The sequence below is a fragment of the Acanthopagrus latus genome, chromosome 21, assembly GCF_904848185.1.
Source record: "Acanthopagrus latus isolate v.2019 chromosome 21, fAcaLat1.1, whole genome shotgun sequence".
In the NCBI taxonomy this organism is placed as follows: Eukaryota; Metazoa; Chordata; class Actinopteri; order Spariformes; family Sparidae; genus Acanthopagrus; species Acanthopagrus latus.
The window spans coordinates 14,924,517-15,033,693 of NC_051059.1; the positions used below are offsets into that span (position 1 = coordinate 14,924,517).

General features: G+C 41.5%; 7 protein-coding genes and 1 non-coding gene across 16 annotated transcripts; 3 read left to right on the forward strand and 5 right to left on the reverse strand.

Annotated features, from left to right (window-relative positions):
• The first annotated feature begins 21,518 nt into the window (after nucleotides 1-21,518).
• On the forward strand, nucleotides 21,519-38,569 carry emilin2a (elastin microfibril interfacer 2a). The gene is made up of 9 exons (XM_037085021.1): nucleotides 21,519-21,801; nucleotides 22,447-22,572; nucleotides 24,571-24,761; nucleotides 24,869-26,854; nucleotides 33,417-33,761; nucleotides 36,022-36,075; nucleotides 36,617-36,676; nucleotides 36,816-36,956; nucleotides 37,768-38,569. The coding sequence occupies exons 1-9, from the start codon at nucleotides 21,620-21,622 to the stop codon at nucleotides 38,100-38,102; spliced, it is 3,420 nt and encodes a 1,139-aa protein (XP_036940916.1). The 5' UTR covers nucleotides 21,519-21,619; the 3' UTR covers nucleotides 38,103-38,569.
• A 2,778-nt stretch (nucleotides 38,570-41,347) lies between these two features.
• lpin2 (lipin 2) lies at nucleotides 41,348-64,679 on the reverse strand. 5 transcript variants are annotated; one of them, XM_037082806.1, is made up of 21 exons: nucleotides 59,855-60,173; nucleotides 57,027-57,227; nucleotides 54,139-54,234; nucleotides 53,265-53,626; nucleotides 53,062-53,169; nucleotides 52,849-52,975; nucleotides 52,276-52,615; nucleotides 52,088-52,190; nucleotides 51,732-51,919; nucleotides 51,125-51,218; nucleotides 50,966-51,035; nucleotides 50,773-50,865; nucleotides 50,581-50,663; nucleotides 50,317-50,464; nucleotides 49,740-49,888; nucleotides 48,487-48,573; nucleotides 47,871-48,023; nucleotides 46,273-46,387; nucleotides 45,108-45,211; nucleotides 44,031-44,197; nucleotides 41,348-43,693 (listed from the first exon to the last, which is right to left on the reverse strand). In XM_037082806.1, the coding sequence occupies exons 1-20, from the start codon at nucleotides 59,963-59,965 to the stop codon at nucleotides 44,053-44,055; spliced, it is 2,877 nt and encodes a 958-aa protein (XP_036938701.1). In that variant the 5' UTR covers nucleotides 59,966-60,173; the 3' UTR covers nucleotides 41,348-43,693; nucleotides 44,031-44,052. The 5 variants fall into 5 exon arrangements, with proteins under 5 accessions (XP_036938701.1, XP_036938700.1, XP_036938703.1 ...); XM_037082805.1 differs by having other exon boundaries at nucleotides 41,348-43,743; XM_037082808.1 differs by lacking the exon at nucleotides 59,855-60,173 and adding an exon at nucleotides 64,200-64,679 and having other exon boundaries at nucleotides 41,348-44,197.
• A 144-nt stretch (nucleotides 64,680-64,823) lies between these two features.
• Nucleotides 64,824-87,719, reverse strand: myom1a (myomesin 1a (skelemin)). Of its 3 annotated transcripts, XM_037082800.1 has the most exons (38): nucleotides 87,198-87,719; nucleotides 85,563-85,801; nucleotides 81,916-82,056; nucleotides 81,604-81,790; nucleotides 81,333-81,490; nucleotides 80,444-80,536; nucleotides 80,238-80,326; nucleotides 79,849-79,893; nucleotides 79,183-79,344; nucleotides 78,907-79,068; nucleotides 78,179-78,320; nucleotides 77,802-78,001; nucleotides 77,654-77,710; nucleotides 77,054-77,178; nucleotides 76,566-76,749; nucleotides 76,224-76,398; nucleotides 75,375-75,496; nucleotides 74,234-74,430; nucleotides 73,970-74,096; nucleotides 73,185-73,369; nucleotides 72,942-73,056; nucleotides 72,571-72,727; nucleotides 72,330-72,436; nucleotides 71,893-71,937; nucleotides 71,530-71,666; nucleotides 71,283-71,427; nucleotides 70,936-70,995; nucleotides 70,785-70,852; nucleotides 70,573-70,698; nucleotides 69,840-69,923; nucleotides 69,485-69,572; nucleotides 69,350-69,388; nucleotides 69,061-69,166; nucleotides 67,823-67,986; nucleotides 67,684-67,720; nucleotides 67,410-67,432; nucleotides 66,235-66,290; nucleotides 64,824-66,062 (listed from the first exon to the last, which is right to left on the reverse strand). In XM_037082800.1, exons 2-38 carry the CDS (start codon nucleotides 85,742-85,744, stop codon nucleotides 65,796-65,798), a joined length of 4,557 nt encoding a protein of 1,518 aa, XP_036938695.1. In that variant the 5' UTR covers nucleotides 85,745-85,801; nucleotides 87,198-87,719; the 3' UTR covers nucleotides 64,824-65,795. The 3 variants fall into 3 exon arrangements, with proteins under 3 accessions (XP_036938695.1, XP_036938697.1, XP_036938696.1); XM_037082802.1 differs by lacking the exon at nucleotides 85,563-85,801 and having other exon boundaries at nucleotides 87,198-87,718; XM_037082801.1 differs by lacking the exon at nucleotides 69,840-69,923 and having other exon boundaries at nucleotides 87,198-87,718.
• A 439-nt stretch (nucleotides 87,720-88,158) lies between these two features.
• Nucleotides 88,159-91,496, forward strand: myl12.2 (myosin, light chain 12, genome duplicate 2). Of its 3 annotated transcripts, none has more exons than XM_037082811.1 (4): nucleotides 88,159-88,312; nucleotides 89,857-90,066; nucleotides 90,298-90,459; nucleotides 91,027-91,496. In XM_037082811.1, exons 2-4 carry the CDS (start codon nucleotides 89,883-89,885, stop codon nucleotides 91,197-91,199), a joined length of 519 nt encoding a protein of 172 aa, XP_036938706.1. In that variant the 5' UTR covers nucleotides 88,159-88,312; nucleotides 89,857-89,882; the 3' UTR covers nucleotides 91,200-91,496. The 3 variants fall into 3 exon arrangements, with proteins under 3 accessions (XP_036938706.1, XP_036938708.1, XP_036938705.1); XM_037082813.1 differs by having other exon boundaries at nucleotides 88,189-88,307; nucleotides 91,027-91,199; XM_037082810.1 differs by having other exon boundaries at nucleotides 88,224-88,316; nucleotides 91,027-91,199.
• Nucleotides 91,328-94,155, reverse strand: bag1 (BCL2 associated athanogene 1). Its single transcript, XM_037082809.1, has 7 exons — nucleotides 93,999-94,155; nucleotides 93,401-93,529; nucleotides 93,222-93,304; nucleotides 93,030-93,143; nucleotides 92,840-92,947; nucleotides 92,696-92,758; nucleotides 91,328-92,606 (listed from the first exon to the last, which is right to left on the reverse strand). Exons 1-7 carry the CDS (start codon nucleotides 94,033-94,035, stop codon nucleotides 92,517-92,519), a joined length of 624 nt encoding a protein of 207 aa, XP_036938704.1. The 5' UTR covers nucleotides 94,036-94,155; the 3' UTR covers nucleotides 91,328-92,516.
• A 335-nt stretch (nucleotides 94,156-94,490) lies between these two features.
• On the forward strand, nucleotides 94,491-94,582 carry trnar-ucu. Its single transcript is given in 2 exon segments — nucleotides 94,491-94,527; nucleotides 94,547-94,582. It is a non-coding gene; the product is annotated as a tRNA-Arg (tRNA).
• An 892-nt stretch (nucleotides 94,583-95,474) lies between these two features.
• chmp5a (charged multivesicular body protein 5a) lies at nucleotides 95,475-99,258 on the reverse strand. Its single transcript, XM_037084089.1, has 8 exons — nucleotides 99,063-99,258; nucleotides 98,583-98,687; nucleotides 98,443-98,489; nucleotides 97,865-97,958; nucleotides 97,411-97,482; nucleotides 97,100-97,208; nucleotides 96,745-96,860; nucleotides 95,475-95,919 (listed from the first exon to the last, which is right to left on the reverse strand). The coding sequence occupies exons 1-8, from the start codon at nucleotides 99,129-99,131 to the stop codon at nucleotides 95,869-95,871; spliced, it is 663 nt and encodes a 220-aa protein (XP_036939984.1). The 5' UTR covers nucleotides 99,132-99,258; the 3' UTR covers nucleotides 95,475-95,868.
• Nucleotides 99,259-101,721: 2,463 nt separating this feature from the next.
• Nucleotides 101,722-108,605, reverse strand: oprk1 (opioid receptor, kappa 1). The gene is made up of 3 exons (XM_037085370.1): nucleotides 108,256-108,605; nucleotides 105,961-106,313; nucleotides 101,722-104,476 (listed from the first exon to the last, which is right to left on the reverse strand). The coding sequence occupies exons 1-3, from the start codon at nucleotides 108,498-108,500 to the stop codon at nucleotides 103,938-103,940; spliced, it is 1,137 nt and encodes a 378-aa protein (XP_036941265.1). The 5' UTR covers nucleotides 108,501-108,605; the 3' UTR covers nucleotides 101,722-103,937.
• Nucleotides 108,606-109,177: the final 572 nt, after the last annotated feature.

Genomic DNA, 109,177 nt, shown 5'->3' on the forward strand with positions numbered 1-109,177 from the left:
CGACTCCCACGGTTACCTTGGTAACAGCAGGTTGTGCCGGGGAGTTCAGAGAAGGTGCGAATTGAGTTTGTTAATACAACAGTTGTTAATGAGAAAATGGGGATGGGTGGATGGGTTTCCTTGTCACATCTCTGGAGCCTTGACACGCCACAAGTGCATCATATTCCAAACAGCTATTTTTTTTCTGATGACACTCAGCTTTGATTCAATCATTCAAATGCATTTAATAGAATTCAGCATTAATAGAAGTGGTGTTCACTCAGGAATTGCTCTTTCCCTTGTTATCCTCACCTGTGGTTTGAATGAAACCCCTTATGAATCCCTAAAATATAAACGTATTTGTCCAATTTGCATTTGAAAAAGGTTGCACTGTGGCACTCTTAACCAAGAACTTTTCATCACCAAGGCCATTTAACACCCCTTAAAATTCTGTTTCTCATGTACACCTGCAGGCCCAAAAATAAATCCTTGCAAAGTGCCAGGCAACCAATTTCTAAGTATAAATTCTTGGACTTGTCAATAAAAACCTTTAAGCATTGATTTTAAATCGTGACGGGGGTATGAAGTCTCATCTAATCTACAAACAAAGAGTGTTTGAAAATGTTGTGAAATCTGTGTGCTGTGAAATCTGTGAAAGCTGTGACATTTTCTTTCCATCATTATCGAAGCAGCTTGATCACTTATTTGTTGATTCCACAGTGAGCTTGAAAAGATTCACATTTGACTGAGACACTAGCTTGCAGAAGGGCATGTGTCCATTTTTACAGCTTGCCAGACAATATATCCAACACATCCTCATTCCCAACTCGTCTAATACGGCAGATTGGTCAGTTGCCTTTCACTGTGGTCAGAGGGGTAGTTTGACTGGATCTGTACAGCCCTCACATTACCAGATAATCTGGGCTGACCATTGGGACCAATCAAGCTCTCCGCCCAGATTTTGAAGTTTGCTGACAAACGGTTAAAATATTATGACATATTATAACACTTAAAAACATTTTCAAGCTGTCGCAGTTTAGTTTGGTTTGGGCTCCACATACTCGGTTAAGTTTAGGCACAAAATTACTTGGTTAGGTTTAGGACAACATCCTGTGTGATCAGTTAGGCAAGAATATCTAATTCAGTTGGACTTTCAAAATAAAGCTGGCAATCAGTTGCTATTTTATGACACTTTATGGCTTGGGGACTGCTATTGATTTAGTCAAATGGTCATGGATTGGTTCAGTCAAGAGATGGTTTGGTTAGGTTTAGGCACAAAAACTAGGCACAGGCTGACATACAGACTTATTATGATGTTCCCATCCTCAGCTTCAGGTAACCTCAAACTGTTCTTTAAAAAGTCTATTTTTTGGCTCTTGGGGCACATTTTTTTTTCACTACTGTGTATTGACGCTTAAGGTTGTTGAGGTGGGTTGTCCACCAGTCCAAAGTGTCAGCATTCGATGAGCCGTTATACAATTCAGTGTTGAGACTCATTATTTAATCTTGTGAATTGAGCCTTTAAGAGATTGTATTCAGAACAGATCAAAACAACAACAGCAAAAGATGATTGCAGTTTACATAACATGTGAGACTTCAATCTGTAATGTCTAACAACAGCAACCTCAGTGCCGTGTTTGAATACTGTTTTGTTGTTTTTGTTGTGGTGGTTTCATGTTTTGGAGTGACTCCACCGTCCTCTCAGTGACAGCTTGATGAATGCTGTTTTTCTGATTGAATGGGATGTTGCTTTACAGCCCATGTGCGCTTGTCATTGTGTGTGGAACAAAATATGAATTGTGGGTGTTGTGGGAGTGACTGTCATCAGGATCCTGCTTAGAATGAAGAAATGAGAATGATTAGATTTTTTATTTTTCACTTCATTGTTGATGTTTTATTTCTTTGAGCTGATGTTTATAGCCATTATGGGACTTGAGCTAGGAAGCAGACTGCAAATGAAACGCAGAGCTTTTATATAAAGCCAAGATTTCAAGCATTAATGGCCAGCTTCTGTCTGAAAAACCCACTGTCTTATTTACCACTTAGAGACATAAATCAGTGAAATCAAATAGGACAAACTACTATTACTGGCAGTGAGTAAATGAGTGGATTTTTCATAACATGTTTTAACTTTGCGAATTTGAAGCGAACGGGTGAAACAGTAACAGTGAGACAATAAAAATGCTAAAAATGGACCACTGGTGGCATCAGGGTTTAGGAGACAGCCCATTAAATTGCAACATCTCCAGTTTGAGTCCAGCTGAGGCCCTTTGTTGTCATCCTTACCCTTGCTCCCCCAATTTGAAGTTTTAAACTTTAAGCCATCTAAGCAAGTCACAGAAACATACCTCAATAAACAAATCAGTTTATAGTATATAAACTGTAACTTACTCAAACCACCACCCACAGGCGCACTGTAAATGTCACCTATAAAGTTTAGTTTAAGCAGTTTAGTACATTACAAATCATTGCTCGACATTTATGCACAGTAGTGTAGGGCTTGAAATGAATGACAGTGTTATCAAAATCACAATTTGGCAAAATGCAATAGGCAAATCGCAAAGCTGCTTTTTTCCATGAGGGTAAAATAGTATTGTAGTGCTGCAGAGATGTCGTGGTCTACCAATCCTGAAAATGTGTTTGTTTACCAGGTGACATCCGTTCAACATCATAAATCATCCTTCAATGTTGGGAAGACGTTGATTTTTTTTCACCTGAAGTCACAACCTACACTAACCAAAAAACCATCTAACTCGAGTAACTTCTTTAATTAAGGGTCTCTGCAGTTAACAAGACAAATAGTAACTTGTGAACTTGTTAAAGAAAGCTCTCATTATTATGGCAAGATAAATATGGCTAAAGTATGCGATTTTAGGCAATGTAATGAGGGGATCGCATGAGGTCAGAATAGACAATTGCGGCAGAAAAAAAACTGCATCATGGGATATCAAAATCTATTTAATCCCGATTGTTAATTTACGTTTCTATAATGCAATTTACCTAATTGCGACTTCAAGAAGTGATGGAGACAAAATTGGTCATTTCAGAACTGAACTGAACCTTGCTAACAAATCATGAGGTGGAAATGCCAAAAGATACTGACCTGAAATGTATCAACTAGAGAGCAACATGTGACTGCAAATATATACCATCGGGTTATGCAAATTCTGGCTATAATAGCAATGACGGGTATTATAGGAACATCGTCTTCTAAATCCAAAGATGTGTCACAAGCTCAGCTCAGGAGGCGGGTCATCATGACATGTCAGCCCATTTACACCAACACGAAACGAGGGTTCGTGCGGGATCTTTTGCTTTGTTCTGAGAGGACCACTGCTGCTTTCAGTGTGCAATATTAATGAACGTTCCTTTAGTACAGTTTTCAAAGGCAGTTTCTCCACACTGTGGCTCTCATGTGGATTAGAGCTCAGGAGGACACACTGGCTATTTCAATAAAAAAAGCAAACTTCTACAAAAGAGAAAAGAACTTCAGATGGCTCCTTCCATCCCACCAGCCCCTGCCATATGGTAACTCACTCTTTAGAGCCTTTGAACAATGATGATGAATGATGATGACAGTTTGAAGGATTACCAGTGCCGAGTGGAAATGAAAGCCACCTTTTTGCACGAGACTCGACTGCTTTGACATATTGCTTCATTGTATTGCAGGGTCCAAGGCTACAGACGCTGCTTTGAACTCCATGGGAAAGTCAAAAGGGACATGTGACACTGCGGAGCTGCATCGAATAGTAGATAGAGATAGAAAAATTATCTGACTACTATTTAGAGAATCATTTTGCTTTTTTCACACCTTTATTTTAAATACTTGCTGGTTCCAGCTTCTTAAAACTGTGGCGGTACTGGCAGAAAAAGGCCTAAAAAAACAGCCGCAAAGCACATAAATATATAAACAAAAAATACAAAAATCACTAGGGCTGCTCTCTCTCTCCTCTCCTCTAGTTTCTATAAAGGATAATAAAACTGAAATGTGCTTCCTTTACCCTCTCTTAAAGCAGAGCACCGTACTGAGAACATTTTTCCAGACACATGATTTGTTTTCAACAATACATCTACAGAGCTTGTAGAAAGGTGTAGAATAAAATTGTTTAATTTCCTATTAAAAAAAAACACTATCATGATTGTTGGTCTTAACTTTCTTTTAACAAGATTTGTTATCCAATAGCATGATGCCATTTGGTATCACATGAGCAATTTCATTACATCACTTTGGGCGATGGGAAATTCCGGTGATCATTTTTCACATTTTTTTTTTTTTTTTACAATTTATATACGAAGCAATTAGCTAAACCAGATTAATCGTCGTGAAAGTAATCATTAGACGCAGCACTACAACAGAATGATAGATCTGCTTTGAAATATGTACGGGGGTGCCTGAAAGTAAACAACCATAATTTCCTAACACTCAGGAAGTGATCATGAATCTTGTGTTTCCGGTCCAGCAAAAATAACAAACCAAGCGGTGAAATATTTCAACAATGCAATTGCATAATGAATCCAAGCACCGACAAACTGCGTTTCTTGGGAGCTTTGTCGACCAAGGACTTTCCCTCATATATGAAATCGTGACTTCAAGAGTTTTTGAAAGGAAACAACAGCTTCTCACACATGAGTCTGCGGCAGCTTGAGATTTTCTGACAGCCGATCACACGTCTATCACCTGCGTTGATGCAACTACAGGTGTTGCACAGCAGCTAATTGACTTGTAAGGGAAATTCTTCAGGCTGAACATTGAAGCCGGTAACAGCGTGGATCAAGACATTTATCAGCCTGCAGCCAACGTTTCTAACATTTGATTGATTTTTTTTTTTTTTTTTTTACTACTCTTTTTCCCCTTTTTCTCTGAAAAGAAAAATAGATAAATGTCAGCTGAGGAACGCAATCTCCCACCCAAGTGTTTGATCACAGGCTAACTGGGCAATCCAATAAAGCATTTTGCCCCAGCTGGAGTCTTTTCAGACTTTCGTATTAAAATGCAATCTTTTCTGAGTCAGACGTATTGCTGTCGTCACTGCTCCAATATATATCCTACATCTCTACCACCCGTACAGTTAAGCCGACCCCCTTGGAAAGATATGAAACTCCTGGTGGCAGCCACAACCCAGACAAGACATCAATGATCACTAACTCAACAGAAAATTCATTTTGCATTAACATTTACCAGCGTTATTAAACAGATCGGCACTCGTCATAAGGAAGGCAAACAAAAAAAAATAATAATTGGTTAGGTTGGTTTAATAAAGTTTCTAAAAGTACAGCTTGGATCTGCTTTCACACTCTGGGGAAATATTCTCTCATTAAGCCGGGTGTGGGGGAGGCGGGGAGCGGCAATAAGGTAGATTTCATCCGAGGCTCAAGAGAAAATGAAACCTTACGTTGACAGCAGAGCATGTAGTGTTTTCATCTAGTTCCACCCATGGAGGAAAATTAAACGAAAATTACTGCTTTCTCTCTGATTGTTTGCTCCACAAAAGGCAGAATGAATGATGACATTTTGTCTCGCTCTCTTGCTGTAGAACACTTGTACAGGTACCTGTTGTGCGTCAAAGCATCCGTACTTCTGCCTTCGTGCACGACGCGGGATGTCGTCTGTCTCCAACATCAGCGCAGCAATAAACCTCACTGGAGCAGCTCATGTAGGTGGACTGCACTGTCAGCTAATTAATAATCCTGCTGGTCAGTGATTATTTCCATTATCATCCATTATCTTGATTGATCAGTTAATGGTTAAGCCTATCAAATGTGTGAAAGTCTGTACCTATACTGAATATCTGAAACAGTTTGTCAGTCAATTAGCACAGTGGAGTGAAAGGAAATTAATCAACATCTGTTCTCCAAATGTGAAGTTGCGTCTTTTTCTGGTTTTTTTTTTTTGTTTTTTTTTTTAATTTTTTTTCTGGAATTTTAACTGTGAATTGGACAAAACCAGATGTTTTGAAGGTTTCACTTTGGACACTGAGGAGTTGTGATGCACATTTTACATCATTTTCTGATATTTTATGGACATATGGAAACAACTGGCCATCAGGTACAAAATCATCGTCTTAATCAGTAATGAAAATAATCATTATTTGCTAACTTAGTACAGAAATTTCATATATATTTCATATATATATATATATATATATATATATATATATATATATATATATATATATATATATACTTTGTCTTCATTAATGTAGCTATAGCACCGACAACTTTATGTTCCAGCTCTAAAATGTCTTAGTCATAAAATATTTGTTTATGTCATGTATTAAGGTAAATTAGAAAGTTTTAATAAAATTTGGCTGGTATATAGTCATGTGTTTATTACTGTATACTCTATGTTACTGTATGACATCTTCTTAATAAATCTTTAAAGCCCTGTGCACCTACCTCTGTTTTCATCACAGTTGACTGAAGGGTCCAAATGTTGGGACTGAGTCACTGGGACAGTTTCAGAGATCAGAGAAAGCCATAGTGCTCCTTGACAAGATCCTCTTCTGTTTTTTTTGTTCAGGATACGATGAAAAGGTGTATCGCTGAGTAATCCTGACTGCATGAAGAAGGACAGGTCATTACACTGCTGGAGAGGAGAAAAGACAGGATCAGGTGAAATAATGAAAAAATATCAGTGCAATAGAAGGAAGGAGTTAAGCGTTGATAATTTCAGAAATATTCTCTCAGAAGAACGGAGACGTCCCTGTCATAATGTTTGAGAAAGTTACCAAATGTACTTTGGTCACACCGAGCGCTTTGAAGTCAGCTAGAGATGAAGCTATCAGCTGATTGATCAACAATTAATCTGCAGCTCCAATCTGCAAATCTGCAATAATGATAAGAAAATAAATCTTCGCGATTTTGCCATTATGCAAAAATGCTTTGTTCCAAGATGTGATTTGTCATAGGTGATAGTAAACTGAATATCTTCAGGTTTTGGACTGCTGTTTTTGAAGACATTGCTCTGACATGGTAAGTAACCTTTGTTCCCATTTTAAAGAGCAATTAATTGACTGATGAAGAAAAAAAAAAATCTTGATCTTTCATCACATTAATCGTTGCAGCTCTAAGGCCGGCCGTTGTCCTCTCAAAGAAACGGACGAGCCACCTAATAATTTACTGTACCTGGATCGTACCAGCGACAGGCATATCAGACTTTTCGGTTTAGGTTTAGGCACCAGACCTACCTGGTTAGGTTAAGGAAAAGATCATGGTTTGGGCTCAAATAAGCTTGTAGGTAATGTGACTTGAAGTTATGTTGTGTTTCAAGTCAATGTTGACTTTTGGTTCCCTGGGGCACACAAACAGTGGTCTCCTGAGTGAAAGGTGTGGCTTAGGTGTGTGATTAATCCATCTGCCCTATAGTCTGCCCTGTGTGGACCTCTTTGCAGCAGTCACACTAATCAAATGAATTCAAAAATGTGTGCCTGCTGAGCTCACCTGGTAGAGTGTGCAACACTTAAACTGAGGCTCAGTCCCCAGCTGTGGCTCAGTTTTGATTACGGCCTGTGGCCCTTTGCCACATGTCTCATCCTCCCGTCTCCTGTCTGACTCTAATAGCTGTCCTGTCTACATGAAGGCCAAATACAATAATAATATAAAAATGATAAGATCCAGCGTTAAATCTGCAAAGAAACAAGCATCTAAAGTTACTGAATAAATGTAGGGAAGTAAAAAGTGCAACTCTTGGAGCACTTGCCTGCTGGAACCACACATGTCAGACACCCTGACATAGTTATCATGAAGATATTATCTGTAAACCTCAACAATGTAACAAAAAAACTATGAGAAAAACAGACTTGTGCTCAATAGTTTCCCAAAAAAGTATTATAGATAGACAAGCCAAAAGTACAAGAAGTAATGTCCCTAAAGAGCTGAATATTTTGATAGATGAATGGTTTCTGATGCCGGACGGAAAACGTGCAGAAGAATAATAATACGTTTAATAAATTCCAGAAGAACAATGAGCACGACCCCTGGCAATAAGCTGCTTGCATCGACGACCTCCATGTTTTTCTGGTGGGTACAGGGTGGTAAGGAAAAAACAGCATCACATTCAGACCACAGGCGTTGCGTGACACTTCATAGAAATACCTCCTTCTAACACTTCTTTACTGCAAAACAGATTCATGAACTCGAAGGTGCGCTGTGGTTCCTTGTGCATCAATTATAGGGAAAACATAATTGATTCGGGTTTGAAACACCCTGGAGGAGAAATCAATTTCATGCACATCTTAAAGAAAATTGAAAGTCAGATTAATATTTTGCCTCCTTTTCAAAATGCCCCCTCTCAGTCCGTTCCTTGTTAGCATAGTTTTTTACTCTGGCATACACAGATCAAACCAGTCCGAGGCATCATCTCATACCTTCCACTGGCCAATGGATCCCCACAGTTACAAATGAAAGACTGAAATATTTTGCATATCAATATAGACGTCCTCAAATTGAAATTCCTTTCTATTTTAGGAGATTGCTTTTTGATGGCTTCTCATTACAGGGATGGTGTCCATGGGTCAGATGAAAATGTCATCACAGGCTTGGCGGAGGCTGTTCAGGGGGAATCCTCTCTGACACAGACAAACGTCCTTCCACAGTTTAACCTCCCTCGCCTGGGAGATGATGAATCATAGGACCCAGCCGAGAGGGCGCGTGGTGACGGGAGCGTGAATGAGCGTTTGAGGAGGTGCCAGTCGGCCGGTTTGTGACAACCTTACACGCTTACTCACAAGCCATAATCACTTTAGGTCGGGGCGATGCTCTCGGGCTTGTCACGCTTGCCTCTGTTTAAGTCGGCTCCAATAACAAGGACATAAAAATAAATCCAATGAAGGAAAATTGAGGCGGCATGTCCTTAAAAATCAGGTGGTACAGAATGAACCATTATAACCTGTTAAAGGGGCACTATGCAGTCTTGGTGATGAAATTCAAAGACAAAATATTTAAATTGAAAAATTTTAAGGTAATAGAGGTAATAATCCAAACTTAGAAATATTTGTTTTTCCCATAACTGAATAAATAAGCTGTTCTCAGAGAAAAATAAGCAAAATACTTTTTGAAGCTAGTGAGGTGGCAGGGTCCGCCACATATAAACAAATTAAACACTATGATACTGCGTTGTACTTTAAGGTTAGTTTGTTTATTCAGTCATGGAAAGAGAAGTCATGAGAGTTTGTTTATTTAATTTGTTTAGGGAAAAAAATCAGTCAACAAAGATCTTTCTCTCTCTCTCCTCTTTCTATTTAGAGAAAACTACATACCGCACATTGTAAACATGCAATATGTAACTTCTGCCACTAGGGGGGGGCTCTATCAAAACAAAACAAACAACATTTGCCATGTGAGGTGCAGATATGACTGAGAAGAGCGAGGAGTGGCATTCTGCTGTGATCCAGAGAGGTTTACCACAGCTCAGATTACTTTTTAAACTTGTGGGATCAAAAAGCGGATTTACCTTCATTCATGTTTATCACCCTGACTGCAGCAGCCATCAGCAAGGTGACCTCCATTGTCGGGTGTTGCATGCACTGCGACTGTGTAGACTGCCGAGCGTAGCTGGAAGTGTACTATACTTCTTGAAAGTAATGTTACAAAGAGGAGAGAGGAAAGAGGAGAGAGAACCGGAGTGTCCGCTGGGTGCTGAATTGGTGTTTACCATTTCTTGCTAACGTTAGCTTGCGGCTCACATGCAATGAAGTTACCTGGCTCTGTAGGCAGATAAACGTTGAGTGAGTAACCTGCTAAACAGAAATGATTGCCTTACATAACGACTGCTGAAAAAAAATCTTACTGACATGACTCATGCAGAAATGTCTGAAACTTTGAACTTTATTAAACCTAGTCTCATTCACCGATTTCCCTATCATGGAGGAAGGCAACCAAATGAAACACACCGTTACTTTGAGTAAACTTGTGGATTTCTCTGCGTTTGAACATTGTGGGAAACCTTTGGCATAACGTAAGTACATAACTCATGAAGAAACATCAGAAAGGTCTGGTTGTTTTTATACATTTTTAATCAAGAATTCTTACTTACCTCACTGGATGGTCACTGGTGTTCACTGATTAGAAATATGCTCGCCCAATACTGAATTAAAGACGGATGCTACTAGATATTTGAGACCTGAAAAAAAATTATTAGACAACGATACGTCATCAACATTTGAATTAGGATCTCATAAACAGTTTTTAAAGAATTGTGACCACAGATATCGATTGAGTATTGAAAATCATGATGGCCATTTCTCCATATTCAACATTAATCTGACATTTTTTTAGACAAGTGAATTAATCGATTGATGAAAACTGTTCGTTGCTGCCTTCGTATTAAAACAAAACAAGTCCTCTGGGTGTAATTTATGGGTCTATCAGAGTCCCTGAGCGCTGACTTTACCTCGCGTCTGCTCCTCTCTTTGTTCCCTACTTTCTGAAACATTGCTTTTATAAACTCCCGTCACAAAGGCATTGGCATTGAGCGTTTTCAGTGGGCTGAACTCATTGAATGGAGACACAAAACACCGACTGACTCTCCTCTCAATAGTTCGCCGAGTACAAAAGAGAAATCAACTCCTCGGGTCTTTTCAGCCTCGCATCAGCGGCGTCGAAGTTGAGGTTGAAAGTCAACACATCTCAGCTATCTCACCTGCGTCTCCGTGGCAACGCTTTCGCTGTTACCTCAGCACACGCGGCTCTCGACTCCCACCCTTCTCAATGCCATCGCCTTCGTCCTCCATGATATAACAGACATTCCGCAGCTGAAAGCCGCATTCAGACACGCTTCAGACAAAACATGCAAACTTTTTGATGTTGTGAGTCACGTTTTTGTCACGAGAAACAGGTGGTCACGTGCAGCAGTGGCAAATGGGGGAGCCAGCCGAGCAGTAAACAAGCGACCTGTGGCTTCGAGGTGCGCGAGGCTGCTTCTGGGGGGTCGCCTCAGTAATGAGGTCGCATTCGGACAGGAGCGCGTGCGAGGCAAATATCGCGCTGTCTGAATCTGTGAACCGTGTTTGCATTTGTTTGTGTTTGAGGCCTAATGACAAGCAAGTCCTGGAAATGAGACGGAGAGGTGGGGGTGTAATGAAGAGGGAGCAGAGAGGGGGCAGGAGTAGACAATGTGTGTGTGTGTGGGGGGGTGGCATTCAAAAGAGGAAGCATGCAGTTGTTCCAATCACTGATTAATTAGATCATCATTCTCTCATCTTCTCGTGTGTGTGTGTGTGTGTGTGTGTGTGTGTGTGTGTGTGTGTGTGTGTGTGTGTGTGTGTTGGTTCATCCAGTTTTTCTGTGGCTGAGGTCAGCCGGCTGGCGTGGCGCTAGCGTGCTAATGCAGAGGAGGCATTAACCCCAATCTCTGTGGATGAGAGACCGCTTGGCGAGCGTCCGTCCCCTGAGACCGATGGCATGCTCCTGTCTGCCTGCCAATCTTGTTTCCCGGATAGCTTCCACACTTATTTCATTTTGGCCAGTTTCACAGCCCTGTATTGATTTTTGAAACATCATGTTGGCATGGAGGATGGAGGGCCCTCTTTTGAGCGCAGGGTTCTGTTATAACCTTGTTGTGTTGCTGTTTCCTGTCGAAGAAATTCCTTCGCAATCATGCAAGCTGCGGATTTAAGGAAGTGATTCATCTTTAAGACATGATTTTAAATTTGGGTCTCCTCACTTTTCAGTTTCTCTGTGATTCACTTCTACGTTTTTTTTTCTCGGCTTTCAAACTCTTTTATCTCTATTTGTCTAACCTTTCTCCTCCCCAGCTTTTATTTCCCCTGTTGCTTTTCATACCTCATGTGCTCGCTCCGTCTGGCTTTGTGTGTCAGAACCAGCGGATATGAGACGGCAGGCTGGGTATCTGAGACGTCGTTGTCTGTCTGACAGTCCCTGTGGTACATTAGCCGTCCCTTACCATGTATTATTGATTCCCCCTCTCTAATCACTGTCTCCAGTGTTACAGATGAGCCTTTACTGCCAGCAGCGCCTGCACTCCGAGGAGTTTTCTGGCACCTAAAGTCTTTGCTGAGGCACAACTCTGAAAGATGCTGCAGTTTTTGAGCAACAATAACAACAACAACAACAGGTGAGGTATTCTGAAGTAGGGTTGAAAACTTTACATTAAAGGGAAATTCCAAGATTTTTCTTCATGATAGTTTGACTATCGGAACGATGAGTATCTTCGAGAGACGTGCCACCTCAGAAAAAGATTTTGAAAAGGTAGAATTTATGGCTGAACTGTTGTAAAGGATTGTGCTAGAATTTACAGATCTACCTAGTAAAGTGTAAACTACACTCCATGGCAGTCAAAGGTCTCAGACTTTGGTAGGATAACATGCAGCCAAATATGGCAGGCCGCTCTTTTCTCAATGTGTTGTGTCTGATAGAAGAAACCGATGGGAGAACACATCACTGCTGATCCACGATCATCCCCATAGTGCTCAGTGACAGTGGTGGTGGCGGTGAATGTCTGTGGGATTCTGGCTCAGTAACTGAAACCTTGATATGGATGGACAACTGTCTAGCTTCAGGTAATCCATATGTGGATCTTCTTACCCACACAGGGTCATGAATTGGGTTTTTTAGTTCACCTATATCTCAGGCGCTCTCCTCACATGTCATGTGTTATTTTCCACTTCCCATCTTTGTCTGTTTTCCCGCCCCTTTCTCGCGCTTACCTGTGTTCCTCCCCCAGCCTGATTTTTTTCTTCCACACCCGTCATCCATCGCTGCCCTGCTCCCAGCTCATCAGCCCCCTCCATGCTTTCTCATTACCTCTGATTCCCCCCCCCGTGTTTTTTTCCACCTGCACCTCACTGGTTTAATTTGTACTTAAGTCCAGTCATTAGTCCAGCGGTCTGTTGTGTTGTGCCTGATCAATTAACCTGTTCCCGTGGTTTATTGCATTTGGATCCACCTTCTTTGCTCTCTGTGTGACACATAACTCAAAATGAAACAGGGCAGCGACCCTTTATAATTAATTTCAAAAAGTTTGTCGTGCTGGGTGCTATATTAACTGTATACATGAGCTATTGGATGAGCAGTAATGTTTATGGTGATATAGTTTGATGTTGCACTGTAAAGTTTGCATCTCTGCTCTCTCAGAGAGAATGAAATCACCACAGTAATGTGGCTTCATGCTGTGTTTGTGTGAGCTGAATTGATAGTGTGTCACTGTGGCCGTAGTCTACTGTGTGACAGTTAGACAGCGTCTGGATGTGGGTGATAGATGTGTTTATAAAAACGCCGTGCAGTGACAACACAGACACTTGACACAAAGCCTCTCTATCGCTCCCCATGAATGACTTTTTAACGTCCCGACACAGAATTTGAATTGTCTCAAATGACAGTAGGTTTACTTTAGGCTTTTTTTTCCGGTGCTACAGTTTTGTTGTCTGTGCTACAAAACTTTTAACCCATTTACCACCGGTCATATGTGCAAAAAAAAAGGGAATGTAAAGCCCTGCTATTCATTTTATATCACTTTTCATTTACATGTTGTGCAGCCATCTGTTTTAATGGAAGTTTTTCTGACATCTGACATGTGAGAGAAGATATAAAACAGCTATAAAATATAACATCTCTGCATTAAAGTTTCTACAAAGAACTAGATCTTTTTTTATTGTTTTGTTGAGTTTTGTACTTAAATTGTCACAAATGTTTCTAACAATGTCCAAATATATTTAAGATAACTGTGCTTTTTTTCTTTGTCACCTTTCACCACAACTTCTGGGAGAACATCAGAGTTGGCAACTGAGATTATCCATGTAATGTGAATAAAACAGTAAAACAGACCACAACCTTGCCCAAGAACCTTTGTGTCTGAGTCTCATCATGCGCTCCACCCATCTGTGTTTTCTCCTCCATTGTTTTCCTTCCCTTCACTCAGGTGCTCATCAGGCAATTAGCCCTAACCCATATTTAAAGGAGGCTGGAGGTGAAGGAGCTCTCTCTTCTAACACTGTCCTGACTATTTTAGATTGACTCCATCTTTGTCCTCAGCTGGTGTTTCGTTTCCTCTTGAGGATGGAGGTCAGGTCCTGTTTTAGTGGCTTTGTTTGTTAGTTTACTCTATGTCGTTTTTTCTTAGTTTAAAGAAGTTCTGGCTCCTACTGCTCAGTGTGTGGCTGGCCCATCTTTTTTTTGTTCATTTTGGCCAGCCCTCCAGACTCCATCATCTCACTGAACTCGGCACTCATCAGAGACTCCAACTCTCTTTATCTCGATAATGTTGCATTCATGAAGTAAAGTAATGCTCAGTCTCCAGCTCCAGCCGGCAGTCAGAGTCACATCATTAACACCCGGCGATGGGGGTCACCTCCACGGATCGCTGCTGCAGTCTTGTTGATGAACGGGAGTGAAGACAGGGGTTGAATAAAGGGTAGGACAAGGAGATTCTGACCCCCACAGTGAAGACTTCAGGACACCCAAAAGAGGTAATGACAGCAGATCCATATTGCCCAGCCCGAACAATTTGCGCAGAAAGATGCAGATGCGTACTAAAAACGTTAATTATTTACCAGCTTCACCACAGAGACAGCTGTGATGAAGCTATGAGAAGTCGCGTGTGCTGTACTTCGCCTGCGAATTTGACAGGGATAAAAAAAAAAAAGAACAGATGTAGACAGAGCTGTGAAAGAAAAGCCCAGATTTTCTCTGCCCTTTCAACTATTCAGTCAACGTTTGTTCTGTGATTCGGAGAGACAGATTCCACACAGCAGGAAATCAATTACATTCATACCAATATGGATCAGAGACCACTGGTGATCTGCATGTCCACCCCCCCCCCACTCCGTGCCTCGCTGAAGAACAGAGAGCGGACAATTGTTGGTCTGTTTTTAAAGGGACGACTACTTTTGTGCTAGCCTCTGCTGGGTGCTTTGGTACAGAGTGAAAGCACTGCACACAACGGGGGTGTGCGGCATGTGGGAGGGAGAGCATGGACACTGGGGGGAAATGCACAGCAAAGGGAGTGGGAGGTTACAGAGTGGGTCAATTAACTCACAGCCTTGCAGGTCCCGTCTGAAGTTGTGCTGACATCATCATCCCCCCCCCCCCCCACCCGCACCCACCCACCATACACTCAACACAAAAAAACATTTACATCATTCTGAGTCATACTGCAGCATAAAGTCGTAAATCAATATCCGCTGGTGTCACTGCAAATGATGACGAAGTTATCTCTGTATTATCATAAATTAACTATTCATGGACCTTAAATCAATATTTCCGTCCTTTTAAAGAAAGCTCAACGTCCTAAAGGCAATTTGCGCGCAAGAAGATGTCACACTGCAGTTTGAGGCGAAAGTGAAACTTGAGAGAGAGCGTCAGATTTCTTTTGGAAACGTGTACCCTTCTTCCAACAAGCGCTGTGGGCATTCAAGCAAAGCTCAGGGTTACTTACTATTTCACACTTCTGCGCAGAGCACAGACGCGACAAAGGAGTGTTTGTTCGCTCTGAGCAACCAAAAGGACAAAATCTGAAAGAGGGTTACATCACTTCCATGTGATTCAGAGCAGTCCTTGACTAAATTACGTTTGAGCGGAGGCACGCAACTGGCTGACAAAGAGGTGAATAGAAAGACATTTCGAAAATTAACTGCAAGGAGTAAGGCTACAGGACGAGACTTGAAGGCTGAGACTGAAGTGCTTCTTTATTGGAAAAAAAACTCTTTGAGACGTTGAACAAATGTTTTAAAGGAATCGCAGGTATTCATGTGGGAGGAGAAGACCGTCAGCTCTCCTCTGTGTCAAAGAGTGCGAACTTAATAAACTCACCTAAAGCAAACATCATTATGACTCCACTTAGAGTTGGAGAGTTTCATTCTGTTATTTCCACTTCCAATCTATGGTAAGGCTTCGTTCAATACAGGCTTATGAAACGTGTTTTCTAAACTGACTTTGTAGAGTGCTCACAAGTTCATAATGAAAAAACTTTTGGTCGCTGTTCTCATTCCCTCCGTACGTACCGGCCCTGAACTGATCCCTTCTTCAGATCACTACAATGGAAGACAAAACAAGTGAGTGTCATACATTATTTCTTAAGACTTTTCATTAAATTCTGGGTAATGCTGGTTACAAATGTATCTAAGCACTTAAAAGTGCATTGGGAACTTTCTATGCCATCACTCAGACACTTACATTAACAGAGCATTGACCAAAAACTAGACCGGCTGACTGACACATAATGCAGAGCTCAAACAATTTAATCTAAATCACGGGTGTAGAAAATAACCCGATGCTTAGTCTGTTTCATCTCAAAATCCTGTGCCTGTTCTGTGTCCTGGACACTGATTCCCCCGAAGCTAACAATGCGGTAGAGAATCTGCTCTCGACAGATACGACCAAGTCTGATCCACGGCGGCAAAGACGTGGAAGTGGGGAATTTGGAGGCCAGATTGACACCCCGAGCTCTTTGTCATGTTCCTTGTGTCATTCCAGTTTTTGCGGTGTGGATGGGACCACGGCCCACTTCCAATAGATCCCTTACCCCTACAACTTGGCCTTACCCCTAGAGTAAGGGTGTTCCGTATCACTTCCAGATTGAGGGGCAGGGCAAAGTGTTCGGGTGGTTTTTCAAGGGAGGCAGAACTCTCCACCATTTCAGTGTTTTGTGTCCTTCATGTCCTTTTCTTTATAACAAGCATAAAACAAATCAGAACAGTTTGCATTGCTATCACTGACCTGCGTGTGACAGTCCTGCATTTTGACACATTTCAGTGATGCGTTTTGATCGCACATGTCGAGTCCACACATCTAATATTAGTGCAGACCGGCAGGGCTGCTCTTGTCTGACTTTTGCCTTTAGCCATGTGGCTATTTCCCGGAAAAATACCTTCTGCAGGGAAAATCCTATCAGGACACGTCCGCCATGCAGCAGATTATTCACTTACGCATCACGCAATCACAAAGTCATGGCTCGGAGCAGACGTTCGCTTGTCAAGAAAAAAAGTTATATAACGCTGATAAGCAGAAGTTGACCATCAGTACAGGAAACAAGCTTAATGCAGCCGCTGAGTGAACAAGAGCTCAGCCGTTCAGATGTAATTGCGATACAAAGCAACAATCAGTCACATAATCACATTTCTTTTACTGGAAATGCTAAATGTGAGGAGTGTGGTGTGAAATGCGATTGTGGTCATTTCTCCTGACAGTGACAAAAGCCATGTTGAGTTGTTAATGAAGCCATTATTGGACAGAAATTCTGGATGTCTCCTCAAAGCCCTGTCCAGTAGGATCATCTCCAGTACCAGTGTTGATTTCCTGTGACTCATGTTAGCAATGCAGGCTTCTGTATACTTTGGATATGTTGCAACTTTGCGCGTCTTCGGGTTAAATTTTATCTTGTGACGCTCGTGCTCTGGTTTGGTTAAGGGAGAAAAACTACTCGGTTTAGGTCAAATTTGGATTAAAATAACTGTTTTGAATGCCACAAACACAGCTGCATGTTGCCCCGAGGTCTCATTAAAAATAGCCAGTGTGACGGAAACACAGTCTTAAGAGTAAGAGCTATTTCAAGAACAGGTTTTTTATATATATAAACTTGAATGAATGAACTTAGTGCGCTACCCAATGAGGATTTTCCTTCATCACAAGTGGATACTGACACATTTTACTTGGATGATAATCAAACAGATGCTAATTTCAGCCAAACTCAACCCCAAAGTAAAAATGTGTTTGGTTTCTTTATTATCATTAAAGAAATAAAAAAAACAACATTTCCATTATCATTAAATAGTATTAATGAGGGGGTATGATCTCGTCTTATTTTAGAACTAGAGATAAGAACAGCTGCACCACTGATGAGTCACTTGGAACAAGACAGTACCGATATAGGCTGGGTGAGGATAAAAATGGGCCGTATCCATCACTTCCTCTCACAATCACGTCGGTTAATTCACACACCGCCGTTCCTTAATTTAATTACGCTATGGCCGAATGGGCACGACCCGTCTCAGGTGCCCTCAGCGTTTCTTATTATAGCAGGTGGGGGTGTCTTGTGGATTCAGCTCATCTGTTGTATTTGCTCCGTAGCTCACAGAGACCTCTCGGCCCCGACGCAATCTCACCTCATTAACATTTTAGGTGACGAGTCTGTCGCGGCCTTAATTAACAATTCATGAGCATGGCTTATAGCTATATTAACATTTTACAGCCAATAAATCAGCTTTCCTAATCTGCTGTGTGTGTCTGCATGCACATGTGTGACAGACTTGGAGGGGTGTGTGTGCGTGTGTGTGTGAGTGTCTTCTTTGTGTACAACCACAACAAGCAGCTCTATCTCCCTTTGTCTCCATGTCTGCCTGCCAGTCTGTCTCTGACCATGACATTTGTTTGAACTTTTTCTCTTAATCTTATGTTCTGATCATGAAACTGCAAGCGATTCTTAGCCATTATGGTTTTCCTGCAGCACAACAAGACAAACCCAACCTGCAACCTGATCCGGAGGAGGCCATTCACAGTGTTATGCCAATTATTAACCTACAAAGATGAATCCGACTAAGCGCCCGCAAATGCAAGTGTCACCCATTATGGAAAGGTCGACTAATTAGGGAGCTATTTTTGGTCAGTCGACTATTACAAAGTGTCAAGCGATACAAGTCGGTCTCTGTCAAGACTTCTTTTAAGTGTGGGAAGACACGAGAAGAAAGGAGAGGAGAGACGGGTGGAAAAAATAGGGATAAATCTGAAATAACGATGGAAGACAATCTTGTAGAGTCGATTCTCTGAGGTATCATCCTCTCTGCTTCCCCGACATCTATTCAAAAAGCCTCTGAGACTGTAACAGCATGCCAGGGAGCCTTCAGTTGCTTCATCTTACTATAAAATGTGTATGTAGGCGTGTTTGTATAGTATAGCTTCTTGTACCTAAAAGTGACAACCCAGTATCTTTGCATCAGGCTTGATTCAGAGGTAGGTGATAATTTAAGGCTCACAAAAAGCTAAATAAAGCTCACAAAATGTCTTGCAATGAGCGAATAAAGCAGAATGTGTGATCAAAAGGCCACGTCTGGAGGGAAACTGAAGTAACAGTCCCCCGGCAGCACCCTCCGCCAGCCCCTTGACCCGCACTTTGAGGAGTACCTGTGTTGCCCGCCCAGTGTGTGTCCGCGCCTCGGCTCTCCCACTGAGTCACCCAGTGTGAGTGCAGCGCTATCCTGGTGTAATGTGCGTGGTGCATAGCTGTTGCTTGCCAAATGAAAGCGATCTCTGCAGCACGGCTCACCCTCCCTTGGTGACACACACACACAAAAAGCCAGTGTTTGGCTTTTTTATTTTTAATTATAAGGCATGTTTACTGGTAACAAGCCTTAAAAAGCCACGGTGCACCAACATGGATGAATGTAATCTGATTCAGCTGATATATAGCAGCGTGTTCACAATACAGCTCAAAACGGGTCTTCTCTGATGAAAATAACGTGCTCTGTGTTGTTGTCTCAGCAGCAGCCTTGCAGGCTTTATTATAAGTTAACATAAAGATCAAGGTCACCGCTTCAGTGAGAGCGTGTTGAATTTAAAGGATTCAAAAGCAAGTCTTGGTGAAGGGTGGCCTTGCAAAAAAAACGCACGTCTCAGTGACAAAGTCCTTGTGTGCTGCAAAAGGATCCACCCCAGCTCAATGCAGGCTATTCCAATTCCAATCAGTCCTCCAACTTCTGCAAAGTTGAAAAATAAAAAAATCGATCCGAGGGAGGTGGGAAACGTCCCCTGGATTTATGGATGAAATCACGGTGGGTTTTTTCTTTCTTTCTTTTTTTCTCTTTAAACTGAAATAAATGGCCGTGCGTCTCCCTTCAGTCACGACTCACCTTCTACCTCTCACCGTGCCTGAATGTTGGGGCACAAATGAAATAAAACGACTGTTTGTTTTTTTTTAACTCTGTGCAGGAGGCACGTTTTCTCGACATCACATTAGAGCGCTGCAAAAAAAAAAAAAAAAAAAAACAGACTGTGTAGCTTTTTAAAACTGAGGACAGAAAGAGTGTTTGTTGATGGTGATTCAGCCTGAGAGGCATTTTTTCCAGCAAATGTTCAGGAATCAAAAAAGCGATGGTGAATTCAGAGTGCGCAACACAGATGACTGACATGAGCGTGGTGTCGTGAGGGTGATGGAGAAATGTAAAAATTCGGGTGCTCACATTGCCTCACTAATGAAATGTTCTTTTTCTCTCTCTCTCTCACCCCGACACTTGCTTAAAAGGGAATTGCCATGACTACAAGGAGCTTCTGCCTCTTTTACTGCTGCTGTGCTGCCCTCTCATGGCGACTAAACAAACCGCCACAAACTGTCAAAAAAATAAAAGCACCCACATGACACCCCATTAGAGAGCTTTTTACACTCTGAGCAGCCTCGAGTCCATGTCGAGGTTTGCTTGAACATGTGTTTCCACGTGACGGGTTACACTTTAACTGAAGGAAATAAAGGGAATTGTTAGTAATGTCATTAAAGGACGATGTGGGGTGAAAAATATTCATGACATGTCACGTTTACCTGACAAAAAATCCAATCCCTGCAGACATCATCCACTTACATAACCCTGATTTCCAGCATCTCTCGGTGCTTCACTGCCCAAAGAGAGGGCATGGTCTTATTTTGGGAAGGGCTATCTCTGGTCTGACAGCAGCTCAGACAGAGAGCTTGTTCAGTGGTAAAAGGTTATTTTTAGGGGGGGAAAAGAAGAGAGTGTGTGTCCACAGGTGTGTTGATCCATCTTCTCCTGAATCATTACTTCACATTCTCTCTCTGTCTGTGTTCGACTGTCATCTCCCTCTCCCCCACTGTTTTTCTTTCATTGTTGTGTGTGTTAACTGACAGCATCTGTCTCATCAGGAAATCAAAGCGGTACAGTAATGCCCGTGGCAGCACCCTGGGACACTGGAGGAGGAGGAGGAGGAGGAGGAGGAGGAGGAGGAGGAGGAGGAGGAGAGGGTGCTTCAGGCTGTCTCACTATGAAAAAAAAAAAAAAAACTTTTCACAGCACCACCGTGTGTGGAAACTCTCCTCCCATCTCACACTTTCACACTGACAGTGAATTCCTGCCTCGAGTGCTGTGAATTGAAGCTCTTGTCCACCCCCCACCCCCCCATTCACATAAGGCATCGCTCAGTTTAGCCTGAAACAATAGGGGTTTGCTCAGCAGAAAAAAGAAAAAAACACAACAGACTGCACACTATGTATTCTGCCTATATCCTCCATTCACTAACAAGGCAGACAGAATGTAAATGACTACTGTTATCCCAGGCTATGAATATCATCAACACAGGAGCTCTTTCAGCACTTGGAGGTTGCCTTCGGGAGACTTGATCCTGTTATGTTCATCAATGAGGTGTGAGTTTTTTGGGCTGTTGGCAGACAAAGAACTCATCAGCTTGGATCATCAGCTGCATAACTTGATTAAAGGACGTTATCACAAACAACAGCACCTTTAAAAAATAAAAGGGGCTGTGGAGAGGGGTTTTTTTCCCTCATCTCAGTGTGTTTTGGGGGGGTGGAGGGTGTGGGCCCTGAACGTCATTCCAAGGGAGTTGCAGTGAATCTGGACTTCCCCAAACTCAAAAGTTGCTGGAGTTGGACCAGTCACTGCTGGGGCAATGTGACTTTGGTGCGCTTGGTAATAACAGAGCAGCACTGTTGTTTTCCTTCTCTTCCTCTATGTTAGGACTATTTATTTTAAGGCGTCTGTCGAGTATGAATCACGGGAATGGAGAGATGGACTGGCGGTGGACAGTTTTCGCACTGTTTCTGAACTTTCAGTTCACTTACGGGTCTCCCTCATCTTATGACTTGTTCCAGGGGTCTCCATACACCGGAGCGGTGCACAGACACAGGAATAGGTAAGAAATACATGTTGTTGTTGTTGTTGTTGTTTTTAAATCTACGTGTGTGGGGAACAGTTTTAAAACTTGTTAAAGTCATAATACCCGCTGACCGCTTTCACCCAGCTTCTCCTGAGCATTGGGGCGCTTTTGTTGCGCAGTTGCCAACAAAAGCGCGATGACGCCCAAACTTCTCATTGATCGCAGTGACCTCGGATCGGCGCACATTTATCCTCTTATGGTCATTTGTAGCCTGTTAACGTCCACCGTGCTTTTTTATCAGCACAGCGTCTAAATTTGGCTCTCTGGCGTGGCCAGTGTTGCCAAACGCGATAAGAGCCAGATAAACGCTGGAATGCCAGCGATTAGTCCAATATCTCATCTGCCACAGACCATTAGTGCATTTGCGACTGATAAACTAAAATAACCAAACGAGAATGAAAAAAAAAAAAAAAAAGAACAAGTGAAGAAACACCTCACTGAAATGACGCAACCTGTATGGAAAAGCGCAGTAAAGTTTAACGACCTGATTCTTATTACCCAGGTCATTAAAGCGCTCCGTAACTAATCCAGAGCTATCCGCACAGTTTTTCCACTAAGATGTTTGTCACAGTTCCTGGTATGCTGAAGCTCTTGTTTATATCCCTGCCTCTCTCTCGTCAGGAACTGGTGTGCCTATGTGGTGCGCAGGAACGTGAGCTGCGCCGTGCAGGGGAGTGTGGAGAGCTTCCAGGAGCCCGTAGTGGCCCCCTGCCCGGCCTACCAGCCCGACTGCCAGCAGCAAGTGACGTGAGCATCCGGGGGAGCGACGGGGGAAGGGGTGGTTGAGGGCGCATCATGTTTAGTTGCATGAGATGGACTGCAGTCCAGGTACAAAGTGTTTCTCTGAGAGACCTGGAGGCAGAAATATCCACCATGGCTGAAGAAACTCCACTGGCAGAGCCAAAAGCACAGAAATTTCTAGCAAGTTGAGAAGAGAGAGAGAAAAAAAGCCCACTGGAAAGGGCAAAGAGTCAAACAGGAAATAGTTTAAGGAGATTTGATCTTTCCCTATAGCTGAAAGACAAACAAATGTGACCTTACCTGAAATGACTTTCCGAGGAGCATGCAATAGCAGGCAGACCAGTGATCGCCCAGTCCATTAATCAATATGTGGACTGACAGAAAATGAATTGCCAGCTGTTGTCATAGCCGATTATTTGTTTCAGTCATTTTTTAAGCAAAATTCTCAAAGACTTGCAGGTCCAGCTGTCTAATTTTGGAGAAGAACTTCAATACTCAGAAATTTAGATATACAATATCAACAAGGTAGTAATACAAACTCAGAAATATTTTTCCATAACTAATAAACAAGCTGTTCTCAGAGGACAATAGGGTCACCGGAACACTTTTTGAAGCTAGAAAGGTGGCAGGGTCTGCCACATATTAATTTGTTCATTCAGTTTATTCAGTCATGACAGCAAAGAGTTTGTTTATTCTGTTTGTCAAGGCATAAGAAGAAAATCTGTCAGTGACGATCTTAATGTCTTTGGGGTTTGTTGACTTTGCATTCATGTTAAAAAGCCAAACTAATTGCGCACCTTCTTGAGTGTTTTAAAAAAGGACATCTGTTTTAAATTGTTGTACAAAGCCACATTTAAGTTATCGTATCCAAGTATTTAGTAGCTGAGCAGTTATGATCAGTGCATAAGATTTATTATCAGAGTCAAAAGTACATTTAAAATCATCCAGTTATTTAGATTTCAGCAGAAACTTTTGCGTATTATAGAACTGGCCAAACATGATCTCAATCCCTCCTCACTCATCTAATAACAAATTCTGCAATACTAAATTTGATTTAAGTCCATGTCAATACACGAAACCCTTAAGATCGATAAAGCAATTTGCTCCTCAAGTGGAGTCTCCTGTAGTGATTGATTGTTTGTAAATGGGAGTACCTTCCTCAGTAATTCCTGAGAAACAGCGGCCATTAATTCTCTACTGGAAGCGCTGTGTTGCAATTTAATATATTTTCCTTTGTGAGTCATTATTTTTGTTTGGAGACAACACAAGTTATCTGTGGTTAAGCTCTGTGATGCACTCACACACACATGCAGAAGAGCAACTGTGTTGTGGAAAAGATTCCTGGATACAGATAATTCTTATGTCAGAGGAAGACATTTCCAAGTTCTTTGCATAAGGCAAAAAGGAGCTGACAGTGAGGACAGACACCTCGGGTTTTTCCACTTCTAAGTTATGACGTTCAGTATCTGCTTCATATTATCTCATGTGAGGATGAGATTTCAGCACTCATAGTTGATTACAGGCGTAAATGTTATTTTTATTTTTCAGTTTCCTTTTGTCCATTTGTCAAGCTGGTGTTATCGGTGAGGGTGACAAGCAGGAAATGTGCAAAGATGAGTGTTTCAGTCATCAACTTTCCAGATGTTCTGCGTGACATGACCCCAGTCTTCTGGGAAGTGATGTCATCTATTGTTTCTATGGGAGTTGTTTGTCTTGGCCAGAAAGTGGAAATTTTCATGTGATAGTGGACAGTAGAGAAGCTCAAAAAGTGACCAATAAAACAGGCGTTTTGTGGATCGCGGGAGTCAACAGCTCCCAATAAAAACATATATCCCTGGAACATTTTTATCTCTCGGGAACGGCAGAGAAGCTGAAGCAAAGATGAAGTTTGTGATTAACACTCAACAAAGGCTCAGGCTCAGTGTTCCCAGTTACCAGTTTTGTATTCATATTTCTCTGAGATTTGGAAAAAAAATGTATTGATTTTGCTGTCTGTTTTTACAGATACCACAATCGATTTCGCCCCACATACAAGATTGCCTTCAAGACAGTCACAGAGTTAGAGTGGAGATGCTGTCCTGGATACCAAGGTCCAGACTGTAAAGATTTAAAACCACCCCCAGACCCACAAAGAGTTCAGGGAATACAGCCATACCTACCACCAAATCCTGGACATACAACCAGACACACACAGAGTAAGACACCATTTTCTGTACCACCAAAAAAGTAATTCAAACAACTTTTGTGTCCTAAAAAGGAGCATTCATTCATAAAAATCTAAACAGTTATTCTCTGATTGTAGGACCAGAGCGGAGAGAGACAGGTCACCATGAGATGAGGCACGGCGGGACGGATAAGGTGCATCTTCTGGAAGGTGAAGTTCAGCGACTGTCTCAAACAGTCCTGGATCTTCAGTCGGCTTTGACAGGGTTGACCGACAACCTCCGCACAGACCTGCAGGAAGACACGAAGAAGATGCTGGTGACACTTATCAACAATATACATCCACCAGACAGTGCCACAGCCACAGGCACAGAGGAGAGCCCGGCAGTGCTTGATGGTCATCAGGCTACTAGAGGTGGGCTTGCTGGAGACAAGGCTATAGAAAAAATAGAGGCCCGGTTGGATGACATCAACAATGCACTGAAAAGCAAGGATGAAGCTTTGGAAGACTTAAGAGGAACCATGACAAGTCATGAGGGGCAGATCCGTGTCCTGATGGATGCCTCTCAATCTCAGACTCCATCCATGGTGGAGTTTGATGTTATACAAACCTACATTGATGGAAAATTTGAAAAGCTTAAGAAGGAGCTAGACCAGAACGTGGAGGAACACATGACCAAACTACAAAGCTCTTGCAATGACAAGATCGAGACCTTGCAGAAGACCTGTGAAGACAACCGTGACCAAGGTTTGGTCAGCCTAACCAAGCTGGTTGATACCAAGGAGGCCGACCTGAGAAAGGAGATTAGGGCACTACGTCTGGATATGGCTGCTGCAGATGGACCTGTACGAACCCAGAGGCAGACAGAACTGTCCAAACCAGAGGAGGATCATAGTGACCACAAAGACCTCTGGCGAGAGATTGACCGCATCGCAGAGGCTCACCGCATCCTGAATGTCCGCATTGACAATGAGCTGGCGCACCTCAGCTCAGCACCGCAGGAAGACAATGATTTCAGTCTACTGGTTGAAGAGCTTGAGGCACGCATTAATATCACGGAGCAAAACGCAGAGACTCACTGTTTCTATATTGAAGAGAAGCTGACCCGTACAATTGCCGAGGAAGTGGCAGCACTGCGACAGCTGCTGAAGGAGCGCCTGAACACCATGGAGGACCAGTTCACAAACATGCTGGTGGAAATGAGCAACAACTCCTTCCCTGGGATGTTTAGTGACTCTATGGATGCCATCCAGGCAGAAGTCAACAACAATAAGTTCCTCATCCAAGGCTTGGATGATAAGGTCAACGCTGTAGGAGAGTTATGCTCTTCAGGATGTTCAGGTTCAGGAATTTCTGTAGGTGCAGTGAGTTCATCACAACCACCGAAAACTCTAGAAAACATTTTGAAGGATTTGAGTCGATATAGAAATGACTTGGATGTTCTTCACACAGATGTGAGTACCAACACACAGAAACTCAGGCAACTGGAAGACGTAGTTCAAAGGCAGACAGTCACAAATGAGAGACGTGCTCAGACGATGGATGACTTCCAGAAGGGATTGATTAATCTCCAAGATAATGTGCTTGGTCTGGCTACTGGTGTCACCACACTAAGTGACTCCTTGAAAAAATACGACCAGGATTTGTACAGAATGAACATGACATGCTGCCATGCAAGGCAAAGTGGTACTGGGAGTCCATCAAGGGACAACTGGGCATCAGTCATTACTGGTCCCAACAGTCAGGCAGATGATACCAAGCGTGAGGTGGACGAGCTGAAGCACAAGCTTGACACGCTCAGTCAACAGGTGTCATCTGAACTGAGTCAATGTAGACAGAACACACAGGGTGTCTCTGATGGCATTTCCATTGTAGATGGACGCGTGACCAGACTTGAAAAGGTGTGTGGAAGGTTAGATGGAATTTCCGCCAACATCAAAGAGCTGAAAGATGGGATGGAGAGACACATTGGTGGTCTGCGGGACTGTATGTACCGGATGAACGTCACCTGTGGAAACCACGGGGCAGAGATCGCTGCACTGCAGAATTCATTGCAGAGGGTCCAGGGACAGCTGTCTGAGATGGCCAGACATGTTATGAAAGACGTCACTGCCAAAGAGCCAGGTGAGTCAGTGGTTTGGGGATAGATTGATGATTGTTGTGTAAGTGTCTTGAGAGGATGATAATAGGATCTATCAAATGGCCTCTTTGGCTCTCTTTGACAACAACCAAGCCATTGTGGGGTCACATTGATCCATGTTTATTCCCTGAATTTGAAGCCAATATTTAGAAGATTAATAACTGCAGAACTGACACACAGTAAATGGATAACTATGTGACTCTTGAACATGTAGAGCTTTGGTATTTGGCTGTTATGGTCTGACTGTGTCACTTTACAAAGTGAAGCAGCAGGCTCAACATAGCAAGGAGTGGTGAGTGACGATAATAACTTCCAGCATAGGGGACCAGCACATTACTGATTAAACACATAATATCTTAGAGGCCGATCACATAGAGAAACATTGCTAAAGAGCAAAAACATTTTCAAGTGGATGCTCCTCTCCTGCGCCATGTGTCACATTTTTCTTGTGTTTGTTTTAAGAAAAAAAAATCATATGTATTTTCCATTAAATGCATATGATGGCCTGCTGCAGCCAAAGTCGACCATACTGATTTGTCCAAAACAAGCTTGTAGCAAACAAGTCCCTGTGTGATTTGGTACCTTTAGACAAAGCCAGGCAAGCTTTTTTCTGTTTTTCCCAGTATTTATACAAAGCCAAACTGACTGTAGCTTCATACTGAAACTCATGCAAGTGTCAGCAGAAAAGCATTTCTCAGAATGTCAAAAAGATATAATGTAGTCATTAAGCGTAGATTATGACACGGTTTAACCACTAACAAGTCCGTGGAATCCCACAGAACTCTGCAGTGAGCCAGAAGAACACACACTCCTTTGCAGCTTCCTCTATAACATCTAACATGAGTTTATCAAGTTTGATTAACATCTGTGTAAACACAAACCTTTCCTGAAGATAATCCATCATATAATGCATGCTGCTTGTTTGGCTTACATGGAGGCTTGGAGGGCAGGATCAGATCCCATGAATGGCCACAGGGTATTTCCCGGAGAGGGAGGACACGAGTTCACAGGGCCTCCCGTCCTTGCCTTGAGTATGTCATTCAATATGTCCCTGCACCGAGGCAGAGGCCCACATTGGAAGCTTCCTTTGACTTAGCCTTATGTTATCCTAAGAATTCCCCAGTCTTTATATAAGGAATTGGATAGGTTAAAAGAATCTTAAATTCTCCTAACTACTCCGATGATATACTCTCACTGTTTTGTGCCTTATGGCTCCCTTATGTAAACATCAGAACACCCGAGTGGACTATTCCATTTTTCCAACTCCCTTTATGAACGTGTTGACTTGTGAGGTCTTCTTTCTTGCACCATGACATCGCCTTTTTTTTTCCTTTTTTACTCATACCGCAGAACTGCAGGCCTCAATCACACTTCCCAGTCTCTCAGTGCACACATACAGCTCCCTCCCTTCCTTTCTCCTTTACACATGTACGCATACCAACCTCCAGAGATTCCGGTAGGGTGACCTCAGCCTGATGTGTGGAGTCTGGTCCTCATTAAGGGCCCTGACTCACTGCTGGAGCCAGTCTTGATGGAGAGGGGAGAAGCAGAGCTCCACACCCAGGACCAGATGCTTCGACTACCCTCAGCTGTGATGTCATGACTGGGGCCCCATCACTGGTGCCTCCCTTTCTTAAACCATTGTCCAAAACAATGGTCTGATAGGGACTTGAGGAGAAAAGGTGGGCGGCCGGATTAATGGTTGAGGTGTAGGGAGACGAAGAGTGTGAAGACAACTTGTACTCCATTTCACTCACTGCCAAATATGGTCTGTTGGTTCCAAACTGTGATATTTGACTTCATCACCGTGTCTGTAACATCATACTGCACTTTTGCCCAGGATTAAATGAGATAGAACTGTCCACCCTGCTGCGGGATTGGTTTTCAGGGCTCTTACTCTGTGACAACTTCCATCATATGAGTGAGCATATTTTCTGGATATATGCTTATTCACTTTCCGTCTGAGAGTAAAGAGAGGACTTACACCACTTACATGTCCGTAACCTGCTCGTGGCAGCAGACAGGTAGTTTAGCTTAGCTTAAAAGCCCAAAACAGGGGAAACAAATAGCTGAGTCCAGTGGTAAACACAATCTGCCTACCCACACCTCTAGAGCTCCCTTATTAACACATGATATCTTGTTGAAGTATAAACGTATACGTTAAGTATGAATGTCAATTTATCATTCTAAGAAAATCCAGCAGCTAGTCTACCACATAACCTCCAAGCAAATTGTCATTTTAATACATTTTTTTGTGCACACTCATTACCTGATCTAAGTAGTGCATGTGCAAGCTTGTGTGCCAATTTGGACAGCTAGGTATGGTATTTTCATCTTTGGGTGAATTTATCCTTTAAATTGAGTTATTATATAGATTATGGTGGTGTGTGGCTGCCTGGCTGTAGCACAGCGCAGTGTGACAATATTGTTCTCGAAACTTACTGCAGTTTTTGCATGCGGATTGTCCAAGCGATGCCGTACCTTGCTGTCCAATGGCAGACATGGTCATGAATGTGCTGTTGCTGGCTCTAAGGAGCTACTCACATTGGATAATGACCGGATTGAACAGAGCCGTGCTGGCTGTTTTCACATGTTTACAGTCTTCATGCTAAGCTAACTTAGCAGGCTGCTGGCGATGGCTTCACATTTACTGTACAAACAAAATAGTGGTTTAAATCGCCTTATCTAACTCTTGGCAAGAAAGTGAATAATTGTCTCTCAAAGTGTTGATCCTTTGCTTTAAGGGAAAATATCATAATATCCTCTCACTTTGCCCTTATGATCTGTATCCCGAATCCCACAAGAGAGGGAGTTGGTCTGTGTGACCGAGGAAATAGAAATAGTCTAAATAGGCATAAAAACAATCCATGAAAAAATCCCAGCTCTGTGGGTGTGGTGGTGTTGGTGGTGGTTGAGAAACTACTGAAATGTTTCCTCTCTGTTTGAGCTCATATTCTCCACTCAGTCATATGAGGACCCCGAGGAGGCCCGCGAACAGATGAGGCGTTGTAACAACAACGTAGCTGAAAGATTAACTGGAATAGCTTCGCCCTTACTCAATGTGACTGGAATTGTGTGACTTCAGTTGCATAAATGTTGGCGCTGCTTTGCCCCCCAAAAAACAGCTGCTGCAGCAGAGGTCTGCCACCACAGCTTGAGTGTGTTTGTTTCTGGCTGTTTTTTTCTTCACGATAGGAGAGCTGCGGTTAAGCAGCCGTCGCTGTTTTGCACCATTTAAAACTATGACGTTGATGTGTCAAAGCCGTTTTGAAATTAGGCGAGACTTTGCGCGTTATTAGGAGATGTAGAAAATATGGAAAGTGCTTCTGTTTTCAAAGAGCCTGAGCGTGCTGTTCCTCATTCAGGCGGTGACTAATCAACCTCCTTGTGCTGAATTTTTCTTATTCGATTCTCAAGCTGTTTTTTTTTTTTTTTTTTCCACTCCTTCTGGTTATTGGAGGCGATCCCAGTCTGGCTCAAATCACTTCCCTGTCGTTTTTTTTTTTTTTTTTTCGTTCTCTCTCCCTTATCTCTGAGTTTCTCTCCCTTCACTCCCTCATCGCTCTCTCCTTCTGTCCAGCTTTTTTTCCGCCGATTTGTCCTTCCAAGAGTGCCAGGGGACATTCGTTTTCTCCTCTCCCCCTCTTCCCTGTCCTGGAAGTGTCTATTGACAGGCGAAAAAAAAAGGTTGCATTAAATAAAGTCTTTGATTTCATGGATCAATGCTCTGCAATTGATCATTCTGACTTGATATTGGAGAGGCAGGCACTAAGATTAACTGTCTACCGTGATGAGGGAACGCAAGAAAAAAAAAAGATATCAAAGGCTTTTTTGAAGTCAAAGGGTGTCTGTTGGGAAACAATGGAAAATTGTACTCGACACCGCCACAGACACACACTGTATATATATAGTGAGCGGCAGTATTTTGAGGGGGCGCTTTGACTACAGCGGCTTCCCCTGAGATGATTTCCGTAGCTACGAGGTGAGGTGTTTCCATCTCGGACCAGGGCAGCCCATCTGGAAGTCTTCAGGGGAGAGTGGACCCAGATACACAATGGGAGTCCCTGAGGTTCTGCCACACAGCGCACAATTTCGAACCCTCCCGTCATTAATACCACTGGAGGAAAAAAAAAACGGGGTGGAGGGTGAAATTGCGTCCGTGTGGAAAGCGAGGAAGAAGAGGAAGAAATGTGTGTCAGAGTGTGAGCGATGCATTAAAATCGTACGTGCGTGTAGCCTCTGCACCCCGCCCTGCGCCCCTTGACACCATTTTCCATTGCATGATCGGCTTGTCTGCTGCAATATTCCTTGATATTTCAGCAACTTGTGAACACTCACGCACTGTCACCCGGATCTGTGACTAAAGCCTCCCTCCCTCTGCAGTGTCTCAATCCGCTTCTAAGCAATAACATCTGGTCTTGGTGATGCTCATGGTTGCACCAGCGCTTATGTGCACCACTCTGTTTCTCGCATTCTTTTTTTTTTTTTTTTTTTTCTTTGCGACTTTGCGGTTGCCCCCTTAGTGAGACACAGGCTGAGAGCTCATGGGAAATATGCACTCAGGCAACCGGCGTCCTGAAGGAGGCATAGGAAGGAAATGAAGGAGAGATTTGTGATTATCGCAGTACAACATGATTGCTGGGTTTAATTTGTTTTTAATTATACATGTGGTTTCTGAGTAGACTTGTGGTATCACTTACAGTAAGAGGGAAGAATTCGGTTGATGGTTGATCACATTTTATGTGAACGGAACAGTCGATAGCTTTGATAATCCGGAGTAAAAGGCAGAACCTTCTTGTAATACGATTGCTGAACGGTACTTTCGGCTCGACCGCGTCGCCTCGGTGCGAGACTCAAGCTCTGTTGAAGCAACAGTTAGCGTTTGATTTATTGTCGTATTGTTGGCTGTGGCAGAACCGGCAGTACACACATTATGGTTTATGACTTTATTCGTTCGGGACACTGGAAAGTAATTTCATGGTATCCTGTGGATTTGAGCGCGAAAGTCCATTCTTGACCAGTCAGAAGAGAAGCTGATCTTACTTTAATTCATGCCAGAGCTTCCAACTGCATCTGGTGAGAGACAGGTCTTCACCTCCAGAAAAAGCTGCAAGGTGGATGTTGATTGAAACTTGGCCTAGAATAGACCCCATCAGGTTTTTGATGAAGAAACGGATCCAGGACGTGTTTTCTCACTTTTCTTGAGGTTTTTCGACATTTTTCGTTAATTTCTCAAGGAATAAGAGCTTGATGAAAACAAAAGCAAACATTTTTAGGTCTATCTACGAGTGAGTACAAACAGAGACTGTTGGGCCTTGGGCGGAGGTATGCGCTCTAATGAGTGCCACTGCAGTTAGCAATGTTAGCATGCCAACATACTAAAATGTTGAAAGTAGCACATACGACGTTGACATTTTCATTGCGAGCACAGTGCCATCTGTCGGCGCCGTGTCTGAATCCAGCCTCTCAGAGCTGCTACCATGGACTTATTTGATTTTCAGTTCAGGGAAAGAAGCTGATAAATCAGCTGCATCAGCTGTTCAGCTATCAGCTGTTTGTCCATGCTTCAGCACCCAGGCCTATTGTGACCACAGCCAGTCAATGACACAGATGTACAAAGTGGCCTTTATAACCTGACACTTGTCACTTCACAGGGCTCAGCTAAGTTTACACTTCACGTTATCAAAGTTCTGTATACAGAAGATTGTTTATTCTCTCTGCAGAATCTCTTGTTTATGCCTAGAGAGCTTCCTCAAAGAGCAAAGCCTTTTCCGCCAAATCTAACTGTATAATCATTTGACATAAGTGGTCATTTCCTTGATGTAAGTGTCTTTAGCTGAAGGACATTACTGTAATCCGGTTACGTGGACTCCAGTTATGTCCAACCTCGCCCACAAGGTTTAAACAAGCCTGCAGATACAGATACAACAGGAAGCATCGCAGAAGTCATTTAACGTCGTTCAAACTTCCTCGCTGCATCTTAAATACAGCATGACACAATCTGTCTGACACCTGGTCATGCGAGAAGGGGCTGACACAAAGCCGGGTACTGTAATTATTCTGGTTATGTGTCCCCAGGACTCTCTCACAGCATCTCCACGCTCAGGTCCAGGTGATGTCTGTGCCCTCAGGGGGTCTGGCAGGCAGCCAACTGGTTTTTCCATTCAGATGGTTCTCGTTGACTAAATCTCACACGACCGCCCACTCTGCTTTTATGAAGGGTAATAATGGTACTGGTTGAGAAAAAAAAAAAACTAAAGCTCAGAGGTGCAGTGAATGCCAGGTCTAATTTGGCCTGTCATCAGAATATAAGTCGTAAAAGGCGAATTCACAAGAGAAGGGAGGTATGTGGTCTGAATTTGAGAGAGGAAGTAAAAAATAAAGCAAATTGGAGGCTTATACGATGGCAGTTACGGCATTTTCCCTAACTTTGAATTGGATTGTAAGAGTTGTTATGACCAGAGGCTTTTTATGACGGCAACGCCTACAATATACTTAGAAAGCAAGCCATAAATTGATGTATGTCTCTTTCTCCTGCTGTCTAAGGAATGACCTTGAGACCAGAGAGGCCTGCTTCTCCGCCAGATTCCAGAACCAGAATCCAACAAATCCACATCCCTCTCATCATCCCACCGCCGCCGTCCAGCCCCAGGCAGCCATACAGCCCCAGCCAACCAGCGCAGCCCAACACACACACAGTCGTGATCAATACACCGAGGCAGCCGTCCAACCCCCAGCAGCCAGGCCAGTCCAGCCTCCCCCTGGTTCCCGTCAGGCCGGTGGTGGAGACGGGCGAGGCCGGGCCCCCGGGGTACGTACGCAGGGTGACAGTGCGGAGAGGGTCGGAGGACTCGTCGAGAATGCCGGTCAAAGGGTTCGCCGGCGCACCAGGTGAGTCGCACTAATGGCCACGGTGACCTTCAAAGTTCCAATGCAGCTTCACTCTGCAGCTGGAAATGCCCTCATTAGTTTGTCATAACTGAAATAGATATGTTATTTCACTATGAATATAAACTAAGTCTGATTCAAGTTTCCCTCAAGACCACGTTTTTATGGCACAAAACTGGATTTTTGTAACTCTATAAACTATGGGCTGAATGATATGGCCTGATGTGAAACTTTTAAACTATTTGTTACACATAATCTAACAGACTAGGCAACAAAATATCCCCATATTTTTGAGCAGATCCCTCAATATTGATACTGCAGTGACATTATAAGGAAGGCTATTGGTACTCTCACAAAATCATAAAGGAGTCATTTGTAAGATTTTGCTAGAATTTCAGTTTAGCACATAAAAAAATGAGATATTGATATCATGTCAATAAAACACGTGACAATATCGTTTAAACTAAAAAAATGTCAAGAAATGATGACTTATGCACACATCTGAAGGGGGGAACAGCTCGTCACATTATTCCTTTCAGTAGGTCGTTGACTTGGCCACAGTGAAGTATTACCCTGTAACTGATGAAATGACTGTTCCGTGTTGCTCTCGAACATCTGTTTTGATTGTCAGATGGAAACTGAAACTTCATTGCGGCTCCCAAACATATTTTATCATCATTGAAAAAACTAGACTGAGTATTATATAGTTGTCGCAGCAGAGGAACACCCTTCTTCCCACGCTCAGCCTAATGTTCTGTTCGCCAGTAATGATTTACGTTGCATTAATAAGCAAATGTTTTGTAATTATATCAGAATTTTTTAATAACTGCTGCCATCACTAATCTCATTGCAATATTAATTGCCTTTTCCCCATTTCCTATTTCTTGTGACCCAGCAGTAAAATGACTGTGCCCTGTAATTATTCAATATGTGCCAAGTGATTCAGAAATACCTACAGTCCCCCTTAGACATAAAGCTAAAACCACCTTATTATCTAAGCTCTTGTCCATTTCTCCTGTAGTTAGCGCTTCATTGTTACTCCATATAAACTCCATTGGATAACTACAGGCTGTTAGTGTGAAGCCTCAGATTTGTATGCAGAGTCTACTTACAACATCTATGAATGAGTAGGCTACTGAAACTGGAATCTGTCATCACTGCCACGACAAGCAGGAAGCTTGATGACACCGTGTCAGAAGTCTGGCACCACGGAGAGCGAGTGTGAGCCAGCATGACCACATGTGTCACATAAAATACTGGATGTTCCTCTCTTCAACGGTGCTGTCAGCTCACAGTCACATCCGACATGCACATCTATCATCAGTGACAGAATCTGGAATTGGGCCTACATGGAACCCGTAACGTACATGTACTCTGGGGCTTTTGTCAGACACAGAAACGCTACATTTAAAAGGGAAGAAATAGACGGAAGAGACACCGTGTAGTCAGAGAGGCAGTCCTGGATTGAATTAACTGGTCTATATAAATGATGACCGGGTAAAACATGAAACAACAAAATAAAAGCTTTGGAAAAGAGATGACTCGTGACTCTATGCGGTCCAGTGTGGATAGAAAAAAAATATGCCGTGTAACACGGTACTGCAAATTTCTTCTTGAAAGATATAAGTAAGAAAATGTCTAAAAACAACTACAGCTCTGTAATGAATTTTGTTGTGATTTGCATGATTTATGCTCAGTGGCACAGTTGATTTAGCAAAGCTGCACTGTTGTTGTTGACTCAGGCATGTGTGAGCTGACCAATCAGAGGATGCTTGAGGGGCTTAAAATGACGGGAGCTATAAATCAAATCTTCGGGCTCTGTTTAGAGATGTAAAATTTCCTTCAGGTTTTCCATTTCTTTTCACTACTGAGAGAAGTAGGTTTTCGCATCATCTTTTGGGTTTGTCTTATTTCTGTTGTCTGTTTTGTCTGTATTTTGAACTCAAAAGACACAAATATCTGCAGCTTTAAATACATTTCAATGCTCTGACAGAAACTGTAAACACCTCATGCTACTTTTAGATCCCATTGTTTTGAAACAGCTAAATCAGAACATCAAACAAATTTAAAAAAGCCACTTTATGCAGCCTAGATTATAACCTGTTGTTTTCTAATTTGTACCTTCTACGGGAAACTATCCCGCAGTGTTTTGACATGAAGCTCATATGGAAAAGTGAACAATTGCCTCTGGCAGGAGCCTTCAGTAAACCCGCTACTCAGATGATGACAAAACATGATGTGATTGTCGTGTGTCTTTTTGCAGGCTATCCTCCTCTGCAGCCTGCATCGTTCAAGCCTCAAACAACCCGCCGCCAAGGTATTGTAGCAGTTCATTATCAGGTTAAAGTGCATGCATCTGCAGGCTTTGCCATTCCACCACATCGATGTAAAAAAAATAATAAAAAAAGAAAAAGTTGTGAATAATTTGTAGACCGAGAGTGCGAGGGAGTGGGAACTGGATGTGTTTCGTTTAGGGAGATGTGGGCGGACTGTGGAAAGACTTTAGCTCGTCTGCAGGCACTTAGCAGAAAGTTTTGCCCTGATACATTTGGTGGTGATTAAGAAAATGACTCAAGCAGATAATGGCCATATCCTGTGAAACGAAGATCTGTCTTGCTGTTACCATGCATTATACCATTTACATTTACTATTTATATACTCGACGTTTCACTGTGATTATAGCAACCAACGCGGAAAATCACACAAATACAGATTTTAATTAACTGATTTGTGGCGTTAGATTACTTGCAACTAGAGAAGCAAATGAATGAGACGTCTATAAATATATAAAGGTGTCGACCCTTCAACTCACAGCTGACACACAATGCAACATTAACACTTTTATTCCCGCCTTGTAGCTCCGATAGCAACAAAGGTGCCATGGAACCCGATGTATCAAGCTCCAGTTCACTCACCAGGTAAAAGAAATCCTCTCTCGCAATGTCACCACACACATCAGTGTACATATGTCTTATTTAGCAACCAAATATAAGTGAAAAATGCACTTTGATCCATATTTGAAAGCGGGCACCGATACATTTGTATTTCACATTCCAGTTTCAGATTTCAACAGCGCCTTCGCAGATCCCTTCTCCTTCTCGGCTGGCCTCACGCAGCAGAGCCCCGCTGGAGACTTTGGTGTTATCCGCTTTAACAGAATTCTGGTCAATGATGGCGGACACTACAATTCCCATACAGGTACACAACAAGGATTTGTCGCATGTGATGAATTTGATGGCAGTCCTACAGCTGTGTACATCAATTTTGTGGTTTTGTGTTTCTTTCTTTGATCATCTGGGACCCGTTTTCAAAATGTGCCTTAACTACGACCACACAAGTTTTCACCCACCTTGATTTGAATCCATCTCTTTTGCTCATGTGAAAGGGGTTGCCTGTAGAAATAAAACCACTTTCACTTCACTCTGTACCCTGCACCCTCCTTTTTGCCATATTGGGTGGTACAATACCAATAACTACCTTTGTGATTCGATACCGAGTAAAGCCCACGCTGGCACTGCCAATACCAACACTATTTGTATACATTCTGTAGTTTTACCAATGTATGGTGGTCACATTGTCTGAACATCAACAGACAAAATTGAGCCTAGACACACATGAATCACCTCCCCCACGCTCACTAACAGGGATGAGTGTTGCCAATAGCTACACACTCTCTTCACACCTGGATAATCGAGCCAAAGGAATCATTGATTGGAGTGTGTCTCAACCTCTCAAAAAACATTTTTTAAATGACTAGTAAAACAAATTCCTTATTTGGGTCCCCTTGTTAAGATGTAGTAAAAGGATTGTGACAAAATTGAAAACACATTTATGAGTATCGCCACTTGATTTGACTAATTTGGGCAGCTGAAGTCTCATATCCACTTCAGATAATCGACCAAATGGGGACCGTGGATTTTGTCTCCTCTGAGAGGAGGTTGCCTCTTATGGTCAGTATGAACGTGAGGAATGTTTAGACAAAGCAGAACCTGTTTTCGTTCTCCTGCAGGGATCTTCACTGTTCCTCTGGATGGCCGATACCTGATTTCCGGGCTGTTGACGGCGAGGCAGGGTGACCGAGTAGAGGCCGTCCTCTCTGTGTCCAACCGCAGCGTCCAGAGGCTGCAGAGCTCAGCTGGACCCGCTGCCGGTCAACACTGGGGCTCAGCCGGCGCTCACTGTGGCTGCGGAGGCTCGGTGTCCTTCAGCCTCATCCTGCCCCTGAGGAAAGGAGACCGCGTGGGCTTGGTGAGGACCGGCGGCCAGCTGGCCACCACAGAGGCCAGGGAGATCCTGTCCACCTACAGCGCCATCTTCCTGTACGCACCACAGGCCAACAGATAGCCGGAGCTCAGCTGGGACCGGTTTGCTCCCAGATAGTTTGACTGGAGGGAATGTTGAAGAAACTATATTTTTCACTGATTTGCTGTGCTGCAGCTGTTTCACCACACAGTGCCACTGTGTGAAGATCCTCAGTTATAAATTCAGTTTAGATGCCATTACATTTTAATTTGTAAGCCATTTGCCAAATATACCCGAACACAAGAAGCAAGATTTGTTTCTAATATATTTGATTATAAAGTTGCCTTTTTTGTACCTATTGTGAATGTCTTGTGTATATAAGTGTTTATAAATTAACATTAAAAATGTCATAAATTGTAATTATTATTTTACCAGAACCATCTATGATCAACATATTAGAATATGATATTGTTGATAAGGCAATAAACCGTGTGTATGTCACTTCATCTCACTGTGTAATCTACACTGTACACAGAGAGGCTGATTAATAAATACCACCGAACTTGTAACTGGTTATAAGCCATAGTTAATTTAATACTGAATATACTATATAATCCTCATTCCATTACAACTCACCAACAGTAGGTTGTCCTAGTTCATGTCAGGTTTTTTTTTTGGAAAACGTCATGTAAAATCTAATATTAAACAAACCTGGTCATCTAACAGAACTAGTGCAGTGCCTGTAGGAAATATGTATTCCTATAGAAAAGTGGGAAGTTTAGTAGCTTTTTCATGGATGGCCAAATGAGGCTTTGTTTAAAAGGTGAGACTTCAGGGATATTTAGGTTTGTTGTGAAATCTGACACTGCAGGGTATAATTGGCCGTTTTTGACTATTTTTGATTTTGCCATTATATTTCACCTTGAAAACTATTTACTTAGGGTCATTATTTTAAGCACAACCTCACACGTGACTGTACAGATATTTTTTTTATTTTGACATACTGTATTAACACAATGGACCTAAAATCACAAAAAAAAACAAAACAAAACAAAAAAAAACCCCCATAAAATCTGGGTAGAAAAAGTTACATTTTTTTTTACTGTGAAAACCACAAACATGTTTAACAAACCATTTTTGTTACTTGTAATGCAAATATAAATTGTTGTTTGCTAAATATGTGCATACACTTTAAAACATTACAAAGCTATATGTAACTATTTACATTTAAAATGCAGGCAATGCTCAGGTCTGCCTGAGCTCCTTCCAGCTGAAGGAAGAGCTGCACTGCTTGCTCCACATTCAGCAGTCTCCTCATTGTTTTGACTCGTTAAACAAAAAAAACGACTCCACTACACACTAAACACACTACCTAACACACTAATTATACACTCCAACAGCGGTAAACGTCACAAATCTCTCAACTCTCAATATCGCTGTCTCTACGCCGACCGTCGTTGCCTGTCATTCATCCGCCTCCGTCCCTCCCACAACTTCCTGTTCCTCAACAACCAAACTTGCTGCTTGGACACTTCTGTGACCAAAGCCCGTTCTTGCCGTTTCTTCCTACATCAGACACAAAGCAAACGTGACGGCAGTGTTCGCGAAAAAGCCTGGCGGACATTATTTACCCTAAGTCCGGTTTTTGACCTGCCAGTGCATCCTTCGACTCCGGAGGTGGGTCGTGTGCGGTAGCGGCTAGCAGCTAGCTACACACGAGCATCCAGATTCTGATTCCACTTTGTTGCCCGCACTCTCCGGATCTCCTCAGACCCGAACAGACTTGGTCCGGACTCGTTTAGTCTCATTAATCCACAACACAGAAGAGATGCACAGCACAGAAGGGGACCAAACCACGGGCAAAATCCCGGTCCAGCTCAAGCTGCTGCAGGTATAAATCCCGCGTGTTGTCGTGGCTTTGAGCTCTGCAGTGATTGGCTCTGGTGCGCCCGTGACTGTGGTGGCTCCAGTGGACAATGTTATGGGAGTTGGTAAAGCATTTATGAAATAATTTATTAATGGTATCATTGTAGTCCAAACAAATCCGACGTGGCACATCCTTGAACCACACAGCAGCCATGTTGAAACTCTCAGGTCAGTCTGATCCTGATCTGCAGAGACATTTGAGAAACAAACAGACAGACACACACACCTTGCTTTTATAGAGAGATATTATGTGGGGCTGTAAATGTCTCCAGCAGTGAAATGTAACATACACACTCATACAGCAAGAGCATTAATCCAAATGAATCAGAAACAATAGTAAAACACAGAAGATTCACATCAGTTCTTTTCATACATAAGTACATTTTGCCCATAGTACTCTCACACTGCTTCAGGACTATGACTTGTAGTGCAGTATTTTCATAGTGTGGTATTATTACTTTCTATGTAAATTTACATTTTTTCTTGTTTCTGGCACTTTCTGTGGACAAAAATGGTATGAGAGAGACATTTGAACACCTTTTCTTTGTTACACACAGCTGTTCGCACAGTGAATTGTGGCATCAAGGTATTTGTTGCTATGTAAGATAAATAACCAGACTGGGAGCTCCTCCACCTGTACTTAAAATAGACCTGCATTTCATAATATTTTCTGATTCTGCACGTGTCACCAGTTTCTTATTTTTCACGGGATTCTGAAGACATGTGCCCCGAACATGGACAACCTAAGGAACATTTGCAACAAGTAAATCATTTAAATAGACGTTGCTGAGTGTAAACAGAAATATTTCATGAGCTCAGAAAAACAGTAACAGCATCTGAAATGTGTTGTACAAGAAGTATTAAATGAGGTTAAATGTAAAATACTTGAATAAACCTTGACTACGTACTCAAATAGTTACATTCAGCCACGGACACACAGACATGAAAATCACAAGGTTTAGCAGCACATCAAGGTTTTATTAATTTTACAAACTCAGCTGGCTTACACAAGATTAGGAGGCAAAAAAAAACCCAGATGGGTGATTACGTCAAGTGGGTGTGGATGAAAAATAATTTTCCCCTCTTTTCACTCCTGAGACTTGAGAATATTATTAACAGCCACTCTAAGAAGCTGGAGGAGTGTATTTAGCTTTCAGTTCAGCCTCTGTTGACCTTTCATAAAGAAGAAAATACTGTTTTCTATTTATCAAAAATCTGCTGAAGTACCGCCTTTAAACATTTTTCAGGTTTGTGTTACTCAGTAGAGCAAATTTGGAATCATCTGAGGGGGCTAAACTGCAATAACATTATTCAGATATTGTTGCTTTAAAAAAATAAGCAACAGGGTAAAAGATTCTCCACTAGCCTGGAGTTACTGTTGAACTTTGGACTCAGTCAGAAGAAAACCAAGCACACACAAATGTATTCAGTTAGAAACTTTATTTAATACAAATATGACCACAAGCCACACTTTGTTAGCTTCATTAGGCCTGCTTTTTTTGTCTTCTTACAATGTATATTGTTCTTTAAACATACTTTAAACCACATTTCTATACAAATCAAACACAGCATACACTTAAGGTATTTCTGTTGGTCAGACACAATCAAATAGCAAGCATTACCTCCAAACAGAATGAGACAAACATAGTCCCACAGACGATCATACACTATAAGAAATAAAACAAAAAGGCATCAAAGACAGAAGAATGTGATGATCAGCATATATACTCGATCATTTTCCACAGCAGTCGAGCGAGAACAAACAATATTATATACCACGTATCCCAAGATCATAGAGGATGAAGTGTGATTCTTCCACACAAGATGCTTTACTTTCATAGAAAGAAATGGATTTTGTTAATCATACGATATATCTATTTGACTTCACCAAACTAGAGAACGAGCAAACAAATCAAAGTGGAACACGCATCTTAATCATCACAAAAACATCTGAGCTACAGAGTGAACGTGGCAACACTTCGGCAAAATAATGTCGGCTAACAGTGACAAATGAGGATATAGCCACATCGGAAATTGTGCTTTTTTTCAATGTGTTGTCTGACTTGTTTCAGATTTTTTTTTTTTTTACTGTTGCACTTGTGATCCATTTCAGTGGAGTGCCACATCTGCCCACAAGAAACGCGATCACACATAATGCCAGTTAAGCGCTTCAAAAAGCTTCTCGTACACAGTCAAGTATTTCCTGTTTATCTCCAAACAAGACCCAATGGCTCTTCCTCTGGTCACCAGAGGCACAGGATCAGTCTTTTCTTGCTCAGTCACACACACACACACACACACACACTAAGGGGTAGCTCTACTCAGCACCCAAAATAAACATTATTTTCTTTAAATCCCTACATTTTGTCATGCAGCCTACAAACATAAAACCCCCCTCCCTTCCAATCATCGCTCATATTGACAGGTTTCAGACAAGCTGATTTGTCTGTGGTGTCAGAAGGTCACTCACAGAACAAAGAGGTAAAACTAGAACTTCTCATACCCCATCAATTGCATACTCGGGTCTTTTGTCTACGGAGACCTTCAGTGAAGTGCTTGTAGGTGAGAGTTGTTCTGAGTTGTGTCTCTGGGTGCAGCTTGGACAAAGTGCGTTGGATAAGTCTCTAAAGCCACTGAGGGAATATAAGCACAAGGGGGGAACCATCTCGTTACCCCCAACAGCAGCAGCACTCAGTGATTAGGTATGCACACGCATGCACACACACTTACATCATCCCATAGTGATCCTTCAGAGGAACCCGCAAACTGAAATCCTTCATCTTTAAGCTCTATCCAAGATCTGCTTATTTCCACTGTTTCAACTCAAGCGTTATCTTTTACATTTACACACATATTTTAATACTAAAGCTGCGGATTGTGAGGTCTGTGCAGGAATGTGCATGTATCTTACACGTTGAAAGTTTCACTGTAAAACAAAGACAAGCGTTCATTGAGAAAATGGGGTACACGGCCGAAAGAAAGATCGTACAGGGCCGAGCAGTTACTGTTAACCTGTGACCAATAACACAAAATGAAAACTTTCCACATTGCATTACTTTTTTAGACAAGCAAAGGCATCACGATAAAAATCAATAACTTAAACATATTAATTACCATAAATAATGACTGCGTCAAGAACAAAACACACTTGATTCGCCAGAGCTTTAAGAACAGAACACATTTCAAAATAACAGCGAGACAATATACCATGAAGCTGCTTCATTTTGTTTTTTAAGTCACTGTATCTTTTCATACTTGTTGGCAAAAGTATGTCCCTGTTATGACCTTGAAAATTCACAATACCAAACATGACTCATTCGGTAAGAACAATGCAAGCTCTGCAGGGAAAAGATCGACGAATGAATACAGTCAGTTAAGAACTGAGAACAAAACAACCTACTGTAGCTCTCTGGAAACTAACTACTGTGTATGGTTCGTAGGTGGTCTAGTAGTCATTTGCCAGCCATTATCACTGTTTTACTTATTGTACAATGTTTTTAGAACAGAATAAAGCCTCCAAATAAAGCCTGGATACATGCCTGTAGGCAAACATTTCTACTTCCAACACGTGACTAGTGGCCAGTTTTAACTGCCCATCTCTTTTTCAGTTTAAACATTTCGTCTTGCTTCTTCAGGGCCTTCAGATAATGTGAAAAACTCAAGAAAACAATGTCTTTTCCTTCTGCACAGCTCAGACTGCTGAGGGCTAATGCTTCATGGGGGGCTTCACTTGGTTCCCTGATGGCAAATGCAGATCATCCTGTTTGCTGGAGAGAAAGGGTGGGTCTCAGATCTTTATCCTTTACAGTGATTAGGACTAAAAAGTGAGAAAAGATGATAATTTAGTCGTGATTAGTCTCTTGTCTCTCAGGGATGAACATTTTCATGGATTAGTAACCAGGATTTTCTGTTCTGGAGATGCTTTTACTCATCACTAATAGCTAATTACAGATTACAAGATTTATTTCTGCTTATGGTAATAACCCTGTTTCTGAGTTGTGTGTGTGTGTAGGTGTGAGAAAATGCTGGAAAGTTTGGGGTTCAGTTCATGTGTTTCCTGGAGATGCGGTCAAGCGCACAGTCCAATTGCATGTCTATGAATACCTGAGTATCCATATAAACAGGATCAGAGCAGTTCATCAGGGTTGATGACTGGTATGGGCTGCCTCCAGTAACAGAAGGAGCTGTACTCTGGCATGACAAAGGCCTCGTTCTGCTCTTTACTCAACAGAGGGAACACATGCTCTACCAGCTCACTGAGCCTGCTGTAACTGTGGAGAAAGTGACAGGGACAGAGAGTAGAAATATTGAGATTAATACTACAGCTACAACAATAATTGTATTGACTAGTTAGCAACCGATAACAATGATAATAATATTTTTTACAATTCATAAACTAATGTTAAAATACTCTGCAGATTAGTCAATAATTCAAATAATCATTAGTTGCAGCCCAATATTAATTAAGATGCCTAACTAAAGGAAGTAAAACTTAAAGCTGCATTATTACTTTTTGACCACTTGAGGGCAGCGAAACACGTGTACACGACACTGACATCAGGTGGTTGTTATGGCTCATGTTCGGAAACAGTTGCTGGTTTACACATTTACCTAACACTAAGCAACATGAGCATACATTGAAAATTGTTTCTCTGGCCAGGAGACAAATTGAAGTAGTACATTCTTTAGCTCCGTTTTGTTCATCACTGAGGGAAAATATCTGGCTGCTTGGCTACTAAATGCTCCACAATGTTAATTAGCTTATCACTAACTGTGTCTTTTGTTTGGTGCTGGCAAGGTAGTGATTTATCAGAGTCTGATAAGAGCAATGAGAGTAAACCAAAACAATACGCTGAAAGTAACTAAAAATCTGCTTGTAACTGGCTAGAACTGCAGAGTTGTGTGATAAATCTCTGCAGGTTCCTCACTGCAACTGACTGTTTTCACATTACACAAAATATTCTGATCCTTTGTTAACACTAAATAAATTGTCGTATGACTAATAAACTAAACTGATATTAGTGCAGCTTACAGCTAATCTTCTAACCTCTTAAAATATCCCATGTGGTGGGTACTTTATCAGATATCATAGAATAGTATAGATATTTACTATAGATATCATAATCAAGAGTTTTGTTTTGAATTAGTTTTAAGAAAAGTGCAGTCAGTGAATGTACTTACGAGGACTTGTTTCCCTTGGTCTGTTCCTGAATCAGCTCTCCTTTGGGATTGACTGTGAAGATCCTACACACCGGAACTCCCACTTCTTTATAGGCAAACACATCCTGTGCAGGGATAAAATGGTATAAGTCAATCTGGGTTCTAAATTTAGGAAAGTAATTGCGACTTAAATTAAAAATGCAGGACTTGCTACACTCCCACAATGGAGTTTTGTGGATGTTGTTTTTGTTTCACTCATTGCCTGTGGACTGTTACAGTGGAAAAGCCCAAATCCACCAACCAACATATCCTGGCTGACTGATTTAATGTGCTTTCCATCACAAGAAAAGGTGAAACTCTTCCTGAGACATTTATCTGCCAAAAACTACTTGCATCTATTTTTTAAAAAACATCCTTCCTACTGTGTTTTCCTGTTTTATTTATTCTTGCCTATATTGATGTTTTATTTATTTTGTTTTCTCTTTCTAAGTATCTTTTTATTAGATTGTTATTTGCACAATACTAGTTTCTAGTAAAACTACATGAGAAAATGCTGTTTTTGTAAGTATGTAAATTAAGCTGTTATTTAAATGGTTTAAAATTAGCCACTGGGCTTTTAAACGCCAAATGATATATAATTAATATACAAATAAATATAACTTTCAGCAAGTAGCTCTCATACATAATACACACTGGTACAAACTGACATAAGCACAGTAATAAAATTAACCACAGATTTCCTGTGTGTGTTCCACCTAATGCATGTAATGGCAATATTTCAGAGACTGAATGTTTTGGTAAGACTGAATGCTTATGTTTGTTTGTGTTAGTTTTGTGCTGTCTTTTCTTTGGCGAGTGTTACAGGCAGACGGAGGTGTCGCGGCTGACCCAGTGCCCAATCTGGGTGTTGGTGTTTATGCAGCTGAAGACAGCACACTGTGCCCAGTTTGAGCTCCCTTTCACAGACAATGTCACATGGGACCAAACTCCGCCAGTGACCTCAGCTCAGGTTCAGCCCAGAGCTGATTTCATATGTTTGTGTCTGCTAATTGATAGCCAAAGTGTCATGTTGATCTCACAATACATCATGTCTGCATCGACTTCTGGAAAACACAGCTCTCTGACATGTAACAAGCGAGAGCTTTAATGTCTGGTAGTCTGACTTCTCACAAATCCATTAACTCACATTAGTTCTATTCCCAAAGGCGGCGTAGAATGGCTGCTTGTTATGCTGGAACAGGTTCTTGATATCTGTAAGGCATTCAATCTTGAAGATCTCTGGTTTCTTTTCAATGACCTCCCTGAAACAAACAGAATTTGATTAGACTCACATATGCATGTCCTTATCATGGGTCAAGTCTGAATTAGATTTAACTAACACATATTTAGTTTCCCTTAATCTTTTATTTTCTTAATTTACTCAAAATGATTTGATGATTTTCCCACTAACATACAGTCAGCCCAAATGCAGGGATGGCACAGATGTTTCTGTGACATGCAAATAGAAGCAAGTGGGCCATGTAGATAATGCAAATTTGTGCAACCTGAAGACATCACACAATAATTCACATGCTGCAGGTCGCTCTGGCGACACACGGTAAAGGTCAAAGAAAACACAACTAAACTGGTAACAAAACAGAAAGTTTGTTTTCTTGTGCTGACCTTTGACAGGGTACGGGTGCAACTAAGTAAAAAGACTGGCTTTGGCCATGTTACGTACATCAAATTGATAATAGGCCTGTATGGGATAACAACACATTGCCTGTGTGTGTTGTGTGCTTACAGTATTTAATTACGCCAGAGGGAAGGAGATGGGCACAATAACTGAGTAATGCTCCAAGCCTCTGACATTTATGCCCATGTAAATCTACAGCTATAACAATATATGTGGTGTTATAGTTGTTTAATTAACTTGACATTAACATATGCTGACATTAACTGTTGCTGAGCTCCATAAAAAACTAACTCTGAATCAGCCGCATGTATTAAATCATATTTACCAAGACCAGAATTTTTCTTTGGATCAATTCCCAGCTGAATTGTGCAATGAATACACACATTCTTTCCCAGTGTCACTTGGAACAAGTTAAGAATTTTTAATTTTCAATCAGTCAAACTTTATTTGTATAGCGCCAATTCACAACATAAGTTATCTCATTACACTTCCCAATTTAGGCTTCTTTACAGTGAAAAATGACAGTCCTCTCCTATAATAATCCAATGACAGCTCAGTACTTCACAGAAAATAAGCAAGCTGCCATTCTCCTAAGTTTAACTGGCTAATGAACAAACTTAACAGTCTCACATCAAATGTGATGCCGTGAAGGCTTTCCTTCGTTTGCGAAGAAATAATTCACAAGTTTTCAGAACAAACTGTCCAAACCAGGAAATAAAAAAGAAAGAATAGTCAAGTTAAGAGACACTAGGAACATACTGGGTAATAGCATATTTCTAGAAATTGATGGCAAGGCTACCAACACAGCTATTCGCTTAGACTTTGAAGTTCCAGTAGCCTTAACACCCACAGCATATGAAAAGCTAATATTAATGAATGTGGATTTGGAGAGGATTTTGACTCTGAGAAACTTGATATTTAATCTGTAATTAAATTGGCAGACAGGAAGGATTATATCTTGAAGGGAGACAAATACCAGGTGATTTGAAATCCAAATTAAGATTTGGTGATAAGGAGGATTTCATGTATGCAATGCCTTTGGGAATAAGAGGTATTTGGCTTTATGACACTGGGATTCATAGCAATTATATTGTGTGTTATTATTATACCTGTGGAAAGCAGAGAAAAGGCTGCTGGGAGACAGCATGAGAGGTCCCCGGGGTAGAATAGTGCCTCCATCATTGACCCATTGCAGGTAACCTCTTGTCATGTCTGCCATGCCGATAGCCCGCGCTGAGCAGTACAAGAACTTATACCCGTTCCTGCCAAAGGAGAGAGCTCATTAATGGCTGTTCCACTAGAGTTAAATATCATGACCATCATTAGCTACTACTAAGAATAGCACTTTAATTAGATCGCTTATATCAGTTGCTTTCATTATGTGCAGAAGTCATACGAATTAAATGAACATTTTTACTAAGGAAAGATTATATTTGTAATTACTACTAATAGCCGTTACAGCCCATTTCCTCTTATTTGTATTACATTTTCTATTCTCTGCCTAACTAAAGCAGCAGAGGATATTCATGGTGCTTTTACTTTCAACAACAACTCTCTCCTGCTTATAGTTAAACTTCCTGAGCCAACCACCACAAAGCATCCCCGCAAAACACAGCAATATCTACTTCACAGGAAGATGGCTAGCAATCAAAACTGAGGCAGTGCAAACTACTGACCAACCATTCACCTTTTCTCTGTGATTAATCAGTGGTGTAATGCACTTACTCAGCTACTGAGTGGTAGAGCTTGGCAATGCCCTGGTGGGTCCAGTCCTTCCCCAACTGTGGCAGAATTTGTCCAAACACATCTGACCTAAAGCATTTAACAAACATACACAAATGTTAGTAACATATAGGCAGAGATATCCCATCTGCCAGATCCATCACTGAGAAGTGTAGCAGATGTAGAGTGAGAGTCAAATAAAACATGTGCCTGAAATAAAATAAGACAGATCGGCGCTGCAGACCGTTCAAAGAGGGTCAAATAAAACACCATAACTACTATTCATCATAAAAAGGGAACGTTATAGACTGTTCACCACTAACGAGGATTACAGGCCCATAGGCGAGGCACTGTCTCAACCTCAACTTATGGCTGTGTCTACAGACTGAAATGTAAATGGGCTCATTATAATCCGTGTGCTCTTTGCCCAGATGCTCAGAGAGCCACATGTCACAGGTTGGCCTAAAGGGTCACAGAGATAATAAGCTCCAGTCAGTCTGGGCCTGTTTGATGTTGACCACCTATGAACTGATGAATGTGCATCAAAATAGATGGAGCTGGATTTGAGCTAATTAAAAAAGCTTTACATAAATGCAACTGGATTATGGACTGAATATCTGTTTGTTGACAAGGACTTGAAAAACTGTCCATGGTGATGAAGCTGCTATGGAAACTGCACAAGATGTCTAAGAAGGGAAGATCAGTTAAAACCAATTCATCATCGTTTTTAGTTATTTTCTACATCATCCAACCTATCCAAAGTTCTCTGAAGTCACTAATCATTCACCTGCTGGCCACCATCTGTGGTGATCACATTAGTCATCAAATAAGGCACCTCATTTATATATTCATACACACACACAGTATGAAGGCCATTTATCTATGTATAAATACGAGGGTCAAAATGACTAATAACATTGCACTTCTGCAGATTCTGTCTTGTTAATGCACAAAAATACTTCCTTTCTTAAAAAGACAAACTAGATATCCACTTTATTTTAGAAAAAGCGATAAAGGCTTCCGGGTGGCTACAAAAATACATCATCCCTACAGCACTCTATTATAAGCACACATAGGCTGATATGCAACCAAAGGTAACAAAGTGTGAACTAACTACAATCAGTGTGCTTAAATATCTGGTTTCCCTACTTTCACTGAAAGCTATTTTATAACAGTGCAGTAAAAGTATAAAAATAACTCAGTTTGGTTTGGCATCATGACTCTCCTCAGATGAAATGGTTTGTGGAGGCACGTACTTCGTGATGGTGCCATCAATGTCAGAGATGATGACTTTGTCATCCCAGTTCCATAGGTAGATGGTGCCTTCGCAGCGGCATGTGCCCTGGTATTGGGTGGTGATGCTAAACGTCACATCATTAGGTCCCTCCTTCAGTTTCAGACTGGCCTGACAACACAAAGAAAACAGTGAAGACATCTCGAGGTACAGGCAATTTCATTCACTAACATGTGTCCCTGCAGTGCAGGCATTACTCTCCACTCCAGTATGATTTGTTTTGCCTCAGTACAATGAACATGTGCAGGTCTTTAGAGCCCCCTACAGACTGTATATGGAGAGACACCATGAAGTTAATAGCTAGCCAGCAGAGGGAGCTCTACACAACAAAATAAAGCCTTTTAAGTACAAATCTCATTGAGTAATATGCACCATTTTTAACCTGAGCAATCATCTACTCTCATAACAAGCTCCATTTTAATTTAAAAACATAACTGTCAAATTAAAGTCCAACTCAACTTGTTATAAAAGTTGTTAGGCTGGAGAATGATGAAGGAAGTAGGCTTGAGCATTTTGAGGAAGGAACAGAATGCACTTACTATCTGATCAGAAGAGAGGCGTAGTGACTTCCTGTAAGTGTGTGGGCTGGGGTGGTGCTGACTATCAACTGGCTGAAGTCTCTCCTGACAGGATACAGCGCTCACCTCCTTGGACTCTTCATCACTGGATGAGTCTCCTTGTTTCGGACTGCAGGGAAACAAAAGCATTTATCACCAAAACAAACAATACATGTTGTTGTAATGTTTTAGGACTATCTTTAGTAAAAAAAAGAAAATTATCAATAAATTCTTGCTACCACTTACGGTAAGGGCAGTTTCTCCTGAGATATGGAGGGTTCTTCCTCCTCCAGATGAGAGTCCTCCTTAGTTTCAAGCTTGGTCTCCGACTGAAAGAAAAGCAGGAAAATATCCCGACATATGAAGAAAATATCAAAACGAATGACTAGACACAAAAAAAGCTTTGTTCTTGTGAAACTTCTGAAAGCATGTGCACACCTGCTTGATTGTACTATCTGCCCTCTTTCGCCAGAACCACCAGCGGCCTGACTTCTTTGGCATTTTCTCCTTCACCCAGGCCTCCTCTGTAGCCTAGGAAAAACAAGACAACAAGACAAATCAAAATGAGCTACTTGCAAGAAGACATAAAAGTACTGAAACACACAGAACAGAAAATCAAGATCACTGTTACCTTTGGTAAATTCTTCTGAAATGCTTGTAGACTCAGAATCAAAGGTGCAGCTAGTGTCCAATTATAATACCTGAGAAAAACACAGACATTAATTAAGAGAAAATATTACATTATATCTCTCCAGTACCATTCACATGTGAAATAAAAATGCTTACTTACCTATTTCCTATCTTCACTACCAGGTTCGGGTTATCTATAATTGCTGGGCTTTCAGCAAATTCATGATAGGTGATGATATGCTCCATGAACCTTTCTGCAAACACAGAAGGAAGTGGAACATTAATTAGAGACAGAAGATGAAAAGGTCATTGGTGACGAGCCATAACGTCTTACTTAAGCCACACAGAAAGGTCAAGAAACTTTTGCTTCCATCAGCCACATCAGTATAGGAGAGAAGAGTGTATGTAGTCAGTAAAATTATTTGACACTGAGCAAGATCAGAGAGAAAGACAGAGTTGTCCAGAGATAAGTGACAAAGTACTGCTGGGATTCAACCGTTTACAAATTGAGTATATGGTCTGATTGAGTAGAAATATCGGGCCAGCACTGGTATCATTTCACATTCCAAGATGGATTTTTGTCTAGAAAAAGAGACTGCGCCCACAGTGGCTGGAGGCCTTTTCTAATGTGGCGAATACGTATGGAAACTTTGTAGTTACACAATGAATGTAGTATGTCTCCACTGGCTGAGGTGAACCTTCTATCCTGAATGAAAGTACTAAGTGCACTTTTAGTTACATTTTTCATGAGCGCCATTCCAATGTACCTTTGGATATTTCAGCATTTTCTGTGAGGCCTCCACACAGAGACAGAGTGACGTCAGGGAGGTCACTCGCTGAATCAGACAGACACTCTGTCCCGCTGTCAGCTGCTGCACTGCCCACAGACTGTGGCGACTGTGATCCAGAATGCATCTCGGAGTCCATCCAGTGCTTCGTCGCTGCCTCAGACTCACTGAAGCAACACAAGAGAAAAACACATCACAATACTTGTCTTTAAGGCTTCTTAGAGAAAGAATATTTATGCTATGTTTCGTTTTTAAAAGACCAGATTTAAGTTTTGATTTTTAAGTAGAACAGGTCAAGCAGTGACATTAATTATGTGACTCTTTTCTGATCTAACCTCTTAGGAAAATATCGTGCAGCGACATCAGGTTCAAGTACATTCAGGTCATCTAGGTAGATATCCTCAGGACCCTGATGATGGCTCCTCTTTGGGACACCTTCTTTCAACAAAATAATTTGTATTAATATACAGTAATAGCTTATGCTAACCAAGAGAAAATTGGTAATGGGTGACCACAAACCCACCTTTCTTCTTTGAGGGTGAATCACTCTGTTGGCTGTTAGAAGGGGTGGACGTTGCAACGCTGGATGGCAGAACATCCAGGGGCTCTGACGGGGTTATAGGACTCAGAGAGGTTACGGTGCTGACAGATGCAAGAGGATTCACGGGTGTAACAGTGGTGACAGGGGTGCGTGGCTTGGGCTTGACGATGGTACACACTGAGGAAGTGGGGGCAGCATCTTCCTTTTCAATATCTGTCTCGTTTTCCATGGCCTCAGAGCTGAGGATGACACGGAAGTGGGTGGTCTCTGATGGCGTGATGGTCACCGTTTTTAGTAGTTCTGGTTTCTCTTTTTTGGGGACCTGGAGATTGGATAACGGGGACAGTAGTTAAGAAAGTAATGTCATTTTCTAATACTTGCCTTTACCTACTTAGTTATCATGGAGACTGTACAGATGATCATTTATAAGAAATCTAATTGTGTTAACATTCTATGAAAGCACCAATACCATATTTAAAAAATATACAGCCTAAAAATATATATGAGGTTTTTTTAAGGTCATATTGCCCAGCCCTGCTGGAAGGAAGTGCTTACCCTGGTTGTTTCAGGAAACTCTCCCCAGGTCCACTGCATGTGGGACTCAGCTCTGAGCATACTCTCTGAGGGCCTGACCATCAATTCAGAGTCACTCTTAGGAGAGAAGGCCTGGGACAAGCCATGACTGGGAGGAAAAGAAAAACAAATGAGTTTATTTACTTGTCTCTGCTGCACCTCAGCTGATGGCTCTATGTTCACCCCAATACATACCTGTCATCTGCTGGCCAATCCCCATCAGACAGTGGATAACCATCGAGGTTGTGTCTGGCTGCAGGTAATTTGGGGTCAATGTCCCGCATTGTGGTCACTGATGGTGACCTAATAAAGGGTGAAACAGACACATTATTTACATAAATAAAGCCATTTCTATAGATCTGGGCTCCCTATAGCAGTGAGCATTGATATGAACCCACCTTGAGACACGCACTGCAGCTTCCTCATCAGAGCTCAGGTCCATCTCAAAGATCTCCTCATTTTGCCCATTGCCGGACATAGCAGCAGTCGTAGCAGCAGGTGCGTTAGCAGCAATAGCATTACCAGTTGTGACTGACATCGGGGGGGTCAGCTCCTCTCTTCGGGGGTCTCCTTTGTGCTTCTTCCTCCGTCTCTTCTTCTTTTTTGTGGCTGTGGTGCTTGGAGCTGGGGGCTCAGGTGTGTCCTCTGGGTCAACAGGGTCATCCTCCAGATCTTTTGCCGCCCTGTGCTCAACCTCTGACATCCAGAATAGGTGACTCTCGGTGGGGATTGGGGAGGTGGCCAGGTGGGCGGGGACAATCTGATTAAGGACAGAGCAAGAAAACAAGAGCATGAGGCTTAAGATAAACAAGTGCAAACCAAAGCAGAATCAATTGGTTTAGATATTGGTGTCAAATCCTTTGACTCAAGTCCAGGGTCAAAGCTGAGCTGTCACAGTGAGAATTCTTGAGCAAGAGGTCACTTGAATGCAACAACTGCAACTGAGTGATAGCCTCAAACAAACACTGCCCTGCACTTGTTTGTGCAAAGAATGTGCAAGTTGTTGTTGGTTCAATGCATCATGAGACACTGTCTTTCTGGTGTAGAGACTACAAAAACCATTCTGGTATGATCACCCTTACGAGTATGGAATACCTTCAAATAAATACCTCAGGCAGATCTCAATGAATAACAAATACATCAAAAGGATGCTGACTTTGGCTACGGGGCTAACACACAAAACAACCTAATTCCGAAAGATGTTATGTTTCACAAGCAACACAATGAATTAGAAACCTGGAAAGGTGCTGCTGTATTTAATTTGCTGCTTACGTTCAGTTGCTCAGATTCCTGGACAAAAAAGGCCTCTCCATTGTCACCAAGCTTCATGTGCAGTTCCACTGGCTCTCCATTCACTTCAATGTCGATCTGGAAGATTTTGAAGAAGATACAAGCAGTTTAATGTAAATCATAATGACGATATTGACAACTTAACTGCCTTTATATACACTGTATGAATAGATCCTAAATATGCTACATTTATTTACTTAAAAACAAGGGTCTTGGGTCCAGTTTAACTGTAATTCCAACAGATTTTCAGGCCACATAAAAGGCCTGTAGCTACTTACAGCCCCATTTTTCTCCAGGGGCTATACAAAACCTAACAAGTGCATGTGTCCTCTGGGCTTGTGCTCTGCGAAGCCTGCCAATAGAACAGGGCCATTCATGTTTGCCAGGCAAACCCCAAGCGAACCCAAGGCCATTCAGAAACTTGACACCACAAAAGCAAAAAAAACAGGGTCATGTCTGGCAGAGACCGTAGAAGAGGAAGACTTGCTCTGCCCAGTCTGACAACCTGAAACCAAGTCATCAATATTAATTCTCAACCAATGGCCACTCACATCATCTGTTTCTTTTAAGAGTCGCACGATCTGTCATCTTTCATTCTGCTGATGTCCTTTGCTGCTGGTGGGGTTTCTGAGCAGCCTCTAGATTTAATTTCACCCCCTCAGGGTTGCTAAGGGGAATTTATTTACAGTGAGTGATGGCTGAGAATTTCAATGCCCAATTAATAATGAGCCAGAATAAATGAGAGACCTCTTCAACCTTTCACAATCTGTGACAGGTCACTTGAGTTGTGGATTTGCCAACAGCTGCCAACACCATGCTGGATTACTGGAATTAGTGATGGCTACTGCTGCCTGCAGATACCCAAAATTAAGGAAAAAATGTTGGATTGTTTCTCTCTGAGAACAAGAGCCTAAGGAACTATTAATGCATAGTTGAGTAACTTTTTATCTCGGATGTCATTAAAATCAAACAAAACTTTAAAACCATTGCAGGTTGCCAACTTAAAAGACTAGTGTATGAGGACAGACATGCAATCCACAGCCAAAATGTAATTAGTATTTGGCTAGCAATGACAGTTTGATTCCCACTCTGATTTTTTTTCAATATCTGCATGTCAGGAACAAATACCACATGGTTTATCTGGTCCAGTAACTTAAAAAAAATACATATTTAGCAGCAGCCCTCCAGCATCTGATAAGTGAACTCGGGGACGCATGCATAACTGTTTGTTACACAACAGCCCTTGCTGTTGAGGCCACCTTCTTCACGTTTCCTCCCCCTCCCACGCATTCAAGTTGTAGAGCTGTTTCCATAGGAACCACTCATTCAGTACTCCCTGTGAGCCCATCAGCATTCTGGGTAGGTGGTGAGACAGTGTCAATCCCCCACAAATCATCACTGATTCTGCTCCACAAGCAAGCAAATAAGCTTTTTTCAAGTCAGAGCACCCAGAGCATTGCTGTTCTAAGAATGGACAAGTTTACCATTGATAGTCAGGTGGCGAGAAAGAACATTGAATTATAAGTACTATCTAATTTTAGCCATTACTAATTACTTACTGAATATACTGAGGAATATTCTACACATTTATATAACCAGATGAACTCAAGTAGCCCCATTTTCACACACAAGAAAGGCTGTGTTATCTGATGCTGAAGCAGGTTTCCATTACCATCCTTCAAGTAGCTTTCCATGCTATTGAGCTCTACATTTAATTCCTACAACATCAAAACTTTTACACAAAAAGGCTTTACTTCTCACCCTCACCTTACCCATCCATTAGAACACTGCAAGGGTGCTACCAAAATGCAATTTTCCCAAAGGAGAAGTAAGCGCTAAAAATAGCAGTTGTTCCTGAAAACTGACTGATGAGATGTTCCCTGTAGGTGAGAATATAAAGTAGATAGATACTACTGTCAATGAGGTAGAAAACAGAGCATCTGATCTGTGTTCTGTAAACACAACACAAAGTTTTCCTGAATGATTCAAAGATGCTCCAGTTCAAGCCATTTATTATGGCCAGACATCAGGGACGGTACACTGACTTCTAAATGGGGAAACTTATATTTAGTGAGGTACTGACACCGTACTGAAATCATGGATCTTTTTCATTTAAACCTTTTTCTCTGCAACAATTAATCCCAAACAAAAACCTGATATACCCATTAAAGGGCAACTTCACCAAAAACACATAAAAGGGTGTTTACAGATCCTGGGGAGTACGACTGAATATGTGGAGTTAGTAGTATAAAGTCTTCGTGGCTCTAGAGGAAGCAGGATGTAATTTGGTAAATTGCTTACAGTTATGTATCCAGGGTAATTTAGGCGCCAGTACTGAAAAAAAATATGAATGCTTAGAAATAAAAATCATCTCTGCTTCTACTGTATCCATTTGATTATTTGTTTTTGAACAGTACATAAAGTTATTACAATAGTAAGAATGGTCAGAAGGCCATCACCCTGTTCAGTATAATATTACACTACTGACGGAAAAGTGCAGCTACAAAGTTTGTGTGATCTCTTTGTGTGATCTCTTTGATCAATATCTATTATCCACATCCCAATTTCATTGACATTTGAGAGCTAATGTGACGTAGGTTCAGAGAAATGTCAATAGAGCACATTTTGTACACCGACACACTTATCTGAAAATTGGTTCTATTGAGACAAATAAGCAAAAACTCTTCGGACACAAACTCATCACTACTAGCAACGACTTCTGTATGTTTGTATGTATGTTCAAAATGGCTTTACTATACTGTATGTCACTTCAAAAATATCAAATATGTACACATGATGATGAAGGGCCCTTTCTTTAAAGGGATAAATTCTGCAGTTAGCACAAACACTGACACACTTCTTAAACTTACCACTTTCTCTTTGGAGCGCAGCACACCCAACTTGCCGAATCGCACATGGAATGGTGAGCACTGGTAGGTGCCGTCTCTCTGGCGGACAACCACAACATCGATGCAGCCCGATAGCGTGGCCTGATTTATGCCCTTATAGAGTTCTTTGACGGTTACCAGCACCTGACCTGCCAGCTGGCCCACGTAGTTCATGGTGTCCGCCTGGAGGTGGGGGAGAACAAAATATCAACTGAGTCAAGGGAAAGATGGGATAGGAAGTATTGTTCAGCGGGAGCCCAGATGAGGGGACCAATTTGTCCCACACAAGCTGTGGAGTCTAATAGTTTTCCACTTGATTTTCCTCGCACTCTCTCACTCTATCCACTCTTGTTGCTTCTTTTAAGTATCTCCTTCAAGGCAGTCGCGCTGTCTCATTTAACTTTTGCTTTCATCTCTGAGCTCCCTCCCTCCCTTCCTGCCTGCCTGCCCTGTGGTGTCTGTTATCTCCTGACCTGCATACAGACTGCCAGAGTGCCACTGTCAATGGACGCTGTCCCACATGAGCAACATCAGAGAAGGGGGGCTGACTGATGGCGGGGCTGAAACAATGAGCAGAGACAACCTCACACAGTGTTCCCACTGCCCCGCTGCCATCGATGCAGCTGACTTCCTGTTTACATTCATATCTCCCTGTATATGCACACAAGTATGTCTAATACAATACGAAAAGCCATTCTGCTGTGGCTATAATTATACAAATGCACACATTTTCTCAAAGCATTTTTTGTCAATTGGGAGAAGCATCTAAGACTGTAAATTATTTTGGATGCAATCTGTTGAAGCCAGTAAGAAAGAGAGATAATTATATACAGGCCTAAGCTAATCATACATAATCACACAAACGTTCTAAACATCATTTGTCCTCTTGACTGAACTAAATTATTTTGCAGCCATTTGTTCACTGTGACACAGAGTGCATATGAACTTGAACTACGAACTTGGCAAACATGGTTCTGGTTTTGTTCAGGTCAGGTCAGGATCTAGTTTAGTGGGGCCTGTAAACACATCGCCCTGCTGACTTCATTTGGGTTTATGTAAACTGAAACGTTCACATCTCACACTGACCTTTTGTTCAGACCATGAGATGTGTGAGGGGGGTGGTGGGTAACACAGAGAATAGGGGCATTTGTGCAAGAGTGGCATCATGGAATATGGGCAACTGGCATGATGTTTTACCAGACCATGCTAGTGGATGAAATATGAAAAGATGCAGGGTGCTCAGAATAATCCTCACATTGCTAACTGCACACACCAGCAACCATCATGAGATCGAACAGCCATCACTGTAAATTGAAGATACAAAGGGAATTTAGATTTCTTGATGTGAGGCCTTATGTCAACACGAGGAAATGTTCAATACATTCTGGGGACTTCAACCTATATTTGTAGAAAAGGAGGATGGAAAATAGAAGTTAAGGCCTTATGTTGACATTCATTAAAATGGCCCACTTCAGGGTAAAGACATAAAATTATAATCTGAAAATAACCAGTAGAGTTCAAATAAAAATTTGAAAAAAAAATAAACATTTTTAAAATGCGGGCAATTTGAAATATCTGAAAAATACTCTCATCTGTTATAGACACCTTTAAAAAGCTGTAAATACCATCAACCACACCTTCATGTTGCTGCAGATGTCAATACAAATCTAACTAAAACATAAACAGTTAGAAAGTACCATTCCCAGTTATATGCATCTACATTAAAATTAGTTAGTATTAAAACATATTTGTACTAGTTTTAAAAATACAGCAAATACATGGAAAGGTTACACCAGATCCGTATTTGATCTAGGTATTGATCAAAACACTTTTCACAAGAACCATCAAAGACTTTCCACAGGTGAACCAAAGTTTTGTGGATACACAAAGTGACTCTTTCAGCATTGACTAAGGAGATGAAAAGTGTAATACACTGATGACATTTTTTATATATTATTTTTAATCTCAGAATTCAAAAGATGTTTAATGAGATGTGCTTCGGCTGCAAATTAATTACACTGGCTGTCAGAGGTAAAATGTCCATGTACATTTATCTGGATTTTCTGTATCTCTGGAAACTGAAAACTGTCTTGTCATGGTATAAATTTGGAGCATACAATTAACTTTCATTTTTATTTTGAGTCACCAGAATGTCAGGTTCCAAGTGCAGAGAGTAAAAGAGAGTAAAGCTCCTGTCTCGGGGGACTGACACACTGCTACCACAAGAACAGATAAAGGAGTAAGTCACAACAACAAAGCTCAAAACATCTGTCAAAGGTCATTATATAATGGGAAATATTCTATAACCAAAACAAAAAATACCTTTACACTGGAGTTGTCTGGAAAGGCGCCAGTGCTCAGTTAACAACAATACATCACGTGTGACGGACATTCCTTACCTGCGGCTTCTCATTGTATTCTTTTCTGAGAAGTGAGAAGTACAAACCGCAAACAGCCACACTATCAAACCACAGACTACAAATTAAACAGGACATGGATAAGAAATGACTAGCAGATTTAACTGACCATGCAGGCTTCATGACTCAGCCTGAATATGTTCACCCATCTAAAACAACACATCAGTGTCCCATCCTCTACTTTCACAGTCCAACGTATCCCTTTAAACACTAGACTTGACTGCCTAACAGACTTCATCCATGTGAATCACTGTGGTCAGGCATTAACCAAACAGGCTTAGCTACAATAAAAAGTCAGTCACCCAAGCAACCTGCAAAACCAAACAACACAAGATGACTAACAGTGTTGTAGGCCCAAGATTTGTGACTGACTACCCGTCAGCACTGACTCACCAGGGTCCAAGACGACCTCAGAGATGAGGACTCATCACTGTTGTCTGTTGTGTTGTCATCTGTGCTGCTTTCCAGGAGATCCCTGTTCCCCCAGGACCTCTGTCTCTTCATAACTGTTAGTGGAGCACCAGCTCTTGTTCTCCCCACATCAGGATACTCCAATGGGACCCTTTTTGTCCTCCCTCAGATTATGATGATAGTGCCTTCCTGCCATTCTTAATCTAATCTCAAAATTGTCCCACCTAATCACGTTGGACAGACCACTGCAGGTGTAAATACCAGTACACTGTTATCTGACACCGGGTGGCGATTGCGCAATGCTGTCATAAACATTGTCATCCTTCTTCTGGGGCTATTCTTTAGAGGATGTGAACTTGTGTTCATCCAGTCAGCTGACAGGACACAAAAGGTTCAGCCAATGGGATGGCCTTTTTAAGGTGGCGGTGTATAGCTGATAAGGGACAGCTAATTCCTGTGAACAGCTATGCAATGTTTTTTCCCTGATAAGAGTACAAGCTCAGGGAGAAACGAAGCAGTACTACGCAGCGTGACTTTCATACACTGTCAGTCACATGTACAGTACATGCTGCATGTGCATGTTATTGTGCATGAGTAATCAAAAGGGGAGGTTGATGACATTGATTGGTCACAGGAGTACACCAATGGGATATTCAGTACACTGGACTTTGTCAACACATATGCATTCGTCTATGCTGGGATTAGTCTATATCAAATATCAATGCAGCTTCCTAAAGATTGGTTCGAGTGCTAATTTTAATCCTGTCTACATTCAGTACAGACAGAGCAGGCACACTCATGACTCTGTAGTCCAAGCAATGATGAATTCAAACGTGTTTTTCCTCATCGAGGGGGTTCTCACGGGCCCAACTTCTAGCGTTCTCATGTCGGGTTTAGCTCCTTAGTGAAGGACTAAGATAAACATAAACCATGAGGCTCTTCCAAAAAGGCCTCAGTCCTACTGTCCCATCTGCTAAGCCTTTTGTAAACACTATCAAACAAAACAGAGAGGCCCACTGAGCACAGCACTGCTGGTTCATCCTCCCTCTGTGCTAGGATCTGTTCTGTGTTTGAATGTTTGATAAGAGCCATGCATAATTTCATACAATACTCTCCTTTCAGAAATGAAATGTTATGAGAGAAAAATTAATTCATGACTTGCACTGTGTACAGAAATAACCACGCAGTAACTGAAAAATCTAAGCAAAAAAAATCAATTGAGAGAGCTTTTGCCATTGACAAATACATATTGCACTTATACCATTAAGAATTATAAGACAAAGTGCCAGTAGGTGAGTATGGTACAACTTACTCTCGCCACATAATAATGGTCTTCATCTGGAGTCATCTGGTGCACATTTGTTTTGACAGAGTGACAAAAGAATCAGTCCTGAGACTGAGCTGGCCAACCAGACCACACAAGGCTCATGTGACACTCTTTCTAGTGTAAGATTACACCAGGCTGCACCGAAATGAGCCCACTTATTGTGTAACCTAAACCATGAGAACATCAAGCATAGACAGACGGTGTGGACTTCCATTTTTACACATTCTGCAGTGGAATACAGAACACAGCTTTCTCATGATTTTTTTTTTTTTAAATCCCTAATTTGGGGATTTACAAGCAGAAATGGTGAGAGCCTGATGCTAATTTGGCTGTGCAGGATTGAGCCTGAAGTGAGAAAGAAAACACTAAATGCAGTGTAAAGTTTTTTCTTGTACATAAAAGTAAAAAAAAAAAAAAAATCACTTTATTTACCGCAGATTTCTCTGTTGCATTAAGAGTAGAAAAAAGTTGTGACCAAGTGCTTGTCATTTTGGTAACAATCTTTTCAAACTCAAAGTGAAACCCAGGAAGTCAGTTAGCTGTAACTTTCAACATGATACTAAGCAGCTAAGTTTACTTGGTACACCAAGTTAAGAGATTAACAGTGCTGAGAGAACAGTGCTGCAATAAATCTAATTTAGAGATGTGTTCATTCAGCTTCATGGTAATTTTGGAGACTGTTACACGGTTGTGTGTTATACTTGTGTGTGGTTAAATGAACATCATGTATTCAATCCAATTGCGAAATCCTTCTGATTAGAGATTCCAGCTCAACTGTTCACACAGTGACCACTAAATAAAGTGAACTTATGTGTGTTTACATGCTCATTTTCTGTGCAAAGCGTTTCTGTGAAGTATCTAGTCTTCTGGGAATATAACAGAGGAAGAAGTACAACAGGAAGATTTCAAGATATACCCACATCATGTCCTCGGAGCAATATTTGTTGTTTGAACATTATTTTTTGGTTTAATGGATTCAGGCTTTGTTTATATTTTTAAACACTTTTTAAACAACTCATTGCTTCAAGCCTTTCCATCATTTCTGCAATCCTAAAATCTCCCTCGTATCAGCTACAGACCAGCTCTGTTTTGCTACCACTAGGTCTCTATCTGTCCTGGAAACAATGTTACCTAATGGAAAATATTTCACCAACAAGAGAGAAATGATTGGTAAAGCATTTACATGGTTATTAGGCCTTGCAGACATTTTAACATGAAACAGATTATCAAACCTTTACACCTGGTTGAGAATCCATTCAGATCAGGCCAGATTGGTTCAGACTCTTCCAACTTAAGTGGTAACATGAGGCATTTTTTTCTCATTAGGCTATTATTCTCGTTATTAGTGTAATTTTAGGGTCCATGTAAACACAGTTATTGTTTCTAATATTTAGTCTGTACTACACAATAGAATGACACAGCTCCACAAATTAAACAAGAACTCAACAGTCATGAAAATAGGATGAAATACAAGCTTATTGTTGTATCAGACTGCATTAGATTACAGTACTAACCCTAACAAAGCTGTAACTAAACAGGTTAAAAAGTATTGCTCAAGGAGGTGTCGTGATATAGTTGATTATTTGAGTACTGTGTGGTTATCTGACAAAATAATCCAGTTATGACTTAAGAGTAAGTGATTGAGTGACAGTGTCATTGTGGGGCCAATCTCAAGTATACATTTACATAAAATGCCTGACAAGGTTATCTTAAACAGGCACTATATAGTATTGAAGAAGAAATTTGAATATTTACAATGTTAATGAGGTGATTATACAAACTAAGAAATTATTTTTTTCCCCATAACTAAATAAACAAGCTGTCCTCACTGGAATATAAGGTCCTCAGAACACTGTTTTGAAGCTAGAAATGTGGCAGGGTCTGCCACAAATTAACAAAGGAAAACAAAATGAAATTGTGTTGTCCTTTATGGTCAGTTTGTTTATTCTGTTTACTCAGCTATGAAAACAAAGTTTGTTTATCTGGTTTGTTTAGGCATTAAAAAGTCAGTCGATAAAGACATTTCTCTTCTGAACTACACATTGTAGCATTAACATATTTTTAATTGTTAAAGTCATTTTGCTTTTCTACCTAAATCTAAACAGTTTTAAACCGTTTTAATACTAACGTCTTGCAGTAAACTTCCCAAGAAATGTCTTAACTTGCACTACTCAATGAGGATCTTTCTATACATCAAAATGTATTACCCCAAAACGACACAGTGCGCCTTTAACAACAAAAAGACTTTAAGTCTAAATGTTTAAGTTAAATGTGTTTCCCAGTAGTTCGTCAGCTCACCGCCCACAGGCAGGTGGCTTGTTTGGTGAGGTGGCAGCGCAGCTTACATGTCAACACAGACGTCTAACTCATTGCAAACGTGTATAAATAAATTAAAAACCACCACACAAGCTAGCTTCATGTAGCACCATCTTCTGGGGCTAAACATGCTAATTCAGAGATTAACGCTGAAATGTCATCGAGTAACGTTGACGTTACACCCGCACTCCAGCGTTACATGGACGTATAGCCCCTACTGCGGAAACAAACGAATTGGAAACCAAAAGCAAACGTTCACGTTACGCTTACAGTGTCCTCTAATGGTTTCCAACTGAGTACATTTAAGTCATAAACAGTGGAGGGGAAAACAGAAGAGAGGAGGATAAATGAATGGAGACGGGGCTCAGCTAGCCGTTTGTCAGTTGGCTAGCTTCAGTGTGGTCGTGGGGTTACCGTTAGCTACTAGCAAACGGCGAAATGGGCACACTGCTAACGCCTGGTTTCAAATAAAAGTGGTCTCCTTAATTCGCTGCCTTGCTAAATTGATTTCCAACTCTACAGCTGTGTGTCTGAGTTAAATTAATCCAGCGGCTGAAATATGTTAGCCGGTTTACAAGCTAGCTAACATTAGCTGACGGTACACACAGAAAAATAAGCATTATCACAAGGAGCAGCGAGCAGCCACACAAACATGTCGAATTCACCCCACCGCAGACTGTTTACCTTTCGGTGACTTCCGCGGGATGCTGCCGGTGAAGGACGCTACGGTGTCTTCAGTGAGCCCCCATATCTCTGCCCGTGAAGCTCTTCAAAAGCCTCCTGACGTGTCCGTGCCTGGACCACCGTGGCTGACTGGTGCGGCTGGAGGCAGACGGAGGGCTGCTGCTGCTGGGGGAGCTGATGGGTCAGAGAGCCGCGCAGTGGCGGCGCGCTCACACAGCTGCTGTGACACTTTGATCCGCGGTTCATTTATGTCAGCGGCATACTACACGGTTAAGTAAGACTTTGCCCCGAGCAGCTCATTTTTAGAGGATGTTTATTGACACACATTACATAAAGCACTGCATTCTGTTTGTGTGTGAGAGGTAATGGGACTGTTGGCTGGCTCCCCCTGCATGCCCCTTTGTGGGCCCAGGACCCCACTTTGGAGACGTGGGACAGAAATAGCACCTTCAATGAAATCAGGAAGAAATCAGGTGCAACTATTGTAGCAGCAGTTTTTTTTGTTTGTTTGTTTGTTTGTTTTTTAATACCAAACCAACAATGATATTATATTAATTTAATGAAGGCAATGCATACCTCGCAGTTGCTTATGGATGATAATGTAATGACAAAAGTGGGAAAATATTCAAAGCAGGTGCACCTTTTATTACAAGAGGGCTTTAAGAAGAAAACAGTGCGTTTAACTTGTCAACCACAGGCTGCAGGGCAGTGTTTTTCTAAATGGCTTCCTTCTATTGCACCTGAAATACAACATTCCCCCAACTTTCAACACATTTTCCCTGACGTCATCTGTCACTCACGTGATTAGTCCTATAATAAGACTTCCAAAAGCATGCCAAGTATGTCTTTACTCCTTTTTTTTTCTTTTTTTTACAGGTCGTTGTAGGTTGTGTGTGACACCTTCAATGAACCAGTTTCAACTGCCATGTGTGTTTTGTGACACACTTTAAGAGCCATCAGGGTTTTCCTGTTCCACTTCTCCTACAGACGGTCATGATGACTGTAATGACACTTGTAGCTTGCAGACAGCACACAGAAGGTACATAACACACATGCACACAGTACAAGTTAAATAAGGTAGCGGTTTATAAACAGACACAGATCTCGAATTAGTGGAGCCTGTGAAATATCCACTGACACCTTCTTTAGTTCAAAACATCAGTTTTCTTTCCCCTTTACTTTATACATAAACCTCAGGCATAACCTGGTATAAAGGGTCAAAGTTTTAATATTATATGATGAATGCATTTTGCTTCTGATGGCCTTCGTGCTTTTTTTTTTAAAACACAATTTAATGACAGATCAACCATCTCCCATATTTATACATCACATTTACTGCCAACAAAGGTAACAGAAGACATGTCAAGCCACTACAAGCACACAATTATCCTCTCTGCGTCACATTCTTTGTTTTCTTCTTTGACAAGCAATTCCCAAAGCTCTTTAGCCCAGCACATGAAAGAGGCAGGAAGAAGCAGCGTCATTCATCATTTATTTAAACTGCTTTGGAGCACCGGCATGTGCCGGGGTAAAATGCTTTGGAGATGGCCCAGTCGTTCATCTTTTCTGCTTTATTTCATTACACTGCATCATCCTCTAGCCTTTCTTCTCCTCCTTCTCCTCCTCCTCTGGGTTGTAGACGCTGACGGTGAACACGCCAGCTTCTGTGCCGTACTTGTTCTTGACCACGAGGGCATACTTTCCGGAGTCTGCTGTTGTGACAGCAGCGATTGTGATGCTGGCAAACTTGCCGTGCTCGAACTTGAGTTTGTAGTGCTCGTCGGGCACCAGTTCCTTGTCATTCTTCGTCCAGCTCACCTCAGGCGTGGGCTCGCCCCAGACATTGCCTGTCAGGTTCAGGGACTAAAGAGAAAAAGGGGATTGGAGGAGGGTTGATTTGTGAAATGTAAACCTGGATTCAACAGAGTTCAGAGGAAGGAGACACTCCAGGGAATGAAACAATGAGGAAGAAAGAGCAAGGTGAGAAAATGAGCTTAACATTGTTGACTGAACACTGACTATCTAATTTATGTACCTTGCCCTCCTGGATTGCAACCACATCTGGCAGGCCTCCAACAACACGTGCGCGGTCTAAACAAAGAAATAAAACAGTGAGCCAAGGAGCAACTATTAACCATCATCTAGTCAGTCAGTCAACCTGTGGAGCATTTGCACGCTGACTTTTCAAACTGGAAAGGGAATCGACCCTCATAAAAAATAGTGTTGTATTATTTTAAAAGGCCAGTTACCTGTAGTGCTATTTATCAATTTAGATTGTTTGAGTTGCAGAGCTTTGGATATATCATCCATAGAGATGTCTGCCTGCTTTGGAATATTATGGAACTAGATGGCACTGGTTTGTTGGGCTTAAAGCGCCAAGAAATGCATCAGAAAAACTCAATACAATTGGTCAGATGTAATGTAGGTGCTTACTACGAACAAAACTCAATAGGTCATAACATGGTCGAAACTTGTGTCTTGAAGTAACATGTTGTGCATGTTACATGTATGTAACATTGTGATCCTATACTCTCACTGAAGCTACATAGTGCAGAAACAACTGTAGGAGGTGCGGTGACAACATTCACCCAAGACACATTACCTTTAAAATGATTTTGAAGTTCTTATTTAACAGTAAAAAAAAATGTACATTATGCTGCTTTAACTTAATCCACAGACCACATTTGTTGTGAGCCGTTTCATGGAGGGACTATTTTCTTTCCATACCACCATGCAAGGAAGAATACATCTACACACGGACAAAAGGCTAGCTATCTAGGCTAACTAAGCTAGCTAACGTTGCAGGCATTAACGTTTTCATCCCATCTTGACACTAGTACAAGGCTCATGTCCATGAGTAGATGCACACTTCCGTCTGTGCAGTGATACAGTGTACTGTAGTTTGGTTGAAAGTAGATAGTTCCAGTTCTATGTCCGACATCTCCAAAACTCGGCAACTCAACCAAAACTATCTAGATAGATAAATCTCACAACAGGTATGTGATATGATAATGATATCTCCTGGAAAACCACTTTCCATTAATTAGTTCATGATATCATGATGACCTAAAGACTCATACATCTTATATCCACTGAGCCCAAGTTTAAAATTGTAATAAAAGTCACACAGCCTCTATATCCCCAAAAAAGTTACATCATTTCCCAAAGTGATGTCTCTTGGCAGAAACCACCGGATGAATAACCACTTACTTCTCTCTGCAATCGCTGCCGCCCTACGGAAGGAAGGAGACAGATATTGTGAGAAGCATCTTAAAATGGTATCGCAGACAGAATCCTTTCTTTCCCCCCTCTGTGCTATACAATGTCAGGAAATGTATTTTGAATCCCTCTGAAAGGGCTCAGAAAAGTACATAGTGTCTATTTTAAGTTTGTCATGACTGTTGCTATTTATTTGTGTAAACATCCTCTTCTGACAAAAATACAGAATTACACAACATGAGGACAGATGAGGTTGTTTACTTACTTCAGCCGTTGGAATTCTTCAAATGCTTCTTCCCATGCTGCGAAAAACAAGCATATTATTAATAATAGTTACATAAGCTAAAGTTAACAGGACCTTTTTTAAAAGTCTTCCTCACTTGGCTTGGAAAAGTTTCACTCACCCTGGCCAGACAGATCAAAGACTCTCTTTACACCGTCCTTGCCATCAAAGATGTCTATGGCGTATTTGCCCTTGTCCTTCTCGGTGGGCTCATTGATCTTAAGCCAAAGCTGCTCTCCTGTGACTCCAGACTTAAGTCTCTCTGAGGCGGCAATCTTAGTATCCCTAATGAGGAACGGGCAGCACAGACATCAATTAATGCAGGCCTGTTTACTAAAAGCAAGACTGTAATAGGAATGCAGCAACTCTACTGACTCTTAAAATACTGCACTTGACCACTGAAATGGAAAAAAATTATCTATAAATGCAGCAATTCTCTCTCACGTTGTATTGCTTTACTAATTGGTTTCAGCTATATAAAAACATCCTTGGACCGATTGAGATATACATCAAAAACAACCATCATAATTAACTTCGTCTTGCAGCATCCATCTTGACTCAATCTGACAGCTTCATATCAATCAAGAAACGATATACTGTATGGCCAATCAGGCTTGACTTTCAGTTGTTAACATGGCTGAGAAACACTACCTAGTGATTTAAGATATGACTGATTTAATATGTCTTGACATATCTTGTCGTATTATTGAGCATGTGCTACTTATTTTCATTTGCTCTAAAAGAAAGATGCAAAACGTTTGTCTTTTTGAAACACACAGCTATTCGCAGGATATTAATACCTGTAATACGATGCTAGTGAAACAAAGCACATTTTGTTTTAGTTCCACTCATTCACCTTGGTTACATGTAATCCTACAGCTAAAAGCTAATTTGGTTGCTTGGCAATAGTGGTTTTGTAGAGCTACAGCTCAACACATCAACATTCCCTTCTTATATTATGGTTTTTGCAGGAAGGCCGACCCTGTGACGGGCAACAAGAATAATGAAAAGATATGCTTATCATTGAGACGCATCAGTATTAAATCATGACTGTTTAAAAACCAGTTCAAAACATGTTGTAGTACATTTAATGGACAACATCAACCTACCCAGGGTCTAAAAAATGAGCCCTTTGTCTAAATCTGACACATTTATGTCATATCTTGTCATATTGTTGATAATTAAAGAGCGTGGTACCTCATTAAGCAAACGAAAAAAAAGCATATTAAAACAAATACTTGCTAATATTACCAGTGGAATTATTTAACATAGTTCAGACACTGGCATATTTAAATACCCATCTCACAGACACCTGACAAATTTGAGTTTGTTAACATGTAAGCAACACCGTTTACGTACTTGTGGAGCCAACCAACACGCAGTTCCTCGTGGTGATATGTGACATTGGAGGAGAGGATGATTCCATGTTCAGTGCTGCTGATTTGGACTTGAGAGGAGGAGTTGGCTGCAGGGTAAATAATGAAAAGCAGGTGTTTTTCTACATCCAGAGGAACCTGTTTGGATTAATGCACCCTCAAAATATTTCAGTCTCTAGCTGATATCAGTGCATGCAGTGGAAAAATACTGTACATCTGCACATTCTGAATCTTTCTGTGGTGTCCTTCGCGATCGGCGCCTAATGACTCACCAATAACCCTGAACAGCTCATTCAATACAGCTTGGTATCCTGGGGAAAAGAAAGGATAAGACCATGTCACATTCACTGATATCACAGCACTGATGGCCTTTGTATCCTCGCAAAAATTCATGAAAGACACTTTACCTGCATCGGTCAGACTGAAAGTGCTCTTATCTTTGCCTCTGTCGTCTCTCAGGAAGACCTCGTAAATACCCGCATCGGCCTTTGAGATCTAAAGTTTGAAGTGAAAGCAACTTTAGTATCCTCGAGACAGCAATGAATCCTACTTCAAACAGAGGGGAATACAGTATAATTTTGGGGACAGATGAAAGAGACAGTAGAACAGCCGGACAGAGACCAAACTAAACGGAAAAGGCAAGCTTTTCTCCCGCCCGGGATGCTGCAGGCGTTCAGGGGAAAACATGAAAAGGGAAAGACGAGGAGGACAAATGGAGAAGTTATAGGTGTCAACTTATGGCAGCAAAGATTATGTCCACACTTTGGGTCTTGGCGGCGGGGGAACATCTTCTGCGGGCGGCTTTCTCCCTCCTTTTTCTTTCTTTATCTCTTGCTTAATAACCCACTGTGAATTAAACAGATAAGCCAGTTAATGCAAAAGCGAATGACAGGAGTGGCGGTGAACAGGATGCCTCTCCTGAGCTCATGCAATGACACCAACCCTCTCCACATGAGTAATGATTGTAGCGTTTCAACATATAGGTACCTTGAAACATCAATATAACTTCACTGGCAGCAACACACTGACTCACAGGCCGGATTGATATCCTCAATAAAGGACAGCTTTCCAGTTTCACAATGTGTGAGTACGGTGGCCAGTGAGTTAAATTGAATACAATGTTAGAGATGAAATGTATGAATTGATCACACAGAAAACCATATATTGTATTTACACTACATAGGCACAACCTATGAATCTATAATATCAAAATTTGGAGATTTTCATTAGGATGACAAGGAGAAGTTTCAAAACCAGTTGTTCCCAATATGTCTGTTCTGACTCCCTAGCACAACATGCCAAAGTGCTGACTCCAGCCGGCAACATGAATATTCTTAGAAGTCTTTCATCATTTATGGTTCTGTGTGTCAGAGAGGGGTGGTTGATATCGTAGCATCGACACTATGTCTACAATGGTAGCAGAAGCAGCTTTTTGGCTCTCTACTCATAAGCTCACGACGTCTGACAAAGCACGGCCTCCATCTAATGGACTGACCTTTCCAATATTAAAGGTCAGCTCGCCCTCCTTCCTCTCGATTTTCTGAGCGTCCTCGTCGTCCTCGGCAATCTCAATGCAGTCCTTAGACCAGGTGATCTCAGTGTCTGCTTTCACATTACCTATCTGCGGAGGAACAGAACCAATTCGTGATGCTTCATCTTTTTAAAGATATTAACAGCGGTAAAAACGCTTACAGTTACTTTTCTTACCTTGCATTTCAGCAGCACATTACATTCCTCAGTAACAGTGAAGTCAAGGTACTCCACAAAGTGAGGACCTGTAGATAGAATAAAAGACCATTATCCACATACACTTGTCTAACTAGTGTTAAACTTATGGAAGAAAAGTAGGATTTCTTACCTTGTTTCCTGACCCATTCTGCACGCTCAAATTCTGACTTCTTTTGAAGTGTTCTGAATTCTGGACAAAGGCAAAGAAGAGCCCTTTCAATAAACTCCCTATTTTTTTATGTGCCTGAAAGTTCAGACTGGCAGAGCATCAGACAGTCAGCTATGGTAGGAATAAAAAAAAAACCAAAACAGACAGGACAGTCGGAAAAAAGCTTGTCTTCTGCTGCCCCTCAGTGGACATTCATGTTAATTGCTGCAAATGCCACCAAGCAGAGTGAGGCTGCTCAGTATGTGTCCTGAAAATATATCTGCAGGTTTTCTGTATCCGCATTTAAAAAATTGCAGTTGAGGTCTTACCATCTCCAATGAGCACCAGACTGGTTGTGCCCTTAGCCTTGCCATCCACCAGGTTAAAGGTGAACGTTCCCTCATCAGTGACCTCCAGAGAATCCATAAACATCTCAATGATGCCGGTCGTCTTGTCAAAGTTCATTGTGTATTTCTGGAAGCGTGAAACCCAGATTCATCAGGTGTTATATGTAGACACGCATGACAACAAGAGGACATTTAAAAAAAAAAAAAAAAAAAAGAATAGAATTCCTACCTTTCCCTGAGTAATGATGACATCATTAAAGACATACTCCACTTCACAGGCAGATGTGAATTTCTCCAGCTGAGTCCAGAATCGCACGCGACCCTTCTCAAGCAGCTCCATGGCCATTTCATTCTTAAAGGGAATAACTAGAGAGGCACACATTCATGAAAGCTCTTGTATACAACACATTCACTGACACATCCATGTGAGAAACCATCACTTGGAAACTAATTCCAAACCTGTGTTTCTAGAGAGTACTTGCTGATTACAATATTCTAGATTCCAAACTATATCTAAAACAGAATTTGCACTTGATGAACAGAAAAATAAAATGTGGTATTAGCAGTGTCTGTGATGTGGTGGGATATTCACCAGGGAACTTGTGGTCATGGCTGATGTCCAGAAGACGCATGAGACCTGTCAACAGCAACAACAGAATCAAAACGGGTGAGTGTCCCTTCAGCGTCATCCGTTCTGCCACAAGTCGTTTTTCTTATTTGTCTCACAATCTTCTAGAAAAACACATCAAATTATCATTGCTCTCAGGAATACTCCATGTCAAGTGCAACCTCTGATGCAATATTACAGCACCTTTGAAAGACATATAGCGCTGATTTATTGGTTCAAAACAATCGCACATCTACCCCAGCGAGAGACGGATCGATGCAGCTTTCGGACCAGTGATAACAGACAGGAGCAGACACACTCCTCCAGGCCCCCCTCCCCCTCACACCTTTAGCACTGACACCATCCAAACAAATAACAAGTGAATCAAGTTTCAGAGAAGCCAAGGCTGCAGGCTGACTCACCCTCCTCTGTGAGAGTGTAGCTGGAGGAGAAGCCGTCAGTGCCGGTGACCACACAGGAGTAGGTGCCCAGATCATCCAGGGAGGGAGTGTTGAAGATAGCTCTGGACCTGGGGATGAGGACATGGGGGGGTACCAAGGTGTGAGGAAAAAGGTAGATATTGTGATGGTTAGCAAGATCGAGAAAACATTTTGCACATAAGCCTGGAAAATCGGCAAGAATGAAAGCATCAATGACACTTACTTGCCGTTTTCAGTGACAACAGTCAGGCGAGAGGTGTCTGTGATAGCCTTGTAATTCTTGGACCAGATAAACTCAGAGCCTTCGCTCATCTCTGAGCACTCAAAGACCATAGAGATCACACCATTGTCATCGACATCCACATAAATCTCCTTGGTGCCTGAGGGAGAGAGAATAAATGGTCAGTCTGCGTGCATCACCAGCTTTACAGATTGTATCTCTTTCACTCAGGATTATAGTCATGACAGTGGCAAATAATACAATATAGGGCATCAGATCTGAGTTCATAATAAAAATGATTTTCCCTACTTTCCCAGACTTTCAGACCTGCGTAGGAACACTGAATGTATGAGTTGCATAACAATCACACTCACCAGGGCGAGTCTGGGCCAGAATTGGACCTAAGGCTGCTGAGGGCTTTCCAACTCCAGCGAGGTTTTGAGCTCGCACGGTGAAGACGTAGGATGTGCCCGGCTTCAGCCCCGTCACCTGAATCAGCACACGAGGCCGAGACAGTTAAGAGAACAATTTTGTCGGTATTTCACTTGCATTTCTCAAGTCAAGAGAAATGTGGGACACCTCAGCAACAGAAAGACAGAAAAACGATCTCTCCTCACCTTCATGTATTTAGACTTGTTGGCCTTCTCGTGAGCAGCCTTCAAGCCTTCCTCTCCGGCAGAGGCCTCTTTGAGATCCAAATAGTAGCCATTGACAGGAGTGCGGCCATTAAATGCCGGTGGCTCCCACAGGACCACGACGGAGGTGTCACGGACCTCGAGCACATGAAGACCAACAGGAGCACCTTGGAGGACAACAGAATAGACTGATTGATGGGGGGATGATTTTGGATTCACAAACACACTGTTACTGGACAAAACCGCAATGGATGTTTCAAATATACTTATTGTAATTAAGGTTATAACTAACAATTATTTATATTTGCCATAAAGCAAATGATTTTTTTTCATGATTAATCGATTCATCAAAAGCTAATCAAACTCCAAAGTGATGTCTTTAAAATGCTTATTTTTGTCCAACAAGCAGCCCAAACTCCACAGACTATCTCGCAAAAAAAAAAAAAAGAATCTATCATTAAAATAGTTGATTTATTTTTCTTCAGCTAATTAATATTACAGAATGAACTGCAGATCACATTCTTTTGTAAAGTCTATTTCAACAGAAATACATTTTGGTGAAGCAAATATGGAAATAATCACATTCCAACAATTGAAAAGCCAGAACCACATGATAATGTGAGTTTCTGCTAAAGTGATGGCTTAAATCATTTATAGGTCATCTATATTTGAAAAAATATATAATTGTCTGTCACATGGCTAGTTGATTAATCATCTAATTGTGTCCACTGTAATATCATCAAATCCAAACATACTGTCTCTCCTACCTGGCACAGTGATGGTCCATTCCTTGCACTCCAGAGCGGCACTGGCCAGAGAGGCTTTACTCACACCTGCCATGTTCATGGCGCGCACCTGGAACTGGTAGAAGACGTTCTCCTTCAGGTTCTCAGCCTAAAAGAAACAAATGTGGATAATGAGAAATGATTAAAATACTTGCTTTTGGGCTGGCAAACTGAAATAAATTAAAAATGATCAGTCTTCTGTCATTGGAAATTTGGTCCATGGGTGCTTGAAGTCAAAGAACTTACTTTATAGGAGGTAGTAGTCAATGCCTGGTGGTTCATTTCATGCCATTTCCCAACAACGTCTCCCTTCACAGTCCTGTAGTCCACAAAATATCCTCTGATATCGGCCCCACCATCATTAGCAGGTGCAGTCCAGCCGAGCACCATGTAGTCCTTCACAGCCTCCAGCAGGGTCACACCAGTGGGCTTTCCGGGGATGGCTGCAAAGGAAGCGAACACAACATCAAATTTGACTAAAAGACAAAAAGTCACGAAGTGTGGAGATGAAGGTCATTTGCAGATATTCAGACCCTTTTTGTTTACATTTCCTTTTATATCTCACACAGATTTTGCTGAGGTCTTAGCTGTCATTAGTGTTACACTATCACAGTGATCAAAAGTAGTACAGCTGAACATGCTACATGCCTTGGATACACAAATAAATAGCACGCTTATTTGGGAGTCATAAAAGTTAAAGTACTTACACTCAAGGCCAGAAGCAGGGTAACTTTCACGATGAGACTCTCATTAGGTTCATGCTCTTTAGAACACAACGTTTTTAAGCCTTTACCTCGGCCATGCACCAAGAGGCACCCCCTGAAGAGTTATCGAACAGCAAAAGAGAACTCGAGCAGAAACACATTGACATAGAAATCAATAAAAGCATTTTAAAACATGATTTAATCTGTTATTTAACCGTGTCGCGACTCAATGAAGGAGGAGGGCTGACAAAATGTTAGAGTGTTAGTGATGAGTATGTCAGGCAACATGCAAACATATGAAACATCAGTCATATATGAACATGAGCCATCTGCAGTCAGGACACTCAAGAACGGATGAGGAGATATTTGGTATATGAGACTATAATTCAAGATTTTTTTGTTAGGAAAAACAAGTGATGAAAGTTAACAAGGTCCATGAACAAAGATGAATCCAGAGGCTCAGAGGCAAAGAGCAGATAGCTTCAGGTCATGTGCATCAAAGTGCTGAACTATTTAAATCTGGTCTTTCTTTGGGTGGGGTGCGGGGGAGGATAGCTCAGCAATATCGTTCCCTGGATAAATAAATGTTTAAAAACAGCTGGGAGGATGGAGTGGAGGGAAAGAGTATGGCTTGAATGCTACAGGCAAAGTGAATAATGGAGATGAGATGTGGGGACACTCACAGATAGCAGCTTTCACCGCCACAGCTTCAGATTCGAGAGAGCTCTGGCTGTATCCTGCGGCGTTGACTGCCTTGACTCTGAACACGTAGTTTTCCCCGGTAATCAGGCCGTGGCACACAAACCTGGTAAGAGCACAGATGAAGGTGTGAAGAGTTTTACCATTACACTTGATTTGCAACTGTCATTTAAGATTGAACTTCTGTTTATACAAATGTTTAAGGGTTACATTAGAGCTCAGGAGAAAATTAATAATGTTAGCCAAAGTGGCTTTCTTAGCTAACCAATCTTGATATTCCACTCGAGGCATTGTAAAATAACACCTTCTTCATCTTACAAATGAAAAGATGATTTCATGAGCAATATAACACACCGGGTGCTCGATATTTAACAATATACTCACTACACTATCACATTAAATTTGACTATTTTATGTTACCAGTGATGGAACGTAACTACGTACATTTACTCAAGTACTTAACTTAAATAGGCCATCATTTTGAGTTACTTGTAGGTCTAATTTACTAGCGTATTTACAATTTCTGGTACATTATGCTTGCCACGACTACATTTTGGAGGTTAATATTATACTTTGTACTCAACTACATTGATTTAATAACTTGTTTCATCGTGAGAGAAAGATACAAAATCTCACTTAAACTCCTGGTACAACCATTTAAGGTAAGCTCATTAGCCTGTTGACCATCTCATCTGATGAGTGATGTTAATTGATCAAATAAAAAAAGAGTTAAGGGACATTTTTACAGTTTGCAGTTACCCAGCTTAAACACACAAAATAAATACATTCTCAAGCAGCAACATGAAATGTGTGTAATGTTCGTTGTGACCTACCTGGTCTTCTTGACAGGTTTGTTGTTGCAAGGCATCCAGACATTGGATCCCACCACGCTGCAATCAATGTAGTAGCCAACCAGGTGTGCGACGTCCTTCGAGGCCGCCCAGGAGACGACCACCGAGGTGTCGGTGTTCCTGGTGGCCACTGGATTGCCCGGAGCTGAGGGCAGGTCTGTTGAGAAAATAGGGAAAAAGAAATTAAGTAACAATAATCCCAATGAGGAAAGAGGGAAAATAACAGATTGGAATGAGACAGAACATGATATCAGGAAGGATTTGTAAATAACTACTGAAATGAGACAGTTGGATGATAAACTCATGATATTTATTTTCGCTCACCCAGTTTATCTCCAACTGTGATCTCTCCTGTGGGTACAGAAGACTCGCCCACACCAGCAGAGTTGCAGCAGCGCACACGGAAGTTGTAGGATTTTCCCTCGGCCAGGTCGAACAGGGCGAAGCGGGGAGACTTGACTGGCATACCAGTGTTCACTCTCTGCCAGGTGTCTGAACCTGAAACACACTGTGGTCCACAGAGAACCAGGCACATGTCACTGAGAGAGCAGTTAACAAGACAACAGTTAGATAACTCTGACAACTGGAATGCAGACACATGTTGACATAGAAATTTCTTTTTGTTTTGGATGCTCTACTACACAAAACCAAAAGATACATATGTACTATAATGTCAGAGAAAATAAGACAATATTCACTGAGAACAGTGAATTAATGGCATTTTTGCAAAACAAACAGACCATTAATTGAATATCAAAATGTCTACTGGTAAATGTCAGTTCAACAAGAGGCAGGATTCCATTTCTTCTCACCTTCTCAATGTAGTACATGACTCCTTCATGGCCTCTCTGGGCTGGAGGCTTCCAGGCGAGCACCACGTAGCTCTTGGTTGCCTCTGTCACCTCAACATCAGTGGGTTCTCCGGGGATGACGCCCACTGAGGAGGCAAGAGGAAACTTGCATTATTTTCAGGTGGTCACTTAAGCCAGGTGACTTGTACTTTTTATTCTTGACAGGTCACTTTGGCAATTAAACTGTTGATTAATGCATCAGATGTTTGATTTATAATATGTCTGAAAACTATTAGCATTCACATTTTAGAAGATGGAATCGGAGTCTCAAATTGATCACAAAGTTAGCTGGCAACTAATTCATTCATTAGTTATTTCATTCATAGTACATTAGTTGATGAATAATCAATTCATCAATGAATCGTTAAATTATAAAAGTTACCCTGATTTAGATTAAAAATGTATATTTAATGAACAGTGGACTAAGCTTAAAATCTGACTTGACATTTTATACCAGCTCTTAATACTTTTTGCATACATATCGGTCAGTATAGAATAGGTCAGTATAAAATGCTGTATCACAATGAACTACTGGTGAATCAGAGCTTGGAGCCGTCATACCAGTCGGATCCTCCTCTGTGAACTTGATCATGCCAGTCCAGGGAGCTGAGGGGCCAGCTGTTGTGGGAAAAAAATCAAGAAATTGGTTTAAAAAGGGCAGTTATTGGCTGTGTCGCAGCATGCCGGCACAACTCTGGTGACTTCTCACCTCGCAGACGGGCTCTGTCGGAGGGATCCATGGCAACCACTGCCTCAGAGACACGAGACGGGCGGCTGACTCCTGCCTTGTTCACGGCCCGCACCCTGAAGGTGTAGGAACGGCCCTCCACCAGTCCTGTGACGGGGAAGCGGGCATATTTCACGGGGACATCGTTACACTGAGCCCAGTGATGAGTGCCCACCTCGCACCTGCCAAAGAAACAAAGTCTTCTTTGGAACTGCAATTGTGCCATTTTTGACGTTTTAAAATTTTCTAAATCTAGGCAGATTTCTTAATTTTTGTGCTTTTCACAGTGTGAATAAGACCAGTTTCACTGTAAAGAGATTGTCTCGTAGCCAAAGCAATGAGACGCTGCTCTGACCAACCTGTCGATGTAGTATCCTAAGATGGGGCTGCTGCCCTCCACCGCTGGCTGCTTCCAGGTCACCACCACGTAGTCTTTATTGGCATCCTGACAGCGCACATCCAGGGGGGCCACGGGAACACCCTCCACCTCCACTTCGGCATCTGGCATAGCAAGACACGCACACACACACACGCACGCACACACACACAAACACAGATACACACACAAACACACACACACACACATACAACACACTTGTGAGCACTGCTGTTTCTAAATCAGGCTGATCTCCATTACATACTCAGTGTCCATTTTCTGACCTAGTTACGTCGTTACAGTAGAGCCTGTGGGTTGCAGGACTGTAGCTAGCTGTCACAGATTACGTTGCATCTTGGTAACATTAAATAAAAGGGGATTCTGAAGATTTTCTCTCAAGCATAAACCTGCTGATCTGTATTACAGATCAGACCCTCTGTGGCGACTTTAAGGGTATGCAGACGGATATAGCAGCGACATTCCACAGAGAAACCAAACACCTCAGAGAGAGCGTTGTGTCACTTAAAGACACAGCAGAATTGAATAGTTCCCCCACACGTCTGTGAGTGTGGTGATCTCTAATATGTTGCTTTAATTTTGCACATACACATTGAAAGCTGTGTAAATCAGTGAAGACTTTGAGGTTAAAAGACTCAAACTTTGTGCATTAAAATTAAAAGCTTTAGTTGACATGTCCAGGGGGCAGCTTACCTTTGACAAACACATAGGCGGAGTAGGTGTCAAAGCCAGATTTGGTGTTGACGCGCAGGGTGTACATGCCCTCGTCCTCCTTGTTGAGGTGGACGAGGGTGAGAGTTGCACGCTCCCCAGACCAGTGGGTGTGCACCCATTTAGAGGGCTTCAAGGGGACAGCTAACGGGACACAAACAAAAACACCCATGATTGGATGCATGTAGCGGATTCATTAGAAAGATGATACACAGTAGTTATCAAGGAGCATAACTTCTCTTTTATTTTTCCACTTACAGTTTCTGGACCACACAACATCAGGCTGGTAATTCTTCACAGTGGGATAAATGATGACGGTGCAGCCCAGACTCAGTGTTTCTCCTTCACTGCCAAAGGCCACTTCGAATTTGTCGAGGATGGTTGTTCTAAAGGTGACACCGTGTTCTGGGGAGAAACCATCTGCAGCGGAAACACTGCTGTTAAAATATTATACCTGCATTTACTGACTTTTTTTTACACATCCAGCAGTTACAATCATCATTTGGAGATGTTTTTTGTCCCCCTGATGAGTGAAAGACCAATATTCACTCTCCTTCTAACTCTGTATTTGGTCTCCATCAATTCCTGAATAAAAATATCTTGTTACTGAGATAGATGCTAAACTGCATTCACCTGCAAGTTGCTAACTTTCTCTGTCTATTGTTTGATAGTGCACAGTGGTCATCTGATATCACAGTGTTGATATTAATATAAAATATAATTCATGTCTCTCTAGGAGCATCAACAATTTTAAGATCATGGTTTGGGTTAATGTAAACCCTTTTATATGACATTAATGTGATTGGTCAAGAACTATTGTACATGTTATTGTATGCCTTACAGAGCACCTTTGATGACTGTATACACTGTATGTGAAACTAATGTGGTAAACTAAATGTGGTCAAATTATTTAAAGTGACTCACGTGGTTTGGGATCTAGTGGGCCTGCTTCCTCGCCATCCTGGAACCCTGCAGAGAAACACATCCTTCAGCAACCTTGTCGTGTCAGTAACAAGACACTTCACATTCACAATTACATAATGAAATATAACACTGAAGGCACATAAAAAAAATTTCACTTGAATTTGAACTTTCTGACTTTCCTACAGATGTGTTCTACTGACGCCAAATCCTGTAAACTATACCATATACCATAAACTATTAAACTATATATAACTGTGTGACCGCATTGTATTTGCAGTGGTATTAATTTAAACCTCTGCTTTAGGCTTTGACCTCTGTCTGAACGAGGAGGAGCTGCTGCAACAATAATCTGCGCAAAAAAAAACAAAACAAAAAACAATTTAACTTACTTTTGACAACAATCGTAGCCACAGACGAAGCTTCTCCTTTCACATTCAGGGCAGAGGCGCAATACTGAGCAGTGTCGAGGAAATCGCAGCTGGAAATTAAAATCAAACGTGCAACATCAAACATTTACTTTGGGGTAATGAGTATTTTGGGTACATCTCATTAACTCCAGCGGAAGCCATGCAGCATGGGCTTAATGATTACCTACTTCTTGATCTCCAGGGAGTGCATGTTGTAATTGCTCTCGGTTGTGTACTTCTCAGGGTGGGCCTTTGCATCGATGAGCACATTGTTTTTGTACCTTGAAGACAGCAGAGAGAGACAGATGGTTTATGTCTACTAAGGTATTGTAAAAAATACTTGCATAGTAGTCAAAGTGTTTAAATTGGCAAATGCACAGTGCAACATAGGGTCATCCCAAGCAATTAAGTTCTTGTGACATGGCAAACTACAACTACATAGTGTGAAACGCATAGAGAAAAAACATCTGATTATTAAGAAGATCACAGATAAGGGCATTTTTGCCAATTTCTAATTATAAAGAAAGTCAAGGTGCTTTGTAAGTGTGCCCTCAAATAAGTTGTGAGGACTTCTGTAAGGCTGTGATGTCACAAATACAAAGTCACCGCCCTCAGCCACACCCCCTGCACAGCTGTAGTTGAAACAACACTTGCAAAGCTGATGCAGAAACATGGTGGCTGGTGCCTTCTTAGGCTTGTGAGAGCTGACCAATCAGAGCAGACTGGGATTTTTGGGAGGAGGGTCTTGAAGAGACAGGAACTAAAATGGGGTGCTCAGACAAAGGCTGAACAGAGGAGCTGCAGCAATGGACAGTATGATAAAAATTAAGTGTTTGTTTTTTTTTAATAAAAGCATGAAAACATTTTCCAGTCAACACCCAAATGAGCATAACATGGGACCTTCAAACTGTAGTGTGTGTGCTCCTGTTTGTGCTCATGTTGCAATGTGGAAAATGTATTTGACAAGATGGCATGAGATGGAGGCTTTTCTATGACACGCAAAGGCTGACTGCATCAGCTTCTTTTTTCTTATGACTCAGGAAGGGTGGGGACCAGTGAGTTTGGGGGATATCTCACCAGGCAACCCTGGGTTTAGGCCATCCAGCCACGGTGCAGTGCAGCTTGAGAGTCTTGCCCTCCCAGACAGTCTGTCCACGGGGCTTGACGATGAACTCTGGACGGTGTGTCAGGTTGTCTGGGTTCATTTTCCTACGGAACTCCACCCAGGTGTCCAGCTACAGGAAGAGAGTGAACCAAGACTGTCAGATAAATGTATCAACTTTATATGCTTCATGTGAAAGATTGGATTATTTGAAATTGGATCCATGAAGGAATGAAATGGATTTACCGTCTTGCTCATTGCCATTCGTTCGGCAGATTCCCTGACATGTGTTGATCTGGTTTTCTTCTCCACCCTAACATGCATGGCCTCCTTGGCCTCCCTGACAAACAGGTTCCTCATGGCCACATACTGAATCCCCTCCTCCGTCACCTCCTCCTCCTGAGCCTCCATCAGACCCCGAACAGCGTCATGACTGGCGACACAACAAACCACCGACTTGTGAGAGCAGTTCAGAGTTTCATTCATGATGTCAATGACATGACAACACAATTCAGACCATCCTATTGGTGTTGATTGCTTTGCAGGGTCTTCACTCACCTGGCTCTGAACACGGGAATGACATAGCCGATAACTTCTTTATCCTTGTCCATTGCCAGGTAGGTGCGTTTGGCTCTCTTGGGTAGCGGGCTCAGTTTAACCACCTCCTGCCCCTTCTCTGTTCTCACAGAGGTCTTCAGGCTGAGAGGTAAGAGACAGCAATCAGAACCGTGCCACTACAAACACCAACATACACCAGATAGCCTATCCAAAAGGGTTTATGGTGATCTCTTTTCTACATGAAAACCATATGAAACCTTAAAGAAATGGCTTAAATATAATCTATCTTGGGGGGGATGCTTCCCACCCAATAGAAAAAATACTAGGACAACAATCACGCACCCACAATAAGCATTAACAAATGTTATCATAATCACAGATTAACTTAAGAATTTGACATTTTTATTACTACCAGTTCTAGTATTGTTGTTTACTGCAGTTCTGCATGTGTACTGTTTAAGTGTTGTTGCTGTACAGTCAACATTAAACACGTTAAATTGTGTCTCTAGTTCATTACTTTCAAGAGAGGACCAAAGCATTACACAGGCGTATATAGACATCTGACCATTGAACACTGTATCAGTGTATCGATCTGTTATGAACATTTTTCGTCTCCTGATGTCATGTCAAGTTCCTGTTATTAGCTAGTGAATAAATAAAAAGCTCATCCCATGTGTCAAATGGCAGGAAGTGAGTTTTAAATGTTTTGAATTTTTCTACCTCTGAGCAGAACTGCATTAAATGGTCGGGCTAATTAACATTCAATGTTTTTCTTACACTTATCAGACTGAAAACTGCCCCTGAAATACTATTTATGCCGTTTTTTTCATTACGGTACAGTGCACAGCTGCACAGCAACAAAATTACCAATCCTTAAATAATGAAAATATGTACTTGTCACCCATTTTCAAAGATCTTCACCAGGAACGAATAGGCTGGGGGTTGAGAGCCAAATGAGTCATTTTGCGGTTTCTGTTGACACTAATGAAAACACTGCCAGTGTTACGCATCGATTTATTCCTTCTCGAAAACAAATGGGAAAACTTTTAATTCTATGTATTTATTGCTTGAAGTCTGGCAGTGTAAGCAAATAAAACAATCGCTGCCGACTCAATTCTGATGCTAACAACTGGCTGCCATTTAGCTCATTTAGTTCTAATGAATTAAAGATGAACATTTGCATAAATACTTGACCTCGTAGGAGACCAAGTAATTTAAATGTGGTGTCTGCAGCATGTGCAAAATGTGTCTGCAATGACAAATAAAAAGAAAAAGAAAAAAGATACCTAAAAGAAATAATACTGACCCTGACCCATATTACACTGTGACTCATGTACCTATCAGCTCCTCGGGTCTCTCTTATTGTCAGTCTATGGTGAGTCTAAAAATGGAGCTGGAACTGGAGGATATCCAGCATGGGTGGGAAAAGTTCATCTCAAAACCCTGCATTCACTCATAATCTCTGTCAAATCTGCCCTGGCCTTCCCACTTGGTCTCGGAGAGTAGCGGCACAACGCGGCTTTGATAAACTCTATTCCACGGAGAAGGGGTGAGATCAAGTCGACGGAGGAGGCTGAAGGCGCAGCAGAGACAGACAGATGGAGGGAGTCTTAAAAGATCGCTGCAGAGTTTGTTTCCTGCTGCTGACTCACCAGGTGTGATGAAAAGGAAGTCTCCGGCTCAGCGTGTAAGAAAGTCAAAAGGTGTAAAAAAGTTTTACTGCTGATAAAAGCGCTTCATTCCTTACAGTCTGAGAAGCTACAGTATCTCAAGATTTGGATGATAAAATTAGAAACTTTCTGCGCAATCAGTCACTTTGAACAGAAACAAAGGGGGCAGGACGTCAACACACAACCAAGGGTTATCAACTATTAAACGTCCGTGGGAGCACGCCATTTATAATTTCATGACTTCCATACAGTGCCTTTACAGTTGGCCCTGATGGCAACATCTCATGTCCTGCCTACAGAAATAGCTTGAGCTGTCCATGAATATATTTGGCAGCCCTTCACTACAGCTGAGATTCCTTCCCTGACCCCGTTTAGAAAGCTATCATGGTTCCAACATGCACACTGAGCCCGGCAGCTGGAAGGACAAAGAAACTCTGACCTTATTGCGTGTAGACGAGTGTTCTTGACACAATGGAACATACATACAAGACACAGACTTGTATCAACGGTGCCGCATCGACACAACACTTGTCATGACAACACTTGTGATTGAGCCTCCTTTGATTCTAGCACAGCCTTCTACATGGAGATAAAATTAGATGAACATTTCTCAAAGTGTAAGGAAATTTTACAAGTGCAGCCCATGCACAGATAAATTAATTACAATTACAATACTTCTTCGATTTTGCGACTAATACATTTTATTCTATTATTGATTAATCAGCCAATTACTTGCTCTATTAGTCGATTGCCTCTTTGGTCACTAACATGGCTGCAACGAGCGATAATTTACAGTTTACTGTGAAGAATCTTGTTTTATACAGATTAATCAGTTATCAAGATAGTTGGTAATTAATCAACATCTGGCAACTAATCGATGAATTGTTGCAGCCCTACTCTCTAAAATATATCAAAGTGCTGAAAGAGGCACAATTCGCAAGTTGGTGTCTTCAAATTTGTCCGAAAATAGTCAATAGTCCACAAGTCAAAGGAGAAGACATGGAGAAGCTAGAGGCAAAAAACAAAATGCTTGCTTGGCAGATCAACTTTCAATTAAATTGGTCCACTGTTGCAGCTCTATCTTACATTATAATATAGACTTGTGTTATTGTACTCACTGAAATTTGTTTCACTGTATTCAAATGTACCAATATTTGGAGATGTTAATTGGCTTCAGATTCTAAGATGATGCAAATTTAAACATAGAAAAGATATCAAAAGAATGTTTCTGTCAAAGCACAAAACTATTGCCAGGCTATGTAGATAATATAGTTAGAAACATTTCAATGGCCCACAGATCTGTAGACTTAAGATTTAAGGCTAGAGACTTGGACTAGACTCTGACTTAAGTAATAAAATTAGGATTTTAGTCTTGACCATTTTGATACTCTAAGAGCTCAAGTTCCTTTCCTGAAACATTTAAAAATAAATGAATATATAAGACAACGTCATACAGTCTTACATTGACTATTCAGTTATCGGGCTTTTGCATTAAATTGACTCGCTTTAAGCTCTGAAGAAATTCAACTGTAGCAGCTCTGGAAATGAACGTTTGTACTCTGACTTGTCATCTGCATCTGAAGACAGCGAACTTGACTTGAACTTGGCCCCTAAAATGCTTAAAAACAGGCTGTTACGCAACAGTGTTATGGAGAGAGATCCATGTCATCTCTCCATACAAAACCTTGACATTAACAGAGGAACATCTCCGGGCGGATGAAGGCAGCGAGACACTTTCCACGAAAACACTCATTTTTAAGGCTTCATGTCTTTTCCCTTCTGCTGCCTGCTGAACACGCTTCACACCAAACCAAAAGTACTGCGTTGAATATTTTAGAGAGGTCTGCTTGACTGCGTTCATCACTTCTAAGGGGTTTAGAGGTGACAGCTCACCTCATTTTTATTTTACAGTATTAAAATATCAACCGTCTGATTCGTATTTTGTGCCTTGCGTCTGAGTCACTCCCATCCTCTTACCCATGGCTGGAGGTCTTGAAAGATGAGAACGACTGCTTGCTAACAGATGACTTGGTGCTCAGGTAATAGCCACTCTCATAGTGATGCTGCTGTTCCAGCTGTTGATGCTGCTGCTGCTGTTCCAGCTGTTGATGGTGATGATGATGCTGCTGCTTCTGCGTCACTTGTATTGATCGTGACATCCTGAGGGGCCACTCCACCAACTTATAATATCAGACTTTTCCTTTACTTTACCAGCTCTGCAAATCAATCTCATTGTTATTATTACAGATTGATTCCTCAAATCGGGTGGTTAGTTTAGAGCGTGAGATGGTGATTAGGCATTAAGGACGGTGGTTTAGGCAACCAGTTGTTAGGATGATTTTTGTTTTGTGTGTTAGATCTGGTTAAGATCTACATCTACTGAGTTACATGAAGAAGCAGCAGGTATTAAAAAATAAACCTTGGCAGCAGCGATTTCTCAAAATTCTACATCTTGATGTTCTGATTTCAAAGATAATACGAAGGTTTGGATGATAGTCACCTGCACAGGTGGAACTATAAAAGTGACGTTCAGGGACAGATGTGTTTGGGAATGTCTGAAGTAGTTTGAGGAATTGGTCAATAATTGTATAGATAAACTGTTCACATAAAGTAACAGATGTTAAACTCTTACAGGTGGAGGCTGCACCTAGTGATTATGGATATTAATGATGGACATGTAACAGTAAAGTGGTCATAAAATAATGTCCTAAGGCCAATGTTGACATATTCAAACTGCATGTTTGGTGCATGCAAAAGTCTACAGGCCAAATTCAATCATTTGTCATTAATAAAAGATTAAACAATCACATTCGAGAAGCTAGAACAAGATAATTTTGGGCATTATTGCTTTAAAAGAGAGAAAAAGTTTTGCTGAATTTTCAGTGGAGTCACCAATGATCAATCCACAAATCCTACAGCTCTAATAGTCACTGCTCAGGTTATACAGCCTGAAAACATGAGCAGTTCCCACTGGGCTGAGGCCCATGATTATGTAACCACACAACAATAAGGTAATAATGAGCAGTTTATGACAATAGACCTAGAATTTATGAAGGTTATGTCCATGAGCAACAGCCGATCTGCTATATGCCTCTTTATTCAAGATTCAAGATTCAAGAGTTTTTATTATCATTGGACATTCACATGTCAATCAATGAAATTGTCTTTGCAACCCCCGTGCATAAGGTAATAAAATAGTAAAAATATAATTTTTTTGTAAAGAGCTACAAACTGTAAAGCTGACTGTAAGTCATTAGGGCACAGAGTGCATGAATAGAAGATCCGTGTCACAAAAACCTTTGTGGAGTTGAAGCAAATGTTAAATGAAAAGATGAGCTTCTTTTTAGGATGTGATTTCACTTCAATGACACATGCAGTCTAATCTAGAAGATACAATAGCCAAAAACGACAAAACCTTGTTAGTATATGTGACAATTAAAGTATCTGAATTACATAAATGTCCAACAATAAAATCAATTAAGTGGTTTAAAGAAGGCCTCATGCCTTACTGGGGGATATTTTTAAAAAAGAAAATGAAGACCAACAGACATAAACTCTAATAACAATTCCCTCTTGATTTAAAAAAAAATAATAATAATGTATATCACTCACCACAACTTGGTATTCACCAATCCACAAAAGTAGAAGATGAGAGAAAATGTGTGCTATTCCAAAAGTAGCCAAAGCAAGTCCAGATCCAGGCAGCAGCAGGGTGAGGGGCAGTGGACAGGACGGCAGTCCACAGAACAAAAATAATGCTGCCACTCGGCAGAATGCACAAGACACCGTCAGGACCTTTTAAGGCTGGGACGGCTTTAAATTTAGACCATGAGACCATGAGAAGGGCCAGGCGAGCCGAGCTGAGGAGCCTCTGCTGGGCCTGGCCCTCAGCTGGGTGCTCACAGTACAGCCCACATGGAGGAGGTGTGGACACTTCTGGTGTGTGAGCCAAGGTTTGTTAATTAGTTGATAAATAAAAGGAGCTGCAGCGTCAGTGTCTGTTGAATGGGATGACATGGAGCAGACAGTGTGTGTGTCTAATACGCTATCATACTGATAAAACAAACAAACAAACAAAAAAACTAACCGCTGCCATCTTCACCTATGTATTTCACTGACCACCTTTAATGGCAGGGCTGCACCAAATGCGACTGCTGTAAACTGACCCGTTTCTCTTAACTTATAGTTAATTTACTAAACTTACTTGTTTTTGACCAATATGCAGGCAATATACAACAACACATGTTCTAATCACAATGATATTGGGATTTTTTTTTGGGGGGGGGGGGACGTAACAAAAAAAGCAGAATATAACTCGGCGTGGAGACAATTTAACAGATTTGTTAGCTATTGCTGCCACCTGCTGGTGGAACATGTAAACTACAGCATTTACCGTTTGAACATATATAAACAGATTATAAACAGATCAAATGAGCTGTGCTTCTTCAGTAATATGAGAGTAAAACTCCTCAACATCTGTTCATCATCCTCACATATCACAGTTTCATTATCACTCATCTTCTTGCCCATAAAATAAACAGAGACGTAGAAATGAGGACAACATGGAATATTCCAGACAGTTGGCTCCTCCCAGCTTGGCTGTGATTGGTCAGCTGTGGAAAGAGGAAATAAAACATTGATGGTTCCTCTCCTCCATCAGCCTGTGGATGCCCTGGTAGCTGTCTCCTCAGCCGTTTGGCACTAACGCTTGTATTTTCTAAAGTAAGGTGGGTGAGTCACTCAGCTGAGTTATCTTTTCCTCCAACTGTGGCGCATATTAATGTCACATAAAGCTAGTGTTTCTCTTGTGCATTGGTCTCGGTTAGCTTGCTAAGGCTAGTCTGGTCAGTCAGTTATTTAGGTCAACAGTGGGCTAGCGTTAAGCTAGCTAAGTAATGCTAAGAATTAAATGTTTTGTTAGTTAAAGCTGCCAGAGATTTGTGAAGTACGTTGGGTAGCATAAATATGTTACGTGCCAAATATAGGTCTTGACCTCATCACATTATTGACCATTGCATGACCATTTGCGTTTATTCCAGTTATTGTTGGCTCATGTGAGGCTAACGCTGACATCATTTGTTGTGCAAGCCCCTGTGACTGTATGCTGTACACCAAACTCCTTTTCTTTAGCTGTCAACATTATGGTTATCTTTGCAAATTCCATCTAAGCAGTTATCATTGAGTAAATAACCAGAATCACATACAGCTAAATTGAGAACATCTAGCAATTGTTCAATGTGCTGAGTCCAGAGTTCCATATTTAAAACTGGGGCCTTGCTCTACATCTGTGGGTAACTGGGTTGGCTTGGTTGAAGATGGTCTAATATACACCGGGAAAAGTGCAGTCTCAATAAATTTCATGATGATGATGATGATGATGATGATGATGATGATGATGACACCTTTTGATCTTTTCTTTTGAACTCCCATACATGAAGTCATTTTCACTGTCAGTTGTTTGCTAAAAGACCAAAATTGTGAACCAGAGATAAAGGTTATTGATTTTAAACATTTCAGTGGGAGTCCTAAAATTGTACACACGATTGCAACAAACAATTGAGTTGTGTCACTTAATAAGTGATAAGTAGATTCTTCAGTTTAATTCAAACTTTTTGTTGGGTTTACAAGGTAAAACAAAACAAAACACACAATCAGTCGTACTCATTGAAATTTGGTGCATATGTAGAATCCCTCACCAATGTTTTCTAAGTCTGGATGAGTACTGACAGCAACTCTTCCTAAGTCTCTATGCTGCTGTTCTTCTCCCACTGCTTCTTATCCAAACTACAAATAAAAGTATGCATAAGATGTCCTAGAAGTGCCTCGTATGTAGTAACACCAGGGACCCAAGCAGTAGACTGGCACTATGCCATCTGGGAACCTGTGGCCACACCCTCTTTACATCATTATAAGCCGCTATGATCCTGCTCATGCTAATTTTTCCATAGCTTAACCACAGGTGAGCTGTATAGATTTGGTTAATAGAGAGTTTGAAATAATGAACATTTTACAGTGATAGAACACATTACTTAAAGTATATATGCAGAAATAATTACTGAATTATTGAAAATGTCAAACATTTGCTTGTTCTAGCTACTTCAATGTAAGGATTTGCTGTAACCTGACATATAAGCCAGAACAAGAAAGATGATTTATAGCTACCGTACTAAAATGTATGATTATCAAAATACATTTGACAACATTGAAATACATTTTAGATCATATTGCCAGGCCCTGTTTGACACTTTTGAATATATAATCTGTGTTGCAGGAGAGGGAGACACACCAACCGCCAACATGTCAAGCAAAAGGGCCAAGGGAAAGAACACCAAGAAGCGTCCTCAGCGTGCCACCTCCAATGTATTTGCTATGTTTGACCAGTCTCAGATTCAAGAGTTTAAGGAGGCCTTCAACATGATCGACCAAAACAGAGATGGTTTTATTGACAAAGAAGACCTTCACGACATGCTGGCCTCATTAGGTAAACCTGACAGTTTATTTTCCCACATTCAGGCTTCTTATATGTCTTGTTTTCAAGACTGTTCCTTTGGTTTGTAATTTAACAGAGTATTGATTTTTTTTTTAAAATGAAGGTTAGGTGGAGGAAAACGTAGCATCTGTTTGTGCAAAGCCAAAATGCTCCCAATATGTGTAGATGACGTTAGAGTGATGGTGTCAGTCATAAATCCTTATTACTCTGACTGTTTCATAGGTAAGAACCCCACAGAGGATTACCTGGAGGCGATGATGAATGAAGCGCCAGGACCAATCAACTTCACCATGTTTCTGACCATGTTTGGAGAGAAGCTGAACGGCACTGATCCCGAGGATGTGATCCGTAATGCTTTTGCCTGCTTTGACGAGGAGGGAACTGGTGAGTTGGAAGTTTTTTTTGTTTTTTCATTTCGACTGTGCACTGTACCACCTGATGCTTTTCCTCGGTGTCTCCAGACCCAATTCTATCAGGACATGTTTTTGACTCATTAAGAGTGATCATGATCAAAACGGTTATATCCTCACCGAATGACATAATTTCCCTTGTCCTGAACTGACAAATAGAAATAGAAAAGAATGTATTTCAGTTGCTTGCACATATATGGGTGAGGTTGGAGTTATAATTGGTGTTCAGAAATAGAAGTTTAAAGGAATATGTGTATTGATGTTGCATTTTAACAATTGATAGCAATTTTCTATAAAAAGAGAAAATGGTTAGAAAATTCTAGTGACAATTTGATATCAAAGAAAGAAATTAAAGCTAGAGGCAATGTTGTATAACAGAGAAGGTCATCTTATTGTGATATGAGAAGATCTCAACTCAAATGTGTAACTCAACTAATTAAGTTTAATTTGCTGCGCTTGCTTCACTGTTACTAGCAGCAACCAGCTATGCATATTTTTATTTTTCCCCCTTATATTGCAATAAAAATTTCGTCTCTCACAGGTATGATCCAGGAGGAGTACCTGCGGGAGCTGCTCACTACGATGGGAGACAGGTTTACAGACGAAGACGTGGACGAACTCTTCCGAGAGGCGCCCATCGACAAGAAGGGCAACTTCAACTATGTAGCATTCACGCGTATACTAAAGCACGGTGCAAAGGACAAAGATGATTAGTGGCAGAAGTAGCTCTGGACAAAGTTTATTCTGTATATCTTGTGTATCTTTGAGTCTCCACTTAGAGCAGCTATATCATGTTAATTGGTTCATGACAGGCTTCACCATGGTATAGCTCACCGAAGGTCTTTTTTTTTTTTTTTTTTCAAGCTGCTTGTTGGACCCTCCCTCCAACTCCTCAACCCTACTCTCAAAGCTCATTTGCACATCTGTGAAAACACCACTGTAGGGTCTGTATAAGCTAGTAAAGACCTTCATGGATTTAACTGGAAATAAACTGAAATGAGGAGTCTGTTATCGTGACTGGCTTGGTTTTACTGATCATTTGTATTTTGTAGGAATCAAGAAGTTTGGAGATTAAAATGTGTTGTGAGACGAACCACCAACGCGCTTCATTTTTCAAAAATGGTTTTATTTTAAAACAAGGTAAAATTGATAAGATGCGTCAGTCTTAATGATGGTTTAAAGTAGGGCTGCAACCAGCTATTATCTTCATTGTCAATTAATATGCAGATGATTTTAACAAAGGTAAAAAACAGAAATACTAGACCAAAATTCCAAAAGTGCTGTTTTCAAATTGCTTCTTTTATACAACCAAAGGTCCAGCAAATATTTGACATTCTTGGCTTGAAAAATGACTTAAATGATTATTTTTGCTATTCATTTTCTTTGACCGATGAGTCGACTAATGGTTGCAGCACTAATTTAAAGCAATAGCAATTCCAAAGATGCCTCATTAAATGGGATCAGTCACTGAATTTAAAGACAGGTGCTGGCTTTGACTCTTGATACAGATTAAGAAATATACACAATGACCAAAAGTATATGGACAGCATTGGACTTCCTCCAGCCCGAGCAAGACTCGACAGCAGACTTATGCACGTTAATGTTTGTCCACATACTTTTGGTTATGTATTTTTTCTCGTTGTGATGTACCAACATGTTAGTTTTGTACAGAACTGTTCTTTGACATCATTATTAATAATCTGATAGACATTCAGCACTACCTTTTGACGGTCTAAGGGGGGATCTACACAATTTGCAATGATTCAAAGCACCTCTGATCCTTTCACAATGTCACTGTGGGTTACATTATCTCGAGGGAGCACTTCATATCTGTCTTTAACCCGGGTAAATGTATCCCAGCTGCACCCAGGATCAGCGCAGATATCCACTTTCCTTCCGTTCGCAGGGTTCTTGCACATATCACGTTAACAATAAATAGACAAGGAGCTGCTCCACACTTCAAGTTTTCTGTACACTTTGCAGTTGCTCACAGAGCAATGTATAGCACATGATATGGGAGACTGTCTCGCTCTACTCCGCCAGGGCGAGATTTTTCGACTGGATCTTCGATAGATGATCCGATATACAAGCCTCGATCTTGTCACACTGGGCCAAGAAATCCTATTGACAGAAAATAAAAACACCTGATCATATCCGTCAGTATTATCAGCGGTTTCCAGTCATTTTAGTGACACTGAAAAAGGGCTTACCTGCACTGTCTTCACAAGCCCCTTTTTCTTCATTCTGCAGTCACTGAAATTATCTGGGAGACTCTGTTGAAACAAGAGGTTTATTATATGAGACGTAAAAAAAAAATGCATACAAAAATAAACACCTGAAAGAAACTGGGTTACCAGAGCATCAATCTGCTCCAGGATCTTCATGAACTGTTCCGCTGCTATTTTTACTCTGTGGTCTAGTTTACCCAAGGCCTCCGCCTGGAGGTCTTTGGCCAGGAAGCCCTGTGGAAGACATGATCTAAGATGTTCACAGAAACCAGTGTGGGAACGTTTTGCATCATTAAATCTGTATTTGATTGCTTACATTCTTGAGCCCAGTCAACTCCCCGTCTACTTTCTCCAGCTTTTTTGCCGTCTGTTCCACAGATTTCTCAATGTCTTTCAGCTTCTTCAGCTCCGCTTCTTCCTCTGGACTGTTCTGTTTGCAGATAATTGTCAGGATTCGATCACATATAACGGTCACACGCCGGAGACATCACACATGTAATGGTCTTACCCGCTTTCCGATCATCATGAGTTTGCAGCCTTCTTTTAATCCATAGCTGGACAGACTCTCCTCCATGTCCTTCAGTGATTTTCCTGGATTTCCAAAATAGACAGGGCAAGGTTTGAGCTGGACATGTCATATGATATTCAAGATCACATAGCTGGGAGACGGAGGGACCTTCAATTTACCTTTGAAGATGATTTTCTGTGAGGTTTGTGGGACTCCGGTGGCTTGAGTGAGAGCATCTGAAAGGTCTTTGACAGTGGGACCCTTGCCATCATCCTGGCCAGTTACTGTGATGCTGTGTTTAGTAGATCCTGGGAGGTGGAGAGAGACATTATGGCTGGAGATATGAAAATGCTTAAACACTTCCCTCTGTGGAAATTAAATGAAGATACCCTTGAACAAAGTGGCTAAGTTGGATACCCTTCAACACAAAACACGATTTTCTGATGGCAAAGTGTTTGAGCATACTCCTAACATTACAGAAAAGGGATTGACAGTAATATCTTGACAACATGATAAACACATAAGCGGAATAAGAAATGATTCTTAGATGTCGGGTTTATAAAAAGTAAAGAATATTCAAGCGAAATATGTAAATACAAGCCAGTTAACGTTCTAAACTGAGCTACTCGTAAAAGATAAGTGAGGGCTAGCTACATTGGCTAACCATTTCCCAGCTACTCCAGCGATTGTCGACAAGTGTATCTAAAGTAAAGTTAGATTTTTATGTGTACATGCCAGCTGGTAATAATCGCGTAACATCGTGAAAAATCCCATTACCGTAGGCAACTGTCACAGTGATCGTCTGCTCTGACATTCTGCTTTTTACCGTCCTGTAAAAATCACAGCATGAATCACACTGCTAACTGTTGCTGTTGGCTAACAACTTCCGGGACAGACCGGAAACACTTTCCCAAGCTTGTTTTCTTTTTTTTTTTTCTTCTTTTTTTTTTTTTGCAGTAGTTGACTTTTCACTTTCTTCGCTACTGCCTTTCCATTTGACTTTTATTAACGGAACAATACATACAGACACGATGCGCTCTTTCAAAACGGATCATACCAGTCATTTAACCTGAAAGTAATGAAAAGTGAGCGCATGTATATCGAATTAAACTAAACAAAAAGTTTTCACCGCATTCTCCTTTTCAACAGCAAAGAGTGGTGCTATGTTTACATAGCTTTCAGCAAAATATACCCAAAGTTAGTACAGTTTAAAGGTCAGACGTCCTCTGGTAGAAATGCAACGACTGTGTGCTCACACGTCTTCCACCTGGCTCCGTGGCGCAATGGATAGCGCATTGGACTTCTAGTCAAGCACTTGAGGAGTGATTCAAAGGTTGTGGGTTCGAGTCCCACCGGAGTCGGACTTTTGGGATTTAAAATCTGCAAACTTTCCCTCACTAGACGATCCCACTCAGGAAATTGTATTGAACGACATGTCTTGAAGTTGGCATTTCAGAAAGTCCTCATATGTGTTGGGTTGTATTATTAAACAGCCAGATGATCCCAGGGACTAACTCTGACTTAATCACAAATATGTAATGAGCAGATACATTTGATTGGCACTGAGGACACTTCTGTCATGTCTGGAAGTTATATGCGGCATTGATAAATAATCTGTGCTGTGTTTTTAATGAGACTGCAGTGGGCACTCGCACCTATACAAGACCTCTGGGCCATGTCTGTCCATCAGGTGGACGCCTGTCACTTCATGAGAAGATCGGTCCGATTGGCATACTCTATACACCGGTTTCTTTGCCTCACTCGCCTGCTGCATCTTTGTGTGACACACCACATCATCAAGGGATCAATAGCTGACAATTAGCCCATGACGTTGGTGCACAGGATTACCAGTCAAGTGATTCAAAGGTTGAGGGTGAGAGTCACGCTGCAGGACAAACCTTTTTAAAAGTAGAGCTTGCTGATTGTTCTCCTCAAAACTGTAATAAGAGACATAAGACAAAAGAGGCCCTTGTAAACATGAATATCTTTATACATATAATATTCTAGTCAGGTTACCCACCACTTCTTCTGTTATAACAATATACAGAGCAACTCTGTATTTTTTTATTTGATAACTCCCTTTGTGTTTTATTGCTGTCAGCATTCCTTTATTATAATATTGCTGAGTTTGCTCGCACCCTGAATTCCATTTGACCCATTTACTCTGTATCTTGTGTTTTTGTGAATAGTAAAGTTTTGTTAATGTACAAGCATAAAGGTTTATGTTATCAGAACAAAAGAAAAAATTCAAGGTTAAATTAAATGATGTCATTTATTTTTGCATGTTTCAAACCTGCAGACCTCAGTGGGAATCATCTCCACTTCTGAGAACTCAAACAAAATGGTCATGACTCAACAACTCACAAAGCTACAATAAAAACAAAACGGAAAATAAATTATAACTTAATAATACTGGTGATGAACAAGACTGATGAGTGTTAGCAGGTCAAAAGAAAGGGGAATAACATCTTTAAAAAAAGGTTCAGTATGTTCCAAGGCCACATGCTAGCACGGTAGTGGTAACAGTACACAACCCAACACAGCATCAAAATCGTAGTGTTCTCAGGTCAAATGGTTTTGCATGTATAAATGTTACTCTATAAAAGTGTTTTCAGTCGAAGTGCAGTTGTTTGAATCCATCCCTTGTTTATGTGGCGGGAATCTGTGGCAGGCCGAACTCATCCACCAAAACACCATCCTGAGAAAACAAAAGACGAAAACACTTCAGTGCATACACGGATAAGCAGACCTCCAAACACGCATTTCACATTCACATTTCAAGTGTTTTTGTTCTTTCATTCAGTGGGTTTATTTTGAGCAGGATGGAGCTGTCAGCACTGCTAGCCTAAAAGACCAGTCGTGTCACATTTATGCTCAATTTACTAGAAATAAATATTTATTTAACTTTGGTGCCAGTCAAAGGTACTGTACTGTTACATATGCAATACAATACAATAACTGCATGCTTTTGGTCCATGGCATACCAATAAGTCTCAGTTTTGGCTCTTAACACAGACTCCCTAATCCTGAATTTAGTATTTGTACGTACATCTACTAACTAGAATGGCACCTGTGCCTTGACAAGCAGCTGTGAAACTGCACTGCATAGACCCACAAAATGTCTGGTGAAAAACCACAAAACTTCCACAGATATTTTGAAGAGGACAATGTCAATGTGTTGGTCTTTGTAAGATGACAGAGCTTCCTGTCATTTCATGAAGGCACGATAAGGCATATGTTTCTATGGTATGTATAGCAACAAAATAATACAGAGAATAAGGTGATGAATGGAATCCTATTACCACCGGACCTTTCTGTTTACTTTCATACAATAATGAAATGTATTGAAACAAATGGCTGCTGAAGGGTGATAAAAACATATGAAAAAAAAGGCTGTATGGTTTGAAATCTGTGTAGACATGATGTTGTGAACGTAAAGGATGGAAAACACTAGCATGAAGATTTCTTGTTTAAATTCTCCGGTCTGTGTTGAGTATAATGTGGGTGCTCTGAAGACTTTTACCTTGTTTGTCTTGCTGTCACTGGGGATTCCCTCAGGGATAGACGGGGCGGCTGAGGCCTCGTCCAGGTAGGAGCTGTCATCATCCAGCAGCAACTCATCGCCCAGTGCATCCAGCTCTGAAACCACAATAACACTGTCATTCTAATCATGTAGACAATTAGGAAACGTTTTGTGTAATTTAGGAGATTTTTGCAGCCTGCAGATTCTCAATTAATTAACACAGAGACTTTACCATTGAGCCATCATGGGATGAAACATGACGATATACAGTGCAAGGTTTTCTGTAAGTAATTTTCTGCACAACTTGTCAGAAATGCAAAAATAAACGTAAGCCTGTGGAGACTGTCAGGTATACCTGCTTCGAGATCATCCTCATCTATGTCTGGAGTGCCGTAGCTGCGGCTCAGGGCCTCCTGCACCTCGTTGGCATCTTCCATCATATCTTCCAGCTGATCCTGTAAGTCCTGAAAGTTACACAAAAAATACGTGTTATCACTTTTAATGTCCGATAACTCAGGCTGGAATGTTGATTTTTTACATATGACCTTACTATTTAAAGCATTAGGGACAAGAAATACTGACATACTTGAAGTGTTTGTGCTTGTACAAAAATGGAAAGAATGAAATATCTGCTGCGTGATAACCAAAACAGTGTAGTGTACATACATCAATCTGATCCAGTTTGACGTCCTTGTAAGCCCTTTTCATTTCCTTTGCACCAATCTTCATGGCCTCCACCTGGAAACAGAAAACAGATTTCACAAGTTGAGTTTAGTTGCTGGAAACAAAAGGACTCTATCAGGAGTGGAAAAAATAATCTGTCTTGCATCTTCTCAGGATCTCTTGGTAAAGACACATACTGATAGGGATTAAGTCAGGGGAATCTGGAGGGCGGTACTGTAGTCAGATTTCTAGACTTGATTCAGTGCCAGCTACTTCTAGGAACTGTTTGGATTTCTTGTAATGATAAAATGAAAACATTCATAAAAAAGAGAAAAAAGAAAAAAAAAAAAAAACGATGTTTCTAGGTATGTAAGACAGCATGACAAGATGCTAAATGACTGAAAGCTGCTTCGACCGAATGGTGAACCAGTTTCTTTTCAAGTCGCGTGTCTCTCACTGTTGTTTTGGTGTCCTTTAATGTCTGGATCGTGTAGTTCGCCTGCTCCATGTTAAAAGACTGCTGAGCCAGCTGCTCTCTTTGACCTTCATACCTGTGTGAAACAAAATGCAGTTTGGTTTTAAGGCATTTGCACTGTCCACAGTCCTCATTAGACCCTAAAATCCTACATTTGAGTATTTTTAAAAAAATTTGACTATACAACAGCTCACAGTTTTATACTGGTGAATATCGATACTGACTACTTTAAATAGTTACAGGCTATAGTCAGAATTAAATTGACTTGACAAACAGTGAGCAAGCATTGTTATGTTTATCCTTTCATAAATTATTAAGCTCTTGTTGTTGTGTCATTCTTTCTCTATTGTATCATGCATAATTGATTGTTCATGAGTCGTGTCCAGTGACAAATAAACGCATAATTCATAGAAAACATCCTGATACAAATCACTTGGTACAAATCAGCCTTCATAGACACAGACAGCAATATAACTGTGATAAGTACCAGCCATGCCACTAGACCGGTTTGGCTTTAGTTCTCATATATCTGACATATTAAACATTTGTTTGGGACTCACATTCTCTTCTGCTTCAGGACTCTCATCGCCTTCTGTTTCACCATGTTCTGCATTCACATGGGGAATAAATAAAACTGTTATTTGGTATATTGACAAGCGTTGCAACCTTCATACTTAGAGACTGACATGCTGTGTGTTACCTTCGAGGGCCCGTCTCTCATCTTTTTCATCTGATCCTTGTACTTCATAAGTTCAGCGTCTAGTCTGCTAATCTTCTTTTCTATGGACTCCGACCTGGCATCGACCTGGATGCGGAGGAGATCAGTTAGAGCTGTATCCTGGCAGATAACAGTCTTGAAATGCCCTGTCTGTTTGTGTTTGGTATAGGAAAACAGAATGGGGAGATGGCCGCAGGGCAAAAAGCCTATTGGAGCCTATAGATGGTTGTGGTTAACAAATACACCCCCCCCTCGCTGTCTGGCTCAGGAACAGAGACAAATGACTAACCGATATGGGTGCTGTTGTTGTGAAAAATACTTAATTACTGGATTTTAATAGCTAGCTAGCACGGTTTTGCTGGCTTGACTGCCATTTTTGTGAACATGCTAGCTTAGTAACGACACCGTTAGGTAAGATAATACACATCAACAACACAAACAGCCCCGCCTGACAGTACTCACATTCCCGATACAGTCCGACAGATTCGGAGGAGGCGCTTTCGGCTTTCCGCGTCCGAATATTCTGTTCATTTTCTAAACGTTTTGTGAGGGCGCAGCCTTTAGCTTTCCTCAGAAAATAGAAAAATGCATCAAATGTATAAAGGATTTCTTCACTGGGGACACCCGGAAGCAACGGTTTAGACGCAAAGGCTTCCCATTGGTTGGCGTAAACGGCTGTGACCAATGGGGGTTTGAGCACGCGGCTGCCACTGTGTGGCGAGCACGAGGATTGCAACTGTGTTTGAAGACCTTTTGTCCCCATACACACTGCATCAGTCTTCAGTCTTTGTTAGACCCCAACACTGCAGATACGGTGGCATTAAACAGGGCTTATTGACTCAGCAGCTCACCTGAAAATCAATATTGACTGATCATTCATCATGTGGAATTTACCCCTCCATAAATACAGTTTGATTGGTATCAATTTAAAATTACAAATTGCAGCTACTGGCTGTATTAAAAGTGAATAAATCAGTCACTAATGCTTTACAGGTCAGTTGTTAGTGATGAGAGGAGTGTTTACTAAAGTACCAATACACCAACTGTTTAACAGAAACAAAGGTAGTGTTAACAACAAAATGTATTCTAGGCCTTCAACTAACAATTATATTAATCACTGACTGATCTGCTGATTATTTTCATAATAAATCGATTGTGTCAAAAATCCCCATGTGTGCTGTAACCTGTAAATGTATCACGGTGATCAGAAAACAGTTGGCAAATGATTTTCTTTTGACTTGTCTAATTGATTCATTCACCTGTTGCTGCTGGTTAATGCACTTTAAATACTTCTTCAGGCAGCATTTTAATGTTGGAGCTGCTTTAACTATTCGCACACCAGGGATTTGGCCCCTCCGATGGATCACAAGATAAATCTGGCGGGTAGTGAGATGATTAAATGGGCTGGGAAGAAGCGGCTCAAAGTCTTGCATTAAAAATTGTAGACTATTTTTGTTTCTGATATTTCACCAGGAAAAGTACCTCACGTCATTTCTGCTAGAAATAACTGGTGTTATTAGAGTATGTGGGAAGTCAGTCACAGTTGGGGGTACTCAGGGGTCAGCCTATATGATAACTACCACAATTGTGATCACAATTTGGATGCACTTCAAAGGAGTAAAAGTGTTGCTTCCAGAGTCCAAACAAAGTGGCATTTAACTCCTACTTTGCATCCAAAACCCATGAAAATTCAGAGTCCATGTGGCTGTTAAGCTGTTCAGTACCGTTTGCAGCTTTAATTAACATTTAAGACAACCCCGACAGCTGCATGATTGCCAAATTGAAAAGTATCAACAGGAGCCAAAGAGATTATTGTCAACCTGGCAACATTAACCTTGTTGTCATGGATGTCTTCCAACAGATGTCTAAAGAACAGATATCATCACTTGATATTAATATGATTTATAGTGCACATCTTAATTGTTTTATTCACATTATTTATTTCCCATTGTTATAGGCAGGATGTGCCTTACAGGAAGGCATGACTGACAGTCTTTGTTCTGAACAATGAAGCCTAATAAAGCCTCATTAGAGCCAGAAAGATAAAGCCTGTTCCAGAACCTGGCTCTATGTAACAGCTTACTCATCAACCTCGGGAGACGGAGACAGGGAGCAGAAGAAAGAAAAGGGCCGTAATCCTGATCATTATGGCCGACAGGAGTCGAGGGCCAATTGATTTAATTTTCCTTTCAGATCTCTGAGGTTCCACCATGCCGCATTATGCCTGTCACCTGCTGTGAAGAGCGCGGCATCTTCTGCAACAGGAAAATGACACCTGCCCACTGCAATTAAGAATAAGGGATCACATGCTGATTTGAATAGGTTAAAAATGCAGTAACTAATTTTTGACTATCAACTTGATAGTCTAAATACTGATACTAATACACTGATTATGGTGCAAGTACCTCTTAAAAAATGTTAAAAACCCCAAACTCAACTATCCTTAAAAGGAAAAGTTAAGTATCCTTAAAAGGCAGCATTCTCCTAAATAACAGAGGTAGATGGGGACTTGTTTTAAAATGTTAAAAATAACCATTGAAAAAATATAAAACCGCTCGAGATCCAAAATTCATTTGCCGAGATGTTATTTACACCATTTTTTAAATCCAAAAACTTCACTCTAGCTGCTGATCTAAAAGCGATACGGTGCACAGAAGAAGGTGCACCTGCTCGGCCGCACATCAAGGCTGTGAATAAAGTCTAAATCAGTTTACTCTCCTGCAACCTGTGTCCCCTCAAAAACAACTGTTAAATCCCAAGCTACAGAGCCACAGCAGCAGCAGCAGCAGCAGTAACATATACAGAAGCTCCTAACACAGTGGCTTAATTTGCAGTCATTGCAAATTTCTCTACAAGGCCAGCAGCAACAGAACGCCACACAATTAGCACAACAAACCTTGGACTTCTGCTTCTTCAGCCAGTGCGCTCACCATGGAAACACTAACTTCTGCGTCTGCGTTGAATAGTATTAATAAAGGCGTCGAGAAAAACAGTGAATCAGTTGGGGAGGTGGATTAGTGTCACGGAACAGCTGTGACACTATTCCACATCTTCACTGACACCCACCTGGAAATCATTAAGGAGAGAGATTAAAACCCATTTTGTCTTTCATGAAGCAAGCTCACATTTTACCGCTTTATTGTTTGTTAGTTGCGCGTGTGTTGAAGCGTGTTTTTGACATTCAAAGCCTAAAGACACAGCAAAGATATCCAACAGATACAATGTCGAAAGCTGCAGCACATTACACATGTATAAGGCGGTCGTTTGTCTATGAATACAATCAAGTCCATTCAGTAAGTTTCAGTATAAGATGACACACGTGCTGTAACCAAGCCAACAGGGGGATTTGTGGGGCTAACACCACAAAAACATTCAGCATTAAGCCCACCAGGATATATTTTCAGAGCCATCACAGAAGTTGTGAAGTAGTGGCTAATTGCTGGTCTGTTAGAGCAAGCAAAGTAGCTAAAGATAAGGCACACAAACAAAGGCACAAATACACATTTTCTGCTATAAACTACTGTGTCATTATCAGATTTAGACGGATAAATACATGAATGTTTAGCTTTACAATGAGAAAAAATAATCTTTTCTGGTTTGATGCCTCTTATAACGCTACAATACAATAAAAAAAATAATAAAAATCACAGAAAATATTTGTTTTGCCGAGGGAAAGCCTAATTGTCATAAGGATAAATTGAAAAATGCATAGTTATCAGGTTGAAAATATAACACATCGGGTGGAGATTTACAGTATATATCAACATCAAATTGCGCAAACCACGGAAAGCCCTGTTGTGTAGAAACAGTATGTCAGCTGTTGCCTTGGAGCCCTCTGCCCAGTTTTTCACATGTTCTAGTGTTTCATACAAGGTGAGAACACACCAGGTCGACGGCACTATTTACAACAATCGATGAGACGTGGTGTCGCAGAGGGAAACGTTTAAAGGCGTCGATCACTGTCAGATAAAAATAGCCTCCTAAAGTACAAAGTTCAGCTGTAACAAGCGGCAGATGACGTTTGTCGGCCATCTTGTCGAGGAGAAAAATGCTTTCATTCGGCGTCGTCCTACAGAGGATGATCCCTGAGACGTTGTTGTATATATATTCTACATGGTTTACAGCTAAAGTGAGGCTCTTTACACGTACCATCCACAGATTTACGATACAGCAAAGCACAATTCACATAAAACGCCATCGTTCAAAACATGATGCAGTGATGCAGTTGATCTTTCAATATGTACATGAGAACTACATTAATCACCTTTACGTGAAAGCCTATTGGGTTAATTTGCAGGCAAGCAAAATGTGATCGAGCTACATGATAAAATACTTCTGGTTTGCCTTGTTTCCACATCATTTATCATCTTTTGATGTCACCAGCATGGGAAAATAACATTAGAATAAGAATTTTAATACATCAAGCGTCAGTTTTCTTCAGAAGGGATTTTATACATCATGAATCACCATCATGTGATTTCGTATCTCGCTGGGCGCTGATGGCAGAGGACTTCTGTATGTAGACTAATCTAACCTTAAAAGGATAAAGGATACATTCTCTGTTACTCTATTTTATTCTTTTCTTTTTTTTCTTTTTCGAAATGTTCACAAATCCCACAAAAGACCAAAAACGACAACATGTTAGTCTGACTTCTCCCCATTCAGTCTCACTAAGGTCATAAATATGGTGGCCTTGAGGGTGAAAACACTTCAGGTTATAATACACTGACTATGGACAAGTACCATATTCAAACCCGACCTGTCCCTTAAAAATGTCTGGGGAAATGTTGTGTTTCCTAAAATGATGCTGTGTTTTCAGAAAAACTGTTAGGTTCTGTGAAATGCTTTGTTTCGTAAAAGGTTGCTGCATTTTATGAAATGTTGTGTGTTTGAAACGTGTCTTCTGAAATGTCGCATGTTGTGAAATGTTATTCTGTTTTCCAAAATATGGTGTCTTCATCATCATAAATCCTTGAAAACAAGAGGAAATTGTGTATTTGTTGGAGCCTATTGAGTATTTCTGGCGGCAGGATGACATATATGAGATTGTTGACTCACAGATGTTTTTAATATATTTCGGTGAGGGGGTATATTTTATCCGATTTTGTCTATACTGGCACTGCTGGTTTTGGTCTCTTCATGGGATTTGTTGACATTAAGAAAACTGTAAAACACTGTCTGATCATCCTCTAAGTGACCACATCTTGGATTCTCTGACAACATGCTGATTATATACAACTTTCCCTTTCCTTAGATGGCAGTGGTGATTTGAGTCAGTCCCAGGTCATTGGAGTCCTCCCAGCCCTGATAGGGCATGGAGGACATGTCCATGGCTAGTCATACATTCCTGGCCTGCCTCGTGTCTACCCGGCCTTCTGCGGGACACGAGTGGTCCCGCAGGGTGCTCCTCACCCGGCTCACCCCGTGCAAGTCTCCATGTCCTTGAGCCCCGGGGCAGCAAAAGTCCCTGAAGCACCTCTTGAAGTTCTCGTCGAGGAAGGCGTAGAGGATGGGGTTGAGGCTGCTGTTGGTGTAGCCCAGCGCCACGCAGAAGAAGTAGGCGGCCATGACGGCGGTGGTCTCGGGCACGTTGCCCGAAAGCGCCTTGACCAAGATGAAGATGTGGATGGGCGTCCAGCACACCACGAAGACCGCGACCACCACCAGCACGAGCCGAGTGATCCGGCGGAGGTTGCGGTCCTTCTCGCGTGAGCCGGACAGCAGGCGCACGCTCTTCAGCCGCAGGACCATCAAAGTGTAGCAGACGGTGATGATGATGACGGGCGCCACGAAGGCGAAGATGAAGACGCAGATCTTCATCAGGGTGTCCCAGTAGATGTAGGGTTCAGGGAACTGTAGGGCACACTCTGTGGTCCCTGTTCAAACAGAGGTAACAGAACAAATCGACCACTGAGCTAACTGAGGCCAAGAGGGAAATCATTAGTTTTAAAGGGATCGTGTCGGACAAGTAATTGGACAAATGTTTTATTTTAAGTTCACCCTTTAAAAAAAAACAAGAGGTAGTTGATTATTGGTTATACTTTAGCATCAAGTGTACAAGTCTGTTCATCCAGTTGCACCACTTTGGCGCTCATGCAGCATGCAATCTGCAAAGTAAGTTGTTAGAAAACATATCATGTACACGTAATGAAGTATGAATGCCTATAAAATGAGTAACTTTGCCTAAAAATGTAATGGAGTGGATGTAAGTAACTCAAAATTGCACCTAAATACAGTATTTAAGAAAATGTACTCAGTTAAATTCTGTCACTGACTATAATACGGTTGAACGTGGCTTTAATCACATTTTAAGTGGGTATTACTGTGCAGCATTTGGCGGCAATTATAGCTTCTCTCTTCTCATGAAGACAAAGTTAGTAAAATTACAATGGTGTCAACTTGTCAATCATAATCTGCTTTTACATCAGCCTGCGCTCACTGCCGATAATGACTGCTCCTCTCTTTCTGAATGTGCCTGCTTGTCACAGTGTGATGCACTTGTTTACTGTCGTCTTCTTCTGTCGTTTTGTTTACTTTGTCCGTCTATCATGGGTGCATTAGATGCAGATTTATGCTTTATTATTGTCCTCTATATTAGAAAATTATTTTCACAATCTGTAGTACCATTACAACCACTAAAAGTCTACCACAGTACGCCCAGGCTATTTAAAGTCCGGATAGAAAAGGGCACAAAACTCCTCCCCAAGCATGCTTCTTTACAGATTGGCTGTCTGTATCTGAGACAGCAGAGGGGAGGAGGGTGAAGCAGGCGGATGAGGGGGGTTGCAGCGGTCGTGTGAAGTGGTCAGTGTTCTGCGAGTGCTAACAGTGTCAGTGAGGGCTGGCAGGTTTGGAGAGAGGATACCAATTATGTCAGAGGATTGCAACCTTAATGCATCAGATGCATCAGATGCACTAAGGTTGTCACGACAGGCCAGAATTGAATTCAGCCCATCTAATAGCCCTGGGTAAAGTGTACTGTGCTTCATGGAGTGAAAAAATACAATTTACTAGACTGTTGCTGAATGAAACCCCCCCCCCCCCCAAAAAAAAATCACTCAGGCTATATTCTCCACCCATTATGTATGTCACTGCCTGTTCTAGTCAAGTAGCTGTAATGTAGGCTCTCATCAAACCTATAGAACATCTAACCCTCTTCATGGAATGTGAAGGATGCTTCCCACAGCCAATTTAGATAATTCAAGGCGAGCATGATGGGCTGCAGCGGGGCTACAGATGTGAAGTTGTCTGCAGCTCATTGAGGGTCTTCAGGAGGTGGAACAAACCAGATGAAACATAACAACTAAAGATGGAGCCTAACGAGGGTGTGACTGTATGACTGTGTGCAAGGACAAGGTACCATTATTGGACTTGGTGCTGCCAAGTATCATGGCGGGGACGCCGGCGGCAGACGACAGCACCCAGATGATCACATTGATGATCTTGGCCTTGACGGGCGTGCGAAAGTCCAAGGCCTTGATGGGATGGCACACGGCCACGTAACGGTCGACACTCATCATGGTCAGCGTGAAGATGCTGGTGAACATGTTGTAGTAATCGATGGAGATGAAGACTTTGCACGCCACCTTGCCGAACGGCCAGGAGCTGAGCAGGTAGTCGGTGCTCTGAAAGGGCATAGTGGTGGTGACGAGAGCGTCAGCCACGGCCAGGTTGAAGATGTAGATGTTGGTGGCTGTTTTCATCTTGGTGTATCTATCCCAGGGCAGAGGAAAGAAGGAAACATGAAGGGGTTGAACGCTTTGATGTCATTTGTTTCTCTTTTTGTTGTTTAAACCTTTTGAAGGTCCAGCGTGTAGGATTTAGTGGCATCGAGTGGTGCAGTTACAGATTGCAACCAACTTAACACTGCTCGTCCCGCACGAGCTGGCTAAAAACATGAAAGGCCCCCTAAGATATATATTCAGTTTGTCCCTTGTGGGCTACTGTAGAAACATGGCAGTACAACATGGAAGGCTCATTCTAAGGTAATGAAAACACAACCCTACTAACTGTCAGATGTTTATTCATCAATGTAAATGTAACTATCAATACTATACATCATTTCTGTCACTAAAACCCTAAACCCAACATACTGGACCTTTAAATGGAAATTTGACATCAAAAATAGATATTTTTCCTCTTACCTGTAGTGCTATTCATCCACCTAGATGGTTTTGGTGTCAGTTGCCAAGTTTTGGAGATATAGGTTGTAGGGATGTCTGCTTTCTGTCCAATATAATGGAACTTGATGGTATTCGAAGTGCCCAAAAAATACTTACCAAATACCCAACAACAATGTCTCTGTCTAGAAATCGTGACCTGGTAAGTCACCATGCAGAGGGAAGTGAAAGCCAACTTCTGCTGTGGCCAAACTGTGTAATTACATCATCACATGACGCACTGGGGCCCAAAATACTTCTTTTCTCATAAGCTTAGATCATGAAAGAAACTTCTGCAAAACAGTGGATACATTTTTTTTTCCTTTTTGGCGTCACAACCCCCGCAAAATTAATTTGAGCTATTCAGTCCGATAAAAGTTGGAAAGTCTAGAAAAGCCGCAAGATTGAATCATTTTATGCCAGGTGTGGTCTGGTATTTTTATAGCCAGGAAAGTAGAGCAATTTTGGTTTTATCCGCCACTGAGCAGCGTCCCATGATGAGAGGCTGGCTAACCAGCTAAGCTAGCTAACGTCACAGCTCAGGAGGACTCAATGTTTACATTTCGCCCGTGGAGTAATACAGTTGGCGAGCATAGTTCGGTAGAAAATAGTTCCTCACTGAGCTGTAACGCTAGGTAGCTAGGTTAGTCTAGTTAGCTAGCCTCCGGTACATCGGTAGATTCTGTCATCCTTGACAGAAAATAGTTCCTACATGAAACTGCCCATATGGAGATGATATTTCTGAAAAGAAAAATACTAATGAGTTTTTCAAATGTGATTTCTTTTAGCACCATCTTGTTTTCTTACCATCCAAAACTCGACAGCTTACACCAAAACAGTCACTAAATGGCTGCACAGCACTACAAGCCAGATGAAAATGTTAAATTTGTGATCTTTGGGGGGGGGGGCCCTGTCCCTTAAAAAAAAGAAAAAGAAAAAAAAAGCCAGGTTAATTAAACCACTTTCAGAGATAAGGGTTGTAGTTACAAGGGAGAACAGCTCTTTCCCTGAGCAAACAGATTATAACCAGATCGACTTCAGCAGCCAAATTACTGAATACACACACAAAGGAAAAAGCCTTTTTTTCCACACCTGTCATCTCTTGTTAGATTCGAGGCTTTAATCACATCCCAAATGAGAAACAGAAAGATTTTTTATGAGGCTTTAATCAGAAGCTCACATGAAATGGAACAGGTGATCCAGGACAGGGGGAAAATATTGACACTGCAATCACTGCAAACCCTGTCACAGTATGTAACGCTCTGTCCTCTCTGTGGTATCTCTGCATGCTGGATTCATGGCTGATAAAACACACGCACCGTGCAAAAACTCCCAAGGAAACATACACGCAAACACATTTAATCAAACACTCACATCTTCTACTTCATCCTGGATCAGCTCCATGTGTGGCTCCAGAATGAATAAGCATGTGCATTTCTTATTACTCACGAGGGCACATGCGGCACATTATAGATAATCTGACACAATCGGCTCACCTGATGATGACATACATCACCAAACAGTTGCCCGCCAAGCCCACCACAAACACCACGGAGTACACGGCGACTATGATGGGGATGATGGGCGACATGGGCTCGGGCTCCGCGTCCCAGGTGCCGTTGGGCGTGTAGTTGAAGACGTCCGACAAGCCGGGCTGCCATGTGAAGTTAGAGATGCACTCCTCCGGCTGTCCCGAGGGACACTTGTCCTCCTTGTAGATGTGCACCACGCCGCTCTCCATGGTGCTGACCCCGCAGCCCGCGCGTAAAACTGACCGCTCCACAGAGAGAGAGAGAGAGAGAGAGGGAAGGAGAGAGAGAAAGAAAGAGGACACAGCTGGATTTTCACGATGAACTGCCACAAAAAAAGGAAAAAAAAAAAAAAAAAAACACCCCAAAACACACATACACACATACAGGGAGAGCACACGCGTCTGTCAGCGCAGTGACAACAGGAGCGCAACAGCACCGCAGCCCAAGGACGCCGTGAACAGACGAGCGTAAAAACACACCTCCTTACCTGCTTTTCCGTTTCCCCCCCCCCCGCAGCACTCTTCACACCGCCCACCCTCCCACCCCCCCAAAAAAGTTCGGCCACTCGCAACAGAGAATGATGAGGGTGAGTTTCTCAGAGGAAATCTTCTTCAAAAATTCAGATGTTGGAAAAGATATGGCACAAGCGACATCAGAGGCTGGACACGTATGACACAGGGCTCTCACACAGTGACTGCATGTTTCTAGGTAGATGCACCGCTGGTGACCCTGTGACCACTGGAACACCTCTGTGAAAACCTGATTTATTCATTTTTATCGTCATGACTTCACAAATTACCTGCAGGAAAATTACTCTAGGGATTTCATTGCGAAATCAATCTGCAGTTAGTTTTACTCAGTGACATCTTCAGGTTGTTTCTTTTGT

Bases quoted from the DNA above. Each gene is read 5' to 3' on its own strand.
- emilin2a (XM_037085021.1), top strand. From the start codon at position 21,620: ATGTTAGGACTATTTATTTTAAGGCGTCTGTCGAGTATGAATCACGGG. The intron at 26,855-33,416 runs GTGAGTCAGTGG...CTGCTGTCTAAG, and splicing joins CGTCACTGCCAAAGAGCCAG to GAATGACCTTGAGACCAGAG. The intron at 36,957-37,767 runs GTACACAACAAG...GTTCTCCTGCAG, and splicing joins ACACTACAATTCCCATACAG to GGATCTTCACTGTTCCTCTG.
- lpin2 (XM_037082806.1), bottom strand. From the start codon at position 59,965: ATGAAGAGACAGAGGTCCTGGGGGAACAGGGATCTCCTGGAAAGCAGC. The intron at 52,976-53,061 runs GTATGTATTGGG...TTTTCCTCCCAG, and splicing joins GATTGGCCAGCAGATGACAG to TCATGGCTTGTCCCAGGCCT. The intron at 51,036-51,124 runs GTAAGTAAGCAT...TGTTTTTCTCAG, and splicing joins GTAGTGAAGATAGGAAATAG to GTATTATAATTGGACACTAG.
- chmp5a (XM_037084089.1), bottom strand. From the start codon at position 99,131: ATGAACAGAATATTCGGACGCGGAAAGCCGAAAGCGCCTCCTCCGAAT. The intron at 97,959-98,442 runs GTGAGTCCCAAA...TGTTTCACACAG, and splicing joins GTCCTGAAGCAGAAGAGAAT to GTATGAAGGTCAAAGAGAGC. The intron at 97,209-97,410 runs GTATGTACACTA...TGTAACTTTCAG, and splicing joins TCAAACTGGATCAGATTGAT to GACTTACAGGATCAGCTGGA.
- bag1 (XM_037082809.1), bottom strand. From the start codon at position 94,035: ATGTCAGAGCAGACGATCACTGTGACAGTTGCCTACG. The intron at 93,530-93,998 runs GTAATGGGATTT...TCCACCTCCCAG, and splicing joins CACTGTGACAGTTGCCTACG to GATCTACTAAACACAGCATC. The intron at 93,305-93,400 runs GTAAATTGAAGG...TTGGAAATCCAG, and splicing joins ACAGAAAATCATCTTCAAAG to GAAAATCACTGAAGGACATG.
- oprk1 (XM_037085370.1), bottom strand. From the start codon at position 108,500: ATGGAGAGCGGCGTGGTGCACATCTACAAGGAGGACAAGTGTCCCTCG. The intron at 106,314-108,255 runs GTGAGCCGATTG...GCCCTGGGATAG, and splicing joins GTGATGTATGTCATCATCAG to ATACACCAAGATGAAAACAG. The intron at 104,477-105,960 runs GTACCTTGTCCT...CTGTTTGAACAG, and splicing joins CAGCACCAAGTCCAATAATG to GGACCACAGAGTGTGCCCTA.
- myom1a (XM_037082800.1), bottom strand. From the start codon at position 85,744: ATGTCACGATCAATACAAGTGACGCAGAAGCAGCAGCATCATCATCAC. The intron at 78,002-78,178 runs GTTGGTCAGAGC...TTTCTTTGGCAG, and splicing joins TTAGGATACTACATCGACAG to GTGCGAGGTGGGCACTCATC. The intron at 69,573-69,839 runs GTGTGGACATAA...TTCAAACTTTAG, and splicing joins CCCCGCCGCCAAGACCCAAA to ATCTCAAAGGCCGATGCGGG.
- myl12.2 (XM_037082811.1), top strand. From the start codon at position 89,883: ATGTCAAGCAAAAGGGCCAAGGGAAAGAACACCAAGAAGCGTCCTCAG. The intron at 90,067-90,297 runs GTAAACCTGACA...ACTGTTTCATAG, and splicing joins CGACATGCTGGCCTCATTAG to GTAAGAACCCCACAGAGGAT. The intron at 90,460-91,026 runs GTGAGTTGGAAG...CGTCTCTCACAG, and splicing joins CTTTGACGAGGAGGGAACTG to GTATGATCCAGGAGGAGTAC.